Source organism: Rana temporaria, chromosome 7 (assembly GCF_905171775.1).
Source record: "Rana temporaria chromosome 7, aRanTem1.1, whole genome shotgun sequence".
NCBI lineage: Eukaryota > Metazoa > Chordata > Amphibia > Anura > Ranidae > Rana > Rana temporaria.
Genome location: NC_053495.1, coordinates 128,152,042 through 128,289,909, shown reverse-complemented (window position 1 = coordinate 128,289,909; position 137,868 = coordinate 128,152,042). Strand labels below are relative to the sequence as shown.

Genomic DNA, 137,868 nt, shown 5'->3' with positions numbered 1-137,868 from the left:
GCTGATTTCTATTGGAGCTCTACAGTAAAAAGTAGACAACACAAAGTGCCTGCAATTCTTATGTAGGCAGCTACCAATTGCTTATGTACCATGATCATCGACGAGTGCATTGGATAACTTGATTATTGACCAAGGTAGGAGATTTTGTTGCTAGTTCCATGTGAAACAAATTTCAGTGAATCAGCTACAAATGCTGTGATAAAGACTTTTAGTGGACCACAAATATTCTCCACCAACAAAAATGCCAAGAAGAGTGATTATGTGGATCATTTAACTGCTATTATACAGTATGTACAGTACATGTTTTTTTGCAAATTTTGTCCCAGGTAGAATCCTCCTTTACTGTTATTTATCCACAACCTTGCTGCCTCCAACACCAGGATCTTTAAAAAAAAGGTTGGATAAAATTACACTTGCCCAATACCAACAGAAAAGTAGATCCACTAAACCAGTGGTTCCCCAACTTTTTTTCCCCACTTAGGTAACCCTTGGCTGCCTATTAGTATAAATTGTACTCCTCTGCAGGATGGGGTCAATAACAGTACAAATATCACATCACACTGAATGATAAATGTGACTAAAGTGCACTAACAGTGGGAAGGGTTTAAAATGGAAGGTAAAATGCCGCTGTGTAGGTGTCAGTCAGGCCTCGTACACACGACCGAACATGTTTGCTGAAACTGGTCCGCAGACCAGTTTCAGCGGACATGTTCGGTCATCTGTACGGCCGACCGGACCGGATTCCCAGGCGGAGCGGACAGGTTTCCAGCGGACAAATGTTTCTTAGCATGCTAAGAAACATGTCCGCTGGAAGCCTGTCCGTCAGACATGTTCGGTCGTCTGTATGACTCACCGGACATGTCCACTCGGCCGAAAGCCCTCGCATGCGTCGAAGTGATTCGACGCATGCGTGGAAGCATTAACCTTCCAGGGTCGCGCACGTCGTCGCATCATCGTCGCGGCCATGGCGTGGCCACGTCACCGCGTATCCTGTCCACGGGGAACTTTGGTCTGATGGTGTGTACAGCCATCAGACCAAATGATCCCAGCGGAAATGTCCGATGAAAACGGTCCGCGGACCGTTTTCATCGGACATGTTTGCCCGTGTGTACGAGGCCTAAGAGAAAAAAATAGAGCTATGCTGGTGTAAGTAGGATGAAAGACAGAGGCTGGGGAATTCTTTGGGGTGTGCCATATTGGAGTGATGTGTCCAGTATTCGGGCTTGTTTGGGGTGCAGCCTGTGACACCGGATTATAATAAAAACTGTGGAATGTGTCATAAAGTGCAAAACTTTACCAAAAAATATGTTTTTAAATATTTAAATAGAAAAAAGTAGTCCATGTACAGTATATTCAAATCTTTGCTGGTGATAGTTCATAGGGATGTTAACACCTGAAATATATAAAAGTCTTTCTGAACTCTCCAACAAATTCCTCAATGTGTCCCACCACCAATCCAATGCACTCACCAGAGCATATGGCTGCACAAATTCTAGGCAGCAACCTGGGCTCAGTGACATCATCCAAAAACCAACATTATGACCTTGGAGACAGTCCCTTTTAAAAGATGACCCTCTATAGATGGCCACGTCCATACTCTTTCATCACTGAAAATAACAGATGTTTGGCAGGACTATGTGGAACAGATGCTCCCTGCAAATAGAGTAAAAATGAGTATGTATATATATATATATATATATATATATATATATATATATATACAGGCAGTGCAGAATTATTAGGCAAATGAGTATTTTGACCACATCATCCTCTTTATGCATGTTGTCTTACTCCAAGCTGTATAGGCTCGAAAGCCTACTACCAATTAAGCATATTAGGTGATGTGCATCTCTGTAATGAGAAGGGGTGTGGTCTAATGACATCAACACCATATATCAGGTGTGCATAATTATTAGGCAACTTCCTTTCCTTTGGCAAAATGGGTCAAAAGAAGGACTTGACAGGCTCAGAAAAGTAAAAAATAGTGAGATATCTTGCAGAGGGATGCAGCACGCTTAAAATTGCAAAGCTTCTGAAGCGTGATCATCGAACAATCAAGCGTTTCATTCAAAATAGTCAACAGGGTCGCAAGAAGCGCGTGGAAAAACCAAGGCGCAAAATAACTGCCCATGAACTGAGAAAAGTCAAGCGTGCAGCTGCCAAGATGCCACTTGCCACCAGTTTGGCCATATTTCAGAGCTGCAACATCACTAGAGTGCCCAAAAGCACAAGGTGTGCAATACTCAGAGACATGGCCAAGGTAAGAAAGGCTGAAAGACGACGACCACTGAACAAGACACACAAGCTGAAACGTCAAGACTGGGCCAAGAAATATCTCAAGACTGATTTTTCTAAGGTTTTATGGACTGCTGAAATGAGAGTGAGTCTTGATGGGCCAGATGGATGGGCCCGTGGCTGGATTGGTAAAGGGCAGAGAGCTCCAGTCCGACTCAGACGCCAGCAAGGTGGATGTGGAGTACTGGTTTGGGCTGGTATCATCAAAGATGAGCTTGTGGGGCCTTTTCGGGTTGAGGATGGAGTCAAGCTCAACTCCCAGTCCTACTGCCAGTTTCTGGAAGACACCTTCTTCAAGCAGTGGTACAGGAAGAAGTCTGCATCCTTCAAGAAAAACATGATTTTCATGCAGGACAATGCTCCATCACACGCGTCCAAGTACTCCACAGCGTGGCTGGCAAGAAAGGGTATAAAAAAAGAAAAACTAATGACATGGCCTCCTTGTTCACCTGATCTGAACCCCATTGAGAACCTGTGGTCCATCATCAAATGTGAGATTTACAAGGAGGGAAAACAGTACACCTCTCTGAACAGTGTCTGGGAGGCTGTGGTTGCTGCTGCACGCAATGTTGATGGTGAACAGATCAAAACACTGACAGAATCCATGGATGGCAGGCTTTTGAGTGTCCTTGCAAAGAAAGGTGGCTATATTGGTCACTGATTTGTTTTTGTTTTGTTTTTGAATGTCAGAAATGTATATTTGTGAATGTTGAGATGTTATATTGGTTTCACTGGTAAAAATAAATTATTAAAATGGGTATATATTTGTTTTTTGTTAAGTTGCCTAATAATTATGCACAGTAATAGTTACCTGCACACACAGATATCCCACTAAAATAGCTAAAACTAAAAACAAACTAAAAACTACTTCCAAAAATATTCAGCTTTGATATTAATGAGTTTTTTGGGTTCATTGAGAACATGGTTGTTGTTCAATAATAAAATTAATCCTCAAAAATACAACTTGCCTAATAATTCTGCACTCCCTGTATATATATAGTAGTATTTAAAGAATATAGTAAAAAAATAAACCGTAAAAGTGAGATAAATGTGATCTTAACAAAAAATATATAGTGAAAACATTTCTCAACTGTGTGTACCACCAGCAATCCAATGCACTCACCAAATCAGATTGCTGCACAAAAATTTTAACAGCAAAAAGGCACAGCAGAAATCATCAGTTCCCAGCAATTCACACTTTAAGAACAATTGTTTTAAAGACGTGGTCCAATCAATATGGCATCGACCAGATATGTATCACGTAGCAACGTCCAAATAAATGGTAGGACGCAACTTTGGCCTCTGCTCATGCTTTGTGGGCATCCAGATTTAAACAGCGGTACTGCAAGAACCGGAAATTGCGCAGAGGGGTAAATAAATTGATTGAAGAAGAGTGAAGACTCTCTCAGCAATTCCTTAATGCTTCTGAGTCTCTCCAACCTTGATGAGCGTTTTTTCATAAGGGTAGCTTGGTCCAAAGTCATTGGCAGCCTCATCTACTGACCCAGCAATTCTCCATTTGTCACTCAAGAGGGGACTTTTCTGTCCAACTTCTCATACAAGAATTCTTCAACACGTGCACTAGGATTGGGCTGTAAGGCCCCGTACACCCGTCCGAGGAACTCGACGTGCCAAACACATCGAGTTCCTCTGCGAGTTCTGTGTTGAAGCCACCGAGGATCTCGGCGGGCCAACTTTCCTCATTGAACAACGAGGAAATAGAGAACATGTTCTCTATTTGGCCCGACGAGTTCCTCGTCGGCTTCCTCGGTGAAAAGTGTACACACGACCGAGTTTCTCGGCAGAATCCAGCTCCGATCGAGTTTCTGGCTGAATTCTGCCGAGAAACTCGGTCGCGTGTATGGGGCCTAAGAGAACCTCTGTCTGGTGCATGATCTTCTCAGTCCAGTTCTTTGTATTGTCAGCTCTTGTCAATAGGTTCTCAAAGTGAGCATCCAGCTCAGTCTTCTCAGCTTGACCAAGCTTCTCCTCTGTAAACTGCACAGGCCTGGTGAACATAATTCCGGCCATTTTCTTTTTTGAGCACTGCACTTTTTATTATATTGCATAGCAAGGGTTTGGGTATATTTACTATTAGTGCTAGCAGCCATTTTTTACATGAAGGCTCCTCTTTTATTTTGTGACTCTGGATTGCCTGGATTTTGGGATTGCTGTGGGTTGGGAGGCTAGGTATTTCTCCACAAAGGGTATCTGGGCCATGAAGCATGCAGATGGAGCAAGGTTACAAGTCTGGTGGCTCACCTGAATGTTGCAATTTAGGGAAGGCCACAACAATGCTTTCAATGCTCCATGCAAAGTTTAGTGGAGTGGGTCTTATCTTAAAGAGGCAACTTAATGGACTGGGAGATAAGGTGGGTCATGGCAATTCCCGTGCTGCTCAGGACTCGGGTCTCACAGTGTTTGTTCTATGCTACTTCATTTTCACACCGGAGTGCAAAAGGCAACATCCACACTTAATATGGGAAAAGAGCATATCACTCAAGCAGGGACCAATTGAGGTGATGGCAGCTGCAACTATAGAATAAGTGGCAGAAAACATGGTCACAGACTTCCCCCTGCCACAGCCTTTTACTTCGTGGACCAAACAAACAGAATTAAAGCCGTTTTAAACCCAAAAGCAAACATTATATTGCATATTGTGATGGCTGCATTATTTCTATTTTTTAGGCTTTTTTCTTCTCCTTTCACCTGGTGATCCATCCAGTAAGTCTCTTTTTATTTCTAAGAACAAGCTCTCCTGCCGATGCATCAGTTTATAGAGACGAGGCAATCGATTTAACACTGGCAGGGGTGCTTTCAATAATCATCTTTATTAAATTAATGTAAAACCTTTATCCTAAATAGAAAAAAATCTGTTTGTTGCAACTGAATAAAAAGTGCTAGCTGAAGTTTGTCATCAATTTGTTTGTGTATTTAAATCTGCTAGTACATTGACACTACCACCCACCCCATACTGACAACTGGGTGGGCTCAGGGGGCAGTGCTCTGAAGCCAACTAGAGCCTGAGGCCTCGTACACACGACCGAGGAACTCGACGGGCGAAACACATCGTTTTCCTCGTCGAGTTCCTTGTTAGGCTTGTCAAGGAACTCGACAAGCTTGCTTTGCATACATCTCTATTACAAATGCTACTTTTACTCCCGTCTCATAATTTATTCTGAGCAAGCGCGGGTTTCTTAGCATACACACGCTCGAGTTTCTCGTCGGAAACCAGCCCGACCAGGAACTCGACGAGCCAATTTGAGACTCCCGTCGAGGAAATAGAGAACTTGCTCACTTTTTGGCTCCTCGAGTTTCTCGACAGTTTCCTTGATGAAAATGTACACATGACCGGTTTCCTCGGCAAAAAAATATCTCCCAGCTGGTTTTTGCCGAGAAACTCGGTCGTGTGTACAATGCCTAAGGCTCTAATCATGTGCCTCAAAAGACAAAAAAGCATAGAAATCCATGCGTCCGACACCCTGCATGTAGATTAAGGGCCGGGCGCATGGATTAGGGGGCGGAGCCCCTGCGCCCCATATGGATGGGCCGCCACTGTTTTCAAGTATCCTTTGGGGTACACCTACCCTAGGTTGGAAACCATGCATTAAAATACTTTTTTGTAAAATAGCCCGATTTTAAAAATTTAAAAAAACTTTTTGAGCTTGTGCTATACAATGTTTCTCAACAAAGCCAGGTAACTTGTACACACTACTATATTTCTGTTACTAATTTTATTATGCTTAACAGTGTTAAAAAGTTATTTCCAATATGTACACTTTTATTGTGATCTATCACAAGTATTAGATCTTTTTTCTGCCAGTACTAGTCGTGACCAGCACATATTATGCCAAATAAATTACTCATATTTACGCTGAAATATTGTTACAAGGGACTGTGCCTTAATCTGTCTTGTATATGTTTTCTGATGTTCTTGCCTCCTCTTACTTATTTGTTTTGTATGATTTCCAAGTATCAGGGGAATAAATAGTGTAAGAGGGAACAATGGTGTATTTTTGGACATTACGCTTTGATTTGTTTTAACGCTTAGCATACTGGATTTTTTGTTGCGCTCTCTCTCTAATACAATTAAAGTGTAACTCCACTTTAGTTGAGAAAAAAAAAATATTCCCCCCTGGGTGATCTATGTGCATTGCAAGGATTATAACAACCTTTGTTGCAGATTCCTTCCTTTTGTTATTCTGAAGATCCATGTGTGTTTGTTTGTGCCCATGTGGGAAAGTGAATCTAATGGGAGTGGTTTCATAATTATCAATCAGCTGTGGCACCTGCAGGGCACTAATGAGGAAAGCTGCTGGGCCTGCTTCACTTTAGACTGGATTTTAACCACTTAAGCCCCGGACCAATATGCAGCCTAAAGACCCAAAGGGTTTTTACAGTTCGGGACTGCGTCGCTTTAACAGACAATTGCGTGGTCGTGCGACGTGGCTCCCAAACAAAATTGGCGTCCTTTTTTCCCCACAAATAGAGCTTTCTTTTGGTGGTATTTGATCACCTCTGCGGTTTTTATTTTTTGCGCTATAAACAAAAATAGAGCGACAATTTTGAAAAAAATTCAATATTTTTTACTTTTTGCTATAATAAATATCCCCCAAAAACATATATATATATATATATAAAAAAAAATTTCCCTCAGTTTAGGCCGATACGTATTCTTCTACCTATTTTTGGTAAAAAAAAAAACCAATAATCGTTTATCGGTTGGTTTGCGCAAAATTTATAGCGTTTACAAAATAGGGGATAGTTTTATTGCATTTTAATTTTTTTTATTTTTTTTACTACTAATGGCGGCGATCAGTGATTTTTTTCGTGACTGCGACATTATGGCGGACACTTTGGACAATTTTGACACATTTTTGGGACCATTGTCATTTTCACAGCAAAAAATGCATTTAAATTGCATTCTTTATTGTGAAAATGACAGTTGCAGTTTGGGAGTTAAACGCAGGGGGCGCTGTAACATTTAGGGTTCACTTTGTGTGTGTTTACAACTGTAGGGGGGTGTTGCTGTAGGACTGACATCATCGATCGAGTCTCCCTAATAAAAGGGATCACTCGATCGATGCGCCGCCATAGTGAAGCACGGGGAAGCCATGTTTACACACGGCTCTCCCCGTTCTTCAGCTCCAGGGAGCGATCGCGACGGGGCGGCTATAAACTAATAGCCACGCCGTCGTCCCGGATCGCTCCCCGAGGCTTAACGACCGCCGCATGTAGCGGGGGGGGTCCCGATCGGACCCCCCACCCACGTCAAGCAGAGGACGTACGGGTACGTACATGTGCCTGTCCGTGCCATTCTGCTGACGTATATCTACATGAGGAGGTCGGCAAGTGGTTAAAAATAGCGCCTCTCATACCTCTCCAGTGTGAAAGCCCGAGTGCTTTCACACGTGCGTTTGCTGGACTGGAAAAAAAGTCCTGCAAGCAGCACCCTTGGGCGGTGTAAGAGCGCTACTACACCGCCCCTGCCTATTGGAATGAAACGCTTCAAAATCAGTGCTGACATTTACATTTTCTGAAGAAAATGTTTCTCTAGGTTCAATTATGCGCTGGCTTATGTCAGAAGCCCCAGGCACCTGGCTCTTCTGAAGAGACGGGGCAGACCACTGATTCTAAAGCACTTTAAAAATGTACATTGCCTAGAAAAAGTATTCATACCCATTGAAATTTTCCACATTTTGTCACGTTACAACCAAAAACGTAAATGTATTTTATTGGGATTTTATGTGATAGACCAACACAAAGTGGCACATAATTGTGAAGTGGAACAAAAATGATAAATGGTTTTCCATTTTTTTTTGCAAATAAATATGTAAAAAGTGTGGCGTGCATTTGTATTCAGCCCCCTTTACTCTGATACCCTAAACTAAAATCTAGTGGAGCCAATTGCCTTCAGAAGTCACTTAATTAGTAAATAGAGTGCACCTGTGTGTAATTTAATTCCAGTATAAATACAGCTGTTCTGTAAAGCCCGCAGAGGTTTGTTAGAAAACCTTAGTGAGCACACAGCATCAGGAAGGCCAAGGAACACACCGGACAGTTTTGGAATAACGTTGTGGAAAAGTTGGGCCGGGAAAGGAGAACATTAATCAGAGAAGCAGCCAAGAGGCCCATGGTAACTCTGGAGGAGTTGCAGAGATCCACAGCTCAGGTGGAAGAATCTGACCACAGGACAACTATTAGTCGTGCACTCCACAAATATGGCTTTTATGGAAGAGTGGAAGGAAGAAAGCCATAAGAAGTCCTATTTGCAGTTTGCAAGAAGCCATGTGGGGGACACAGCAAACATGTGGAAGAAGGTGCTCTGGTCAGATGAGACCAAAATTGAACTTTTTGGCCTGAAAAGCAAAATGCTATGTTTGGCGGAAAACTAACACTGCACATCACCCTGAGTACATCATCCCCACCGTGAAACATTGTGCTGGCAGCATCATGTGGGGATGCTTTTCTTCAGCAGGGACAGGGAAGCTGGTCAGAGTTGATGGGAAAATGGATGAAGCCAAATACGGGGCAATCTTAGAATAAAACCTGTTATGCCGCGTTCACATGATCGGAAATTCCGACAAGAAAACCGTGGATTTTTTTCCAACTGAATTTTGGCTCAAACTTGTGTTGCATACACACGGTCACACAAAATTCCAACCGTCAAGAACACGGTGACGTACAACACTACGACGAGCCGAGAAAAATGAAGTTCAATGATTCCGAGCATGTTTTATTGTGCGTCGGAATTGCAGATGATCGGAATTTCCGACAAGAACTTTTCCTGTAAGGCCCCGTACACACGACCAGTTTCCTCGGCAGAATTCAGCTTCCGACCGAGTTTCTGGCTGAATTCGGCCGAGGAAGCCGACGAGGAGCTCGACGAGGAAATAGAGAACATGTTCTCTATTTCCTCGTTGTTCTATGGGAGCTCTCGGCCCGCCGAGCTCCTCGGCGGCTTCAGGGCTGAACTGGCCGAGGAACTCGATGTGTTTGGCACGTCGAGTTCCTCGGCCGTGTGTACGAGGCCTAAGAATATTTGAGAACCAGCTCTCAAATTTTTTCTGTCGGAAATTCCGTCAGAAAAAGCACGATGGGGCCTACACGCGGTCGGAATTTCCGACCAAAAGCTCGCTTCAAACTTTTCTTGTCGGAAATTTCGATTGCGTGTACGCGGCATTAGAGGACAACGACCCTAAACATACAGCAAGAGTTACAATAGAATGGTTTAGATCAAAGCATATTCATGTGTCATCAAGACCTAAATCCAATTGGGAATCTGTGGCAAGACATGAAAATTACTGTTCTCAGACGCTCCCCATCCAATCCGACAGAGCTTGAGCTGTTTTGCAAAGAAGAATGGGCAAAAATGTCACTCTCTATATATGCAAAGCTGGTAGAGACATCCCCAAAAAGACTTGCAGCTATAATTGCAGTGAAAGTTGGTTCTACAAAGTATTGACTCTTTTCTGATGTTTATTTGTAAAAAAAAATTGAAAACCATTTATCATTTTTCTTCCACTTCACAATTATTTGCCCCTTTGTGTTGGTCTATCACATAAAATCCCAATAAAATACATTTACGTTTTTGGTTGTAACATGACAAAATGTGAACATTTTTAAGGGGTATGAATACTTTTTTAAGGCACTGTATGTAGGGAGATGTGTTTCATCTCTAAGGCCGCGTACACACGGTCGGACAAAACCGATGAGAATGGACCGAGGTTCAGTTTCATCGGTCCAAACCGACCGTGTGTATAGCCCATCGGTCATGCTTTAAAATCGAACCGATAGACTGATGCCCGATCAGTCCAAACCGATGGTTAGTACAGAAAGCATCGGTTCAAAACCCGCGCATGCTCAGAATCAAGTCGACGCATGCTTGGAAGCATTGAACTTCGTTTTTTCAGCACGTCGTGTGTTTGACGTCACCGCGTTCTGACCTGATCGGTTTTTGGAACGATGGTGTGTACGCACATCAGACCACTTCGGCCCGTCGGACCATTGTCATCAGTTTGGAACGACTTTGTGTACGCGGCCTCACATCTGAGTCTGTTCACTTCACTGGGTATATGTGAGGGTTTACATCCAATTCAAGTGCACCAATATGTATACACTTTGGAAACATATTGAAGTGATTAATAAAATCACTCACAAAAAAAAGGTTTAATATATATTATATACATAGGGCCAGATTCACGAACAATTACGGTGGCGTAACGTATCCCCTTTACGTTACTCTGCCGCAAGTTTTCATCGTAAGTGCTTGATTCACAAAGCACTTGCGTGTAAACTTGCGGCGGCGTAGCGTAAAGCCATCCGGCGCAAGCCCGCCTAATTCAAATGGGGCGTGTACCATTTAAATTAGGCGCGTTCCCGCGCCGAACGTTCTGCGCATGCTCCGTTAGGAAATTTCCCGCCGTGCTTTGCGCGAAATTACGGCGCCCCGACGTGTTTTTTGAACGGCGACGTGCGTTACGTCCTTTCGTATTCCCGGACGTCTTACGCAAAAAATATTTAAATTCGACGCGGGAACGACGGTCATACTTTAACATGGCTGGTCTTAATCTAAGCCATGAAATAGCAGGCGTAAGTTTGCAACGGGAAAAACCGACTAGCGTCAACGTAAGAGAATGCGACGAACGCGCGTACCTTCGTGGATCGCCGTAAACAGCTAATTTGCATACCCGACACGGAAAACGACGCGAACTCCACCCAGCGGTTGCCGAAGTATTGCATCCTAAGATCCGAAGGCGTACGAAGCCGTACGCCTGTCGGATCTTAGCCAACAGCCGTCGTATCTTTGTTTGTGAATTACAAATAAAGATACGACGCGGAAAATTTGAAAGTACGCCGGAGTATCAGCAGATACTCCGGCGTACTTTTCCTGTGAATCTGGCCCTGTATTTTCTGGCACAAAAACGTCATTAGTAATCTCATTGAAGTTTACCTGTCACTTCTATACCCCTCTTCTATCTAAAATGTCTGAGAACAGGAAAAGGAACCAACACAGTATCTGGATTTTTGTACAGGTATTGGTACTTGTACATGTAAAACTTTATTTTACATATCAAATATGTACAAATTTTAACAGCCTGTATTAATGATTCATAAACAACATGTCAGGGAGACCAGGAGTCTCTGTAGCACCATGAACCTGTATCACAAATATAGCAAAGACTTTTTTTAAATAAATTATTTAAAGATATTTCCTGAGCATTTTATTAAAATAATATAAATTCTATAACATATAGTCCCAGTCCATGAAGTTAATTTCGGGCTTGTGTATAAAAAGCATGATAAAATGTTCTTCAACTGTCTTTTATGCAGTTAGAAAGGAAAAAAAAATGTTGATGGTTTCTAACAGCTACCAGGAATTTAATAATTAGAATAATTTTCATATTTCATACTCACTGGCACAAGTCAACTGCTGTTTAAGGCAAAACTTATACTTTTGTTAATAAAGCAAATTTCAAGAGCAGACTGAAATCATGGGAGTTCTATACAATCTCCTTCATACTGTTTTCTGAATGTGTTGATGGCTAAACGGTTAAAATGATTCCAATATAAAGCTGGGTATACACAGTTTTTTGTTCAACCAGCAAAAAAAACTACTGTATTTATCGGCGTATACCGCGCACTTTTTTGCCCTGAAAATCAGGGCAAAATTGTGGGTGCGCGGTATACGCCGATACCCGCGCCGAGTTTGAATACTGCGCCGACATATACCGAGCGCAGTACACTCGGGTATAGTCGGGCAGTCTCGGCTCCTTCCGCGCTCACGTCCTGGACGTACAGGACGTCAGCGCGAGAGTTGCCGAGCCTGCCCGACAATACACGAGTGTACTGCGCTCTGTATATGTCAGCGCAGTATTCAAACTCGGCGCGGGAAACGAGCGGGGAGGACGCGCGGACGCCGCAGAAGGACGCCGGACCCGACGAAGAGGACACCCGAAGCCGCAGACGGACGCCGGACCCGACGAGGCCGCCGATGGACGCTGCGCAAGACACCAAAACTGTAAGTACAAAAAAACTTTTTTTCCACAGAATTCGGGGCAACTTTAGGGGTGCACGCTATACGCGGGAGCGCGCTATACCCCGATAAATACGGTAAATAAAATGGACAGATCCCCACATCAACACAACGATGCAGGGATCTCCCCCCTGCTGCTATTATATTCTGACTGGAGACTCCTCCCCACCTCCACCAGAATACACGGATCAGTGCTTGCAGTCATTGGTTTAAAGGCTGACATTCCAGCAAGACCATTAGACAGAAATCGGCTGTTAGACCAGCTTCAGTTGAACAGACAGTGGTACATGTACTGAAAGGCGATCAGTTCATGCTGAACCTGCTGAATTTCGGTAATGGTGTTCTGGGCTCAAAGCAAACCACACATGTAGAGATCGGGCCGCCAGACCCAACTCAGATAGGCAATGTTTGGCAGGTTTTCTAGACACACACCTGTACTGTTTGCAGGGTTTGACGACTAAAGTAAGGCTGATTTGCAATTAAAAAGTCTAAAAAAAGGCTGGACAAATCCCAGCAGCCAGGTAGCTAATGCTCTTAAAAAAAATTACAGCTGACACCTAACATTTGATGTTTTCTCTACTTGTGGTCAATGGGGATGGCTCCTAAAAAATTGTGCCGATTCCTGGAGACTTGCTCCTGAATTCCATATTAAAGGGGTTGTAAAGGTTTGTTTTTTATTTTCTAAATAGGTTCCTTTAACCACTTAACCCCCGGACCATATTGCTGGTCAAAGACCAGAGCACTTTTTGCGATTCGGCACTGCGTCGCTTTAACTGACAATTGCGCAGTCGTGCGATGTGGCTCCCAAACAAAATTGGCGTCCTTTTTCCCCCACAAATAGAGCTTTCTTTTGGTGGTATTTGATCACCTCTGCGGTTTTTATTTTTTGCGCTGTAAACAAAAAAAGCATCAATTTTGAAAAAAATGAATATTTTTTACATGTTGCTATAATAAATACCCCCCCCCAAAAAAAATATATATATATATATATATATATATATATATATATATATAAAAAAAAAATCCTCAGTTTAGGCCGATACGTATTCTTCTACATATTTTTCGTAAAAAAAAAAATCGAAATAAGCGTTTATTGATTGGTTTGCGCAAAAAAGTAGCGTTTACAAAATAGGGGGTATTTTTATCGCATTTTTATTAATATTTTTTTTTTACAAGTAATGGCGGTGATCATACTATAAAAATGCCACTGGCAGTGAAGGGGTTAACACTAGGGGGCGGGGAAGGGGTTAAGTATGTTCCCTGGGTGTGTTCTAACTGTAGGGGGGGTGGCCTCACTAGGGGAAATGACCAATCTTCTGTTCATATGAACAGAAGATCAGCATTTCTCCCCCTGACAGGACCGGGACGTGTGTGTTTACACACACAGCTCCCGGTCCCCGCTCTGTAACGAGCGATTGCGTGTGCCCGCCGGGCACGCGCACGGGAGCGAGCGGGGGGCGCCTCCGGCAGCGCCCACGCGCCCCTAGTGGCCTGCACGAGAGCCGACGTATAGCTACGGGCTCTCGCGCAGGGGAGCCGACCTGCCGCCGTAAAATGACGGCGGCTGGTCAGCAAGTAGTTAAGCTAGTGCATTGTTGGTTCACTTACCTTTTCCTTCGATTTCCCTTCTAAATGTTTTTTTTCTTTGTCTGAATTTCTCACTTCCTGTTTCTCCTCAGTAAGCTTGCCCCCATCATCCATGGGGGTTAGTCAGCCAGAACAGCTCACTGAGGAGGAACAGGAAGTGAGAAATTCAGACAAAGAAAACAAAGAAAATAAAACATTTAGAAGGGAAATCGAAGGAAAAGGTAAGTGAACCAACAATGCACTACCTGAAAGGATCCTACTTAGAAAATAAAAAACTAACCTTTTCAACCCCTTTAAGTTTGTCCACCCTGGTCTAAAATACCCATTTAAGGGTCGCTTTAAAGAAAAACTTCATACCTTGGATGCAGTTATACATGTACTGTAATCACCCTTTCTGTCCCTGGATCTAGGGATATACTAAACTAAATTGCAAAGCCGCTTGTGAAATTGTTCCCGACAGACCCACACATGCGCCAAAGGAAGTGCAGAGTACATGCGCCAGCCTGGCCAGAACCATATTGACAAGTGGAGGTGTGATTTAGTGAGAAATAACCTGATGGATTGGAGAGGGGGAGTACAAGACTGTCATGGGACTGCAGGCCAAGGCAGAGGGACTAAACTACAAGATGCATTTACACTTTCAGAAAAAAATTGCAATTCTTTGTTTCCCAGCAACAAATCCATTTTAGCTATGGGTGAAAAAGCGCAGCTTGAGGAGCCAGCCTTGTTGGATACCCTTTAAATATTAAAAAGTGTCACTTTTTTGCACTGATTATTTATTTTACATTAAAAAGAATGCATCAGACAGCATGACTTCCTCATTTGGCTACTCAATGGTTGATTGGGCAGTCCCTGAGTAATACAAATTGCCAGAAGTGTCATCCTAGGACTTCTGCCCCACCGATAGACCTACCCACATTGCTGAACAAATTGGAAAGGTATAGTGGTTGGCCATCAACTCTGTATGATAAAAAAAAACATGCACTCAATTACATTTTCAAGGTTCACATCTGCCAAGTCAAATGACAATATTCAGCACTAGCTTACAAGACTAATGCCTCGTACACACGACCGTTTTTTTCCCACCGGGGAAAACCGGTCATGTGTATGCTTTCCCGAGGGGAAAAAAACGTGCATGCTCAGAATCAAGTATAAGGCGGGATCGCTCGTTCTGGTAAAACTAGTGCTCGTAATGGAGACAGCACATTCGTCACGCTGTAACAAACTGAAAAGCGTGAATCGTCTCTCACCAAACTTTTACTAACACAAGGATCAAAAAAAGCTGCCCAAAGGGTGGCGCCGTTTGAATGGAACTTCCCCTTTATAGTCCCGTCGTACATGGTGTACGTCACCGCACTTTGGATGGGCGGTATTTGGCCTGAACGTGTGTATGCAAGGCAGGCTTGAGAGGAATCCTGTCTGGGAAAACGTCATTTTTTTCCCTACCGAGCAAAACGGTTGCGTGTACGAGGCATTAGGACCTATTCACACCATTCCTGTGTGCCATGTTGTAGACATGTCCACACGTTACCACAATGTGCATTAACACAGTTTATATGCGTTAGTGGTTATGAGGTGTCATTCATTGTGAAAGGCACCCCTATGCATTAATCCAATGCAACTTTGAAGCACATGCATTGCAACACACCACAACATACTACCATGTGTTGTGGTGTGCTGCATTAGCAAAAAAAATTGTGCATGGCTGATTTGCTGTTCATTCTGGTGCACAGTATTTGTTAAGTGCATGCATTAACTAATAAAAATAGATACTTATAGGTATAAGTAGTCCCATTCACACTTAGGCCCCTTTCACATGGGGCGGATCAGTAATGATCCGCCCCGTAAACCTCCGCTTGCTCAGTGGGGATCGCTCCGTTGATCCCCGCTGAGCCGGCGTATGACAGGGCGGTCCCTGCACATACGCAGTTTCTCCGCTCTCCCCTATAGGGGGATCGGATGAACATGGACCGTCTGTCCGTGTTCACCCGATCCACCAGACGGATGGAAAAGTAGGTTTTTCTTCCGTCACACTTTGGCGGATCGGAGCGGGTCGGACGTCAGCGGGCATGTCACCGTTGACATCCGCGGCTCCATAGAGGAGCACGGAGCGCCCGTTCAGGTCCGCCAAAAAAACTGGCAGGCGGACCTGAACGGGCCGTCCGTGTGAAAGAGCCCTTATGCGATAATTCCTAGCAGTTAGGTATTCCTTTTTATTGGATTGTTAAATATAAATAATGCTAATTGGCATTGCGATTGCAAATAGTTACTCCTGATCAAATAGTGCAATCATTTTCAAAATAATTACTGGGGGGGGGGGGGCAGGGTAATGTATGGAGGCCACCACTGCTCGACTGCCCTAAAAGTCACATCAATCCAATGGCTTCAATACTTATAAATCAATTATGCAGAAAAAGATTTAGGACTTCATTTTCTATATGCTTGTTTTGGGGTCCAACTCGGTTGTGAAGCCCTGGGATAGCCAGGTAACTAGAATCTTAGGAAGGAGTTCAGCAATGCCAGTCTCCACATCTCTCTCAGTGAAAGGTTCAGCTCATCTTCTGTTTGCTTGGAATCAAGAGCTCCTTTGTTATAGGCACCCTATAAATATTCAGAATTCATTTTTCTCCATATGAACAGATAAGATTCTATTTACCTTGATCACTGAAGACCTGAACAGAGCACTTTTACCCCAGAAAAATATAAAAATAACCCCATACATGGTTATCACTTTTTAAAGGCACTCTATGATTTGATTAGAAAAGTCACTTGAGGAATTGAGGTGAATTACACGTTCATCAGACGGTAGCTCGGAGTTTCGTCCTTAGAGCATCATCAAATGTCCAGACTTGTATGACACGCAGGCAGATGAAAGCAGATTTGCACAGTTGCTGTAATTGCTTTAGCAATAAAGGCACGTTGTCCTGAGTGTGGTCAAAGTTGGTAGATTGCAGCCAGGAATGTTATCAAAAAGGCAACGTTTCCACAGATGTATATTGTCAGCACAATCTTCTTAAAGGTGTGTCCCTGTCAATATAAAAATAGCAGTCAGGCATAACAGTAATGGGGATCCAGCATAACACAACATAGGAAGAGACAGCTGCGCCCTCTGGTGCTGAATATGAGAGTTACAGGCACTGAAGCCGACACAAGAAACCTTATAATAAAATCTTATGGCGCGTACACACGGTCGGAATTCCCTACAACAAATGTTTGATGGGAGCTTTTGGTCCGAAATTCTGACCGTGTGTAGGCCCCATCGGACATTTGTTGTCAGAACAAAAATTTGAGAGCTGATTCTCAAATTTTCCGACAACAAAACCCGTTCTCGTAAATTTCGATCGTGTGAGGACAATTCCGACGCACAAAATTCCATGCATGTTCTGAATCAAGTACGAGACGGTCAAACTAGCGTTCGTAATGGAGATAGCACATTTGTCACGCTGTAACGGACTGAAAAGTATGAGGCTGAAAAGCGCAAATCGTCTCTCACCAAACTTCTACTAACACCACTGGTATTGAACTTCCCTTTTCTAGTGCCATCGTACGTGTTGTATGTCACCGCGTTCTTGGCGTTCGGAATTTCCGACAACATTTGTGTGACAAGTTTGAGCATACATCCGGCGGAAAAAAATCCACGGTTTTGTTGTCGGAATGTCCGATCGTGTGTACGCAGCATAACAGTGATGCTGACCACAGAATGAGTGAACTGTGATATAAGCCTAGCTCCAGTCAAAGCATTTAAATGTTGGATAGTGTTGGAAGGAGTTAATATTTCTGCCAGGTATTTGTCTGTAACCTTACATTGAGCAGATTTTGCCTCACTTCCTGTACCCCATAAAGCCCATATGAAAAATAGGGAAGAGCGAAGATAGAAGACATGAACAGCAATAAAGTTTTGTGATAAGTTCTAAACCTTCCCCACTATTGGAGAGATTACTTTATATGTGCTCCTACTATGGAGGCTTTCAAAATTCATAGAGTTAGGACTGCAGACAAAACTGGGGTGCCATGTCGCAGCCTCGGCAGCTTACGCATGTATTTGTAAATATGGGCAAACCCCTGTTTTTAACGTGAACTGTTATGCCTTGTACACACAATCAGAATTTCCGATGAAAAAAGTCTGACGTCATTTTTTCATCGGATATTCCGACCGTGTGTGTGCCCTATTGTATTTTTCCATCGGAAATTCCGACGGACTTAGAAAGAGAACATGTTCTCTTTTTTTCAGATGAAAAAAAATTCTATCACAAATTCCAATTGTCTGTGTGGAACTCCGATGGAGAAAAAACACGCATGCTCAGAATCAAGTCGACACATGCTCTGAAGCATTGAACTTAATTTTTCTCGGCTCATCGTAGTGTTGTACGTCACCGGGTTTTTGGACGGTCGGAATTTGGTGTGACGGTGTGTATGCGAGACAGCTTGAACGGAATTCCGTCAGAAAAATCTGTCGGAGTTTATCCCGACGGAAATTCCGATCGTGTGTACGGGGCATTAGACAGGATAGTTTGGTTGGCTGAATGCTGGTTGGCAAGTTGGGAATTTTTCTGTTTTATTGGAGAGATTTTCCATTACTTTCTGTTCTTACAGATAATAATAATAATAATAATAATAATAATAATAATAATAATAAAAAAGAACACACACAGTAGGGTCTTTACCCCTTCCAGATGACATTCAAAACAACATTAATTTTGTCTGGAGTTGATGGATGATACGCATGTGTTTTTGCACATCATGTGCTGTCCTAAGTGTGAAATCACACACACACACAAAAAAATATTACCCTTATTTTTTTTTCTTTTCTATTTTAAATTACGCTCCTCCAAAATGCATGGCTACAATACGTTCTGCCACCAAAATGCATGGCTACAATACGTTCTGCCACCAAAATGCATGACTACCATACGTTCTGCCACCAAAATGCATGGCTACAATACGTTCTGCCACCAAAATGCATGGCTACAATACGTTCTGCCACCAAAATGCATGGCTACAATGCGTTCTGGCACCAAAATTCATGGCTACAATATGTTCTGGCACCAAAATGCATGGCTACAATACATTCTGGCACCAAAATGCATGACTACAAAGTGTTCTGGCACCAAAATGCATGGCTACAATACGTTCTGCCACCAAAATGCATGGCTACAATACGTTCTGCCACCAAAATGCATGGCTACAATACGTTCTGGCACCAAAATGCATGGCTACAATACATTCTGGCACCAAAATGCATGGCTACAATACATTCTGCCACCAAAATGCATGGCTACAATACGTTCTGCCACCAAAATTCATGGCTACAATGCGTTCTGGCACCAAAATTCATGGCTACAATACGTTCTGGCACCAAAATGCATGACTACAATGTGTTCTGGCACCAAAATGCATGGCTACAATACGTTCTGCCACCAAAATGCATGGCTACAATATGTTCTGGCACCAAAATGCATGGCTACAATACGTTCTGGCACCAAAATGCATGGATACAATATGTTCTGGCACCAAAATGCATGGCTACAATACGTTCTGCCACCAAAATTCATGGCAACAATACGTTCTGGCACCAAAATGCATGACTACAATGTGTTCTGGCACCAAAATGCATGGCTACAATGTGTTTTGGCTCACGTGCTATCAAGGTGCACTGTAGTGCCACTAAGGATAAATGCCACCGCTATGCACCTACAAAAGTGGTGCACTTTTTTGTGGGTTGTGGGAAAGCATGGAATTTTGTGTTCGTTCCTGTGAACAAGCACACAATATGAACCACAAATATGAACCCAGCCTTAAGGTATACACATTTTAAAAAGATACACAATCTCAATGTTATTTTCAAAGGCAATAATATACTATGTATGTTATAAGCAAGAATATTTATAGTTCACCCAAAATTGTTGTCAATGACAGCTCCCTCCTGTTGCCAATCTACAAACCTTTACATTAATTCAGGAGAAAAAACACAACTGGTGCGCAATGAAAATATACTACTTTACCTTCCCCTTAACTGAAATCTAAATTCTCCTTGCCAGAGAGGAAGGGCTACATAATTATTGTAAAACAAACATCTTATTTCCATATACACTGTTATTTTTTTAAAAGGTTTCTAGAATTTAGATGACACAGAAAGCAATCGCTAAAGGGCCATTGGTATAACAGTGCTGCATATACCGTATATTCTCGAGTATAAGCCGAGGCAACTCATTTTACCACAAAAAAATGGGAAAACTTATTGGCTCGAGTATAAGCCTAGGGTGAGAATGCAGTAGCTACTGTAAGCGGAAAAGAGGGTCAACAATGCCCATTTGCATGCCTCATTGTGCCCAGGCTTACTGTGCCCATTGCAACCTCACTGTGCCCATTACCTCACTGTGCCCATCCTCACTGTGCCCATTACAACCTCACTGTGCCCATTACCTCACTGTGCCCATTTCCTTACTGTGCCCATTACAACCTAACTGTGCACATTGCAGTGTATCTGAAATTCTTGACATCCATTTTTTCAAAACTCGCGGCTTCCTCCTGGTCCCGTCCCGTCCTGTGATAGGCGTTTGACACTGTGTTCAGTGTTCCACCTATTACGGACGTTCTTTCATCCTCAGGTTTAGTTTCCCAGCAGACACTGTATTCAGTGTTCTGCCAACAATGGACGTTCTTTCATCCTCGGACAAGAGAAGGTCCGTGATAGGTGGAACACTGAACACAGTGTCTGCTGGGAAACTGAGTCAGAGGATGAAAGAACGTCCGTGATAGGCGGAACACTGAACACAGTGTCAAATGCCTATCACAGAACGGGACGGGACCAGGAGGAAGCCGCGGGTTTTAAAAAATGGACGCCCAATGTACACTGACTTGAGTATAAGCCGAGAGGGGTATTTTGATCCTTAAAAATAGGACTGAAAAACTTGGCTTATACTCGAGTATATACGGTACATTTAATGTTGGATGAAAGCCATAGCATTCCACATTTTGTCTATGGGGCCTACAGCAGGAGTGGTGCAGAACAAGATCCCATATAAGAACGCTATACTAAGTGAATTGACGGTGCCCAAGTTCTTATTTATTCTGTGAAAGCTGAAGAGATGAGAGTTCAGCTTTCTCTTGTGAATAAGCAGAAAACCGTTCTGTGTTATCGACTTATAGGAATTTCACATTTAAAAAGAACACAAAACTTCTGATCTACAAAAATCAATAAACTTTGAAAAGAAGAATGAAAATATGAATTAAGCCGATTGCTCCGAATCAATACACGGGTATCCTGCAAAAGAAGAACTGAAAATCATCTACAGATGCATTATACATTTATACATTTTAGCAATAGACTTACCTCTTCCCCAGTAAAGGAAGGATTTAGTATCCAAGCCTGATCATCATCTGTTTTTCCTGATTCTGTAAGAAGCAGAAAAAGTAAAATATTTGAGTATTTTCCCAAAACGAGAGGAACTCATTTCGAGATTATAAATATGATTGACTGGTGTAATATAAGCTATCGATCGTCAGACTACATTATCACAAAAAGTATATTATTCATATGCAAGGTACCAAGGTAAATATTACAATATTACAGGGCAGCAATCACAACAGAGGTAGCCATGATGGACCTCAGTAATAGTGATGTCAGGAGATGCTTAATGCGGACCTTCACACTCGGACTCTTCTCCTCTTTATCCTGCGCCGCGACCCAACACCCCCCCCCCCCCCATCTCCAGGGTGCCAATATAGTTTTATTGTTTTTGTTTACAGTTTTTTTTTCTTCAAAGTTTCGGCCTGCACCCCAGCCTCCAGAATTTGCCTCTGTGAATGACGCTGTGTCCCCTGGAACGCATGCGCCCTAGTCAAGACCAGCTACTTGCACACCCCCCCAAATTCAATTCTCACTATCGATTAGATGTTGCATTTTGCTTTGAAAGACACGCGGCTGCAATCAGCAACTATATTATATTAAAAGACTGCTGCTAATATATAATATTGGGGATCACACTGGTGTCCCCCCCCCCCCCAATATCTTCTCTCCTACCTTACCTTCTCAGCTACCTGTAGGGAAGGACAGGGGCTGACTGATCTGTTGTGTGGGTGGGAGGAGGAAATGATGTTGAGGCACGCCATGCGCAGCACCTCATTGGTTGGAAGCGCTGTCTGGCACCTGTCCTGGACAGGACTCCTGGCAGCCTTGCTATTCGCAATCCGGATTGGCAAGTCTGGCCCAGTGAACATCAACCAATCCGGGTCATGCTCCAATTTGTGCACAGGTGAGGCCTGCACTGTGCACAGTGACAGTGAGCAGCACTGTCTGCAGCAGTATGCTGGGCGGAGTCTCCTGTGGCGCCGGCTGCAGCCGCAGGCAAACAACATGATGTCCATCCAATCTGTGTGCACAGGCACAGAGCTGTGGCGTCTCGGGAAGCCGGGCCGGCTGCACGCTCTCTAGTTGAGGGGGGACAGGATACCTATCTATGACAGGTATCCTTTCCCACTTCCGGGAGTCCCTGCTGCGGAGCTGTGACGTCACCGCGGGGCTCCCTCTCCCCTGGCCGCCGGGCCAATAGGAGAGAGGAGCTGGGCTTCGCGCATGCGCAGTAGGGTTCCCGGCGTGAAGCCGAAAGGCTACACTGCCGGGTTCCCCTACCCGCAATGACTGCGGGTGCTGACATCACTGGACTCCAGGACAGGTAAGTGTCCATTTATTAAAAGCCAGCAGCTGCAGTATGTGTAGCTGCTGGCTTTTAATTTTTTTTTCAAGGCCGGAACACCACTTTAAGAATAATAATAATAATAATAATAAAAGAAAAGAAATTAAACATATACCGTCAGGCTTACTTGCCATGGAGAACAACGCCCTACCAAACTGCACAGCAGCCATCCTTGTGAACTGTTGTTTCTCTTCACCTTCCCACCCCCAGCCTGTATGTGGACATTGAAGGAGCAACAACAAACATAAGACCTCTTTGCTCATTCCTCCTGTCAGCATGTTCTGTGTGAATATACGTGAATGCAGGTCACCTCGCTAAACACCTAGTATTTCCTCCCCTAGTCTGAATATTGCTGTACAGGAGATTACAACATTCTGAATCTAAAGCAGGTATTAAATAATAGTTGCACTTTAAAACACTTTAAAATGCCACCGTTTTGTATGCCATTGGTACAAAGCACAATCACTGACGTTGCATTTTAGATACTATTGGGCTTGCAGAGTTCGAAAAGCAACAAGTTGTGTTCAGTGCAATAATCTTCAATTACTGAGGGCCTCCAACTGGAAACCACAGAAAATCCACCTAAATAAAAGCAAGGTTTCCCTATACTGAACCCCACAGAATAATACACAATATAATTTCCTACAATCTGCTAACAAAACACAGGTTATGGGATCTTAAGGCAGCTTTGCATCCAGGAGAACATAAAAGGCCCAGATTCACAAACGAGATACGATGGCGTATCTCCAGATACGCCGTCATATCTCTGAGTTGCGCTGTCGTATCTATGCGCCTGATTCTTAGAATCAGTTACGCATAGATTTCCCTTAGATCCGACAGGCGTAAGTGCATATTTACGCTGGCCGCTAGGGGCGTGTACGCTGATTTATGCGTCGAAATATGTAAATGAGGTAGATACGTGAATTCACGAACGTACGCCCGGCCGACGCAGTACAGTTACGATGTTTACGTTAGGCTTTTCCCGGCGTAAAGTTACCCCTGCTATATGGTGGCATAAGTGCGGCGTACCAATGTTAAGTATGGCCGTCGTTCCCGCGACGGTATTTGAAAATTTTACGTTGTTTGCGTAACTCGTCCGTGAATGGGGCTGGATGTAATTTACGTTCATGTCAAAACCAATATGTCCTTGCGGCGTATTAGGAGCAATGCACACTGGGAGATTTCCACGGACGGCGCATGCGCCGTTCGAGAAAAACGTCAATCACGTCGGGTCACATAACATTAACATAAAACACGCCCCCCGTCCCACATTTGAATTAGGCGGGCTTACGCCAGCCGATTTACGCTACGACGCGCGAACTTACGAAGCAAGTGCTTTTAGAAAACAGAACTTGCCCGTCTAAGTTGTGGAGGCGTAACGTAAATCGGATACGTTACGCCCGCGCAAAGATACGCGGATGTACGAGAATCTGGCCCAAAGTGTTACCAACAAAGCTCACCACTGCGCAGGAGACAGAAACTGTGCAGCTCCAGCAAGATGTCTATACAGACATGCCATAGTACAAAGCCAACCATCGTGTAGGTGTCCCAAGGATCTGGGAGGTCCAGAGCTTGCAAGTCCATACCCAGGAAGATTGCAGCCACTACAAAAAAAAGGAAATATTGGTTAAGGAAATCTAACATTTGTTTATTTTATTTATTTATTAAGAATGTCATTACATCGGATAAAGAGGAGCAATTCTCCAAGACCTGGACCTCGTGGTCTATGTTTCGACATTCCTATGAATTTATTCAATGGGCAGCAGAGGACTCTACCAACACATCTGTCTGACCCAATCGGAATGTCTCCCTCTCAATTTCTACTTGCCTTACTGACTTGACCCCTCTATTTTCACCATCATTTCCCCTCTTTTCTTTATAAGTTGTAATGAAACACGAACACCAAAACCATAATCTCTAGTCTCGAAAGACTAGAATTCTGTGACCCACATAGAGTGCCCCCCTACGAGAAATTGCGTTTAGCACAATAACAAAAGCCCTAGCATATTTGTAATGTGTGGGCACCACTCGTTGAGGAGATAGTGGTGTTCACTGACCCTTACAACAACAAAAACTTTATACAATGTGACGATATGGTTCCAATATTGAAATGTCTATTTCTATCTATGTGTTAACGAACGTTATACTTGTGTAATGTTCACCTCTCCTTTCTCAATAAAATAAGGTTGAATCAAGAATGTCATTCTACAGTGATGTAACAATTACTGCTGTAACAAATGTTACTTGGAGCCTACAGATATAGTAGACAAAACTTATGTATGCTTCTAAAGAAAGGTGATCAGATTTTCAAAATGAAATCTAGGAAACACATATATATATATTTTTTTTTTTATTGGCAAAAGGTAAACCATTTTATAAGCATATTTTGCTCAAATGATATATTCAGTGTATGTGTTTATGGAATGATTGTATGATATATACGTTATTTCTCACATTTCGTCCATGAGATAAAAAAAAAAGATACCGGTACTTATAATTTTTTGCGCTATAAATACTAAATGTTAAAGGGGTTTTAAAGTTAAAAAAAAAAAATCCTAAATAGCTTCCTTTACCTTAGTGCAGTCCTCCTTCACTTACCTCATCCTTAGATTTTGCTTTTAAATGTCCGTATTTCTTCTGAGAAATCCTCACTTCCTGTTCTTCTGCCTGTAACTCCACACAGTAATGCAAGGCTTTCTCCCTGGTGTGGAGTGTTGTGCTCGCCCCCTCCCTTGGACTACGGGAGAGTCAGGACGCCCACTAACACACAGATCCTTACTCTATCTGCAACGTAGAGGGCGTCCTGACTCTCCTGTAGTCCAAGTGAGGGGGCGAACACAACACTCCACACCAGGGAGAAAGCCTTGCATTGCTGTGTGGAGTTACAGACAGAAGAACAGGAAGTGAGGATTTCTCAGAAGAAATAAGGACATTTAAAAGCCAAATGGAAGGATGAGGTAAGTGAAGGAGGACTGCACTAAGGTAAAAGAAGCTATTTAGGACAGATGGGGCGTCAAAATTTTAATCCAATCCACGCAGGGGAGGCTCCAGACAAATGGACTTATAAGTGCAATGGTAAAATCTCTCTCTCTCTCAAATCATAATAAAATGTAAAATTGGTGTACATATTTTACATTTTGATTATGATTATATACAGGGGGTTTCACCAGTATTTGCACATTGCGGCTATGCAATATTTCATACCTTTTGCAGAGGGGGTGACATCATCACTACTAGATTGCAATACATTGGTTGATTTGCACTGGATATTCACTTATAGGTTTTACCATTGCACTTATAAAAGTCTATTTGTACAATTTTATAGATGAAGTGTAGGGCAGCGCTGAATTTATTGCTTTTTATTGATTTACGTTAGATGAGGGAACCAGCTCACAAGATTCTCTTATTGCTTTTGAGATTTTAGTTGCATGGTAGTTGTTTTACTTGATTTGTTATGTCCTCTGTATACTGGTAACCACTGGTCCTGCATATTGATGGTCAGTTTGCCCCTGTATGCTGGTGCTACATGCAGGAGGCAATGTTCAGGAATGCATTACGTACTGAGTGCAAGGTTCAGGAATGCATTACGTACAGAGTGCAAGGTTCAGGAATGCATTACGTACAGAGTGCAAGGTTCAGGAATGCATTACGTACAGAGTGCAAGATTCAGGAATGACTTACATACAGAGTGCAAGATTCAGGAATGACTTACGTACAGAGTGCAAGGTTCAGGAATACGTTACGTACAGAGTGCAAGGTTCAGGAATGCATTATGTACAGAGCACAAGATTCAGGAATGCATTATGTACAGAGCGCAAGGTTCAGGAATGCATTATGTACAGAGCACAAGATTCAGGAATGCATTACGTACAGAGCGCAAGGTTCAGGAATGCTTGAGGTACAGAGCGCAAGGTTCAGGAATGCATTATGTACAGAGCACAAGATTCAGGAATGCATTACGTACAGAGCGCAAGGTTCAGGAATGCATTATGTACAGAGTGCAAGGTTCAGGAATGCATTACGTACAGAGTGCAAGGTTCAGGAATGCATTACGTACAGAACGCAAGGTTTGGGAGTGTGTTGTACAGAGTGCAAGATTCAGGAATGACTTACGTACAGAGTGCAAGGTTCAGGAATACGTTACGTACAGAGTGCAAGGTTCAGGAATGCATTATGTACAGAGCACAAGATTCAGGAATGCATTATGTACAGAGCGCAAGGTTCAGGAATGCATTATGTACAGAGCACAAGATTCAGGAATGCATTACGTACAGAGCGCAAGGTTCAGGAATGCTTGAGGTACAGAGCGCAAGGTTCAGGAATGCATTATGTACAGAGCACAAGATTCAGGAATGCATTACGTACAGAGCGCAAGGTTCAGGAATGCATTATGTACAGAGTGCAAGGTTCAGGAATGCATTACGTACAGAGTGAAGGTTCAGGAATGCATTACGTACAGAACGCAAGGTTTGGGAGTGTGTTGTACAGAGTGCAAGATTCAGGAATGCATTATGTACAGAGTGCAGGTCTAAAGGTGGTCGAATTCAGATCCACAGCATCTGTTAATGATTTCAGAAGTGTCTCTAACTGATCTCAAATGCAGGCTGAATGCTCCTGAAAGCAAGATTTATCTGTCCTACAACTCATGGCCAAAGCCTGTCAAGGCAGGCAGTGACAGTTCAGAAATGTAAAACTATAAGTTACACAACATACCTGCTATAATTCTGGCAGCTGTGCCACCTCCCCAGTGCGTCCAATTGAAAATTGACCTCCTGTATCAATAAAAAACATTTACTTCATTAACAGAATCAAGAGGAGAATTACAGCCGGTTTTCAATATGTAAAGTTTGTCTAATGCAGAGAAGAGACAAAAAGTCAGATAAGATTTTAAACTGGTCTACTCAACTGTGCCAGTCAGAGTGATGGGTCGACAGGAATATGTCTGACATGGACATTAATTTGTGTTCAGTCTATTGGTAGCCATCACTTCAATAGGTATCTTAGCTCACAATCATTAGTTATGCCAGGGGTCTCAAACTGGTGGTCCTCCAGCTGTTGCAAAACTACAAGTCCCATAAGGCATTGCAAGGTTGACATTTACAAGCATGACTCCCTCAGGCAGAGGCATGATGGGACTTGGAGGGCCACCAGTTTGAGACCCCTGAGTTATGCCAAGCACCTTATATTATAATATAAACTCATGATTTGCCTAGCTTAAAGCGGTAGTAAACCGCAAAATAAGAGAAAAAATCCAAAACATTGGGTCTATGCAGGATAATAGCACAATGTGTTAGTATGCAGCCAACACTAGCACATTATGAAAAAGACTTGCCTAAGAACAAAGACCTCCAGCAGTGCGCTGTCACGGCTCTCTGATGCTTCCATCTTCACCCAGTCATCCTTCCGGGTTCGCAGACTTCAGCTGTTTGACTGGCCCGAGCTAAAATGATGTCACTCCTGCGCATGTACACAGGAGCCATGGCTCTCTCATTGGACGCCATGGCTCAAAGGTGCACGTTTAGGAGGTATTTACTGTATCTACAGGTAAGCCTTACTATAGGCTTACCTGTAGGTACAAGTAAGCTATGGGGGATTTACTACCACTTTAGGTAAATCTTGTATTGCTACACTGTGCTGAAATAACAACTGCAAAGCTAGAGCCTTGTGTTACTCTTCTCCCTTTAGGATTAAAAGTGGTCAGGTAGCCCTAAAATGTGCCTTGTCAACTGAACAAAGTCCCTAAAATATCTTAATTTAAAGTTGACCTGTTACAATACTATTTTAAAAGAACGGGATGCCACTGCGCACCTAAAAATTATAGTTGCCCAACTGACCCAACTTGAACACATTTTTTGGGGGTTATTTACGAAAGGCAAATCCACTTTGCACTACAAGTGCAAAGTGCACTTGAAATTGCACTGAAAGTGCACTTGGAAGTACAGTCGCTGTAAATCTGAGGGGGAGATCTGAAATGAGGGGAAACTCTGCTGATTTTATGATCCAATCATTTTCAAGCTAGAGAGCTGTTTTTTATTCCCCTTGCATGTCCCCCTCGAATCTACAGCGACTGCACTTCCAAGTGCAATTTCAGTGCAATTTCAAGTGCACTTTGCACTTGTAGTGCAAAGTGGATTTGCCTTTGGTAAATAACCCCTTTTGAGTTGTTGATCTGAAACAAGTATGCATGTCAGAAGTTCTGGCTTAACTTCATGAATACTTGTTCTGGATAAGAAATACGGAGGCTCTGAGAGGGTCACAGCATGACAACCAGGCAGTTTTCCTTTCCAGAAGCACCTCAACTAAAGCAGCCTTTGTATTTCTCTCATGATGAATCAATAACTTCTTTATTAGAAAAAACAAGTTGAAGATGATTTTTTACCTGGGACTGTGAGGCGGAGGTCTGAAGATTGCCATCACAGGCTGAAGAACTGCCAAAGCCATAACAACACAGCCCAAATACGGATGATAACCTGCCCGCTGCAAACAAAGAACATTTCATTATCAATTGCATAACGAATGGTCTTCCAAAATCTTATACATCAGTAAAAAGGGGATACCTTTATGTCCCCCAGAACACAACCCTGCCGTACCTTTCTATTGTGAAGAGTGGGAAATACTGCACTAATAGTAACAAAAAGCTGCTACACACATCCGTGTCCTGAACACATAAAGTCCAACAAAGAAGAGTTGTTGTTCAGAAGTGAAACCCAGTGATGAGGTGAACATGTGGAAACACTAAGGTAATGTATCTTCTATAATAAACGTAGGGTGTATACTCTTACCAGAAAAGGTGGACTCAAATAGCATTAACATTGAGTCAATCCAGCAGAGAAATACAGGATCTGCACTCCTCCAAGGCAGTCATGGGGTCCCGAACAATTTCCAAAAGAAGCATTGAGGGGTCTTGTGGACAGCCAAACAAGTAAAAGACCAGATTGCAAGGCCAGATGGAAGGACCAAAAAAGCTCTCATTAAGAGGGAGATAAAGAGAAAAAAAGGCTCCACATGGTGTAGATCAAAAGGGTAGGTTTTATTGAATAAAAACCAGAAAACATCCGTAATAATAAAATGTGTGATCACAGCGATAAAAAAGCAATGAGGGGAGCTCCCACAAATTTTATTATTACGGATGTTTTCTGGTTTCTATTCAATAAAACATACCCTTTTGATCTTCCTCTTGATGAGAGCTTTTTTTGGTTCTTCCATCTGGCCTTGTAATCTGGTCTTCTACTTGTACGGCTGTCCACAAGACACCTGGATGCTTGTTTTGGAAATTGTTCGGGACCCCATGACTGCCTTGGAGAAGTGCAGATCCTGGCTTTCTCTGCTTGATTGACTCAATTTTATTTGGCATTTAAGTCCACCTTATATGTCCAGGACACGGATTTGTTTAATTACTGGACATTTATTACTATTTTCTATACACATGCATGTTGTATTATTGTTATATATTTTCGTACCTTTCTATTGTACAGACATATTTACTTTAGTAAGTGAAGTAAAATATGGCATCTAAGTATTAAAAGGTCCTTCTATAGACAGAAGACCCAGAGCCTGAGGCCTCGTACACACAACCATTTTCCTCGACAGAATCCATCAAGAAACTTGGTGGGAGAGCTTTTTTGCCGAGGAAAACGGTTGTGTGTATGTTTTTCGTCGAGAAACTGTTGTGGAGCTCGACGCGGAAAAAGGAGAACAAGTTCTCTTTTTCCTCGTCGGGAGTTTCAATTTCCTCATCGTGTTTCTCGTGGGGCTGGTATACGACGAGAAACACGTTTGTGTGTATGCTTAGAAACCCACGCATGCTCAGAATAAAGTATGAGATGGGAGCGTGCCTTCAGTAAAAGTAGGGTTTGTAAAGGAGATAGCACATTCGTCACGCAGTAACAGACTGAAAAGCGCGAACCATCTCTCACCAAACTTTTACTTAACACGCAGTAACATGAGATTAGCAAAAGCAGCCCCAAGGGTTGTGCCAGTGGAATCAAACCTCCCCTTTATAGTTCCGTCATACGTGATGTACGTCACCACGTTTGAGAACAACGAGATTTTGTCTTGACAGTGTGTACGCAAAGAAGCTTGTCAAGATTCTCGATAAGCTTAACAAGGAACTCGTCGAGCAAAACGATGTTTCATTTACGACGAGTTCCTCGGTCGTGTGTACGAGGCCTGAGGCAGTAAGATTCAAGTAACTAAATTGCATAGATAGAGTGGAGATGGAGTAAAACACCTGTTTTTATTGCTACCCCTGTTAGGGAGATTCACCCTCTCTATTTATCCCATTAAAGAAAAGGAATACAGACAGAGGTTATAACCCTCCCTTACTCTATCAAAAATTGTAAAAAAATGCCTAAAGTTATACTTTCAATCCAGTAACATGAAAATCAGTAATTGTCCATAGATTTTAGTAAACACCTATTAAAGAATGCAAGAAGTAGGTTACGGGGGGGGGGGGGGGTGGCAGAGGGTGAGAATAGTTTTAGTCAACTGACTTATTAAGTTATGGGGGTGTTGGGATAGTCCCAGCAAGAACGAACTTATTGCATTGTGGATTACCCTTGCATCTTGAAGACCACTGGTCCCTTTGTCCTCCTACTTTTGCTAGCACGTGTATAGCAGGGTGTTACAGGGCATTACATGAACTAGACTTGCTTGCATGCAGCTATACTAGTGCTTGTTTTTTTAAAGAAAATTCAAGCTATGAAAATATGACAAGCAACCATTGCCTGCTGAGCACTAACATTTGCTAATATAAGGGCTCAAGGCAAATCTCTTCAGTGTATCAAACTACACACTATTCTGTTCCATCACTGATGATTTATCTGCCTAGCACAAGGAAGAGATGGCTCTGCTGAGATTAGGCCTCATGCACACAGATGGTGAGAAGCTGAAAATATGCCCAATACAAAATTCTAAGCATTTTTCCATGCAAGATAAGTTGCAGATGCCACATACAGCCTTCATACAAGTAAATGGCTGTAAATGACACTTGTGACTTCCCGGACAAGGAAAACACCCAGAATTTTACACTGGGCATATTTTTAGCCTCCTCATCGCCTGTGTGCATGTGGCCTTATAGTATCCAATATCACCACCTCTCCTTTTCAATTAACCTTATCCATAATACAACACTAATGCCGCGTACACACGATCGGAAATTGTGACAAGAAAACCGTGGATGTTTTTCCGACGGAATTTGGGCTCAAACATGTGTTGCATACACACGGTCACACAAAATTCAAACGGTCAAGAAGGCAGTGATGTACAACATTACAACGAGCTGAGAAAATTTAAGTTCAATGACTCAGAGCATGCGTTGAATGTATTCCATGCATGCGTGTTTTTTTTGCGCGTCGGAAAAATTGAGAACCATTTTTCAAATTTTTGCTGTCGGAAATTCCGACCGAAAAAGTCTGATGAGGCCTACACACGGTTTAAATTTCGGACCAAAGGTTCACATTGAACTTTTCTTGTCGGATATTCCGACCGTGTGTACGCGGCATTAGGATCACCAAAACAGAAGGAGAATTACATAACATGAGAATTACCTATCAAACCGCAACCCGACTGTACATGCTTCCATTTCTTGTTTATATTATTAAAGTCGGATCATTACGAAGCAGGTAAGCAGTTATGCTATCTCATATTGCTAACAAATAATTATGTGGTCACTTAGGTTGTACCATACTTGTATATTTTAGACTAAAGTTTGTTCTGACAAAAAAGGTAAATAAAAATATATTTTTATTCCTAAAAAGGTATATATTTAAAAGTACTGAGGCCCATTTAAAGTGTCATTAAAGGTTATTTAAAAAAAAAAACACACACAAACATGTCATATTTGCCTGCTCTGTGCAGTGGTTTTGCACAGAGCAGCCTCGAACTGAATTTTTTTCAGGTCCCCCGGTGGCTCTACTGGCTCCTCCTCTTCAGCCAGTGCCCCCGATAGCAAGCAGCTTGCTCTGGGGGCACTGGTGCATGCTCACTCCCCAGCCCTGCTCTATGCATCCATCCAAAGCAAGCAATAAGGTAAAAAAACTGAGCCTTTAAAACCACTTTAAGGTGCAATTGTCATCAACGTATTCTACAGCCTATGGCCAATTTAGAATGCTTAGGTTACTGAGCACTCTAAAGCAAAAAATATGCAGAACAGGGATGTCTTAATTCAATTACTGCATCCTTGTTTCAGGTCAGTAACTCAGAAATGAATGTAACCAGGGAATCGCCATCTTCTAAAGGAGCAATGATAGCCTAGTGCACTCATAGGTTTAATATCATTTACAAAAAATAAACAATAAAAAAAAGGGGGCACTGGTACATAAAAACCAACTGTGCACCTTTGACCAAAGTCGAAAAATGCTTTGCTATATGTGTAAGCCATTTACATACCTCCTGAAACCTGGCCAAAAAACGTACCCCCCATTCCAGCTTTGTTGTTAGGAGATTGCCAAGACAATCCCAGCCATTACTGCTCGCCCCCACTATCACAGGAGCGAGTTCTCTCTCGGATTCCAATCCCAACATCATTGCAACATCCTAGCAACAAGGATGGACAGGAGGACCCAGTCCCTGGGAGTTTTTTGGCCTGGCTGTGGGAGTTATGTACAGTTGTGCTCATATGTTTTCATACCCTGGCAGAATTTATGATTTCTTGGCCATTTTTCAGAGAATATAAATGGTAACACAAAAACTTTTCTTTCACTCATGGTTAGTGTTTGGCTGAAGCCATTTATTAATCAATCAACTGTGTTTACTCTTTTTAAATCATAATCGCGGCAGAAACTACCAAAATGACCCTGATCAAAAGTTTACATAGCCCAGTTCTTAATACCGTGTATTGCCCCCTTTAACATCAATGACAGCTTGAAGTCTTTTGTGGCATTTGTGGATGAGGCTCTTTATCTTCTCAGATGGTAAAGCTTCCAATTCCTCTTGACAAAAAGCATCCAGTTCCTGTAAATTCTTGGGCTGTTTTGCATGAACTGCACATTTGAGATCTCCCCAGAGTGGCTCAATCATATTGAGGTCAGGAGACTGAGATGGCCACTCCAGAACCTTCACTTTATTCTGCTGTAGCCAATGACAGGTTGATTTGGCCTTGTGTTTTGGATCATTGTCATGTTGGAATGTCCAAGTTCGTCCCATGCGCAGCTCCTGGCTGATAGATGCAAATGTTCCTCCAGTATTTTTTGATAACATACTGCATTCATCTTGCCAACAACTTTAACCAAATTTCCTGTGCCTTTGTAGTTCACACATCCCAAAAAGATCAGCGATCCACTACCGTACCTTTCATCATAGGCCTCGTTAACTCCTCTCCAAATGTAGAATTTATGTTTGTGGCCAAAAAGCAAAATTTTGGTCTCATCACTCTAAATGACGTTGTGCCAGAAGGTTTGAGGCTTGTCTCTGTGCTGTTTGGCGTATTGTAAGCGGGATACTTTGAAGTATTTGCGAAGTAATGGCTATCTTCTGGTGACTCGACCATGCAGCCCACCTTTCTTCAAGTGCCTCCTCATTGCACATCTTATTGCACGTGTTTTCAGAGAGTTCTGTATTTCACCTGAAGTTATTTGTGGGTTTTTCCTTGAATCCCGAACAATTTTCCTTGCAGTTGTGGCTGAAATTTTAGTTGGTCTACCTGACCATGGTTTGGTTTCAAAAGACCCCCTTATTTTCCACTTCTTGGTTAGAGTTTGAACACTGCTGATTGGCATTCTCGATTCCTTGGATATCTTTTTATATCCCTTTCCTGTTTTATACAGTTCAACTACCTTTTCCCGCAGATCCAGAATCCAGAAGTGTCAGTGCAGCACTGGATGAAAGATGCAAGGATCTGTCCAGAAACGCATTGACCTTTTATACACACACACACACACACTAATTATAAGCAAACAGATCACAGGTGAGGTTTCTTACCGTTAATAGCTATTCAAACCCATTTGTGTCAACTTGTGTGCATGTTATCAGGTCAAAATCACCAGGGTATGTAAACTTTTGATCAGGGGTATTTGAGTAGTTTATGTTGCCATTATGATTTTTTTTTAAAAGAGTAAACACAGTTGATTGATAATAAATAGCTTCAGCCAAACACTAACCATGAGTGAAAACAAAAGTTTTTGTGTTATTATTCATATTCTCTGAAAAATGGCCAAGAAACCAAAAATTCGGCCAGGGTATGTAAACGTATGAGCACAATTGTAAATAGCCTACACCTTAATTTTGGTTAAGATACTTTAATCCATTAATATAAAAACACAAACGCAAATGCTAGCTGTCAGGCTGTCCCGCTGACCCCTCTGGCTTCAATATTTTGAGCCAGAACAAGTATGCCGATAAAGACCTCTGTCTTTACTTTGACATTCTTCATCTGGTTACTTGTTCTGGATCAGTGACTCAAAATAGAGGTTCAGCATAACAAGCAACTATAATTTTCAAGAGAATAGGAAAAGCAGCCTTTGATGCTTCACAATTGGTTAGATTTACTACTTCTCACAATACAAGTCAGGGCTAGCTGAGTTGCTAAAAACAATGCCCACTCTGTGTAGCTGACAGCATTATGCCGCGTACACACGATCATTTTTCGGCATGAAAAAAACGTTGTTTTTCGGCATGTAGAAAAAACGTTGTTTTTTCCAACTTCATCATTAAAACGATGCTGCCCACACCTGATTGTTTTAAAAAAATGCTCTAGCAAAGCGCGGTGGCGTACAACACGTACGACGGCACTATAAAGGGGAAGTTCCATGCGGATGACGCCACCCCTGTGGCTGCTTTAGCTGATTTCCTGTTAGTAAAAGACGATTCGTGCTTTTCTGTCTGTTACAGCGTGATGAATGTGCTTACTCCATTACGAATGGTAGTTTTCCCAGAACGAGCGCTCCCGTCTCATAACTTGCTTCTGAGCATACGCAGGTTTTTAACATCGTTTTAGCCCACACACGATCATTTTTTACAACCCGAAAAACGACATTGTTTAAAACGTTGTTAAAAAATGCAGCATGTTTAAAAAAAAAAAAAAAAACTTTTTCAGAACCCGAAAAATGACGTGAAGCCCACACACGATCATTTTAAATGACATTTTTTAAAAGCGTTGTTTTTTAATGCCGAAAAATGATCGTGTGTATGCGGCATCATTTTTAATAGGTGAATTGCATAGGGAGCACCTTTTTTACTGGACGATCTAACAAGCTCTATAATTGAGACAACAAAAATCTCTTCTCCTGTCTTGCTTAAGTCATCATTGCACTGACTCAGTCCAAGACATTAATGCTTAGGTCCTAGAATTACAACTGGCAGCTCCAATGCAAATAGGACCTTGCCTGTTTTTCAGACTTGGTGTTTACAAGATTAAAAAAACATTTTTTGCTAGAAAATTACCTAAAACCCCCAAACATTATATATATATTTTTTCTAACACCATAGAGAATAAAATGGCGGTCATTGCAACACTTTTTGTCACACCGTATTTGCGCAGCGGTCTTACAAGCGCACTTTTTTTGAAAAATATTCTCTTTTTTTAATTAAAAAATAAGACAACAGTAAAGTTAGCCCAATTTTTTTTTATATTGTGAAAGATAATGTTACGCCGAGTAAAATTATACCCAACATTTCACGCTTCAAAATTGTGCCCGCTCGTGGAATGGCGTCAAACTTTTACCCTTAAAAATCTCCATAGGCGACGTTTAAAAAATTCTATAGTTTGCATCTTTTGATCTAGGTCTAGAGCTAGAATTATTGCTCTCGCTCTAACGTTCACGGTGATACCTCACTTGTGTGGTTTGAATACCGTTTTCATATGCAGGCGCTACTCACGTATGCGTTCGCTTCTGTGCGCAAGCTCGTCGGGACGGGGCGATTTAAAAAAATGTTTTTTCCGTTTTCTTATTTTTATTTATTTTATTAATTTGTACACAAAAAAAAAAAAAATGGGTCACTTTTATTCCTATTACAAGGAATGTAAACATCCCTTGTAATAAAAAAAAGCATGACAGGTCCTCTTAAATATGAGATCTGGGGTCAAAAAGACGCTTTGACGTCACTTCCGCCCTGCTATGCTATGGAGATGGGTGGGGGCCATCTTGCCCTCACTCATATCCCAGCCAAGCAGGAGACAGGACCCGGTCGCCTCCGTCACTGCCAAGCGGCAGAGGGTGCGGAAGAGCGGCCGATAACGGTGATCTTGCGTGCAAATCCGCCGCGGTGACCACGGTTATCTTTAAAGGACCGCTCACAGGAAAGATGGATATCTCGGTTGTGGCAGCGCCTGCTGCCGTTACCGAGATATCCATCTTTAAAATAATGACGTATATATACGTGAGCGGGTCCTTAAGTGGTTAAGGCAAGCACTGCAATAAAGAATATGCACACACACACTGAAAATAGACCAACATTTCCCTATAAAGAGTCCATATTATGTGTAGTTTAATCTTACTGTACACTTCAGACTTGATACACACTATGAACTGTGCTATGACAGAGATCACATTTTCACTTACATTACTCCATTTACGACGGTATAAGAAAGGAAGTACAAAAGCCACAGCTGTTAGCATCACTGTGGTCACCATAAGAACACGATGCACCTGGTAAAAGAAGAAACAACAATTGTAAGACTCACAAATAACTATGGGCCTAATCCTCAAATACCCGGCGCAACGTAACTTTTGCCATTTAAGTTACACCGCCGCAAAATCTCTAAGTGCCCGATCCACAAAGCACTTACCTAGAAATTTTGAGCGGTGTAACTTAAATCCGGCCGGCGCAAGGCGTTCCTCTTCAACTGGGGGCAATTCCCATTTAAATTTGGCGCGCTCCCTCGCCAGCCGTACTGCGCATGCTCGTGACGTCATTTTCCCGACGTGCATAGCGCGAAATTACGTTACGCCGAGCTTTGTGGATCGCGACGGGTCAATAAAGTTGCGTCGGGGAAAAAAAAAGATACGCCGAAAAAAAAGATACGCCGAGGCGGCATTTCGACGCGAAATGCCCCCAGCGGCGGATGCGGTACTGCATCCTAAGATCCGGCAGTGTAAGTCCCTTACACATGTCGGATCTTCTGCCTATCTTTTGGAAACTGATTCTGTGGATCAGTTCCAAAGATAGAAACAGGGATACGACGGCGTATCAGTAGATACGCCGTCGTATCTCTTTTGAGGATATGGCCCTATGTGTATTATAGCAGAACTGGTTACATAAAGGGGAATTTTTTGACTGGTTTCAACTGTTTCACTGGACCTATTAGAACTTGTCTAACTTACAAGCTACATGCTGGCTTCAGGGGAACATAGAAGCTGCAAAGCATCATTGCAAGTAAAGCAACTGCTGTGGAACTAGTATGTAGCTTTTTAGGCACACCTAGTCAAACCTGACTTGCTGGCTGGAGACATCACTATTCAGTCCAGTAGTAATGTAGGAGCTAATAGGAGGAACCAAAATGCATGGCAGAGGACCAGGTGTCTGACAAATCCAAAGTGCTGCTGACAAGTCAACTGTTCCTTTTAAGGACCAAAAAAAAAGAAAGAAAAAGAGGAGTTGCGAAGTTGTATTCTGGGAGGCGCTAAGGACCATTATCCAGCATCATCCCATCAGCACATGCTGTCACTTTCTCCCTCCTCTCTTTCAGGCTGAAAGCTGATCTCTCACTTTGTCGGGAAAACTGCCATGACAGCTTTTGGCCGGGAAAACTGGCCATGTGTATGCTCCATGGCAGCTTTCCCAACAGGAAAACCACCGGGAATCCCAGTGGGAAAATTTAGAACATGTTCTCTTTTTTCCTGCCGCGATTCCCAGCGGTCTTTTTGCTGGCAGTTTTCCTATGGAAAACACTGCGCTGGAGCATACACACGGCCGGGTTTTCCGGCCAAAGCTCTCATGGCAGTTTTCCTGCCAGGAAAACCGGCTGTGTGTAGGGGGAAAAAGCTGCCAAGCCGGTTTTCGGCTTTCCCCTCGGGTTTCCCGATGGTAAAAAGTCCGCCGGGAAACCCGTACGTGTGTACGGGGCATAAAGCAAAGGAACTGCAATTCCAATCTTTCTCAGAAGTGCTCTACCAGAGTGGAGCAGGGAAGCGGCTGAAGAACATTCAGTTATTGTTTTTTGTACAGCACAGTCTCCTGGAGTTGCAACCCCCACAGCTTAGCATACAGTTATGTGCCTCCATTTCTAATTGACAATTTGATGTCACATTGCCATTTAAACAGAGGCACATGGTGAGTATGCCCGTTTCCAGGTTGTAGCTGAGCCTATGAGGAGAGAGCAGTCACAACTGAATGAACTTTCAAACCTGAAGTGGACTGTTACATAACCAGGACTTGGAATGGGGACACAGAAAAAAAAGGAGCAACAGATGAAAAAAAAACAGCTGTTCTAAGGTGAGGGTAGTTAAAACTATTTGGACTATGCCATTCTTCTACTTTTAATTTACCTTTCAACTTTGCACATTTACTTGAAGTGATCCATCTTCTAAGGCCCCGTACACACGATAGAATCCATCCGCTGAAAAATCCCAGCAAATGGGTTTCAGCGGATAGATCCTATGGTGTGTACACTCCAGCGGATCTGTTTCCGCGGATATTTCTCCCCTGGGATGGATTCCAGCAGATCGAATATTTGCTGACATGCCAAACAAATCCATCTGCTGGAATCCATCCCAACGGATGGATCCGCTGGTCTGTATAGACTCACCGGATCCATCCGTCCGAAGGGATCCCCCGCATGCGTCGTAATGATTCGATGCATGCGTGGAATTCCTTATATGACAGCGTCGCGCACGTCGCCGCGTCATAATCGCGGCGACGGCGCGACACGTCATCGCCAGAGGATTTTGGCGCGGATTTCAATGCGATGGTGTGTATACTCCAACGCATTAAAATCTGCTGAAATCCTTCAGAGGATTTATCCGCGGAAACGGTCCACTGGACCGTATCCGCGGATAAATCCTCCCGTGTGTATGGGGCCTTAGAGTCATAGTGGACACTTAATGCTAGCTTAAAAAAACGAAGACGAAGACTTGTTTAATAGAATAATCCATTCCTCACCTGGAACCATATTTTTACTCCAAACACTGTCGATGTTGGCCAGATAGGTTTGAAGAAGCGGGCAACAAGAACACCAATGCTAACCGTGGTCATCCAGGCCAGGAACATCATAGCACCTATTAAAGAAATAAGCAACAGAAAAACCCGCCCCAATGTGATTTTAACTGTTATTGTCCAATATTTGAAATTTTGGTTTTAAATACAGTTAAAATGTATTTGTCATTTTTCTTTATTTCCCCCAATTGATTATTTTTTTCTAGCTTTTGAAAATAGAAGGCTTTTTCTCCCCTTTCCCAATTTGCCTTTTTGATAGACATGTGCACACTGAAATATTTTGTTTCGGAATTTCGTTTTCGTCTGAAAAATAAATTGATTTAGTTACTTCCGAAATTCGTTTTTATTTATTTAGTTGCGTTAAAAAATGCATTTGTCCGAAAATCCGAATGAATTACGGTTGAATCTGCCATTGAAGGCTCATGGTGTCCGTCGAATGTTCTAAGAAGATTCAATGGAGCAGCTATACTGTACAACGCCGCAATTGTAAATTTTCGGTCGAATGTTCCGCCTACAAGCTATAGGAGAATTCTAATGTTGTATGACACTAGTAATAATTATATTTATAAATTATTATTACTAGTTAACCAACATTCAAATTCTTCTATAGCCTATGGGCCAAACATTTGACGGAAATGTACGATTGCAGCGTTGTACAGTTTAGCTGCTTGTCGAATCTTCTTAGAACTTTCGACAGACACTATGGGCCAGATTCACAGAAAAAGTACGCCGGAGTATCTGCTGATACTCCGGCGTACTTTCAAATTTGCCGCGTCGTATCTTTATTTGTAATTCACAAACAAAGATACGACGGCTTTTGGCTAAGATCCGACAGGCGTACGGCTTAGTACGCCTTCGGATCCTAGGTGTAATTCTCCGGCGGCCGCTGGGTGTAGTTTGCGTCGTTTTCCAGCGTCGGGTATGCAAATTAGCTGATTACGGCGATCCACGAAGATACGCGCGTTCGTCGCAATCTCTTACGTCGTCGCTAGTCGGTTTTTCCCATCGCAAACATAAGCCTGCTTTTTCATGGCTTACATTTAGAACAGCCATGTTAAAGTATGGCCGTCGTTCCCGCGTCGAATTTCCAATTTTTTTTTTTTGCGTAAGACGTCCGGGAATCCAAAAGTACGTTACGCACGTCGCCGTTCAAAAAACACGTCGGGGCGCCGTAATTTCGTGCAAAGCACGTCTGGAAATTTCCTAACGGAGCATGCGCAGAACGTTCGGCGCGGGAACGCGCCTAATTTAAATGGTACACGCCCCATTTGAATTAGGCGGGCTTGCGCCGGACGGCTTTACGTTACACCGCCGTAAGTTTACACGCAAGTGCTTGGTGAATCAGGCACTTGCGCTCTTCCTTCTTAGATAAAGAATTAAAAAAAAAATACTAACTGAACAGTGATAGGCCACTTTACTTTTATTTTTTAAAGCCTCTGTAGTATAGCTCTACTGAGTAACCTGTGGGGGCTCTGAATTGCAATACTGGAGAGACAAAAATTAGTAACCTACAGACACCCAGCCTATAGCAGCGTTTCTCAACTCCAGTTCTCAAGGCGTCCCAACAGGTCATGTTTTCAGGATTTCCCTCAGATGAAACGGCTGTGGTAATTACTAAGGCAGTGAAACTGAACAAATGACCTGTAAAATAATGAAAGCCTGAAAACATGAGCTGTTGGGGCACCTTGAGGACTGAGGCTAGGTTCACACTGCTGCGAATTCAAAATCGCTGTAAAATCGATTTCGCGGCTGCGGTTTTGCCGCGATTTTGGCCGCGATTTAAGAGACATCTGTGCAGGGTTCAATGTAAATCGCGGCCCGAAATCGCAAAAAGTAGTACAGGAACTACTTTTTGAAATCGGTGCAGCGCCACAGATGCGGCGTCGCACCGATTAGGACAGTGCCATTGCCGAAAATTGCTGGCAAATGCCGCTGATTTGAGATGCGATTTGACATGTGAAATCGCATCTCAAATCGTACCAAATCGTACCCAGTGTGAACCTGGGTTGAAGTTGAGAAACACTGGCCTATAAAACTGGTTCAGGTGAGGGCAATCAAGGGTATGGTCATACTAATGAACTGTACACTGTATTGTATGTAATCATGCTCAAGGCAATTAAAAGGTCTTATAAACCCAATAAACCTCAAATAAAAAAAAAGGGTCTTTAAAATGTTTTAGTTATATAAGAAGCATCAACTTACCATGAAATTTTATGAGTATCGGAGATCGTGATCCTCCAACATCCTCGGGAGTTCCGCTAATATTAAACATTTTGTTGGTTATTAGGGGTTGTCTATGATGTCTTCTGATCAGTCCTTAAAAATATTATTTATAAGTTACAGTATGGTTTGTGAAAATATGGCTGCAAGATTAAAAGTACAGAGCCATACCATTCTCTGCATCTCCGTCAGCTAAGAATATGTAGTAACTGCCATTTAAAGGAAATCTCTCTAAAGATGATGGGATCCGGATGGCCCTGCGGAAAGAACATTGAAGGACTCCGTCTGCCACACGCCATGCAACGTCCTGCAGAACACCCTGTAACCATGACACGATACATTTGTCAGTATAGCAAGGACAAGCTAAACACTTTTCTTAAAGCAGACCTTCTCCCTGGAAAGTGACGTTAGTTCCCTGCTGACATTAGTTCCCTGCCTCAGCCATCTCAGTCACTATTAAAACAATATATATATTTTTTTAAGATTATAAAATAGAAACAGCTGTGTCTAATTAAGCTGGTGAGCGTCTCAAAAAACTTCCCAGCAGCTGCCAAAAAAGTGTACCCTTATTGGCAGTGCTTAAATATAACCCCAAAAAATAAAAGTTTATCACATCATAAGAAAACAATAAATGAAAGTGTAATATCAAAAACAATCAAATCTCTGTATCAATGTGCTAAAAAGAACTTTGCATATCATTCAGGGGTCAAGTCCTGGGGAAAAAAGTGTGGGAACTCCCACCCAAGATCCACTCCCTCACCAAAAAAAAAAATCGATCCACTGTACCTGTAACTGTAAAGCAAGTTCTTTCTAAATCCTGCGATAACTCGCAGCAGACCTCCGCAATGTCTCCTGGGAACAATGACAAAAGCTCCCAGGAGACATTGCGGCATCAAGGAAGTGACAGAATACCCGCCCACTACCCGATGAATCTATATACAGGAAGCGGCCAGTAACATAAAGGATTACTAAGATTTGCCTGCCCCTGACATTGACTCGAGCTGGGCATCGCCGCTTAGTGAAGGATTGGCTCGGGCGGCTCGGCTGCTCTAGTCCTGCAAAGGGAACTGAGTTCCTGCTGTGAAAAAAGTGCAGGAACTCCGTTCCCACGCGTTCCCGCAGGACTAGAGCCCTGATATCATTCCAATCAATTAAGTCTCTATAGCAATCAGTGTGCTTGAAAACCTTAATATTGTGCCAAAAATAAAAGTTTTCTTAGAGAATATATGCAAGTCCTTTTCTTTTATCTTCTGTGAATTTCTATTCCACAAAATGCCAGAGAGCTTCAGCCAGTAAATAAAGTGCTCACACCCCAGTGGTTTGGATGGCTCACCAGAAACAATTGACTTTCTAGTCAAAGTATCCTTAGGCTAAGTTCACATTGGCATTATAAGCAGGCATTTGAGAGGCGTTAAAAACACCCCTCAAACGCTTATGCAAATATACAACACACTTACAAAACATGAAGCCTTAAGCCTTGTATACACGTTCGGATATCTAAAGGAATCTAATCCGATGCATTTTTTCGTCCGATATCCTACACACCATCAGTCAAAAATCCGACCGTGCCAAAACGTGGTGACCAGGGGCGGACTGACAACTCATGGGGCCCCTGGGCAATAGAAGATTATGGGGCCCCTCTGGCTTACAGATGACCACCACGCCAGGAGGTAGTGCAGAGGCGGGCAGCTAAAATCTTGGGATATTCACATTAAAAGCATGTCATTTTCGGACATATCAGGGACAGATCTAAAAAAAACACAGATTTTTACATACTGTCCCTGGTTTTACTGAGCCTGGCAACCCGGATGGGGCCCCCTAGTGGCATGGGGCCCTCGGGCAGTGCCCGAGTGACTCAATGGTCAGTCCGCCCCTGGTGGTGACGTAAAAACGCTACAACATGCTGAGAAAAATTAAGTTCAATGCTTCCAAGCATGCTTCGACTTGATTCTGAGCATGCATGGAGTTTTCACCGATGGAGTTCCACACAGACGATCAGATTTTTCTGTTGGTTATTTATCCATAGGAAAAATTTAAAACATGTTCTATTTTTTTCATCGATGGAAAAAAAGACAGATGGGGCCCATACCCGATCGGTTTGTCTGATGAAAACAGTCCATCGGTCTGTTTTCATCGGACAAACCGATCGTGTGTACACAGCTTTAGTGTTGCGTTGCTTACAATTTTAAGCCTCATGTCGACTCAGAAGGTGTTTGAAGGCCTTTCAACGCCTCCCATTTAAGTCTATGGTAGCTTGGTGTTAGGAATAGTTTATTAACCACTTAAGCCCCGGGCCATTTTGCTGGTCAAAGACCGGGCCACTTTTTGCGATTTGGCACTGCGTCACTTTAACTGACAATTGCGCAAACTTGCAAATTGGCTCCCAAACAAAATTTACGTCCTTTTTTTCCCACAAATAGAGATTTATTTTGGTGTTATTTGATCACCTCTGCGGTTTTTATTTTTTGCGCCATAAACAAAAATGGAGTGACAATTTTGAAAAAAAATCAATATCTTTTACTTTTTGCTATAATAAATATCCCCAAATATATATAAAAAAACTTTTTTTTTCCATCAGTTTAGGCCGATACGTATTCTTCTACATATTTGTGGTAAGAAAAAAAGAAAAAAAATCGCAATAAGTGTATATTGATTGGTTTGCGCAAAAGTTATAGCGTCTACAAAATAGGGGATAGAATTATGGCATTTTTATTATTATTATTTTTTTTACTAGTAATGGCGGCGATCTGCGATTTTTATCATGACTGCGACTTTATGGCGGACACATCGGACACTTTTGACACCTTTTTGGGACCATTGTCATTTTTACAGCGATCAGTGCTATAAAAATGACACTGGCAGTAAAGGGGTTAACCAATAGGGGTTAAAAGTTGCCTAGGGATGTGTTCTATTTGTAGGGGGATGGGCTATGTGTGACATGACAGTGATCACAGCTTCCGATTAAAGGAAGCTGTGTTCACTGTCCTGTCACTAGGAGGACTGGGGAAATGCTTGTTTACATAAGAATTTCCCCCTTGTCCGTGACATGATCGAGTCCGCAGGACCCATGGTCGGAGTCACAGAGCTCCTGGCGGGCGCACGCGTCCACAATGCCGGCTTATTTAAGGGGATGTATATATACGTCCTTCTGCCTGTCCATGCCATAGTTGTGCGCTGGTCGGCAAGCAGTTAACTGTAATGGAATAGGTATTTATGGAGCATTTTTATCCTCCATGCTGTGTCCTCCATGCGTCTCCTCCCCTCTCCCTGATAGGTGTCCAATCGAAATGTGCCTGTCCTTTCAGCCAAACCCGTGCACCTGATAGACGGAGAGGCGGTTTCAGTGTTAGGAAAGCGAATATTCATTTTCTTTTCTAACACACCTGGGTGGACTCTGAGCGCAATTCTTTGCGCCATAAGTCCACCTTTTTGAAGCCTATGAGTGCCTGTGGCTCTAATCAGGTGCTTCAAAAACACCCCCCCACAGCTGTAATTCAGGCACCCGGCATCCGAAACGGGGCCCTTAATAGGGGGTGGCGGCGGAGACCATGGATACATATTATGCAATGCATGAATCTATCCATTAGTCATAGGGGGGGGGGTGTCTGGAGAAAGGGGGCGGCGCCCATGTGCACCGCCACTGGAGAGAAGTCTTTCCATGGAGAAACTCCTGGGGTGAAAGCCCTTCGATTCACGCCAAGTGAAGTAAAATTTCCACGTCCACTTATAGATCTTGCAGAAAATAGACTTGCAAGCCGTAAGCAATATAGGAATCAGGCCTCGTACACACGACCGGTTTCCTTGGCAGAATCCATCAAGAAACTTGCTGGGAGATATTTCTTTGCAGAGGAAACCGGTCGTGTGTACATTTTCGTCGAGGAAACTGTCGAGAAACTCAACGAGCCAAAAAGAGAGCAAGTTCTCTATTTTCTCAACGGGAGTCTCAAATTGGCTTGTCAAAGTAAAAGTAGCATTTGTAATGGAGACTACATATTTTTCAAGCTGTAACAGACTGAAAAGTGCAAATCATCTCTTAACAAACTTAACACGCAAACACATGAGATTAGCAAAAGCAGCCCCAAGAGTTTAGCCAGTGGAATCGAACTTCCCCTGCCGTTGTATGTGTTGTATGTCACCGCGTTTGAGAACGAGGAGATTTTGTCTTGACAGTGTGTACGCAAAGCAAGCTTGTCGAGTTCCTTGACAAGCCCAACAAGGAACTCGACGAGGAAAACGATGTGTTTCACCCGACGAGTAACTCGGTCGTGTGTACGAGGCCTCAGACTCAGATGCTCATATCATTTAAAACAGCTGTGCCGTTAAAGCCGGCAACAGAGAAGTGGGATGGCAAATCAGCTCTTATAAAGTCTGGATGATCTGGCAGAGCCCACAGTGCATCTGCTAGACCAGTGGTCTCTAAAATGTGGTGCGGGGGCCAGTTGCGGCCCTTTGCTTGCCTCTACCTGGCCTTGAAACCCTTTCCCTCCAACTGAAACCATCAATTGGGCACTATTCCTCCCACTAAAATCAATGATGGGGCCTTGTTTACTCCCACTAACATCGGAACATTTTCTACTCTCATTGCCCACAGTCCGGCTCCCCAAAAACCTGAAGGACAGTAAATTGGCTCTTTGTTAAGAAAGTTTGGAGACCTCTGTGCTAAATGTATGACTAGGTCAGCACACCATACGAAGATTTATTCTTCTTTTTGTTTTAGGAGTGCTGCTCTTTAGTTTGGGTTTACAGCATGTCACATCTGCCTGGACCAGTCTGGAGCAATGAGGTTCACCAGACGGCCTTCCACCTCGACTCAGAGCAGGTGCACAAAGTTTTGTGTGTGGGGATATTAGGGTGTATTAATCCCATAGAGCCACCAGAGCATCTACTTCTTTCACCTGTGGATTCCAGAAATATACATGGCTGACCAGGCTGAAAAAATGGGCAGCTCTGATCGAAATCTGATCAGATGGCCATCCAAGAGTTCGAGTTCCCCTGCTGGTGGCACTGTGGTGCTCTGGGCCAATTTCTGCAGTTACAGTGTCCACCAGCAGGTGTCTCCAGGAATCAGTCAGAAGGGTCCAGCAATCAGTTTCACCTGGCCACACCTGCATGGAGGGAGTACTTAAATTACACTTCTGCCATGGCCCCTTGCCTCGGTGTTTTGACTACTCCTGCCTTGTTCCAGTTTGCTGTGTTGCATTCAGACTCGGTTGCCATTTACCCATGATATTGCCAGTACCCTGTTGCCTTGTTCTCAGTCTTGTTTCCCTTCTTCCCATCTGCTCCCCCAGTTTTCTCCTTGCACTGAATATTTCCTGTGTATACATTTGTATATTTAGTTAGTTGTTAGGTTGCTGCATTTTAGTTCAGTTTTGATTTTAATGCATTCTCGTGTTTATTGCTGTTGGTATGTGGTTATTGTTCACTGTAAATAAATCTCACTTTAAAGATATACATGTACATGGTCTGGTCCGAGACATAATGGGGTTAAAAAAACTAAAATTAGCCCTTTATAGTACAAAAAAGCAAATCGCTACTGTAAATATTACTTTTTATTGTCCCACAGTAAAAAAATTAACCCCTTACAGTAGCAATTATTTGCTCTTTTTGTACATTTTTTTTTTTATAACCTCATTATGTTACTAAACATCTCAGGCCTGGGTCACACCTCTGTTTTTTGGTGCTTTTTGCAGAAACACACTACAGTTCATTTACATGTTTTCCTATGGGACAAGTTCACATCCATGATTTTTTTTCAGCTGCTGCGCATTTGGAAAGGGCAAGGACTTTTTAACGCAAAACAGTGCTATTTTGTTTATTTTTGGTTCAATATACTTCAATGGAGAAGCTGCAGAAAAGCATGTAATGTGTTTTTGCAGCAATTTGTGTTTTGAAATCTGCCCAACAACAAATTGGCCCAACATTTGTTTTAAATGCTTTTTTTTTTTTTAAGGCTATTATCCGATTAAATCGAAACAATAATCGGCCAACTGTTGATTTTTAGCATCCAATCATGTGCAAGCTAAAATGCTGTTTATTTTCCTTGCATGGTCTACAGCGATTGCACTTTCATGTGCACTTGTAGTGCAAAGTTGATTTGCTGTTAGTAAATAACTCCCATAGTGTCCTGAAGACCTGAGAGAGCCTGATGGAGATCTGCCAGCCAACAAGGAGACACAGGGCTTTATTTACTAAAAGCAAATCCACTTTGCACTTGCAGTGCACTTGTAGGGACATGCAAGGAAAATAAAAAACAGCATTTTTGCTTGTACATGATAGGAGAGCTTCCCCTCATTTCAGATTTACACCTCAAATCTAAAGTGACTGCACTTTCAAGTGCACTTGCAGTGCAAAGTGGTTGTGACTTTAGTAAATCAACCCCACAGGAATGTTTGGAGAGTAAACAAGGAAAGGACAGAAACGAAAGCTCAAGTTTGTAGCCATGGGACACTACCTCCTGCATCCAAGCATCTGGAATGCAAGGTGCCCCAAGTGCTCCCAACAGATTTCCCTCAACTGGGGGTATAATTTCAAGTGAAAGAAGGCTTATCTGAGAATGTGGCCCACTTGAGTGCAAGACTTTGCGGGTGGACTGGAAGCTAGCTTAGGGGGCCTTCACATGAAGTTTAGGCAGCGGAGGAACCAAAAGGTGAGAAGATCAGAGGTCAGTTTTTCCTTATACTTCTTCCGCTGGGGACGAGGAAGGCTCTTACCACCAGAAACATCCCTTACGAGAACATCTAGGGCTGCTCCAAAGAGGCACGGCCCTTTGAAGGGCATGTGAATATGTTTCTTACAAGGTTGCTCTACAGTTTAGCTCTTGAACCAAAATGCGCTATGCATATGCATATTTACAAAGGTCTCAAAATGATGCTGTGAAATGTAAATGGTATGATCAGAAATTGTTGTAGCATACACAGAATGAACCAATGGTACATTCAATCCAGTTGGAACACTCTCAGAGACTATTTTCATTATGAATAGCCCTCAAAACACAGGTATATTTCTAGGTCAGTCTTACAGTAGGTGAACCCGATTTTGTGTCAATCTCGCTCTCTTTCTCGGCGAGATTGAGCACCTACGAGCCCCATCGCGGGAGCCAGCGCCGAGCTGGCTTGCCGCGATGGAGACAGAGCCGTCATAGAAGCGACGGGAGATCCGACTTGGATTCCCGCCAATTCTACACGTGTGCAGCGTTTGTTATGAATCCTGAGGGGGAAGTCCCCGCCGGATTTTAAATAAAAATTCGGCATGGGTTCCCCCCTCAGGAGCATACCGGGCCCTTAGGTCTGTTATGGGTTGTAAAGAGAGCCCCCCCTACGCCAAAAAAACGGCGTAGGGGGTCCCCCTACAATCCATACCAGACCCGTATCCAAAGCACGCTACCCGGCCAGCCAGGAAGGGAGTGGGGACGAGCGAGCGCCCCCCCCCCTCCTGAGCCGTACCAGGCTGCATGCCCTCAACATGGGGGGGGTTGGGTGCTCTGGGGCAGGGGGGCGCACTGCGGCCCCCCCACCTCAGAGCACCCTGTCCCCATGTTGATGAGGACAGGGCCCCTTCCCGACAACCCTGGCCGTTGGTTGTCGGGGTATGCGGGCGGGAGGCTTATCGGAATCTGGGAGCCCCCTTTAATAAGGGGGCCCCCAGATACCGGCCCCCCACCCTAAGTGAATGAGTATGGGGTACATCGTACCCCTACCCATTCACCTGCAAGAAAAGTGGTAAAAACACAAATAAACCACACAGGGTATTAAAATATTTTATTAGTCTGCTCCGGAGGCCTCCCCTGTCTTCTTTATTAGCTCTTTTACCAGGGGGAGCTTCTTCTTTGACGTCTTCGGGTGGGTGGGGGCCGCCGTCTGGTTCTCTTCCACCGCCGGGGGGGGGGTCGCTTTTAAAAAAGCCCCCACCCCCCGGCGGGTTTCCTCCGGCGTCTTCGGCGGGGGGGCTTCTTCTTCCGCTATCCCGACGGGTCTTCTCCGCTATCCGGGGGGTCTTCTCAACTCTCCGGGGGTCTCCTTCTATGTTCGCCGCTCTCCGCTGTTGACTCGGCGCACCCCGGTTCTTCGTCTCGCTGTCCGGTGTCTTCTTCCGTGCTGTACGTCTTCTTCTCCTTCCGTGCTGTGAGTTCTTCTTCCGTGCTGTGACGTCATGTTCTTCACTTCTCTCCTTCTCCCGATGTTGACACGCCGGCTCTTCTCACTGAAATGACGGATGCGCGCCTTGCATCGGACCTATATAGGCCTCACAGTCCCATCATGCTCTGTACCTACCCATGTGATACCTACCCACGTGGGTAGGTATCACATGGGTAGGTACAGAGCATGATGGGACTGTGAGGCCTATATAGGTCCGATGCAAGGCGCGCATCAGTCATTTCAGCGAGAAGAGCCGGCGTGTCAACATCGGGAGAAGGAGAGAAGTGAAGAACATGACGTCACAGCACGGAAGAAGAACTCACAGCACGGAAGGAGAAGAAGACGTACAGCACGGAAGAAGACACCGGACAGCGAGACGAAGAACCGGGGTGCGCCGAGTCAACAGCGGAGAGCGGCGAACATAGAAGGAGACCCCCGGAGAGTTGAGAAGACCCCCCGGATAGCGGAGTAGACCCGTCGGGATAGCGGAAGATGAAGCCCCCCCGCCGAAGACGCCGGAGGAAACCCGCCGGGGGGTGGGGGCTTTTTTAAAAGCGACCCCCCCCGGCGGTGTAAGAGAACCAGACGGCGGCCCCCACCCACCCGAAGACGTCAAAGAAGAAGCTTCCCCTGGTAAAAGAGCTAATAAAGAAGACAGGGGAGGCCTCCGGAGCAGACTAATAAAATATTTGAATACCCTGTGTGGTTTATTTGTGTTTTTACCACTTTTCTTGCAGGTGAATGGGTAGGGGTACGATGTACCCCATACTCATTCACTTAGGGTGGGGGGCCGGTATCTGGGGGCCCCCTTATTAAAGGGGGCTCCCAGATTCCGATAAGCCTCCCGCCCGCATACCCCGACAACCAACGGCCAGGGTTGTCGGGAAGGGGCCCTGTCCTCATCAACATGGGGACAGGGTGCTCTGAGGTGGGGGGGCCGCAGTGCGCCCCCCTGCCCCAGAGCACCCAACCCCCCCCATGCTGAGGGCATGCAGCCTGGTACGGCTCAGGAGGGGGGGGGCGCTCGCTCGTCCCCACTCCCTTCCTGGCTGGCCGGGTAGCGTGCTTTGGATACGGGTCTGGTATGGATTGTAGGGGGACCCCCTACGCCGTTTTTTTCGGCGTAGGGGGGCTCTCCTTACAACCCATAACAGACCTAAGGGCCCGGTATGCTCCTGAGGGGGAACCCATGCCGGATTTTTATTTAAAATCCGGCGGGGACTTCCCCCTCAGGATTCATAACAAACGCCGCACACGTGTAGAATTGGCGGGAATCCAAGTCGGATCTCCCGTCGCTTCTATGACGCGCTTGCTGGGATGTGCTGTCACTATTCCAGTGAGTGCGAGATCTCGGCACCATGTCGCCGAGAATCAGCGCGATGCTGTCGTGCTAAAAACACAATATCACAAACACCTACTGTAATTTTAACCCTTCCCAATTCTTCAGCTACACGCTAGCACCGTCTCTCATCTCCTGCTTGACAATGTTCATTTACTAAAAGAGGTAGAAGGGTTATATTCATTGGGATGACCTAAAAATGGACACCATACCCACTTACCTTCAGCAAAGAGTCAAGTCAATTGTTTCAGTGGAAAAATGGTAGCTGTGACAACATCCAATATGACCAAGTTTTATAAACCAGAAAAAGTTACAGTTTGCCAATATATATTGATAGACAAAAAGGTTTTCAAAGGTTCAGATGTGCAGCACAGTATACCATTCTTTAAAAATGTTATATACAGTAAGTATTATAAATCAGTGTTAACTAGTATAGAATTAAGTGTGTGCATAGCACTTCTCACATCACCCAAAATCAACAATGAATCACAAACTGTTGCAACCACCTTGTATTTGTTAAAAAAAAAAGTAATACACACTTTATGTTAGTTTTAGAGCCCTTTCACACTGGAGCACGGGCCATGTTAGCAGCAAAGCGCTGCTCATTTTCGCTGCAAAAAAGGGGTTAAAAGCGCACGAAAAGCGCAGCTGCCGAAGCAAAGCGATTGGCAGTGATGCCCATTGACTGCAATGGCAGGGGCGGTTTAGGAGCGGTGTATACACCGATCCCGCACATGCCCAAAGACGCTGCTTGCAGGACGGAAAAAAAAGTATACACCCCAGTGTGAAAGCACTTGGGCTTTCACACTAGGGAGACAAGGGAGGCAGTTTACAGGTGCTTTACAGATGCTATTTTTAGTGCTAAAGCGCCTTCAATGTGAAAGGGGTCTTAAAGATTCAGCAAATACAGGGTGGTTGCAACAGTTTATGATTTATTGTTTGTTGATTTTGGGTGATGTGAGAAGAGCTATGCACACATTTAATTCAATACAGAACGTATATATAATACTTAATGTATATGAAGTTTTTTAAGGATAGTATACTGTGCTGCACACACACTTAGAAAACCTTTTATGTCTAGCAATATATATATTGGCAAACTGTAACGCTTTCTTGTTTATGATACTTGGTCATATTGAATGTTGTCACAGCTACCATTTTGCCACTGAAACAATTGACTTGACTTTTTGCAAGTGTGTATAGAACATCCCAATGAATATAACCCTTCTAGCTCTTTTAGAAAATAAATGAACAATGCCAAGCAGGAGATGAGATCCCACAATTAATACAACCTTGGGGAACCCAGCTTATCAGTACCTGGTAGTCGTGCTAACTATATCTTTCTGGCTGCCTATACCAATACCTTTGGAGTAACCCCACATTTGAGCATGTGGCCCTTTCCAAAACTTTATGAAAAAGCCCAATGAAACTGTCAGAAAGGGTTAAATAACCAAACTAAAAAAAAGGGTATTATTAGCATTACTAATCAAGCTGTGAACAATATTCTACTTTAAAAAAGGATGGGGGTGGTTCATGAGCAGAAAAACAAATACAGAAAATCTAAAAATTGATGGTTACCGGAGATGCTGTTTCTGGGTGCGTCCGTCCTGTAGTGTATGCTGGGTTTACATCAACCATCTGGCCATCTATCACACACAAGTAGTAGTCATCATCACCCTGCAAAAGCAAAAAACATGAGATTGTAGGGCAGCAAGTAGTAGTTACCATGTGTAGAACCACAGCAGATAACAATAATAGAAAACTGCTAAAATTGCTAATAGGATGCAATACAATAATGATGATATTTTTAGCTGTCACACCTAAAGGCATAATACCTATTAGCGTAGGAGTTACCCATTTAAGTTGTCATGAGATGAGAGAGATACAGGAACACAATGGGGAATCAAAAACAGCACAACAGGGTGAGAAAGGAATTCATGGAGAAGAGAAGGATAAACAAGAGCACCAGTGGTCTACTGGTCTTCCTGTAACTTGCACATACATAACCGCTATGAGCGTATACAAGGTGACCCCCCCCCCCCCATTACTGCCACACAAGCAGTATTGGTTCCTCATTGTGTTAGACTCTCTATATTCATTTCTGTTTTATTAGAGGAAACCTTCCAACCAACTACATCCCCGAAATACCAACCTCCTGCGGTTGTGAATAGGGAAAACAAAATTTGGTGAGTTTGCCACCAATATGAATTACTGTATTTATTGGCATATAACACTCACTTTGTTACCCTGATGATAGAGGGTAAAGTGTGCCTGCTTGTTATACGCAGGGGGCTGTGGAAAGTTTTTTTCCTGAAAACTCCCTCTTAAAGTTAGGGTGCATGTTATACGCCGATAAATACGGTAATCCATGTATCCAGCTACTCCATTACATAGGAAAGCTGCGGAAGGAGATTTCCTGATGTTTAGCGAAGTTGGTGGGATAAACAACAGTGTCCCTTAAAAGTAGAGCTCCAAAGTGCAGTCTGAAAGGAGCTCAGTTGTGGATCTCAACCTTCCATATTCTCTGTAAACTTCATCGTTGGAGTTTTGAATAGAGATAGGGTTTAAGGGACCCCAAAACCCAAAAGGCCAAAAGAGGGGGGAGAAAGGCAGTAGGACTGTTGCGGTACAAGATGAGTAGGTAAACTCAGAAAGAGCAGATATAATAAAAAAATATAAATTTATTGACATAGTATCAAAGTAGAAAACATCAAACAACATAAACACTAAAATACAATACAAAAATTGTGACAGGCTGTACGTGTCATCGAAGATGATGATCCCTTGGGGGGAAGATCACAGTGTAGGTAGGGGGTCACGGGGAGGGGGGGGGGGGGAGTCTCAACTAGTTTCGTGACCAACGTTGCTTTGTCAGGAGAAGTTCTAAAAACAGGGATCCCGTCAGCTCAGGCGCCAAAGCCACCGTTCGGGGTAGTCTCCCGCGGCGACCAGGATGGACGGATGCGGAGATGGACCTATTAACTGTATGAGGTACAGAACAAAAGTGTAGGGTCCCAGGACCAGAGACCCAGTAAACACTTGTGCTTCAAAACATGATTTGTGATAGCATTAAATTGCTGGTGGTAGGTATAAGGGTCAGTGCAGTAAGCCTATTAGAGCCTCGCAAGGCAGTAGCCAGAAGTAGCTTGGTGCTTGGTAGAGAAGCAAATGTCCTGGGACTCGGCTTTGGCGCCTAAGCTGACGGGATCCCTGTTTTTGGAACTTCTCCTGGCGAAGCGACGTTGGTCGCGAAACTAGTTGAGACACCCCCCCCCCCCCCCCCTCGTGACCCCTACCTCCACCGTGATCTTCGCCCCAAGGGATAATCAACTCCGGTGACACGTACGGCCTGTCACGATGTTTGTATTGTATTTTATTGTTTTTGTTGTTTGATGTTTTCTACTTTGATACTAAGTCAATACATTTATAATTTATTATTATATCTGCTCTTTCTGAGTTTACCTACTCATCTTGTACCGCAACAGTCCTACTGCCCTTCTCCCCCCTCTTTTGACCTTTTGGGTTTTGGGGTCCCTTAAGCCCTATCTCTATTCAAAATTGACTATTAGGATGACAGTACCACTAGTAATAAGTTTATGTGTCTTTTATTAAGAGTCTAACAATTAAGAAGGAAACCAATACAGGCATGAATTTAAATGAAGACTTTTTATTATCTGAATAAATAAGAGTTTACCCTAAACCCCGACTTGCTATATAGGGTAAACAATAGCCAGGATAAAATATCTGTTAAGCTCCTTTAACAAAGCTCTATTGCAAAAACGCATATGCGTGCATTTTGCACCTGTGACTCAAACATACCAAAAACACAACCGCAGGTGCGTTTTTGGTGTATTTTCCATTCATTTCAATGGGGAGGTTTGTTTTTGGTGTGTTTTTTTACAGCATTTAAAGCATTTTGGTGATGCCCAAGGTCAACAATCAACAACTCAAAACATTATTGAAAACATAAGGCTTCATTCACACGAGGCGGACTCTGTCGCTACGAAGTCCGTCAGCTCAGCGGAAGATCTCTCTGCAGATCTCCGCTGAGCCGGCGGATGACAAGTCCCTCTCTGCTCACTGAGCAGGGAGGGGCTTGTCGAGCGACGCTGTCTTCTATAGAGAGATCTCACCCGATCCGATCCGCTTTGGACGGATGGCGACATATCGCCATACGTCTGATTTTAGCGGATCGGATTGGGTCGGATGTCAGTGCTGACATCCGACGCTCCATAGGCTTGCATGGAGCGGCCATTCAGGTCTGCCGCCAAAACTGACAGGTGGACCTGAATGGTCCGACCGCGTAAAAGGGGCCTAAAAGTGAAAATCAAGAGTAAAACTGAAGAAGGTGGAACCTAAGCAAAGTTTTGGACCTCCCTTTGTGCACTAAGCTCTGCAGACACGGCAAACAGTTGAACACAAGCTGAAAATTACTTAGTATGAAGGGGTTACAATTTGTGCCAGGTTACTGGTGAATGAACCTGCTTATAGGCTTAGTACTAACCATCCACTGATCATGTGACAAGGCAAACGACACATAACCTTTCGCTGGTCCGCTCAATTCAATCTGCATGGAGTTGGCTTTCTTCTGGAAGGACAAGAAAAAGCACTCTACATCCCGCTCAGGGTCACAAGAAGTTGGATTCCTTACGCAGAATCTACTGCGGCCACATTCAGATGCGCTGAACTAAAAATATGAATCACATCACTTTAGTCAGACAATCATTTTATATTACATGATATTATATATGCTGTTAGTTGGAAGGAATATATGCAACTTTTAATTCAAATATTACAGAATACTGGAAGTTTACGTTTTTGAAAACCTCAAACCACTTAATTTTATTCTAAGATTGAATAACGAGCAGTGAAAACTAACAGATTTGGGTACATTTTTTTTGTTTTTAAATAGTTTTTTTTTTACTACACATTTAATACATGACAAATGATTCCCAAAATATTTAATACAGAGACAGCACAGAAGAAGCAGCCTTTTATTATTATTACAGCGCTGACAATATAGTTCTGTTCAGACCTAGCAATCCCTTGTCCTGACCATAATGAATATATACAATGCCAATATACATTCCTTTTAATAGATAATGGGCAAATCTTTAATGAGAGAAAATTATAGGCCACCCATGCTACTTTTAAAAAGGACAATTGCCTGGCTGTCATTCTAATCCTCTGCCTTTAATAAATTCTAAGTCAATGACCTGACACAAGCATGCAGATCAGATCGCAAAAAGCTTTAAGTTTTGATACCCTTTATTGGTCAACTTAAAGCGGAGTTCCGGCCACAATTTCACTTTTTATATATAAATACCCCTGTAATACACAAGCTTAATGTATTCTAGTAAAGTTAGTCTGTAAACTAATGTCCGTTTGTTACAGCATTTAGACACTTTATAAAATAGAAATTGACTGGGGCCATCTTAAGTGTGGGCATCATGAAGGCAGACTGTATGACTTCCTGGATTTCAGCCTTGCAGATCTCGCACATGCTCTGTGCTGCACAAGCAGTGTAATGGACAGTACAGGTGCTGAAACCTGATCTAAAAACCTAAGTCACATGATTCTTCGAGACTGGGGAGTGCACAGACTCCTGGAAAGTTACACCCACTACATTCCCAGGAGTCTGTGCGGTGTAGGTTAGGAAGCTTAAGCACCTAGGTGCAGGAAGTGGGAAGATTAACTATTCTGCCTAGCAACAACACTTTGAAGGCATCTAAAAAAAAAAAAAAAAATTCTTAAAGGACTAATGAATTTTTTTTAAAACTACTGATGTAATGTTATATTTATGGGTGGAACTCCACTTTAAGCAAATAAAGATACAGGCTTTCAGAACACATTATCAGTTAAAAAAAATAAAAAACTTTCCACATTAAAAAGGGATTGTAAAGGCTTTTTTTTTAAATAAATAAAAGTGGTATACCTACATGTCCTGTGCAATTGTTTTGCACAGAGCAGCCTGAACCTCTACTTCTGGGGTCCTCTGCCGGATCTTGGCTCCTCCTCTTCTCCAAGTGGCCCTACAGAAAACCACTTGCCATGGGGCACTCCTGCACGCTCAATCCCAAGCCGAGCTTTGGGTTTCTGTAGACCGCACACAAAGCCCAGTCCTGCCCCTCATCATAGGCTTTAACTCACAGCAGCAGGAGCCAATGGATCCCACTGCTGCTGAGTCTCCTGTGAGAAGAGAGGAGAGGGGAGAAGACCTGCTGCAGACGAGCACAGCACTGGATCGAGATTGGATTCAGATAAGTGTTTAGGGGGAGGGCTGGGGGAGAATCTTTTGAAAAACGTTTAACATAAAGTGTTTGTAACCCCCAAAAAAAGGGGGGGGGGGGTGCTCCTGTTTCCGTATAGTAGGTTGAACAGCACAGTGCTTGTGCTATCTAACCTGCCCCTTTCTACGCTGTAAAAAACCTGGCTGATCCTGTCAGTTCCTGTGTCCCCCTCTGTGTACTGACCACAATAATCATGTCCGCTGAGCCCTGATTACCGTGGTCAGTTTACGTGCCTCTGCCATCTGCAGCTTTCGTCTCTCCCCCTCACCCATCCCTCCCTGCCTGTCAGCTTCTTGTGTCTGTGTGAGCTGACTCTGCCCCCCTCCTGCAGCTATTAGTAGTACATACAACTTCAACAAATTTCACCGCCTGCCCCAGTCCTTTACCCAGCGATAACTCACAGTGTAAGTGTTTATTGAAACCGATGCCTCTAAATACCTTGTTTAGATATGCTCAGGCAGCAGGGTTGCCAACTTTCAGTAAATTTACGAACAGTTTGTAAAATCCATAATTGTTGCATCTGTCCATGAATGTCCGTTAAGGACACGCAGCCTACATGTCCGTAATGGACATTCAAGGACAGTTGCAAAAAGTACAGATTTTACAAACTATTCGTACATTTACTGAAAGTTGGCAACCCTGTCAGGCAGGTCACGTGACTCCTGCTCCGATCCAGGGCTACAGTGAGTGGGGCTGAGTGGCCACATGACCTACATCTCCCACTGTAGTCCTGGATCAAAGGTGTAGAACGGCCGGGAGTTACCTATACAGTGTGTCATCGCTAGATAAATGGAGTAGGGCTGCCAGTAGGGCTGCCAGTGAAAGGGGCTTCTAAGGTTACAAACACTTTAATACAGAGAATGCATTAAGGTAAAAACCCTTTACCTGTACAACCACTTTAAATGAATTGCTAATGTTGAACAAGACTACTACTTATATATATATTATTCAAATGCAGCTTGAGCCAGTTAATAAGTTATACAAGACATCATGTTGTACCCGCTGTGTTAGAGCCGACTTGGTTGGTATTGGTAATGCAGTAGTAGTTGAAATCTGTATGACAGGTGGAGGAGTAGTTTGAGAAACAATTGGTCCTGGAATTTTCACCCAGTAAATGGAGTATTTTTCAACAACGGTGACTCTAAAAAGCAGAAAAAAAACAAATCATTGGTTCAGTATGTGCAATACATAAAAAATATTCACCTTCCATCCTAAAATATAGTAAAGACTTGTAGACAATTGTATTTTAGTCTAGCAAACAGCTGTCAAACGGCAACACTGTCCTTGAAAAAATGTATGTATATATATATATATATATATATATATATATATATATATATATATATATATATACACACACACCTTTAAAGTGAGGGAAATGCTCTCTGGAATAAATCTACTCATCAAAAGATTTTTGTCCTCTATTCTGTTCTTGTGAAAATTTTTACTCTGGATTTTCCCTTACTTTCAGTGCAGGTGACAATTTTGGCAAGGTCAAATGGAGTGAATCTCCCCAGTGGCAATAAAAACCTTACAAGGGAATTGAACCCTTACTACTGTATCCAAAACTAACAGTAAAAAAGGTTTTTATTCTAGAAACTCTTTAACCACCCCCAAATATAGGAGTCTAACATTTTCAGTTTTGAACCAAATACATTTTGGCCAACAGCGGCTCTCTAAACTTTTTTTTTAAAGGAATGGGGGAATATGGGGCTTTAATGTGGTAGGATATTGGAAACATACACTTTTTCCATACATAGATTTAAATTAGGAAGAAAAAGGGGACAGAATGACAAATGGAAAATGCATATAGCTTCTAACGATACATGGTGGTGTCAAAAAGTTTAGAGACTAGCTCTGTTCACAAGAAAGTACTTTATTTACCTACGTTTACACACCATCACCTTCAAAATATTCCCTTTGCACAGCAATACGTAGTCTTCTTTTTGAAGCGGGTCAAGCTCCTTCTGCAATTCGTGCTGGACCTCTGCAATGGTGTCAAATGGCCACCTTTGAGCTGGATCTTCATATCTCCGGGAAGAGGGTAAAGTCAGCAGAAGCCAAATCTCGTGAGTAGGGTGCGTGCGGAAGTGAGATCATGTTGCTTCCAGCGAGAAACAACGTTTGTTCCTAACTTGCTGTCCATGATAAAATAGCAGACGTGGAAATGCACGTGATCAGAACAGCACCAGTTGCACAGCTCCCGATGTACACAGGGCGAGGCCTTTTGGCACACTGACTTATGAAGGCCGGTGCTTCCTGTGACTGGGTTTGCAGCCCTGTTGCCATCTGTTGGTGTGTTACAAAACTAGTCTCACAACTTTAGGAAACCACCTTGTACATTTAATGAATTGCATTACATCTAAGGATCATCCATAAAGTTTTCTAAGTATAAAGATACCACATAGATGGACTTTCCAGTTCTTACATAAAGTTAAGTATTACAGTCAATCTTTGTGAGCTGGAACTCCCCCCACATTTTTAATGTTACATTATGATACACAATGCTAAAAAATTATCTGCATGTGCAAATCCATTCTGTAATACCAATACACTGTTATTGCAGGTCTGTGATTGCTAAAAAGCACAATGATATTGGAGAAGGGTTACTAAAACTGGTGAACACAGAATCTGGTTACATAGTTAGTCAGGTTGAAAAAAGACACAAGTTCATCTAGTTCAACCAATAAAAAAGGGGGGAAATAAATATATATAAAAAAATAAAATGATACAATACCATATACACAATCCTATACCCACAGTTGATCCAGAGAAAGGCAAAAAAACAGCAAAGCATGATCCAAATTGCTCCGGCAGGGGAAAAAATTCCTTCCTGTTCCCCCGAGAGGAAATTGGATATTCCTTGGATCAACTTTACCTATAAATGTTAATATCCAGTTATATTCTCTACATTTGGGAAAGTATCCATGCCTTTTTTAAAGCAAGCTACTGAGCTGACCAGAACCAGCTCTTGAGGTTGTCTATTCCACATTTTCACAGCTCTTACTGTGAAGAAATCTTTCCATATTTGGAGATGAAAGATCTTTTCCTCTAGATGTAAAGAGTGCCCCCTTGTCCTCTGTATTGACCTTAAAGTGAATAACTCAACACCACGTTCACTATATGGACCACTTATGTATTTGTACAGGTTGATCGTATCCCCCCTCAGGCCCCTTTCAGACTAATACAACTTGTCCCACGATTTGTGATGGAAAAGTAGCATGAGAAGTAGTTTCCCATGATTTCCAATGACAACCATTCATATTAGTAAGACTTCAAGTCGTTCCGACTTCAAAGCACTCCCTGCACTACTTTGGTGTGATTTTGATGCCACTTACACAGGCCTTCCCTGAAATCATGGCAGAATCACGTGACTTTGAAGTCGCGGTAGTGTGAAAGGGCCTTAATTTTCTCTTCTAAGGCCCCGTACACACGACCAGTTTCCTCGGCAGAATTCAGCTTCCGACCGAGTTTCTGGCTGAATTCTGTACTCCGTGTGTACACTTTCGGCCGAGGAAGCCGACGAGGACCTCGGCGAGGAAATAGAGAACATGTTCTCTATTTCCTCGTTGTTCTATGGGAGCTCTCGTCCCGCCGAGCTCCTCGGCGGCTTCAGGGCTGAACTGGCCGAGGAACTCGATGTGTTTGGCACGTCGAGTTCCTCGGCCGTGTGTACGAGGCCTCAAGAGAGAATAAATTCAGTTCCTCTAATCTTTCCTCATAGTTGAGCTCCTCCATGCCTCTTATCTGTTTAGTTCCCCCGATATCCTTTGAGAACTGGTGCTCAAAACTGAACTGCATATTCCAGATGAGGTCTTAGGCCTCGTACACACGACCGAGTTTCTCGGCAAAAACCAGCAAGAAACTTCCTGGGAGATATTTTTTTGCAGAGAAAACTGGTCATGTGTACATTTTCGTCGAGGAAACTGTCGAGAAACTCGACGAGCCAAAAAGAGAGCATGTTCTCTATTTCCTTGACGGGAATAGAGAAAATTGGCTTGTCGAGTTCCTCAACAGCCTAACAAGGAACTCGACGAGCAAAACGATGTGTTCGCCCTTTGAGTTCCTCGGTCGTGTGTACGAGGCCTTACTAATGATTTGTATAGGGGGGCAAAATGATCTATCCCTCTCTCAGGAGTCCATACCTCTCCTAATACAAAAAAGGACTTTACTAGCTTTGGAAACCACAGCTTGGCATTGCATGCCATTATTGAGTTTAGAATCCACCATAACCCCCAGATTCTTCTCCACCATTGATTCCCCCAGTTGTACTCCCCCTAGTATATATGATGCATGCATATTCTTAGCCACCAATGCATTGAGGTTGGCTTATAAATTGGAGACATCCTGTAAGGACGTTATTCCACAGCATAGCTTGGTGTCATCTGCAAAGACTGAAATGGTACTTTTAATCCCAGACCCAATATCATTTATGAATATATTAAAAAGTAAGGGTCGTTGAACCTTGGTGGACACCACTGATAACCTTAGACCATTCAGAGTAAGAATCATTAACCACTACTCTCCGAATACAGTCTTTTAGCCAGTTTTCTATCCATTTAAAAACTGATATTTCCAATCCTGCAGACTTTATCTTACAAATTTGTCGTGTGTGAGGAACTGTATCAAACGCTGTGGTGCAGTTGTGAATAGGAACCAATCAGCTTCCATGTTTTACTTTCAAACCTTAAAGTGGATGTAAACCCAAATTTTTTAAAAAAAATTTTGATGTCACAATGTACAGCATAAGATTTCCTATCATCTGTGCCCAGTCTTGCCACACAGAGTTAATCCAGCTCTGAGCAGTCCTCTTTTATTGTTCAGTGAAATAAAATGGATTTACAGAGAAAACCCTTAGTTCGTTCCGCCCCCTTGCTGTGAGTGACAGGTTATTTACATATCTCATGCACTAGCCTGGAGACAGGACAGGCATTATTTTTTTAATTCCCACCCCCCACTCCTTTTCTGAAGTCAAGTGGTTACTTTTCTGGATTTTGACTGGATGTTAATGATCATAGCAGAATTTAGTGTAAAGAATACACAGGAAAAAATGCATGTTGACAAGGGGGGTGTAGAGGAGGGCGGGGAGTCTACTGACATCACGACTCCACCCCCAGAGCTCCAGACAACAGATCCACCCACAGAATCTGCAGTTTTTCAGTTCTTATAACAGACAGAGGGGAGACATTTGACAGTTAAGGATACATGCAGGAGGCATGTACTGTACAGGTCATTCTCAAAAAATTAGCATATTGTGATGAAGTTCATTATTTTCTGTAATGTACTGATAAACATTAGACTTTCATATATTTTAGATTCATTACACACAACTGAAGTAGTTCAAGCCTTTTTATTGTTTTAATATTGATGATTTTGGCATACAGCTCATGAAAACCCCAAATTCCTATCTCAATAAATTAGCATATTTCATCCGACCAATAAAAGAAAAGTGTTTATAATAAAAAAAAAAAGTCAACCTTCAAATAATTATGTTCAGTTATGCACTCAATACTTGGTCGGGAATCCTTTTGCAGAAATGACTGCTTCAATGCGGCGTGGCATGCAGGCAATCAGCCTGTGGCACTGCTGAGGTGTTATGGAGGCTCAGGATGCTTCGGTAGCGGCCTTAAGCTCATCCAGAGTGTTGGGTCTTGCGTCTCTCAACTTTCTCTTCCCAATATCCCACAGAATCTCTATGGGGTTCAGGTCAGGAGAGTTGGCAGGCCAATTGAGCACAGTAATACCATGGTCAGTAAACCATTTACCAGTGGTTTTGGCACTGTGAGCAGGTGCCAGGTCGTGCTGAAAAATTAAATCTTCATCTCCATAAAGCTTTTCAGCAGATAGAAGCATGAAGTGCTCCAAAATCTCCTGATAGCTAGCTGCATTCACCCTGCCCTTGATAAAACACAGTGGACCAACACCAGCAGCTGACATGTGGGTACTTGACACTGGACTTCAAGCATTTTGGCATTTCCCTCTCCCCAGTCTTCCTCCAGACTCTGGCACCTTGATTACCGAATGACATGCAAAATTTTCTTTCATCCGAAAAAAGTACTTTGGACCACTGAGCAACAGTCCAGTGTTGCTTCTCTGTAGCCCAGGTCAGGCGCTTCTGCCGCTGTTTCTGGTTCAAAAGTGGCTTGACCTGGGGAATGCGGCACCTGTAGCCCATTTCCTGCACACGCCTGTACACGGTGGCTCTGGATGTTTCTACTCCAGACTCAGTCCACTGCTTCCGCAGGTCCCCCAAGGTCTGGAATCGGTCCTTCTCCACAATCTTCCTCAGGGTCCGGTCACCTCTTCTCGTTGTGCAGCGTTTTCTGACACACTTTTTCCTTCCCACAGACTTCCCACTGAGGTGCCTTGATACAGCACTCTGGGAACAGCCTATTCGTTCAGAAATTTCTTTCTGTGTCTTACCCTCTTGCTTGAGGGTGTCAATGATGGCCTTCTGGACAGCAGTCAGGTCGGCAGTCTTACCCATGATTGCGGTTTGGAGTAATGAACCAGGCTGGGAGTTTTTAAAAGCCTCAGGAATCTTTTGCAGGTGTTTAGAGTTAATTAGTTGATTCAGACGATTAGTTTAAGAGCTCGTTTAGAGAACCTTTTCATGATATGCAAATTTTTTGAGATAGGAATTTTGGGTTTTCATGAGCTGTATGCCAAAATCATCAATATTAAAACAATAAAAGGCTTGAACTACTTCAGTTGTGTGTAATGAATCTAAAATATATGAAAGTCTAATGTTTATCAGTACATTACAGAAAATAATGAACTTTATAACAATATGCTAATTTTTAGAGAATGACCTGTATATCCTTATAGATCAGCACTATGGCAGTAGTTTAGAAAGGATGAGAGTGGGTTTACATCCACTTTAATTGAACAAGCTCAAGTTAGAAGCTGATTGGCTACTATGCATAACTGCACCACATTCTGTGTGCACCACTTTTAGTAAATCTACTCCATTGTGTGTGCTTGTGTGAACATCTGTAACTCCTGATGTTTAACACTGTACCAATACGCAATATAGATTTAAAGCAAAATGTTCACATACAGGAATTGGACATGCTGTGGAGCATTGCTGGGGGCAATCCAATACACTTCCACCATAGTCTTCCTCCTCTTGTTTGTCTGACTGACTGCAGAATCCTAAAAGGAAGAAAACAAGGTATGCAGAGGTTACAGTTTACCAATTGCTGACTCTACCTGTTGACAGCTCTCATACACACACACATACGCAAATGCACCAATGACATTTTTTCAGCAAATATTTACTTTCCACAGTAATGCCAACATAACACTAATTATTTTCCACAGCTAGTTCAAGGAACATATTCTCTTACCACAAAACAGAGAAAGTACTCCTAAAACAAGTTGGAGCTCATCAGTTATCAAAAATGTACCGTATTTATCGGGGTATTGCGTGCTCCGGCGCATAGCGCGCACCCCTAATGTGGACCCGCAATTCCTGTAAAAAAAACATTTTAGTACTTACAGTTTTGGTGTCTTGCGTGGCGTCCATCGGCGGCCTCGTCGGCTTCGGTGGTGTCCTCCCGGCTTCTCCCGCGCTGTCTCCCCGTCGAATCACCGCTTCCCGCGCTCAGTTTGAATGCCTGCGCCGACATATACCAAGTGCAGTACACTTGGCTACATTCGGCCAGGCTCGGCTTCGCTCGTGCTCATGCTCTGTGACGTTTATACGCGAGCACGAGCGAATCCGAGCCTGGCCGAATGTAGCCGAGTGTACTGCACTCGGTATATGTCGGCGCAGGCATTCAAACTGAGTTCGGGAAGCGGGTATCGGCGTATATCGCGCACCCACGATTTTCCCCTTATTTTAAGGGGAACAAAGTGCGCGGTATACGCCGATAAATACGGTATTTATTCCGCAGCCGCTTCGCCAGACACTCCTCACCAAACCAAAATCTCCTTCAGGCCGCAGGCTGCTTTGGAGCCTCAGCTCCCAATCGTTGACCAGGCTGTGGCACTCACTTTATGGGAAAAGGCTGGCCGGGTGAAAGTAGGATCTCCGTATGTACACCTCATCTATCTCCTAAACCACCAATAGACCGCAACAACATTGAAGGAAGTTCTGTCTGCTGTGCACTACCCAGCTGCAGAGTGTCAGAGAAGACATCTCCCTGTCACGCTACATGCCTTAGACCAGGGGTAGGCAACCAGTGCCACTCCAGCTGTTGCAGAACTAAAAGTCTCATCATGCCTCTGGGAGTAATTGTAACTGTCAAACTGCCAACCCCATCATGCCTCCCATGCAATAGTAATTGTAACTGCCAACCTTGCAATGCCTCGTGGGAAATGTAGTTCCACAACAGTTGGAGCGCCACAGGTTGCCTACCCATGCCTTAGGCTCCATTCACACCTTGGCGTATTTACGCCCGACGCTCGTGCCGCTGGAGGGGTGATTTTACATTGTTGTCTATGGAGATGGTTCACATCTCCACGCCAAACGCCGAAACGCCGTATGCCTGAAGCTCAAAACAAGTCCCGGACCTTTTTTTTCAGGCATCTTTCGGCGTTCGGCATAGACAACAATGTGTTGTAAAAAAAAAAAAGGTTAAAACGACCCGTTTTGTCGCGGCAAATCGCGGTACAATACGCCGCAATTTGTCGCGGCAAAATACGCTGCGTTTTAGTTTGAATGCAGCCTAAGACAAAGGTGGAGACCACCACACTCCTGGCAGGAAACCTGAGCATTGCTTCTTCTTGTTGATTGACAGTAATTGTAGGTCACATTTATAGAGGACTAAGATAGGGAACACTAAGGGGTTGATTTACTAAAGGCAAATAGACTCTGGACTTTGCAAAGAGCAATTGCCCTCTGCAAGTGCAGTTGCTCCAGAGCTTAGTAAATGAGGTTAGGCTTCACTTTGCAAATCATATGCAAGGATAATTTAAAAAAAACAGCATTTTTGCTTGCAGTCAGAAGTCAGCAGAGCTTCTGCTCATTTACTAAACTCTGGAGCAACTTTGTAAAATGCACAGTCTTTTTGCCTTTAGTAAATCAACCCCTACATATCTTCACAATTACCTTAGGTAGTCCTGAGGGCTACACAAAAGCTGCCAAAGGGTCACAGATTGGGCACCAGGGCCCTAGAATATGCAAAAAATACATGAAACACTAGGAAGGCAAAGACTTGTGTAATAGTTTCAAATCCAAAAAGAAAAACCAAGGAATACAACTAACAGTGATATTAAACCAAAAAAACAAACATTATATTGCACCTAAACACTTCTTAGATACGGTGGCTGCATTCATTTTATTTTTTTATGCTTTTTCCCTGGTGATCTGGCCAGCAAGTTTTTTTTTTTTTTCAATTTACTTTAACCCCTTGGCGCTGGCCGCACGCAAATATGCAGCCTCTCGGTGCCGAGGGTCCTGCATATTTGCATGAATTGCTGAGCAAAAAGCTGTACCGAGAGTGTGCGCAAAGCGCTCCCAGCACGGTTACCAGCGCCTAGCCAAAAACTCCCAATCGCTTAAGCAACACCTCACTGTCCACATTATGTAGTAGATAGGGGGTTGGTTTGGAAGAAGAAAAAGAAAAAGAAAAAGAAAAAGAAAAAGAAGAAGAAGAAGAAGAAGAAGAAGAAGAAGAAGAAGAAGAAGAAGAAGAAGAAGAAGAAGAAGAAGAAGAAGAAGAAGAAGAAGAAGAAGAAGAAGAAGAAGAAGAAGAAGAAGAAGAAGAAGAAGAAGAAGAAGAAGAAGAAGAAGAAGAAGAAGAAGAAGAAGAAGAAGAAGAAGAAGAAGAAGAAGAAGAAGAAGAAGAAGAAGAAGAAGAAGAAGAAGAAGAAGAAGAAGAAGAAGAAGAAGAAGAAGAAGAAGAAGAAGAAGAAGAAGAAGAAGAAGAAGAAGAAGAAGAAGAAGAAGAAGAAGAAGAAGAAGAAGAAGAAGAAGAAGAAGAAGAAGAAGAAGAAGAAGAAGAAGAAGAAGAAGAAGAAGAAGAAGAAGAAGAAGAAGAAGAAGAAGAAGAAGAAGAAGAAGAAGAAGAAGAAGAAGAAGAAGAAGAAGAAGAAGAAGAAGAAGAAGAAGAAGAAGAAGAAGAAGAAGAAGAAGAAGAAGAAGAAGAAGAAGAAGAAGAAGAAGAAGAAGAAGAAGAAGAAGAAGAAGAAGAAGAAGAAGAAGAAGAAGAAGAAGAAGAAGAAGAAGAAGAAGAAGAAGAAGAAGAAGAAGAAGAAGAAGAAGAAGAAGAAGAAGAAGAAGAAGAAGAAGAAGAAGAAGAAGAAGAAGAAGAAGAAGAAGAAGAAGAAGAAGAAGAAGAAGAAGAAGAAGAAGAAGAAGAAGAAGAAGAAGAAGAAGAAGAAGAAGAAGAAGAAGAAGAAGAAGAAGAAGAAGAAGAAGAAGAAGAAGAAGAAGAAGAAGAAGAAGAAGAAGAAGAAGAAGAAGAAGAAGAAGAAGAAGAAGAAGAAGAAGAAGAAGAAGAAGAAGAAGAAGAAGAAGAAGAAGAAGAAGAAGAAGATTGTCTCTTGGGGGAGGGAGGGGGGGGGGGAGGATTTTTTTTCACTTTGCTGTTTTTTTTTGCCTGCCTCTCGATCAACTGTGGGTATTCAATTGTGTATATGGGATTGTATGATTTATTTTAATTTTTTTCTCCTCTTATTGATTGAACTAGATGGACTTGTGTCTTAACTATGTAACAATGTAATACAATTTTTTATAAAAAAATATATATACACAGTATTTTTTTTTTTTAAACGTAAATTTTGGTTGAAAGTCAAGTGCATCCTGAATTTTGGGTACTGTAATTTTCACTTCGGTGCACCACTAGCTTTAATATCACTTTAAAGCTTTGAAAACTGAAAAAGTATACCATTTGACCAACAGGAAAGCAAGTGTTGTAAACAACAATGTATGTATGAAACAATGGGGGTTATTTACTAAAGGCATATACACTTTACACTACAAGTGCACTTGAAATTGCACTAAAAGTGCACTTAGAAGTGCAGTCGCTGTAAATCTGAGGGGCAGATCTGAAATGAGGGGAAGCTCTGCTGATTTTATTATCTGAAAATGTGCAAGTTAAAATGCTGTTTTTTTTATTTTCCTTGCATATCCCCCACGGATCTACAGAGCCTGCACTTCCAAGCGCGCTTCACACTTGTAGTGCAAAGTGGATTTGCCTTTAGTAAATAACCCCCAATATGTTTTCTACCAAATCTGTGTTGCAATCTGTATTCTGTTTATTACGCCAGCTTTTTACACCAACTTAATACAAGTACACACAAACCTAAAAATCTTTAGAACCTTACCTGTACGCTGCCACAAGTAAGAAGCTGGGAGATCATATCATCAATTAAGGAGAAGGAACCTACTGCACTGCCTTCCAAATGACTGGCATCCCTCGCTTGGATAAAGAATCCATCAAACCGTGAACCCGATAACGTGACTGAAATGTAAAGAAACTATTAACAGTAAATCATTCTTACCCCATCTGATAACACTTGCTAACCTGAACAAATCATACCTTGTGTATTAGGTATGAAACGACCGGGCCACAAAATAAATGCAATATATAGAATTAATATCAGACTCAAAATGAAAGCAAACTCTGTAAGGTACTGAACACACAGGAAACTATCATGCCCTCTGGCAATCCCTTTCTCACCCAACAGGTACTGCAGCTCCTCTTTGTTTTTCACTTAATAAGCTGTAGGGCTGCCCAGTGCAGTTCTGGATTATCCGTGTTATACTGGCAGAACCAAATAGGGAGTTGGTTAAAGTTTTACAGATAATCAGTGTTTTTTCACACACGCCCTTACTTCACTATAGTACACAGTAGTGACTCAGGCCGAGTACTCACGAGCAAACATGTCCGTTCGAAATGTCCGACGGGCTGTTTCCGGCGTACAAGGCTGTTTTTTCATTTGGCCCGCTGGCTTGTACACACCAGCGGACGATATTTCCCTGCGGACCTGAACGCGTGCACGTAATCCACGTTTGACGTCACTATAAAGGGAAAGGCCAAAGTCAATGGCGACGCCCTCTGTTCCGCTTTTGCTAGTTACGGCTTTGCTCGTGTTAGTGAAGGTTTGGTTAGAGCTGATTCGCGCTTCTCGGTCTCCAGGCTTTAGCAGGTAGTATTTTCTCGTTCAGTGCGTGTGCTTGTGGGTACGTAGTTGGCATTCGGGTACAGGCGTGCAGTTCGTTCTGCTTAGCAGATTCGTACTGTGCGTTCGTATCTGTGTGTCGTGCGTTCTTTGCAGGTACCGCTGGATTTGATTGTGCTTTCTGTTGGAGTGTGTTCTTGACTGACCAGCCGGCCGGTTTGAAGCCATGATGGAGCAGCAGCGTCAATTTTCGCGAGTTGGTGCTGTTTATGGGATGGCTGCTGGATATGTTCATTATTCCAGTACTTTGGCCAGAAACAGGGGGCGGAGGCGTTTCTGGACCAAGAATTGGTTGCGCCAGCGTGACCAGTTCTCACATATGCCTCTGCTTAGGGAAATCCAGGAGAATAATCCTAATGACTATAGGAATTTTCTCCGCATGACGGACCCCGTATTCAACAGTCTGCTGGATCTTCTGTCCCCCTATATCACGAGGCAGGACACTGTGATGCGCCAAGCCATCACGGCCGAGCAGAGGCTTATTGCCACGTTGCGGTACCTGGCGACTGGGAGGAGCCTGCAGGACCTCAAGTTCTCGACAGGCATCTCTCCGCAGGCGCTTGGGGTCATCATACCGGACACGTGTGCTGCCATCATTAAAGTTATGCACGAGGAGTATATGAAGGTAAGTTTCCTCATTTTAACCTCACAATGTGTCTTTAATAATGTGGCAAACTAACTTTTTATTTTATTTCCCAGATATGCTGTGTGTTTAACTAACGTTCCCTTTTCTCACTATGCATGTTGATATCAGCTTTTACATGTTCTTTTTATTTTGGCCTACCTGCATATTTTGATCTTACCCAATATTAACCTGTCCAGCATGCTATCTTCGGGCCAACCCCCACCATGCCACTTTATTTTAATTTTTTTGGTTTTCTAAAAACAGTTTAAACACCCCCCACCCCCCCTTCAAAGTGTTTTTGTCCCCATCAGAGGGCTGTGGAGTCTGTTATTAATTAAGTGGCCCTATATATTTGTGCCACGAAATTCTCCCTTCAAAATTTGCAAATGCTATTTAAAAATTGTAAAGTTGCACAAGGATGCTTGTAGGATTATGTTTGCAATGTTTATGTGCCAAAGTACTAAATCTCTTTTTTTGTTTGTCCCCACAGCTACCCTCCACACCACAGGAATGGCAGTCTGTGGCTTCCCAATTTGCCGAGCGGTGGGATTTTCCTAACTGCGGTGGAGCAATAGATGGGAAACACGTCCGCATTGTGCCCCCACCCCACTCGGGGTCCTACTATTATAATTACAAGGGTTATCATAGTATAGTGTTGATGGCGGTGGTGTCGGCACAGTATGAGTTTCTCTATGTGGACGTGGGGAAGAACGGCCGGATGTCAGATGGGGGAGTGTTCGCACGGACTGATTTCTATGATCGTCTCCAAACTGGTGGTCTGGCATTGCCACCAGATGAAGATAATGTGGAAGGACTTCCGTTTGTGTTCCTAGCGGACGAGGCTTTTGGCCTTGGACCTCACCTAATGCGGCCTTTTCCCCAGAGGACCCTCACCTCAGAGAGGAGTGTGTTTAATTTTCGGTTGTCCAGGGCTCGGAGGGTAGTCGAGAATGCCTTTGGGATCCTCAGCAACCGGTTCCGCCTGTTCCTGACATCGATACATTTGGCGGAATATAAATTGAACACCGTTATATTTGCCTGCTGCATTTTGCACAATTTTCTACGCAGGCACTCCCAGACGTACCTAGCCCCCATGGGCTCTGAGGCAGGACTACCCTCAGAGAACATTCCTGGCCTGGACACTGGTCGCGCTGGCTTGGCCCCCCAATCTGCTCGTGAGGTACGCGACAAATATGTTGAGTACTTCATGGGTCGGGGGGCCATTGCTATGCCAGATCATATTTCTTTCTAATTCGGCCCCCAAAAGAAAGGAATATTCTCACAACTAATAAATAATTTGACCATTGGACTTTATACAGTTGTTTGTCATTACTGCTTTTTCTCTATTTTTCTGTCTTCCAGGTTATCTCCAAAAATAGTGCACTTCTAGTGCCACATTTACTTACTCAGATGTATTAACTAACCACATTTGCACATTATTCACTCATCTACAAACTGGGTATTCAGTCTATAAATAAGAAGCCACTCTTTTTTCTGCTTTTGATGTCTCATTTATTTTTTTTATTTTAGTCATTTTTTAACAAGAAATGTGTATTTTTAGGCAGAACACATTTCCTGCAAATTCTGGAGACAAAATATTGGCTTTTAATTATTTATTTATTGGTCTTTATTGACAGTGATTATCAATAATAATGATCGAAACACAATGTAACAATAATTTCACTGAAACTATACGCAAGAATTTTTGGGCTTGTCATTTGTTTGTGTCTAATTTTTTAAACAAGATTTTAACACAACACAAAAATTTTTTTGTTTTTTTCTAAAATTAGTTAACTTCTTTCTTTAGGTGAGATTTATTGTTCGTTTTGTGATCTGAAACTGGAAACATTTACAAACCAAAAAAGATCAACACCAAACAAAAATTTAAAAAAAGAACAGCAGTCAGTCATATGGATGGTGTGCTTTCACACTGGAACACGCCAAAATTTCTAAATGCACACATTCAGTGAAAACTCGCCAAATGTCATTGGTTAAACAGACAAATGGCCACATGTGCTATCTGACATCATGGGTGATCAATGTCTGTGTTTTGTGGGAGCAAACCCTTCCTCTCAACTAGTTGAGGATCGAGGAGGGGTTTGTACCCACAAAGCACAGACAATAGATAGTCTGTGATGGCAGATAGCACATATTGGCACACTGTGTGTGCATTTAGAAATTTTGGCGTATTATAAAGTACAAAAATTAAAAAGGGTTTTGTGGGCGGGGGATGGGCGGGGGATGGGCTTCTGTGGTTCAGTCTTTGACACGGCCCATCATGTCCATGATATTTTTGTAATTTTGGTTGATGACTAGCATCCTTTGTCGCATGTTCTCCATTTCCGTGCTACACTCAGAAATGACATTTCGCACATTCTGCTCCATGACTAGCATCCTTTCCTGCATAATGTCCATTTCCGTGCTGCACTCCATTAGTTGCTGTACAATGATAGAAGCACTTGCACGTGAAAAATGTGCTACTCCATCTTGATCCCCTAAAAAGAAACAAATTGGCATTCAAAATATGTAAATAATTTCCAGCCTATCTGCATATGTTTGGCCCTATTAATATAGGGGTGACACTGACCTGATGGCCTGATAATTTCCACATCCCCAATTTCTTCATCTTCTATCACTCCTCCTTCTTCCACCACCTCCCCATCATCTTCTATCACTCCTCCTTCTTCCACCACCTCCCCATCATCTTCGACTCCTCCTTCATCCATCAATCCACCTTCTTGCAATTCGCCAAATTGTTCTTCCGCCACTTGCCCTTCATCTGATATAAATTCTAAGTCCAAAATAACTTCTTCCTCCTCTCTTCCTTCCTCCTTTCTTCCTTCCTCTTCTCCTTCCACATCCTCTTCTCCTTCCACATCCTCTTCTCCTTCCACATCCTCTTCTCCTTCCACATCCTCCTCTCTTCCTTCCCCAGCCTCCTCCTGCTCAACATGTGGAGGTGTTTGATTTTCCGGGTGTCTGGCCCTCTCTGCCTCCTCCAATTGCTGGCGTCTTCTTTCCCCTATAAGAAATAATAAAAAACAAAAGGGATACTCATCAGCACACAGATATTGGATATCATAAATCGCACACATTGCATAGACGATACATTTATGATGATTTTTGGTTGTTTTTTCTTTCAGCAATCCTCCATTTTTGGCGTAGTTCTAGGCCAAGCTCAGATCCTGCCCCTTTTTTGCAAAGAAGTGACACACATGGATGTCCCCCCAAAACATTAATTCTCGTCGACCCTCCAAATAAATATACTTTGATTTTTGAGACACAGGTGCTTTGCATTTCAAGATGTTAAAACATCAGCTTTATTTGCATTTTGGAGAATGAATCTTGTTTGCCTGTCACATTCACTCAATTTAATTTCTGTGATTTTGCTAGTCAACAATGTTGGAAAACCAAGTTTGGGGCCAGTCAGCCATGTCCAGGTGTGTTGTTCCTGGAGTAACGTCACATTTTTGCGAAACAATGTCATATTACGCGTGTTTACTATTTAACCAAATTTGTTTAAGGTTGTTATTTGACATAAACACAATACAGTATCTACACATGTTCAAAAGTAAAAGCAGGCCAAGGAGGCAGATGTGAAAAAATACATGTCAACACATTATTGCAGACATTCCCCCCCCCCTTAAATAATATGGACTTACTTTTACGCAGAATTTTGAGGATCTTCTTCATGTGATGTGGCTCCCTCAATTTTAAATCGGACCAACGCTTCCGTAGTTGCTCCTTTGACCTGGTGACACCAAACATTCTCCTCATTCTCCTTGCCACCTTGTCCATTATGTGTGACTTCCTACGGTTCGGTGTTTTGTAGGGCCCACATTCACCATCATAATCCTTCCTCCTCATGATGTAAACCAACTCCACCATTTCTTCGAACGCCATATTAGTGGCTTTATATCTTTTAGGCCTGGATCGGGACGGTCCAGCCTCTGTCCCTTCACTTGCGCCATGAGAGCTCCGTGCCCGCTCGTGTGACATCGCCATCTTTCCTTCCCACAGAGATTAGGGGCGTGGAAACGAGGAAATGTCCCGTCAGGGGCGGAGATGAGGGCGGGGATTATTGCATATGCGGAGTGTCGCGAATGCCAACAACGTATTGACGTAGGTTACGCGGAGAATATTCGCGCGATTCCAGAACCTACACAGTTAACGCCACATTTACTTTTTCAATTGATTAGGGGCATGGCAAAGGTGACGAGGGCGGCGTTTCATACATACGCGGAGTGTATAAAAGGCGCTTGACGTGATTACGTAGGTTACGTGTTAATTCAGCGAGCGGAAGAAACGAGGATTGTGAGAGAGGCAGGTAAGAAATTTAAACATGGGATCAGCAGCGGGCTCTAAAATGTAGAGCAATGGGATGGGGGTTTGGTCTGTTGGTTGCACAGTTTTATTAAGCTATTATGTCTCTTGGATACCAGAATGTGATTTTCGTACCCAAATGCTTTTGTAGACATCACAAAATAGAGAGATCAAAAATGCTGTGACTCATTAGTAATTATGTAGGGTGTATTCAGATCAGGCCAAGTATTGTTCTGTGTTGGTTGGACAGAGGTCATTAGGAAGTTTCTTTCATGTAATCAATGCTGAGGGGCAGGATATCTACACATGCAATAGTGCCTTGATGAATGCTGTCATTTGTAATAATTGTGTATGGTTGTAGATTTATATTATTTCCTGCAATGTAACCAAAGGGGCGGCATGTTAAAAAAAAATGTTAGCTAAAACCAACCAATGGGGCAGAGCTGGCCAGCATTTTCTAAACAAGAGACACTGTGTTTGTATTTCTATATAGGTACTACTTTTTTAACAACATATTCTATCAATGTAAATGCTGAGGCTTTTTTTAATTGTGTTTTTGGTTTCTTTTCATTTTTTCAATCTAGAATAAAAAAAAAAAAAAATTTATTTCACAATGGATCTCCTGCAGAGCCAAGACATTATCCAGCATTTGCTGGATAAATTTCGGGAAATGCCCATCCTGTGGGATTCAAAGCAGGACCATTACCACAATAAGGACGTACGAGCGGCAGCACTTGAACAGCTAGCAGCATACATGAGGACATGGGTGCCAGAATGCAGTGCCAACATGGTGAAGGATAAACTTGCCAACCTCAGGGGCACATATAGGAGAGCGTACAAAGCTCACCAAAAACAGCTAAGATCTGGAGCAGCAGCAAGACCACCAAAGGAACCCAAGCTGTGGTATTACAACCAGATGTCATTTTTGCGGGATCAACTGGAAGGCAGGCCATCAATGTCGAGTCTGAATCCCAACCTTTCCTCCACGCTACCTCCCAGCGGGACTTCCCAAGATCACCACAGCCCTGCAGAGTCAGATGAAGAGGGCCTGGCTGACAGAGAGGCAGATCTGCGCCTCTACGATGATGAGGTATAGTAGTTTCATAACTATTTATGTAATAATATTAATTATTGTTTGATTCTTGACTTGATATTGGTTAATAAAATACAAGCTGGGAAGTAAAAATCTAAAATCGTGGGCAAACAAATAGGTGTCAGGGATGACAACTGCAGGGGTCAGAGGGTGAGTCTGTTTTCAAGTTTAAATTCAAGGCAAAAAATAAGATTCAAGCATGAAAATGTGAGTGAGTATATTCCTAAATATATTACAACATGTCCCTTTTTTTTACACAGGAAGAAGAGACCAGCCAGGAGGTGGCAGATCCTCTCCTCACTGACAGCCAGGCCGCAGGGGTCAGTGGCAGCCAGGAGGAGGCCGGGCCCAGTGGCGTTCAGCAGCTCCCCAGGACAAGCACCACCAGCCAGGCTCCTCCCCTTTATATTAGGCCACCAGGCCGTAAGAAGAAATTGGGGGCAGTGGAGGAAGCCAGCCTCCAAATGATTAGGGAGGCGAGTGCCATCATGAGGGCCCCCCTCAACCCCACTGAGGCCTACAGTGCCTCCGTGGCACATGACCTGAATCAAGGCACGGAGGAGCAGAGGCAACTGGCAAAGGGCGTGATCAACCAGGCCCTTTGGTGGATGCAGAGGGAGCTGCTGACCCCAGACACTGGGCTATGTGACCCGGCCCGGCTTGCTGAACACCATTCTCCTGCTGCCACATCATCCCCACCTGCAAGGGCCCAGGGAAGACCCGCTGGAAGGCAGCCTGGAAGGAAGGTTTCAAGGAAGAGGAGACGTTGATGCCCTGCCTTCCATTTGATCCCCCACAAATGGCATCTTGTTTGGACTACCACAGCTTGGGTTCCTTTGGTTATGTGCTGCTGCTTCAGATTTTATTTAGTGTGCTTCCTGAGGTTGGCTAGTTTATCCTTCACCATGTTTCAAATGCAAGTTTGCATGTATGTTGCTAGCTGTTCAAGTGCTGCCATTCTGTTTTTGATCCTTTTTATAATTTGCTCAAATAAAAGCCTTTTTGTTGATTTGAAAAACTTGCCTATTGTTTGTAATACTGTGGGTATTATTTTAGGCATCAAACATTACAAACAAATAAAATGATTAATCTAAAATATTCACTAACTCATGTGGGGGGGGGGGGGGGTCATTTGGTGTGCCAACATGGTAGACAATTTAAACAACCTTCAACAAAATCATGTTAAATATACAAACAAAAGCTAAATCAAAAATATTTCCTATTAAAATATTCTAAATGGTGACATAACTATAAACACCTAAAGAAAGTGGGAAAGATAACCATTAAACATTAAAAGCAAAAAATTTGAAATGTGGAGGACCACTAAAAATATGATACGTCGGGCCAATAAAAGTTTGCAAAAATCTTACTACATCACAGCTAACAAATGTCACTTTTCAGTATGGAACAACTCAGTTGAAATAACATGAGCTAAATAACTGATTAGTTATAGCAAGAGAAGAATGAATAAAACGACGGCATCAAGCATTGGTTATTGTGTGTTTTGCTTCAGTGTTCTATTGCTAGAATTAATCTTTCTATTGACGAATGTGCCATATCCCAAAGAAACGTGAGTTTTACCTGAACGAGCGCTCCCGTGGCCTCATTTAGTCTGAGCATGCGCGGGGTTTTTGTACGTTGGTTTTGTGTACTCACCACCAAACATGTACGTTCGGACAGGATTTGAGCGGACGGTTTTAAAACAAGTTTGGAAATAAATGTCTGCTGGAAAACGGCCCGGCGGGCAAATGTACGGTGAAATTCTGTACGCTCGTAACTACACACGACCAAACATGTATGCTGAAACTGGTCCGCGGGCCAGTTTCAGCAAACATGTTTGGTCGTGAGTATGGGGCCTCAGAGGGTCAGCAGTTTGAACCACTGAGCACAGCGCAGGACCAGGAATCTGCCACTCCTGCCAAAGTGTTGCCAAAATATACAATGCCCTTGCTGCTAATTAAGGAAATGTGTTTCCACACCTACTAGAACCGAATAAGGAAAAAGTATAGCTCTGCTTAGTTTTATTTAGAGTGGAGATTCGCTTATCTGTTTCCTCCGCCCCACATTTGCCACTTTTCGGGAGGAGGGGAGGTCAGGTACCTGTTTTTTACAGGTACCCTGTCCCCACTTTCGGGAGACTGGGCTGCGGCAAATTACGTCAGCAGCTAAGCCCCCCTCCTCTTCCCTCTCCTTCTGCTGGGGCATTGAGAGAGTGCGGTGCACTTTGCGCATGCGCAGTAGGGACCCGGCCGTGAAGCTGAAAGGCTACACTGCTGGGTTCCCTTACATGCAATGGCAGCGGCAACTCCCGACCAGCCAGTGTAAACATCGGCTGCCGTGCCGTCATCGCTGGACTCCAGGACTGGTAAGTGTCCTAATGTTAAAAGTCAGCAGCTACAGTACGTTTAGCTGCTGACTTTTAATTTTTAAAGGGGTGGGCGGAACTCCGCTTTAACTTAGCTTTGTTTTTTAAGGGGGCGGCAGTACACTTTTTGACCATGTTGAATTATTTGCAGGGAACAGTTGATTGCAAATCATTAAAGCAAAGTTCCACCCTAAAAATTTACTTTCTATTAACAGCTTGCCTTTAATGTAAATTTTATTTTATTTTTATAAAAAAAAATGTACTCACTTCTATCTGGATGTTACTAGGCAGATTTCGTAATATGCCTAGTTCCTGGTCCTAGGTGGTTCAACTTCCTGTCCTAAGACCCCATTGCCTCCTGGGAAATGATGACACTAATTTCCCAAGAGTCTCTGGGCATTACTGTGCCTAAAAATCGCCCAGCATGCACCTCTCCCTGAAAACCAGGAAGAAAAAGGAACTGGGCTTCACATGCCCACACATATGATGGATACGGCCACAACATGAGCTGGAGGATATAAGGAAAGTGTTTGCAATGATTTCTGGAACGATTGGGGAGCTATTAATATGTTTTAGGGACTATTTGATGTGATTAATTTTAGCTTGCAAAAAAAAAAGAATTATGCCAAGAACCGCGCTTTAAAAACAATAAAAAAACAACCTCTTCTCCATTAGGATTCAGTTACCTGAACAAACGCTCCTCCCTCCTCAGTGACAGGCTGAGACTATGTTTCCTCTTTATGGAGGAGAGGACTCTATTATACGGGTAGTGTTGGCATTACTTGTGGGATATTGTTGCTTAAAGTGCTTAAACCCAGGAGCCTGCATTCACTATATCTGGTCTCCCACAGTACACAGAACATGGAAATGCAATCATTTAGTAAATATAAACTGCTAAATACCTTTTCTCATGAGCAGTTAGAGCAGTCTTGTAACTTCTATTAGTGTCTGGTTAAAGCTTGTAGGAGGAGTTTTCGTTGTCCTCTGATTGTCCTATGAGGCTGAAGGACACCTGACCCTCTGTCTGGACAGTGCTGATCACATGAACTCTCCCAAAAAAAATTTAAAATAACTCCCTAGCAATACACACCAAACTGAGCATGTGCAGAGTGCCCCCATGGCTCTGTTCTATCAGGAGATGGTTTGGGGACTGCAGAAGAAGGGAAGGATCAGGGAAGACAAGACCAAACAGCCTTTTTAAACAATGTGATGGAAAAAAACGACATTTTCTGTGAAGTAAAAAATGACGTTTTTGAAACTTCAAATTTTCAAAAACGACGTTGCCTACACACCATCGTTTTTTCACAATGCTCTAGCAAAGTGAGGTTACGTTCACCACTTTTTTCCATTGAAGCTCGCTTCATAAGTAGCTTCTGGGCATGCGCGGGTTTAAAAACGTCGTTTTAAACGTCGTTTTTTGCTACACACGGTCAATTTCTGTGACACAAAAAACGAAGTTTTGAAAAACGACACAAAAAATTGAAGCATGTTTCAATTTTTTTTTTTTTCGTTTTTCACAAAACATAAAACGGTGTTTTCCCCCCACACACGGTCATTTAAATTGACATTTTTAAAAACGTCGTTTTTTTTCATCACATAAAGTGATGGTGTGTACGCGGCATTAGGTTTCACAGTGAGTATAAAGCCTCGTACACGCGATCAGATTTTCCGACAACAAATGTGTGATGGCAGGGTTTTGTTGGAAAATCCAACCGTTTGTACGCTCCATCAGACTATTGTTGTCAGAATTTCCGACAACAAATGTTTTATAGCATGCTTTCAAATTTTCCAGCAACAAATGTGTCTTGTCGGATTATCCAAACATGTGTGTGTACACAAGTCTGTCTGAAAAAAATCCAAAGTACAAACACGCATGCTCCAAACCAATGCTAACCATAGCACAACATTAGTAGAAGTTGCCCAAAGGGTGGCGCTAAAGAGCTGAAAAACCACGTCGTTTTGTGTATGTTAGCTGAAAAAGTTCTGCCGTCTGTATGCATACCAAGTTCACAGGCAACACCCTTCGCACAAAATTCCAGGAATTTGTCCGATGGAAATCCGATCGCGTGTACGAGGTTTAACAAGCATGCTTTACTGTATACAGACTGATTCTACTGTTGTGGGGTTAGTAACACTTTTAAAGGTAGAGAGTTGGGCAGCCCTTTTCTAGGAAAGTGGCTTGATAGCGGGACTCCGTGGTGTAAAACTCTACCTAATATTATACATATATCGTTTTTTTTGTAAAATCTTTATATATTAAGCAAATTGGATCAACGGTGCAATATTGCAAATACAAATGTGGTATAAATTCCAGTGGTACGACAACATGTATGAGTTGTCAATTTTTCCATCCAAACCTTTTGAGTAACTTTTGATCAACTAAATAACTGGGGAAGAAAAGTTGAGAGAAGATAATGAGCCACGGGATGTGAAGGTCCGTATCTGGGGTGGGAGGGCGGAGGTCAGACTCGTATGCAAAACAGAGCAATTGCCTTGCAAAGCAGTTGTAGGATCTCATATCTTGCATTAGCAGCAGGGAACTAGAAGAGTCAAAGTATATCCATGTGGCCCAGACATTATAGAATCTGTTGCATTGCGCTTCATCAAGATGAACTCATCTCTCTGCTTCCAGAATTTCATTCAACTTTTTAATACATTTGGGGTTCAATAGAAGTTGATCCAGTTTTCAGTTGAGAGGAATCAACTGCTTTAGGTAATTACTTTTAATGGGGGGGGGGGGCAACACTGGGGGGATTTACTAAAACTGGAGCACTCAGAATCTGGTGCACCTGGACATGGTTGTCAGCTTCCAATTTCAATTTATTTAATTAAAGCGGTATTAAACCCTCTTTTTTTTTCCAATTAAAATAACAAACATGCCTACAATTCTTTTGCACAGAGCAGCCCCAATCCTCTTCTTCTGGAGTCCCCCGCCGGCGCTCCAGGCCCCTCCTCATCAGCGGGTGCCCCCACGGAAAGCCGCTTCCCCTGCGGGTTCGCTCTTATGTCCCGCTGCTTCGTCCATTGACACATAGAGCAGGACTTGGCCCCACCCCTGCTCCTGTATCACAACTTTTGATTGACTGGAGCGGGGGCCAATGGCTCCCGCTGCTATCAATCAGTCCAATGAGAAGGGAGACAGTGACAGTAGCGGCTGCGCTCGTACACATCGCTGGGTCGGATCTGGCTCAGGTAAGAAAAATGGGGGGGCTGGGGGTGCAGCACAGAAGGTTTTTCACCTTAACCTCCCTGGCGATATTCCCGAGTCTGACTCGGGGTGAAATTTCAGTATTAATAGCGGTAACCCCGAGACAGACTCAGGATCGCATCGGAGTACCCAGGCAGGGAATTACTTACCTTGTCCCCTGCGATGTCTCCCCGCTGTGTGAGCGAGTTGTCTTCTTGACCGATTCACACAGTGCCCGAGTGCCGCCGAGCTCCATTCCCTGCGCCGTTACGACGCACAGGGGGCGGAGATCGGCGCCAAATTAAAAAAAGTAAAAACACAGTACACATACAGTATACTGTAATCTTACAGATTACAGTACTGTATGAAATAAATACACACCCCCCTTGTCCCTAGTGGTCTGTCCAGTGTCCTGCATGCATTTTATATAATAAATACTGTTTTTTCTGCCTGGAAACTGGAGATTGTTCATAGCAACCAAAAAGTGTCCCTTTTTGTCCAAAGTGGTTTTAGACCAGCTAGAAAACAGCGATAATAAATTAGAATCACTTGCAGAATTGAGCGATAGTGATTTGTGGGGAAATTCGTCATCAAACACTGAAAGTAATGACAGCGACAATTCTGCAACTGAGCAAATTTCTGTGTTTTTGATTTGATTACATTACTGAATATTTTTTGTTATTATTATATTATTATTTGTTATAATTATTTATAGTTATTTATTATATTATAATTTATGATTTTGTGTTTCAAACTTTATCATACCCGGGATGTCTACTAGACTCTTGTTTGGACAGATTTAAGTGCGTTATTCCTAAGAATTACAGGCCTACAATATAAAACGCCAAATTTCCATGCAAAATAATTGTACCACTTTAAGCATCAAAAACCTGACATAATCATACCGCCAGGGAGGTTAATGCAAAGAATGCATTAAAGGTGAAAAATCTTATGGCTTTAGAACCACTTTAAAGCGGGGGTTCACCCTAAAAAAAAATTCTAACATTGCATGGAGCCGACCTATGAGACCAACAGTATGCTGTTTTTTTTTTTTCTTGCGTACATAAAATTTTAGGGCTATTTTCACCCCCGGCTTTCCCGCGGGTGTGGGCGTTCCTAATCACAGGCTGTGATTGACGTGCTTCCGACCGGCGCATACTGCGCGTCACGAGATTCCGAAAGAAGCCGAACGTCGGTGCGCAGGCGCCGTATAGAGCCGCGCCGACGTTCGGCTTTTTTCGGCAACTCGTGGCGCGCAGTATGCGCCGGTCGGAAGCACATCAATCACAGCCTGTGATTAGGAACGCCCACTCCCGCGGGGAAGTCGGGGGTGAAAATAGCCCTAAAATGGTATGTACGCAAGAAAAAGAAAAAAACAACAGCATACTGTCAGTCTCATAGGTCGGCTCCATGCAATGTTAGAATTTTTTTTTAGGGTGAACCCCCGCTTTAAGCTTTGACAAAAACCCTGGAAGCCAATTGCAGAGTTTGCACTCTCCTCCAGTTTTAGTAAATCAACCCCTACATTTATATTTCATTATTCAGAGAGAGGTAAGATGAAAAGGAATTGTCCGCGGCTTGGGACATTCCCACCATATGTGAAGGAACCTTCATCGAGTTACATAGGTTTTCATACATCTACATTAAAGCGGAGGTTCACCCGCACATGACCCTTTTTCCCCTTAGATGGATGCTCGTTTTGTCTAGGGGAATCGGCTAGTTGTTTTAAAATATGATCTGTACTTACCGTTTACGAGATGCATCTTCTCCGCCGCTTCCGGGTATGGGCTGCGGGAATGGGCGTTCCTATTTTGATTGACAGTCTTCCGAGAGGCTTCCGACGGTCGCATCCATCGCGTCACGATTTTCCGAAAGAAGCCGAACGTCGGTGCGCAGGCGCAGTATAGAGCCGCACCGACGTTCGGCTTCTTTCGGCTACTAGTGACGCGATGGATGCGACCGTCGGAAGCCTCTCGGAAGACTGTCAATCAAGAAGGAACGCCCGCTCCCAAAGACCCATTCCCGGAAGCGACGGAGAAGATGCATATCGAAAACGGTAAGTACGGATCATATTTTAAAACAACTAGCCGATTCCCCTAGACAAAACGAGCATCCATCTAAGGGGAAAAGATAAAAAAATATATAATTGGGTGAACTCCCGCTTTAATATTTTCTATTCAGTTTTTTAGTAAGAACATCACTACAGACGGACACAAACACATATACCAATTACCTTTAATCTGATCTCCAGGTTTAAATGTGGTTTTATCCACGGTTATATTATGGATGGCCCCTGATTGTGGATCATGACGATGCTGAGGGATCATTGAGTCGCAGACTCGTGTTACTTTTCCATCAGGGTAGCTGTCCACCGGTGTAGTAATGTATGTCACAATCCAAAGGACAAGGACAGCAGCCACTGGAGTCATCTATACAAAAAGACACAATTATTCAGAAATTTTGCGGTCCGTGGATTCAATATCTCTCGAATAATCATAGGACTATGCAATCTAGGTTTATTGCTGTACAACGGGACTCTGGGTGCTGGGCCGTGGCTCCCCCCCCCCCCCAACCCTTTCTCTTCGCCTTTTTCCCCCTTTTTTTCTATTTTCTGTTCCTCTATTATACAGTATGTTGCCATCCTGCTTTTGGTGGTCGACATATGCCTTCATAGACAAATATGGGTGTCTGCCTACTGTTTTTCATTTACATGTCGACACGTGAATGATTATTATTTGTGCACAGGAATTGTGGGGGTCCCCGCGTGGTCAGGGGGAGGCGAGCCCCACCCCCGTTTTAGAGATGGGGGGGGGCGGTTCTCCTGATCGGGCGGGCCTTCTGATTCTTTAGTGTTGATACTTTAAATGAGACCCATTGAAGCCAGAACTTATGTTATGTTTGATTCCCGGAGGTTGTATGGCCTTTGTACTATGAAAAGTTGAGATTGTTCTAAATCTTTGTTTTGTAAATCTTTAATAAAGATGAGTGAAACATAAAAAGACACAATTAGTCTGGTAATTCAACCTTTTAGATTGTATCAAAAGCACTAATAATAGGAATAAGAGCGTGGTAAAGAGTTGCTTCATTGTAGCTTCAAGGTAAAGACTGCATGCATGACTGCTATATAACAAAGGTGCTCGTTCAGAGGTAGGTGTTCCCTCTGGGTTACTATAAATGGTTTTCTCCTTGTCAAATAAACTGCAGGTTACTAGCATGAATAGTTAATAAATAACACATTTTATGCAAGTAAGCTTAATTTTTACTTTGAGGTTATTATAAAACTTTATAAACCATAGATAACCATTGGAAGATGCAAAAAAATTGCAGCTCTTCACCCTTTAAAGCGAACCTACGACTACCAACAAATATCTGACGACTGCATGACAGCGCATGTCAGCAGGTTAGAAATTGTTTAACCACTTCATTACTGGGCACTTAAACCCCCTTCGTGCCCAGACCAATTTTCAGCTTTCAGTGCTGACGCATTTTGAATGACAATTGCGCGGTCATACAACACTGTACCCAAATTATATTTTTATCATTTTTTTCCCACAAATAGAGCTTTCTTTTGGTGGTATTTGATCATCTCTGCGATTTTCATTTTTTGCGCTATAAACAAAAAAAGACAGAAAATGTTGAAAAAAAACACAATATTTTTTACTTTTTGTTATAATAATATCTCAATTTAAAAAAAAAAAAAATTTCCCTCGGTTTAGGCCGATACGTTTTCTTCTACATATTTTTGTTTAAAAAAATTGCAATAAGCGTATATTGATTGGTTTGCGCAAAAGTTATAGCGCCTACAAAATAAGGGATAGATTTATTAATTTTTTTTCTTTTTTACTAGTAATGGCGATCTGCGATTTTTTTGTCAGGCCTGCGATATTGCGGCGGACGTATCAGACACTTTTGACACAATTTTGGGACCATTCACATTTATACAGCGAACAGTGCTATAAAAATGCACTAATTACTGTATAAATGTGACTGGCAGGGAAGGGGTTAACACTATTAGTCTTCAAGTAGTTAAACTGTCCTTATTTACAGACTGAAGTCCATCCCTTTGATCTGTAAGACCCCTTTCATACTGGGGCGGTTTTCAGGCGCTTTAGCGCTGGAAATAGCCTCTGCTAAGCGCTTGAAAACCGCCCCCATTCATTCCAGTGTGACTTTTCACACTGGGGCGGTGTGCTTGTGGGATATTATGAATGCGACACAAAATGGGAGTTTTTACCCCTTTTTTGGGGTTAAAAGCACCCCACTAGCGGCCGTAAGGCTGCATTCACACTACAGCGTTTTGAATTGCGGGCAGATCTACCCGTGAGTTGACAGCGCTGATGTGTGAATGCGAAACTCGCATTTGAGATGCCATTCATTTAGCTACAAGTAGTTCCTGAACTATTTTTGGGTGACATGCGTCCCACGATGAGGGTTGCCGCAATCGCAGCACGTTTTATCGCGTGATAACCGCAGCAGACCCGCACCGCGATTTAAGGTGTCATTCAAATGAGTGGCATCTCAAATGCGAGTTCCGCGTTTTGCCATTCACAAATCAGTGCTGTCAAATCGTGGGTAGATCCGCGGCAGATCTGCCCGTGATTCAAAATGCTGTAGTGTGAATGAAGCCTTAATCAGAGCTAAAGCGATCAATAAAACAAGCAGCGCTTTCCCGCAAATGTGGCCCCAGTGTGAAAGGGGTCCGAATGAACAAAAAGATACATGTTTCTTTTTATCTCTCTTTCACGCTTTGTTGATAAACATTGCCTTGCTTTTTTTTTGACAGCTGTGAGCAGGGAACTGCTCGGCACCTTTTACATGAATCGTGGAAATGCTGGATTAAGATTGGGGGGTTGAATTGACATCACAATTGTTTTAACGATTAATCGTGCAGTTCTACACAGCCTACACCCTCCCCACCCCCTGGTCCTTGCTGTACTTACCTCAGAGGATACTGAGCTGCCCAGAGATCCAGGGATGTAAAAACCCTGCTCATTTCTTTGTAGCACTTCTAAGGCTGACCTTAGCAATTTGCCACGCAGATGATGACCAATCAGAATCATTTGGATCCGCCCCAGAAGTGCTGCACAGAGAATAGCAGAGATTTCAAATCTCTGGAATGCTGGACTAGCTGAGCATTAACAGCTCAGCATCCCAGGATGTATGTTTTAACCCGCATCAGGGGGGGGGCCCACACTCGGGCAGTCCACAGCATCAAGGGGGGGGGACTTACACTCTGGCAGTCCACAGCATCAGGGGGGACCCACACCGGGTGGTCCACAGCATCAGGGGGGGACCCACACCGGGTGGTCCACAGCATCAGGGGGGACCCACACTCGGGCAGTCCACAGCGTCGGAGGGGGGGGGGCTTACACTCTGGCAGTCCACAGCATCAGGGGGGACCCACACCCGGGCGGTCCACAGTATCAGGGGGGGACCCACACCCGGGTGGTCCACAGCATCAGGGGGGGACATACACCCGGGCAGTCCACAGCATCAGGGGGGGGAACCCACACTGGGGCAGTCCACAGCATCAGGGGGGGGGGACACACCTGGGCGGTGCAAAGCGTTAGGGGGGACCCACACCCAGGCCGTCCAAAGCATCAGTGGTGGGGGGGACCCAAACACTGGCATTTAATAGAATCAGGGGGGCAGGGGGGTCCACAGAATCAGGGGGGCCCAACCCCACCCCAAAGGGGTCCTTAGAATTGGGGGGAACTCACACCCAGGTAATCCACAGAATCGGGTGACCCACACCTGGGAGGCCCTCAGAATAAGGGGGAACCCAAACCCAGGCGCAATCCACAGAATCAGGGGGACCCACATCCGGGCGACCCACAGAATCAGAGGGAAGCACGGAATTGGGTGTCCAACACCTGGAGGATCCTCACAATCGAGGGACCCACACCTGGGGGATCCTCACAATCGGGGGACACACACTCGAGTGATCCACAGAACCCGGGTGACCCACACCTGGGAGGTCCTTAGAATCAAGGGAACCCACACCTGGGCAGTCCACAGAATCAAGGGGACACACGGAATCAGGTGACCCACACCCAGGAGATCCTCACAATCAGGGGACCCACACTTGGGAGATCCTCACAATCAGGGGACTCACACCTGGGGGATCCACAGAATCAATGGACTCACAGAACCAGGTGACCCACACCTTGGGAGCCTCAGAATTAGGGGACCCACACCCAGGAGACTGTCAGAATCCAGGGAACCCACACTCAGGGGACCTCAGAAATCAGGGGACCCACACTCCGGGGACCTCAGAAATTAGGGGACCCACACCCAGGAAAACATACTTGCATTTATTATAGTAGAGCTCAGGAACACTATTGTGGACTTCAGAGACTGCTGTAGGTGTAAAGACTCAGCACCATGCCAGTCCTGACCATACTGCTCATTACACACACATTACACACACATTACACACACACGGTGCAGACATAAGGAAGTGACACTCCATGCCAGGAACTTCGGTTCCACCTAGATGACAGTGAGCTCCTTCTATCAGGTAATATGAGAGGACACTCTATAGAAATCTCATGTACTGACCTTCTCACATCGGGGTCTCCACTGGGGACACTTCCACTTCCACCAACACAGGCGGTGTCACTAACTCACTCACCGGCAACCAGGACACCAAACCTCTGGAGGCGTGTCTGTGTCAGCCATACTCTGATGATTGGGTGCATTCTGTGGTGGGCGTGTCTTCTCGGCAGCTTTTGCCTACTACAGATTCGTGCAGCGTGCCTGTCAGTGCAGCGCTATGTGTGAATCAGCCCGGGTCCTGTAACCTGTTGTATCAGTCTCAGTTACCTCACTAACATCCCACTAGGATAGCAAGCTTTGGTTTTTTTAAAAGGGTGTTTGTTGGGATCTGATAATGAGAGTCAAAAATAGAGATCCTGTGTGTTAAAGTCCAGACAGATGTCATATTTTGTATCTCAGCTGACATTCAGGTCTTGTTCACACCACATGGCACCATGTTTTCAATGCAGTTACACCCAAAAACTCCTCCCACCTAGAGAATAAAATGGCAGTCGTTGCAATACTTTATGCCACACCGTATTTGCGCAGCGGTCTTACAAGCGCACTTTGTTGGGGGGAAAAAAGACAACAGTAAAGTTAGCCCAATTTATTTTTTATATTGTTAAAGATAATGTTACGCCGAGTAAATTGAAACCCAACATGTCAGACTTCAAAATTGTGCCCGCCCGTGGAATGGCGACAAACTTTTACCCTTAAAAATCTCCATAGGCGACATTAAAAAAAATCTACAGGTTGCATGTTTTGAGTTACAGAAGCGGTCTAGGGCTAGAATTATTGCTCTCGCTCTACCGATCGTGGTGATACCTCACATGTGTGGTTTGAACACCGTTTTCATATGTGGGCGCTGCTCACGCCTGCGCTCGCTTCTGTACGTGAGCTCGGCGGGACGGGGAGCCTTTTTTTCTTTAAGAAAATCTTATTTATTTTACCCTTTATTTTTATTTTTTACACTGTTCTTTAAAACAAAAAAATGGTGTCACTTTTATTCCTATTACAAGGAATGTAAACATCCCTTGTAATAGTAAAAAAGCATGACAGGTCCTCTTAAATATGGGATCTGGTGTCAAAAAGACCTCAGATCCCATATTTACACAAAAATGCAATAAAAAAAAATGTCCCTTTAAGAGCTATTGACGTTGCTTCTGCCCTGCTATGGTATGGAGATCATCTTCCATACCCAGCCACTAGAAGGACCCGATCACTTCTGGCACTGCCGACGGCTGCGGCAAGCTGCGGAGGGCACGGGAGAGCAACGGTAGAGGGGCCCTCTCCCGCCGCCGATAAAGGTGGTCTTGCAGGGAATCCGCTGCAGAGACCACCATTATCGGAAACCGGACCGCCGGCTGAAGAAGAGGATACCGGGGTTATGGCAGCTAACAAAGATATCCTCATTCAAACAGCCAACGCATATCGGCGTGTGGCGGTCCGGAAGTGGTTAAGAGCTGATTTATCTCCTGATCTAAATACCTCATGTCTGGTGTTTAGCAGCCCAGGAACCTCTGCTGTCATCCATGGCTGCAGTACTGGGGTAGTATTAGTCCGGCCATACTGTGATTTGTTTTTGAACCGGTTTTACAAGTGTAACCAATGTGGAATTAGCATAACAGAGATGTGATCTGAATACCCAAGGTGGGGGCGGGGTTCAGCCTTGTATGCATTTTTCTCTGTTGTATAAACAAAGTCCAGTATCTTGTTTCCCCTTGTTGCAAAATTCACATGTTGGTAGAACTTCGGCAAAACAATTTTTAAGTTTGCGTGGTTAAAGTCACCAGCAATAATTAAAAAGCCGTCAGTGCCCGAATAGTCAGTCCGCCCCTGATTGTTACACCATTCTTTGTTGATACCCACACACAGACCATCTCCGCACGTCTTATCGGACAGTAGAGCTGCACGATTCTGGCTAAAATGAGAATCACAATTTTTTTGCTTAGAGGATAGATCATGATTCTCGCAGCGTAACATCATCTTTCACATTAAAACAAAACAAATTGGGCTAACTTTACTGTTTTTTTTTTTATTCATTTAATTCAAGTGCATTTGAAAGATCACTGGGCAAATACAGTGTGACATAAAATATTGCAGCAATTGCCATTTTATTCCCTAGGGTCTCTGCTAAAATATATATAATGTTTTGGGGGTTCCAAGTAATTTTCTAGCAAAAAAATGTTGATTTTTAACTTAAAGCGGGGGTTCACCCGAAAAAAATTTTTTAACATTAGATTGAGGCTAATTTTACTAAGCAGAATCGGGTGTTTTTTAAAAATCAATGCAGTACTTACCGTTTTAGAGATAGATGTTCTCCGTGGCTTCCGGGTATGGTCTTCGGGACTGGGCGTTCCTATTTGATTGACAGCCTTCCGACGGACGCATACAGCGCGTCACCAGTTGCCGAAAGAAGCCGAACGTCGGTGCGGCTCTATACGGCGCCTGCGCACCGACGTTCGGCTACTTTCGGGAACTCGTGACGCGCTGTATGCGACGGTCGGAAGAGCTGTCAATCAAGTAGGAACGCCCAGTCCCGCAGCCCATACCCGGAAGACGCGAAGAACATCTATCTCTATAACGGTAAGTACTGCATTGATTTAAAAAAAACACCCGATTCTGCGTAGTAAAATAAGGCTGCAATCTAATGTTAAAAATTGATTTTTAGGGTGAACCTCCACTTTAAGAAACAAGTGTCAGAAAAAGATTTGGGGCTAGATTCACATACAATGGCGGATCTTTATGCCGGCGTAGTGCATCTTTTTTCCGGACCAGCGCGGAGAGGCCTGTACATGATTCACCAAAAAAATTCTCACCCAGATGCACCAGCAGTATTTTAGACGGCGTAAGGCGGCGTAACTGTAAGTGGGCGTCACCCTATGCTAATGAAGCTCTGACGGTGGCGCAGGGAGATACGTCGGGCGCAACTTTTACCGCACATGCTCAGTGACATCGACGGGCTGACTGCCCCCATCTGCACATGCTCAGAACTGCGCCCCGGCGTGACCCCTAAGATACGCCGGCCCACTGTCTCCGCCCAGTCCATAAATACACCCAGACATGCGCCCTACAAGTGCAAAAGTACCCAAGCATTTTTGGTTCCTGCTAGGTCTTTTGCACTTGTTTTTTGGGGGAATTATGGCTGCTGGAGATCCTCTCCCATGCCCTCCTACGTGCCCGTCGACGCAGTAGTGCTATGACCACGGCTGCCCCTGGCATGTTGGCACACAGATGTGTTGTCCAGCAAGTGTGGTTGCTCAGGTCGTCTGTAACAGTGCTGCTGCAGCTGCTCTCCAGCTGACCTGTGCAAGTGTGGTGCAAAGTTACCCCTGCTTTATGAGGGGTAACTTTGCGCCGGAATTTCCAGTTACACGCACCGGGAGTAGCCTGCGCTGGCCAAACGTACTTTTCTGAATCGGCGTATCTCCCTCATTTGCATATTTAAAACCAAAAAACCATGGCCGCGCCAGATCCGTCCAGCGTAAATATGCGCCAACGCCGCTCCAGCGTAGAAAAGTTACGCCGGTAGGAAGAAGTCTATTTCGAGGCGCATCTGGTTCTGTGGGTACGGCGCAGAGATACGACGGTGCACATTTAGACTTACGCCGCGCACCTCGAGATACGCCGGCGTAAGTGCTACATGAATCTGGCCCTTGGACTTTAAAGCGGGGGTTCACCCTATAAAAATCCAGACGGAAGGTGATTGACGGCCGGCTCTGGCGCGTCACGCTTCTCCGGAAATAGCCGAAATAGGCTTGGCTCTTCACGGCGCCTGTGCATAGTCTGTGCGCAGGCGCCGTGAAGAGCCGAGACCTACTCCGGCTGTCTTCGGGGAGCGTGACGTGCCAGAGCCGACCGTCAATCACCCTCCCTCTTGAAAGGAACGCCCATTCCCCGCGGGCAGTCGGAATCTTCTATGTACGATTACACAGTGAGTACGGGGATAAAAAAATTAAGACAGGCATACTGTAGCTCGCGCTACTATGCCAAATTTTATGCTAAAAAGTTGTTCTGCAGCGTGAAACACCGCTTTAAGTGGTTAAACTTCCTGCATTTACACACAGACTTTCTCTAAGAAGGAAGATAGTTACAATGTTTCATGTTAAAAAATTGGCAGACTGCCCGGATATTTTCTTTTGACAGCTGAGAGAGCAGATAAAGTCTCTCCATTTGTTATATGAAAGAATCGGCAAACTCTGCATTGGAGATCGTCAGGGGGGTTGAATCGAGATCACAATTTTTTATTGATTAATTGTGCAGCTCTACCGGACAATGATGAATCTCTGTCTGCTCGGTAGCAGGTTAGCCCGTGTATCTGAATGGCGGACTTTGGGATGTTGTTATTTAGCCATGTTTCAGTGAAGATAAACACACAGCAATCCCTTGTCTCATGCTCTGTAGACCGACTGAGTTGAATTACGTTTATTTTCCAGTGAGCGAACATTAGAGAGCATAAGTGTTGGAAGAGCCGGCCTTGTGGGGTTAGCCCTTAGCCTAGCCCATATACCTCCATGCTTACCGCGTTCCATCTCCTCTCACACCTCTTGCGTCGCTGCCTTGTACGGGCAGCGTCAGTAGGTGAAACCGCAGTCTCGGTGTCTGGTTTTAGCAAACAGAGGTCTCGTAGGTTCCTGATAGCCACTGGTAAACGTTGATGTTTGTGTATACTGCTGATATCCAAAAGACTTTGGCAATCGTAGCAGGTTTGTCACCTTTTCTGCAAGCCAAACCCGGACACTTTAGTGGCGCAGGGCAACTTTTTTTTTTTCAATAGTATGCACTATAGGATTATAAAAGACCTGGGACACCTTTGGGTGCCCCAAGGAAAGTAGTAATGGGGCGCGCATAGCGGTGGCAAACAGTGGTTGTGGCCAAAATGCTCTTGCTGGCATCAATGCCCAGCCTCCCAGTGATGCCGAACCTGCCACCCGACATCCGCCTGCAGCTTCCGGACGGCAACAGATTTGTGTGTGGCTATTTCAGTTACTTGGGGAGCCACAGCCTGGTCTGAATAATGTGTCCAGGTTTCAGGCGGACTAAAACCCAGACACATAATTCAAAACCCAGACTGTCTGGATGAATCCTGAACAGGTGGCAACCCTAAATCGTAGTTATGTTTTAAAGTAGTTTCCAGGTGACTTTGTGGTAAGGTAAGACTATTTGAAGACAAAGAGACAACATTAAAAGACATAAAAGCTCAGTCTTTCGGACCCGGAGTAGCCGCTGCGTCTAACCGCGTCACCATCTGTAGCTGGAGGTGATACACACACTGCAGAGACACAGACTGTATGGTGAGGCCTGAAACTGGAGGTGATGCACACTGCAGAGACACACACTGGACTGTGAGCCCAGGGGAGGAGTGCAGAATGTATGGTGGTGGGTAGTATGTGCAGGAGAGGAGTAAGGAGTGTACGGAGGTGGTGGGCAGTATTTGCAGGATGATGTCAGTATGGCAGTGAACGGTGTCAGTAGTTCTTTATTTTTATTATTATTTTATTTTTATTTTGTTACAATTTTTTTTTTTGTATTTTTTTTTATTTATTTATTTCAAAATGCCTTTGGGGGCAGTGAACCGTGTCGGTAGAGCAATGCACAGTGTCAGAATTTCTTTATTTTTATTACTTTATTTTTTATTATTTTTTACAACTTTTTTATAATTCTTGGGGAGGGAGTTGGAAAATGTCAGTAGGGCAGTGGACGGTGTCAGTAGTTTTTTGTTTTTATTATTTTATTTTGTATTATTTTTGACAAATCTTACTTTTTAGTATTATTTTCCACAGTGCTTTAGGGAATGGGGGGGGGCAATGTGCGGTGTCAGTAGAGTGGTGGATGGTGTCAGTTGGTTTCTATTTTTATTTATTTTACAAATCATTTTTTTTCCTTACAATTTCCTTTTTTTTCTTATTTTCACAATGTTTTTTGGGGGGTGGAGGGGGTCAGTATTTTTTTTATTTATTTTTTAAATGTACAATTTGTTTTTATTTTAAATATTTTTTTACAATGTATTTATTTATTATTTGTTTACTATGTATTGCAAAAAATTATTAGCCCTTTTGGGGGGCTTTGGTGAAATAGCAGGGGTCTAAACAGCTGCACTGCTCCTGTTCATTCATAAACTGAAACATCGTAAACACAGTTTACAATGCTTCAGTTATGAATAGACACAGTCAGTGATCACTGGTTCTGCTTATTTAGAAGAGTAAGGGGCTGGTAAATGAAATGTTTACCGGCCACTTCCTCCGCTCTCCATCCTGACAGATCCCCCATAGCAGCCGGCGGGAGAGGAGGGAAGTCAGCAGGGCTGCAGGGAATGAGGGGGGCCGGAGGAGGACATAGGGGGACAGTCAGGAGTGATCGGTGCAGTGGTGGGGGTAGTTACAGGCAACGATCTCCCTGAATAGCTTTCAATTAAGCAGCTGACAACCGTGGGAGGGAGAGGAGGAGAAGCTCCTCCCTCTCCACTTCTCCTCTCTCTCCCACGGCTTCATTGAAAGCTATACAGGGAGATCGTTGCCTGTATCTGCCTCCACCACCGCACCGATTATACCCGACTGTCAACCAGGAACAGATAATTTATGGGTGCATCGTGGGTCAGTGCACAGTGCCCCCCACCTATTTCTGTGTCCATTTGGGTCCGCAAAAGCAAACAAAAAGGGGCATGTTTACATCCATGCCGGCATGAGTGCCACACCTACACTCCATGCACCTCCATGAATGTCACATTGAGAGCAGTGGCTGTGTCCGTGCGTCCACCTCATCTCAACTGACAGCAATAAAACTGCCAGCATGGGAAATCACAAATGAGTAAACATGGGCGTCACATGTGGCAGAGCTTCATTAAAACACACCTACCTGCCTCAGTGGCAGCTGGTGCTCAACATTTTTTGGGGGGGGCGCAAACAAACGTAAAAAAAAAAAAACTTAAATTGCAGCCTCACTGTGCCCATCAAACGCAGCCACTGTGCCCATCAATTGTTGCCACTGTGCCATCAAACGCAGCCACCGTGCTCATTAATTGTTGCCACTTTGCCAGCTATTGTCGCCACTGTGCCATGCCATCAATTGTCACCACTGTGCCATCAAACACAGCCACTGTGCCATGCCACCAAACGCAGCCACTGTGCCATGCCATCAAACACAGCTACTGTGCCATGCCATCAAACGCAGCCACTGTGCCAAGCCATCAATCGCAGCCACTGTGCCATGCCATCAAACGCAGCCACTGTGCCATCAATTGTCGCCACTGTGCCCATCAATTGTCGCCACTGTGCCCATTAATTGCCGCCAGTTTGCCCCCTCAACAACTGCCAGATTGCTCCCCCCGTCGCCTGGCACTTACCTTTCTCGGGTCAGCCATACTCCCTCCACACTCCCTCGATGTCTTCTCCCAAGTCCCGCCCTCGATGTCGCTTCAGCCAATCAGGTTACCAGTAACCAGACCCGGTGAACCTGATTGGCTGAGACGCGTGTCAGTGTTAACATGTTAGCATGTGCATCCCCTGGTTAACTATTTTGAAGCCGATTAGAGCCAACAAACTGTAATCGGGAAGCCACTTCCAAAAACCAACAAACTGCTGTTATTCAGATGGCCGGCGCTCACCAGGGGGCCGGCCATCTGAATAGTGGGCAGCACCGGTGACAATAAATAGATTTATGCAATGCATGAATCTATGTATTGTAGACCTGAGTGACGGCGCAGGGGAGAGAGGGGGTAGCGCTCCTGCGCCCACTATGGACGCATCGCCGCTGACCTGCCTGCTTGCTTTCTTCCCTGGTGATGTATACTGACCTGCTCATACACAACTCAGCGGTGATAATCCACTCTAGGTCGCGGCTTCCTGCTCCAGAGCGCAGCATCGCCGACCTCCTCTCACCGCTGGACACAGCCCAGCGAATGACGCGCTGTAGCTTTGACATTTCTTATATAGGGGAGGCGGGGCCACCTGTCATGTGACCCCACCCCCTCTGACGCACCCTCTGCTACGTCACTGGGTAAGCCCAGTCTTCCCCCTTCCTGGGCTTCCCCAGTGACGTAGCAGGGGGTGGGTCAGAGGGTGCGGGGTCACGTGACGGGTGGCCCCGCCTCCCCTATATAAGAAATGTCACAGCTTCAGCCGCGTCATTCGCTGGGCTGTGTTCAGCGGTGAGAGGAGGTCGGCGATGCTGCGCTCTGGATGGATGGATCTTCTCATCGCTGGACCGGAGATCACCCGCACCCGTCGCTGGATACAGACAACGTTGGAGCAGGAAGCCGGGACCGAGAGTGGATTATCACCGCTGGATTTTTTTATTTTTTTATTAATAAAGGACTTTTTTCTACGGTGTGTGTTTTTTCCAACTATTTACACTTCCTTCGTGAAATGGTAGGGGTACAATGTACCCCATTACCAATTCATATAGGGGGGGCCAGGATCTGAGGGTCCCCTTTGTTAAAGGGGTCTTCCAGATTCTGATAAGCCCCCCACCCGCAGACCCCCACAACCACCGGGCAAGGGTTGTGGGGATGAGGTCCTTGTCCCCATCAACATGGGGACATCCTCCCCATGTTGAGGGCATGTAGCCTGGTACGGTTCAGGAGAGGGGGGGCCGCACTCTGTCCCCCCCTCTTTTCTGCGGCCGGCCAGGTTAACGTGCTCGGATAAGGGTCTGGTGTGGATTTTTGGGGGAACTCCACGCCATTTTTTTTTAAATTTGGGGTGGAGTTCCCCTTAAAATCCACACCAGACCTGAAGGGTCTGGAATGGATATTTGGGGGGAACCCCACGTCATTTTTTTTTTAAATTGACGGCGGGGTTCCCCTTAATATCCATTCCAGACCTGAAGGGCCTGGTAATGGAATTTGGGGGGACGCTATTTTTTTTTTTTTTTTTATGAATGAATTCTCTCTGAATTGCCAGAGCCGACAATTCATTATAGCCGCAAGTCCGGTTTTAAAATACTTTTTTTCCTTTCAGAAATTACACTTTGTGCAGGGACAGTTCTATGTACTGGAAACATGCGCTATTTCACATGCTAACTTTACACCCCCCCCCCCTAGGTACGAAATTTAAAGTAATATTTCACTTTTATTGTTTCACTTTTAGCATTATTAAATTCACTGCTCCCGAAAAAACGGCCGTTTTTAAAACTTTTTTTTTGCATTGATACATGTCCCCTGGGACAGGACCCAGGTCCCCAAACACACTTTTTAGGACAATAACTTGCATATTAGCCTTTAAAATTAGCACTTTAGATTTCAAATGTTCGAGTCCCATAGACTTTAACGGGGTTCTAAAGTTCACACGAACATTTGGTGTGTTCGCAAGTTTTGGTGCGAACCGAACAGGGGGGGTGATCGGCTCATCCCTATTGTAAAGCACTGCGTAAACTGTCGGTGCTATATAAATCCTATATAATAATAATAATAATAATATTGACATACACTTATGGTAAGGACCAGGGCTTTTTTTCAGCAGGAACATGGGGGGAACGCAGTTCTGGCACCTCCAGCACTGAATGTATGTCATGGTAAGGGGTGTTAGGGTATGCTGAATGGAGTATTGGTGCTGGGGGATCTATTGGCGCTGGAGGGGATCAATTTTTTTGCACGGGGGTCTGTTGTTGCTCGGGTGGTATTTTGTTGCAGGAGGTCCATTGTTGCTCGGGGGGGTTTATTGTTGTGGGAGGGATCCATTGTTGCTGACTGTAGGGGATCTACTTTTCTTGATATCATTAACAAATTCCATACAAATTCATTAAAACCACAAAATTTAACTTGGTTTTGTGTTCTCTAAAATAGGTGGTACTGGGAAGTAGGTAGGGGGTGGAACCAAGGGACAGTGTGCAGAGGTGGGTAGGGTACAGAGATGAGGGGTGACTCAAAAGGGAGTTCTTGCACCTATTTCTTGAGAAAAAAAGGCCTGGTAAAGTAGGGTGACCAGACATCCCCAGTTTCCAGGGACAGTCCCCGGATTGAGGACACAGGGGCTGGGACAATGTCAAGGACAGACAGTGCAGAATTAATAATAAAAAAAATTACACACCCCCTGCTCCGCCGCTCCTACGAGCTTAGGGGGGTCTAGTTTTATCTGTGCCCCTTTCTGATGATCATGTGCTGGTCGGAGCGGAGGGAATATTTCTCAGTTTCGGGTGCATGCCCATTCAGCTCCGCTCGCACGTTTTTCTGCCTTGGCTCAAGTCCCGGCCAGCCGCCTAACTGCTTATCTCCTTGCCTTCCCTGGAATGATCTTCCTCCGTTCCCCACCCAGTATTAGTCGTGGCCCAGAGAGTAAGACTTGACAGGCTGTTAGGCGGGCAGTGGCGGCGGGCAGAGAGTCGCTGATTGCCGCCATTACTAGTAAAAAAAAATATGTCCCCAGATTTCATTTAAAAAATGTGGTCTCCTTAGGTAAAGACTATAGCTGGTTTGCTGACTGTGCCAAATGTGGATCATGCCTCCCCATCAGGAACCCTCCCTGAATAATAACGTGTAGCAGATAATGGCGCCAATGCATGTAGACAGGAAGTTACAGTCCTCGTCCCATTAATCTCTAGGTTCAGATGGCGGGGGCAGCAGAGTGACGAGCGATCGCTCGTCCTCTGCTGCGGAGGGCGCTGGACTCCAGGACAGGTAAGTGTCCTAATATTAAAAGTCAGCAGCTGCAGTATTTGTAGCTGCTGGCTTTTAATATTTTTTTTTTTTCAGCGGACATCTGCTTTAAAAGTTTTGGTACTGTGAAGCTGTTCTACAAATCTAATCAAGGTAACCAGCTACTGGCTGCTAAGTCCTGTGAGAGAGACGTTTCCGCGAGTACTACTGGCTGCTAAGATTGTGAGAGAGGCTTATCCAGAAACCATACCAGTTGCTAGGTTGTGTAAGAGACCTATCCAGGTATTCAAGATCTTTTAAAAGAAAGCTGTTTTTGTCCTTTGGATTCAAGGAGTCTGCAAGTGATCTGCTAAAGGTATCTGAAACCTCTCCTAACTCTCTATCCTATTATTGCTTCCAAGTTCTACATTAAAGCATTGAAAAATACTAAAGTGACTGGCGCCCACATTTGTTCTAACTTCCCATTATAGCCATGGACTCAGCTCGCTCCCTGTCCCTGGAGGTACCTTTGTGCTCCCAGTATACCCAGGGGGGGCGCTACACATGTCTATTCAGTTTTTGCAAGGCGGACACAAACAGAGCCCGCTCTGCTCTATGGGCAGCTGGGTATAAAAGCTCTGACTACCTCACAGAGGAGATAGTATCCCATTCCATTTGTTTTTAGAGGACCAGACGGGATATGGTGCCCCCATAGTAAGCTGATTGCTGTGGGGACACTCAACAGTAGGGAGGGGCCAGGAGTGCCGGCGAGGGACCCAAGGAAAGGAGGATCTGGGTTGCTCTGTGCAAAACCACTTCACAGAGCAGGTAAGTATAACATGTTTTTTTTCCTTTAAAAATAGCACACAAATTTAGTGTCAATTTAAAGTTCTTTTGTGGCGGGAGACTTTTGTTATTTGGTTTTAAAGGTTCCTTAATGTCCACTGAAAGTGCAAAAAGTTTAATATGATACTGTAATCTCCATTATGTGGCACGCACAGATATGCATTTACATGACACACAGTGGATGAAGGGGTACCTTGTGCCAGACATCAGCAAACATTATGCCTTTGATCCTCTTTAGAGACTCGTGTTTCCCAGATACCAGCATCACTCTGGGCCTTAGTGCTGATAAGTGCTCCTAGCTTACATTTGTGCACTTAGATAAGGGGCACTGGTGTAGAGAGATACCAGCTGTACACAGTTCTGATAACTGCTCAGCATGTTCTTCTGCACATTTCAGTTTTAAGGCCAGTTTAATTATTTACTTGTTGATATCGGAGGATCCTGCCATTTACAATTGAGGATAAAGATAATTTACCTTTCACAACAATAGGCATCAAAGGATACTCCAGGAAAAATACATAAATGTGTTAAATATATATTTACAACCTATGTTTGCTTTTATTCTTGGATGCACTTACCACCTTTTTTAACATGGGTAGAAGGACCTGTGTAGACGGGTGTTTTTTACTGTGTTTAATGTTCGTTGAAGTGCAGATCAAACATGGATCATCAGATTCCCATTTACTTCAATGATGTAGAGTGGATGACCTGCTTTGCATTGCATTTGCTTTGGAGCGTGTTCTACAGAGATAATGTTTGCTTTCAGACAAGGCAGGTCAAAAGCAACCTTTAGCTGCGTTTTGTGTTTGAACGCATGTGATTGAGCAGTTGTTAAAGAGGAACTTCACTGGTTGGGCACCCCTGCTATAGACTGTGCAAACTTCTTACCTGCAACCCGTGGTTACAGGAAAGAAATTTGCACGATTTCCTCATCAACACAGACAGCGCTGACAGGAGAATTCCTTCGGCCAAGCAAATGTCTGCTCCAAGCGGGGGTTGGGGCCATCCCTGCCATGAGAAACGAGTAATTATTGCTAGCATCTATAGCAAGTGAATCAATCGATTCAACATGCCCATTAATGCAGGACCGGCCCTACCATGGGACCCGATGGTACCATTGTACCAGGCGGCACTTTCAGGGGGGCGGCAAATTGCCGCCAGCCATCCCATTCTGCCAGCTCCGCTCTCCGCTCCACTGTGGGGCTAATTGCATGAATAGGGCCATAACAGGTCCTTTTTATACTCCTATATACATGTATAGAGCCATGATATGTCCACTTTAGTTATCATGATATAAAATAATGGATGTGGGGGCATTTTGGTGGGCGTAATTTTTTTGGAGGGCAGCATTTCATTCTTGGTACCAGGCAGCACAATGTCTTGGGCCGGAACTGCATTAATGGTTTGAATCTCCTTTCAAGATTCAAACTGTCTATGGCTGGCCTTAATCTGGGGTCAGTTAGAGAGATTTACCCTCTTTGCTTTTTCTGTTGACATTGACATTGCTTTCACCAGACTTGGTCTATGTTGCTGCTGGAGAGTCCCCCTCACTTCCTTTGTGGTAAAAGAATTGTCAGCAGGTCAAGACGTTAAAGTGGAAGTAAACCCTCCTATCGTTTTCAGCCAAGGAAGCGGCCATCTTGACCTCTGTTTAATCTGCAACTGCCATGATGCTGTACATGTGACCTGTTATGAAACCAGCCATTGGATGGTTTGGCAGTTTGGTTGAGAGCCCAAGCAAATGTGACAGCTAGCATTTCCGGCATGCCAGGAATGTTAACTGTTTTTGTAACTATCAAATTGAAGGGTTTACTTCCACTTTAAGGTAAATCTCTCAGACAGAGCCACTAACAGCGGTAGAGACCTGCAACAGAAAAAAAAATTAAGGCTAGACATACACTTTAAGTCTGATTAATTTAATGTTATTATAGGGTTTTCAGGCTTTTAACCCTATGTCACACATCTGTTTATTTTCTATGTTAGCAGCACAACCAGGTATCCGAATGATCTAACATGCATGCCAGGTCATTTTACCATAATTCTCTTTAAAGCAATGGGGATAGGTAATGGGAAAGGCAGGTTCTCAAAGAAAAACTACACTTTTTGAAGAAATATAACCAATTAGTTGCTATGAAAGCCTATGAAGCATGTATTATTATTATTATTATACAGGATTTATAAAGCGCCAACAGTTTGTTCAGCGCTTTACATCAGGTAATGTGCTGGAATTGCCTAGTCAAAGCCCAGACCTCAATCCAATAGAAAATCTGTGGTCAGACTTAAAGATTGCTGTTCACAAGCGCAAACCATCCAACTTGAAGGAGCTGGAGCAGTTTTGCATGGAGGAATGGGCAAACATATCAGTGGTAAGATGTGGCAAGCTCATAGAGACTTATCCAAAGTGACTTGGAGCTGATATAGCCACAAAAGGTGGCTCTAGAAAGTATTGACTTTAGGGGGATGAATAGTTATGCACATTGACTTTTTCTGTTATTTTGTCCTATTTGTTGTTTGCTTCGCCTTCACAATAAAAATATAAAAAAAAATCTTCAAAGTTGTGGGCATGTTCTGTAAATAAAATTATGCAAATCCTCAAACAATCCATGTTAATTCCAGGATGTGAGGCAACAAAACACGAAAAATTACAAGGGGGTGAATACTTTTGCAAGGCACTGCATATATATATAGCTTCTGTACGAGACCACATGGGAGTCAGAGGGTCTGTGTCATTTGGAAGGATGTAGCCTTCGTCTGCCATGGTAACTCACTTCACCAGTCATGGACATAACTAAATGGATGCACACCTTTACAGGTATGCCTGGGCAGTCACAGAATAGTTAGTTCAGTAAAATTGATTAGCCACTACAAGCCTGGTCTGAAGTTACTCAAAGGGGTGCATGGTGTTACATGGTGTATTGAAGGAACAGAGCCTGTAAATCATACTCCGGGTACAAGAGAAAAGTCATCATAAAAAAGGTTAGCTTACCAGAAGAGTCGGAGAAGGAGAGCAGTTGCCATGGATAACCAAGAAACTTGTGTGAATGTATAGCAACCAGTCAATAAGTGTGGGACCTGGCAAAGGTGACAGGTCCCGTAGTAGTGAGGGGGTCAGTGTTCTGGCTCTCTACCTAGCTGTCGGTTCCCCAAAAGCAACACTATGAACCTAGCTGCATGGTACAGGAGAGATGAGGGAGTTAGGTAAGTGTGCACATGAAGTCCACACTACGTGCATGGTGGGACCACATTCTGTCACTAGGAGTGAGGTGGCAGAGTTACGCTGCACTGGTAGAGGGCATTGGCTCAGTGTTGTCCCTCCTAAATGCAACACACAGTACAGTACATCAAGCATGGTGTGCAGTGATATGGGATGGTATGCTCCACAGAGTAAATCTGTATGTCACAAAGGGTACCGCCATAATGTTGACTGTCACATGAACGGGGCCCTGGTCCTGGGCATTGGTGAGTGAGTACACGAAAGGAGAGAAGAGGAACTCCCATGCACGTGCGGGGCGAAGGAGGCTGCACTTACTGAACAGCGCTGATTGAGCAGCAGAAATTCAACAGGAAGGTTGTACAGAAGTCGATCAGTAGATTGACTTCTGTACAACCACCCTACCTATACATGGGTCTAAATTTTGCCAGTCCCTGCTGAATCAGCAGAATTTCAGTCCATGTATGGCTTACGTTACGTAGTTCATTGTCTTTGTCAAATTACATTAACAATTTGTAATGTTTTTGGTTCGCAAAGCGGGCCCTTGACTTTTTTACCGCACCCCTAGAGTAGACAGGCTAGATCTAGCCCTTTTAAGTATGTTAGATAATTCTAGCTAGTTGCTATTGTTTGCTTCTCTGTCAGTGCTGGGGGTGTCTGTCTATGCCCCTGTTTCTAAAAAAACATGCCCCCCTGGGAAGTTCATCTGTAAATATTTATGGAAGAGTCTGAAAATATTGGGTGGTTGGATAAAGTTTGCATGTGCAACCACCTTCAAATTTCTGAAAACAGACTTATGCCGTGTACACACAATCGGAATTCCATCTGAGAAAAATAGAACATGCTCTAAACTCTGATGGAATTCATTGGAATTTCCAATGGAAAAACTCTTCAGTACACACGATCGGAATATCCGATGGAAAAAGTCCATCTGAATTTTTCCATGGGAAATTCCGATCGTGTGTATGCGGCATTAGTGTGACAAATACAATTAACAATGTGTTTTGATATTAACCACCGAGGCACCCTGCATTAACCTGGAATATGTCAAAAGTTGCACAGAAAGCAGTTTCCATAAAACATAATTATAAGATAAGAACTTTAACTGGCATGATAAGTGTTTTCATGTGTTTGTTAATCATAAAGTAGGCAAAAGAAAGCATGATGATAAACCATGACCAGGCAAATGCAAAAATCAGCAATTTACAAAATCACAAGTTTGTATTTGTTTCATGCTAAAGAGTTACAGCAAGCAACAGGTACAGAAGATAAATGTCTGAAACTGCCACTTCAACAGATTTGCTGGACAAACCTGTTTTGACTTGTTTGCTTGAAGACTGTTTTTGTACTTCCAAACAAGTCTTTAGGCATGCAAAACCCACCGATGGTCCCTTTCACATGGGCTTTCTGATCAAGTCAGCCTGTCAGTTTTTCAGACGGACCTGATCGGAGCCTCCATTAACCAGTGTTGTAAGTAACAGCGTTTAAATAAACGCCGTTACGTAACGATTGCCCGTCAGTGGGTAATTAGTAATGTAACTGATTACATTTGCCCCAGCGGGAGCGCCGTTGCCGTTAGATTCGCTGCGTTACCGAAATTACTTAGAGCGTCTCAGACTGTCTGTGACATGACACGTCAGTGTCACTGTCACTCTGTCAGGGCGGGATGGAGCTGGCCTGTGATTGGATGGCGGGTCATGTGACGCACTCGTCGACGTGACGACGTTGGAGTGACTCGTCACTCGTCGTGGGTGGCGCTGGCCTGGCGCATGCATGCGCCTGGAGTCTCCGAGTCCCGCCCGCCCTGAGGCTGTAGCAGTGCCAGTGTGTGTCACGAGGAGGGAGTGAGTCTCAGTCTGGCTCACCTCCTCACCTCAGCCGACAGCCGCCGACATCTCCCCTGTCCCCCGGGGGGGCTCCGCTCCACCATCCACCGCCGGTCCGGAGTCACCTCACCTCGCCAGCAGACCTAACAGCATTGCACCGACCGACCGTGGCCCTGCGCAGGTAAGGAGCCGAGCGGTTTGGATTGCTTGGAACGGGGAGTGGGGGCCTGGGGGGGGGGAGAGAGCGGCCTAGTACCAGAGAATCTTTTTTTTTTTTTTTAAATAGCTGCAGACTGGAGAGTGTGGGTGTAAAGAATTGGACTTTTGTGTACAATTATTAATATCATCATCACACTCCAGTGTCCAGCAATACTGTACAATATATATTCAGTGTGCAGTGTGAGTGACACTTCTGCAGTGCACACTGAATCTATATTGTACAGTATTGCTGCCTGGGCAGGTGGAGTGTGATGATGATGATATTAATAATTGTACACAGTATTGCATTTGCTGGGCCTGCCATATACTGTACTATACTGTATAACTGCACTACAAAATTCCTTTACAAAATATGCATATTTTAAAATGTTATTAGTAATAACATTTTAAAATATGCATTATTTGTAAAGGAATTTTGTAGTGCAGTTATACAGTATAGTACAGTACAGTATATGGCAGGCCCAGCAAATGCAATACTGTGTACAATTATTAATATCATCATCATCACACTCCACCTGCCCAGGCAGCAATACTGTACAATATAGATTCAGTGTGCACTGCAGAAGTGTCACTCACACTGCACACTGAATCTATATTGTACAGTATTGCTGCCTGGGCAGGTGGAGTGTGATGATGATATTAATAATTGTACACAGTACGAAATGTTCTAAAATACTGTATATAGTGTTTTTATTCTTCAATTAGTTAATATAAACATCTTTGATATTAAAGATGTTATAGAACGTAATTGCATTGTAGAATATAAAAAAAAAAAATCTCAGTTACTTTTCCGAGTAACTAGTTACTTTGCTAATAAAGTCACCAACTCAATTACTTTTTCAGGCAAGTAACTTGTAATTGTAACTAGTTACTTTTTTAAAGGAAGATGAACAACACTGCCATTAACTACTATGAGGCAGCGGATGTCAGCGGTGACATTTCCGCTGACACCCGCTGCTATCCGATCCAATCCTGTTAGTGAAATCCAGATGGATAGAGACCCTATTTTCCAATCCGTCTGGCGGATCGGATCGGATGGGGTTGGATGAAAACAGACAGGTGGTCTGTTTTCATCCGATCTCCCCATAGAAAAGAACGGGGCTCTGACAGGTCCGTCTCTTCACAGTGAGCAGAGACGGTTTTGTCATCCGCTTGCTCAGCGGATCGATCCCACGCTGAGCGAAGCAGACCGTCCGCGTGAAGGGACCGTAAAGCAGGTCCAATGCATGTCAGAAGACAGTTAACTGCAAGACAGATGTCAATAAATTGTAAATGATTTCAAATGTGTCTCAAACAGATGCCAACAACACAAGCCCACAACCCATCGAAACTGATTCAAGTGGTAGTAAATTCTTGTTAAAAATAAAAAGTTTCTTCCTGCAAGGCAATATCATAATTTATTAGTATGCAACACATACTAGCACATCTTGAGAGACTTACCTTGAAACAAAGCCCTCAAGTGGCGTGCTGTCACCGTCACAGAGACTTTAGTTTTACCTGTTCTCCCTTCCGGTTTCGCAGGCTGCGGCTGCTTTAATGGCAGAGGCCCACGATCAGCCGCAGCACACAGCTCTGAAGAAACGGCACAGGAAGGCCGTTGTTTCAGATCGCATGCTCCGGTGACGTCACCAGCTGCTGCACACTAGAATATCTCCTGAACATGAACCTACCTTTATTATAGGCTTACCTGTAGGTAAAAATAAAGAGAGATTATTACCACTTTAAAAAGACAGATAGAGGTACTATCTGACGCAGCAATGTACATTATTCAGACTGAGGGCCGGATTCAGATACTTTGGAGTATCTTTAGGCGGGGCGTAACGTATCTCACGAACGCATGCGCCGTTCGTGAAAAAATCCCAGTGCGCATACTCGAAATTACGCCGCAAATCGTCAATGCTTTAGACGTGAACGTAACTTACGTACAGCCCTATTCGCGAACGACTTACGCAAACGACGTAAAATTTTAAAAACTCAACGCGGGAACGACGTCCATACCTAACATTGGCTGCGCCTCATATAGCAGGGGTAACTTTACGCTGGAAAAAGCCTAACGTAAACGACGGTGTAAGACACTTACGCCGGTCGGATCTTAGGGAAATCTATGCGTAACTGATTCTATGAATCAGTCGCATAGATACGACCCTGCACACTCAGAGATACAACGGCGTATCCGGAGATACGCCGTGGTATCTCCTTTCTGAATCCGGGCCTGAGCCTACAACAAATGACAATAGCAGTGTTTGAAAGATGGTGCAGATATGTCTCTTATTAAGCAAGGTGCTGGAAATATGGCCGAGACATTCTGATTTTTTTAGCAGAGATCACACACAGAAACAGATAATTACATCCTAAACATGTAGTACCATTAGGAAGAACATTACATCAAGCCCAACACTACTAGCTAGTGGCAGAACTAGTAATCAGCAGTATAATGAATGAGAATAGTTGTTGCACCTATGTCTGTACTAACAGCATGCTAATACCCCCGACTCAACAACTACTTCTTATAAAAAATCCCATCTGCTGGGACTTTGTTATGTAAGAGGTAGAGCACAGTATACTTTGAGTCATCATTAGTGAATGTGAGAAAATACCTTTTGACCACTCTTTTTATCTGCTCAGGGACACTGTACGCTACCTAGGCCTTCCTTTGCTCCTACCCCACACAACCCGACCCCCCCCCCCCACCTTTTTATCTCTTTTTTTTCTTCTCCTCTTTCTTTACCAGCTAATTTCCATACTCCCTCTGACCCTATACCCTCATATCCCCCCCTTCCGCCCGGAGCACACAGGAGATCTTCTCCTTTCGGCTGAATAGAAACCGGAAGTGTGTCTTGAGACACAATTGGCCAGGAAGTCCTAAGGCTCCCTGGCCAATAGGGGCTTATTGATTAGCCGGGAAGAGAATGAGGAAGAATACTGATTATTAATTTGCTAGTGTCCCAACTGGGTGGGATCTGTGCCTTGAGCACAACCTGTTTTGAAGCCTATTAGAGCCTCTGGCTCGAATCACATGCTTCAAAAAATCACACCCCACCATTGGAATCCATGCGTCCAGCGCCCTGTAGGTAGATCAGGGGGCAGGGGGCATGGAGTGGCCACAGTTGGTAGGCTTTAATAACACATAAAATAGCGGAATGTAATACAAATCTCACAAATTTTAACTGTAACAAATCATCAACACAGGTATGCAACAGTGTTTTATCAGGTTCACAGTAAGGCACACTACAGGCAAGGCCCACTTTACAGAGGGCAACAGCTGTTGGAGGGGTGGCTGATTGGCAAAAGAACAAAGTTCAACTAGCTGTTTTTTTTTATTGGTTGAACTAAATCGGGGTTGGCAACCTTAAAGAGGTGAAGATCTACCTGAACAACATGGTAGAAGTCAAAGATCACCAGGCACAGTGTTGCCTCCTCCCACAGGATTGAAACCTCTAATTGCTGTACTACCATGTTGCAATTGCGTGCATTGCACGGCAATCATGTGTTTAAATCGGGTGGTGAGGAGGCAACATAATGCCAAACACACTTGGATCACTTTTCAGAAGAGCAGCAGTGACTGCTGCACTTGTGAATGAACCCTTAGGCCGGGTACACACGGACAAACATGTATGGTGAAAGCGGTCCGTCGGACCGTTTTCACCATACATGTCTGCCAGAGGGCTTCTGTACGATGGTTGTACACACCATCGTACAGAAGTCCGCGCGTAAACAATACGCGGGGCGTGTCCGCGGTGTCGCCGCGTCGATGACGCGGTGTCGCCGCGACAATGACGCGGCAACGTGGGCGGCCCGCCTTTAAAATGCTTCCACGCATGCGTCGAAGTCATTCGACGCATGCGAGGGACGGCGGGCGCCTGGACATGTACGGTAGGTCTGTACTGACGACCGTACATGTCCGAGCGGGCTGAATTCCAGCGGGCTGTTTTAAAACAAGTCCAGGAATATTTGTCTGCTGGGAAAAGGCCCGGCGGGCAAATGTTTGCTGGAATTCGGCCCGCTCGCGCCCACACACGACCAAACATGTCTGCTGAAACTGGCCTGCGGGCCAGTTTCAGCAGACATGTTTGCTCGTGAGTATGGGGCCTCAGTTGCATTCCGCAGCGGCACCCTTAGACCCCTTTCGCACCGAGCCGTGGCACTAAAGCTCCGCCATTTAGCGCTGTTTAAGTGGCACTTTTTGGCAACTATTGGGCGCTTTTAACCCCCGCTAGCGGCTGAAGAAGGGCTTAAAAAAAAATGTTGCGGCCCATCTGAAGTGCTTTTCAGGCGCTTTGGAAGTGCTGCCAATTCATTTCAATGGCCAGGGCATTTTGGGAGCGTTGTATACAGTGCTCCCAAACCACCCCAAAGATGCTGTTTGCAGGACTTTTCCTAACTTCCGCACCTCCCCAGTGTGAAAAGTCACACTGAAATGAATGGGAGATGGTTTTCAGGCGTTATTTAGAGGCTATTTCTAGCCCTAAACCGCCTGCAAACCACCCTTGTTCACATGTTCCCTACTCCCTTTAGCTGCTAAAACTACAGCCAAAAAGTATACACATGCCGTAGCAGGAATTAAACCCGCTGTTGCTTTTGGTGGGTGCTACCGCCTGCCACTCGTGACCCATTCAAGTAAATGGCGCCACTCTGCAAGCGCCCCACAACTGCATGCTTCTGCGGGGTCCGAGGGGTTAAAGTCTTGCTGAAAGTGCGCCAAAACTCCTGCACTTAGGAATTTTGGTGCGCTTTTAGAAAGTGCACCAAACCCATAGGATATAATAGAAGTCTATGGCACTGCGCCCCGAGCCCAACCTTTTTTGAAGCATATTAGAGCCTCTGTCTCTTATCACCCCCATTGGAATCCATGCATCCGGTGCATGTAGATTATCGTGCCGAAAGCAGGCATAGTGGGCGGCACCCCTGCGCTCTGCTTTACAAGCCACCACTGATTAAACACCTTGACTGCTTTGGAGACGGCACACAGGACCACTGGGGAAGGGGGGGTGCGGCTCCTTTGCACGCGGGAGGGGAGGGCTATCATTTGCGGGTGGTGGAGTCACCGACCAGGGACTCGGACTTGATCCTCAGAATATCCAGGAATGGCTGGGGGGGTGTACCCTGCATCCTTCACATACGTCGTATGAGGCATTCCAGGTGCCTGCATGGGCTCCCGCTCCCCTCCTCGCCACTTTTACTGCCCTTTCTGTGCGGGCCATGAACTTACTCATGCGCAGCGGAGGAGGGACTGTTGTTAATATGGCCACCGAGGACCTTCCGGAACACAGACTTTGAACATCGGCAATGCCGGGCTCCCGGATCGGTGATGCCCCGGATGTGGGTGCCCACGGGTTCGGGGACCAGGTCGCATACATAAAGGTTGTACAAATGATGCTGCTTCTCTGTGTGCAATGTATCCTTCGGTCTATAGGCCTGCATATGTAGTGGGGGGCCGCATGGATTGGAGGAGGGGGGGAACATGGTCTGCCTCTTGCCAAACCCGCGAGGTGAGACATTGCACTACAAGGGGGACCTGGGGGGATTGTTGTTGGAGGAGGGGACTGGGCAACTGCTCCGTCCCGGAGAGGAGCTGGTTTGACATTCTGACAAATACAGACGATAGACCGTCATGGGATAGGCTTATGGGGATCCTCTGCGGGTTCCCCGGTTTCCTGGGTTAAGTTATGGGAACTATACAGGGCTCACCAGACGCGATAGTTTGGGATCAGGTACGGAATGGCTGACCCGCCTTCTTTGCTCTTTCATTGCTCAATGTTTACTGTTTATTTTTGATTTCCCTGTTGTTATGCATATGTATATATGTTTTAAAAGTAGAGTTGCTAACTTATGTTATTAAGCTGGGTGGGGCAGGAGTGGACAAGGGGGTTCCATCCTTGGTCTACTCCTACCTCTTCCCCATTAGGACGAAGCATCCACCCTGGGGTGAACTAGGGCGTGCTTCTTTGCAACCTGAGTGTTTGCACATTTAGTTCACGGACAGTTCAGTCCAGTAACCGTCGCTCTTGACGGTACAAATTCTCTCTTCTACCTCTTTTTTCTTTCTCCTTTTCTTTCACCTCTCCTTCTTTCCCACATTCCTCTGTGGTTACTCTACCCTAGTGGACCTGGTGGATAATGGATCACATTAATATTTTTTCGCTAAACGCGAAAGGCTTAAATATTCCCAAAAAACTGCGTATATTACTGAATGATCTTAAAAGATCCCACGTTGACGTAGCGTTCATTCAAGAAACACACTTTCGGACAGGTAACCCCACTTACCTTAAGAACCATTCCTTCCCACACGCGTATAATGCCACGAATGCCGCAGCCAAGTCTAAGGGAGTCTCCATACTCCTATCAGGAGCGGTACCGTGGACATGTTTTGACACCTTACTAGATCCCGAGGGACAACATGTATTTGTTAAAGGTTTGATCGGGGACGTGAAAGTGACATTTTCCACGTTTTACGCCCCCAACGACACATTCATTCGCTGTACCTTGAATCGTCTATTGGATTTTAAGGAGGGCCTGCTTATAATGGGGGGGTGGGTGACATGAACGTACTACTAGCTCCGGCAGTAGACACTTCTTCGGGCGCGTCGTCCCTGAGCGCGGGCACGCTCAAACGTATCTCCTGAGACCTCCACGTCGCCCAGTTGATAGATGTCTGGAGGCTGCATCATCATGGAGAACGAGACTATACCTTTTTCTCGTCCATACATAAGGTCTACTCGAGAATAAACTACTTTTTTGTTCCACGCATTCAGCTGGAGGAGGTCTGCGACGTTGCTATCGGCAACATCACGTGGTCGGATCATGCGCCCATTACTATGCGCTACTGCTTGTCATCGGCCCTCTCCGCCAGATCTAAGTTCTGGAGGCTGAACAAGAGTCTCCTACAGACTCCGACAGTGCTAGCAGACGTCACAAACGAATTGAAGCACTACCTCCAAACGAATGATACAGCGGACTGCGAACTGGGTATTTTGTGGGAAGCCCACAAGACGGTCATACGAGGAGTGCTAATTAAACATGGCGCGCGAATAAAAAAGGAATGGGAACAATTGCTGCTCCGTCTGCTGCACAAAATACAAGACATAGAATCAAAACACATGCGCATGCCGGTGGAAACAGATAGTAGATCTGCTGCATTTTAGAGCTAAAGCTGCACTGCAGGTCTGCCAAAAACTTCCCTATGAGTCAGGAAACAAATGCGGGAAATTACTAGCCAGGGCGGTCAGAAAACAGAGACTTAACGCATATATCCCTCAAATCGTAGCCCCCTCAGGACAAAAAAAGACCACACCGACCCAAATAGTGACAGAGTTTAGAGACTTTTACTCTTCCCTCTATAACCTTCCAGTAAACCCCCCGAATGACTCAACGATACGGGACTATCTTTTGACCTCCCAGATTTCCCAGCTGTCAATGGAGGCAAGAGCGGGACTGGAGGATCCCATTACTGTGGAGGAATTACAGAGAGCGGTGGGCGGGATGAAACCGGGCAAAGCTACCGCTACCGCTTTTAGGCCCTCCCATGGTGAAGATGTTCAATGGTCTAGGAGAGGGCGCCTCCCTCCCAAGGGATACTCTCAGGGCACATATATCCCTTATACCAAAAGAGGGCAAAGACCCGGCAGCGTGTAGCAGTTATAGGCCCATATCCCTTCTGAATGTTGACCTCAAGCTTTTTACTAAGATTTTGGCCAACAGAGTGTCCCAGTTTATGCTTAATTTGAACCACCTAGATCAGGTGGGGTTTGTCCCTGCTCGAGAGGTGAGGCAAAAGTGCTTAATCTTGTTCATGCAGTCAATGTGACCAAAACTCCCTGCGTCTTCCTCAGCACAGACGCTGAGAAGGTGTTTGACCACGTAAACTGGACCTTCATGTCGGCGGTCCTTAGACAGATTGGCTTGGGGAACAGGATGCTGCAATGGATTCTTAGTATCTATTCCACGCCCACTGCTCAGGTCAAGGCTAATGTGTCCTCTCGGAACCGCTTCGAAAAACGAACGGAACACGACAGGGATGTCCGCTGTCACCCCTCCTCTTCGCCCTGGCCCTAAAGCCCTTCTTGTGCACGGTAAGATCCAACCCAGATATAACGGGGGTGATGGTGGGAGGGGCCCAATACAAAATCTCTGCGTACGCAGATGACCTCATGTTTTCTCGAACTAATCTGATAGTGTCCCTACCGAACCTACTCAAGAAATTCGACAGGTATGGAAGTCTTTCCAACTTGAAGATTAATTTTGATAAATCGGCCACTATGGGGATCCATATATCTTCCGGTAGACTGCAATCTCTACAATCACAATTCCGGTTCAAATGGTCAGACACTTCCCTTACCTACCTGGGAACTTTGATCTCTAAAGACCTGAAGCGCGCATTTGACCTTAACTTCCCGCCGCTCCTGACTAAATCCAAATTGTTCCAAGGGCCTGCACTCTTGGTTTGGCAGGTGTAATCTTCTTAAGATATCTATCCTCCCGAAATTCCTATATCCATTTCAAGCCCTCCCGATCCGGATTCCGCCCCATTATTTTAGACAAGTGCATTCCCTTTTTACCAAATTTATTTGGGAAAAGTCAAGACCTAGACTACGTAGACGCTACCTAACGCTACCCAAACATTATGGGGGACTGGTTCCCCCTGATGTGCGTAACTACTATTCGTTGGTCCACTTGGGAAGAATAGTGGATTGGAACAGACATGGTGACAACAAATTGTGGATACAGCTGGAGCAGGCGCAATCCACTGCCATGCTAGGGGGAGCCGTCTGGTGTTACGACCGGCTTGCCCCCAGGCTGAAGTCACATCCGGTAATAGGGACCACTCTCCAGATAGGCGCTTCTACGCTGTTTACAACCTCGCTCTCCTCAAGGGACTCCCCCCTGTATCCGATACTGGTCAATCCTGCCTTCCCTCCCGGACTAGACCCGGCAGAGTATGGGACGCTCCTAGCATCTGGCAGAGATCGGGCCCAGCACTTTGTGGCAGACAACTACTGGCCATCAGTACCCACCTTGACTGAGGACAATGGTCAGTTTGGGCTTCCCTTTTGGAAAGCAATAAGATTACATAATTTTCTCCACTTGATACCTGACCCGGCACGATATGGCCGTAGTCCGACGACTTTAGAGACTTACTGCGGGGAGCCCAATGTGCTGTCCAAAACATATGATCTGCTTAACTCCCCTGCGGAACAACCAGACTTGCAATTTGTACATAAATGGGAAGTTGATTTACAATGCCCGTTCACGAACGCCCAGAAGCAATTGATTATCGGATTCTCCCTTAAAACATCGATGTGCACGAATATTCAGGAACTTAATTATAAGATCCTGACCAGATGGTACTACACGCCCAGTCGACTGCATAGGTTCTTCCCGGACACTACAGACAATTGTTGGAGATGTCAGACAGAGAAAGGGACACTTCTCCATCTCTTCTGATCCTGCCCTCTGCTGCAGCAATACTGGACGACAGTCCGAGCGGTAACTCAAAAATTCACAGACCACACAATTAGTGATGACCCGGCCTTCATCCTGCTCCATGCCACTTCAATTCCAGCTCGGAGTTACAAAAAATTGATTGTGAGGCATCTCCTGAATGCAGCCAATATGTTCTACTCCTATGGAAGAAAAGTTACCCCCCAACTGCGGGGATGTGGCTGCGCAGGGTGGAGGAGATCAGGAGACTGGAGGACTTAGTCCGTACAGCCCAAAATAAACAAGAGCAACACTGCCAGGCGTGGATGCTCTGGACGATATATATATACTCAAATGAAGGAGTGGCTTTGCTAGCCACTTGAGTAACAATTTGTATTGTCATTACAACATCCACGTGTGGCCCAGAGTCTTCTAGGTCCACCCCCCCCCCACCTTCCCCCCCTACCTTCCCCCCCTAATTCTAACTACTTCTTTCTTTATTTTCTTCATTACACATATTGCTCCTCTTCCTCTATATATATATATATATATATATATATATATATATATATATATATATATATATATATATATTTCTGTGCTCTAGCGTTAGAGATTACCATTGGATGTATTGGTGTTCGGAACCTGGACAATGCGACCAGGTCTGAAACCGCGCAAACGCGATGACATCTCAGGCTCATCAGTTGTGGCCCTGATAACAGGCGTTTTCTACAGGTGCGGACTGTTACCCGCCGATCTCAAATGCTGATACTACTGTTGTCATTTATATACTTGTGAGTGTCAGTTGCGGTACTTTATGATGCAAGATATTTTCTCTGTATGTTTTGTTTTGTTTTTTCCTTCTGTTTCTTATTCTTTTGAGAAAACATTAAAAATGTATATTTGGAAAAAATACAGATTCCCGGCGGTTTTAAACCCATCAGTTTTTCTATGGGGAAACACTGCGAGTGAGCATACACACGGCCACGATTCCTGGCCAAAGCTCTCCCCGCAGTTTTCCCGATGGTAAACCCGGCCGTGTGTACACAGGGAAACTTACCAAGCAGGTTATCGGTTTTCCCGTCGGGATTCCCAGCGGACTTTATACCGCCGGGAATCCCGATTGTCTGTACAGGGCTTCAGAGGGGATTCCTTCCACTTTGGGAGATTTCCTTCAATTTTCTGTTCCGTCTCTGAAACAGTGAGTGAATGAACAGAGCTATTTTCCACTCTACTGTCATTAGGAACAGCATGCATCCCCTCCTTCTCTTCCTTGCCATTATCCTAACCTTTATTTCGAGTATTGTTGCTCACAAAGTGGGTGGAAAAGGTGATTCATGGACTTTGATAATGGTTTAAATTATTTATTTCATTTATTTATTACAGGTATTTATATAGCGTCATCAATTTAAGCAGCGCTTCACATATATAGTGCACATTGACATCAGTCCCTGCCCTCAAGGAGCTTACAATCTAAGGCCATTTGAGGCTTCAAGTGTATTTCTACTTTTCCAGTCAAATTTGTAAAAATCCCATTATAGCAGCCTTTCTCAACCTTTTTAACACAGAGCAAACCTTCTAATAACTTTCTGGTCTCAGGGATCCCCCGCTAAAAGAGACTATATCAAAAACTCATGGTACATTAGTGTGATGGTCTGTGGGAAGAATGCTCCTACACTTGTGAAGGTTTGGAAGAATCATTTCCTTACACATATATAAAGAGAGAAATTGCTGCTTACTCAAGGAACCCATAGCAACCTCTGGAGGAACCCTGGTTGAGAAACCCTGCCCTATATGTTTGTTATATGTTCCTATTTACACAGCATACCTAAAAAAATTATTTAATAAAATATTTCTAGGTGTTTGTTTGGAGCAATCACCGGGGGAAACTGCTAACTTCTCTGAACAATTTGAAATCAGAGGAAAATCAAACTGTCCCGTGACAAACTGAGTTCCCCCTCATTAACATAGAACGAAAAAGCCCAGCTTTTAGATCTTTAACCCTTTGTTAGAAGACATTGTTTTCAAATTTAAATTACAGCTGATAGTGAGATCGGCCAGCACAGTACAGATAGGGTGAACAAATATAAAGTAGGTGTTATCCCAGTTTGCCTGCAAAAGTGGAAATACACTTTACTCTTTACAGCTAAGAATGTGTTTGTGCCTGTAAATGGGATAAAAAAAAGGTTATTTAACAAATATGTTTTAATTAAAGTATAATTCCCACCTAACACTATTTCTCCTTCTCCCTCCTGCTATCTAATCTGCCTAACCTGTGTAAAAAAGATCTGTATACTCAGTGATTTTTATTATGCTCGGGTCTGGTCACGTCCACAGCTCCCGCTCCTCTGTGTCAGTCAGTGGCTGCTGGAAGGGAGAGGAGGGAGCACTCACAATGGCTGGGACACGGAAGCCTAGGCGAAACATCACATCCCAAAGAATTCTCAACTATTGATGAGCGCTACCCACCTCTCCCCTGCAGCTGCTGCTCAGTAACACAAGGGAGCACAAGATTGGATTGACTAAAAATAGATAGATATGTAACTCTTTTTTACACAGGTTAGGCAGGATAAGCAGCAGGAAGGAGGCATGTTTAAACATAGTTAGCATTGGGCAGGAATTCTACTTTAACTCTGATAAAGGGCCATGGACATTAAATGGCATTTAGAGTCTGTGTTTATTTATGAAAAGGTTATTACTATAGTAGGATTGTTTTTGTTTGTTGTTTTTTTGGTGCAATCTAATAGGACACATAGGCACATCCAGAATTACCTCCACTGTCTTAAAGTATCAGAAGATAACTTCTCCTTCTGTGAAGCTAATTATTAAACTCTTCAGCTTTTTAATATCAAACTGGTTGTTACTATCTTTGTTCCTGCACTGCATGGGTTAACTTCTCGTTTTTTGTCTAGCTGTGAGAAGAGCGTAATCTGCTGATCCTCCCACCGAAGACTGGTCCATGCTGCTCCTGCCCAGTCTTGTGCATGGACTGTTCCTGAGGTCATCACGCCCATAAACCAGCTCTGGACGTGAGGATGGAAGGAACAGTCCACCTCTGGACATGGGGAGCGCTGTTTTCCAGAGAAAGGAAGGATCGGGTAAGTATAAACTTTGGTGAGCACCTAGAGAAAACAAGAAGTTAACCCCTGCTTCAATGTGTACGTCAAGCTCAAATTTTGTTTTTATATTTATTTCTATCTGTAATGATGAAGAGTTCACTTTCTATCTGGTAAAACATTGTCAAAAGTACAAGAAGTAAGGGAAAATGTCTAAAACGGAACCCCAATAATAGTACATTTTTCCCCATTCTTTCTAAAACTAAATAAAAAAAAATTTGGGCATACTTTTTACATGTTACAAATAGATTGCATCTGAAAAAAACAAAAAAACGCAAAGCTAAAAATTCTACATTCTGCAAGACTGCATCTTAAAAAATATAAAGAAAAAAAAATACAAAAAGTATTCAAAATGCATGATAACTTTACCCTGAATCCTAAAGCACCTGAAGAACAAAATATAAAAATGCATAAACATACAACGGAATAATTTTTTTTTTTTTTTAACCATAGAAAGTACATGAAAAAATTCAAATAAATCTAAAAATACTGGGCCAGATTCAGGTACATTTGCGGCGGTCTAACGTATCCCATTTACGCTACACTGCCGCAAGTTTTAAGCGCAAGTGCTTGATTCACAAAGCACTTGGATGTAAACTTGCGGCGGCGTAGCGTAAATGCGTCCGGCGCAAGCCCGCCTAATTCAAATGGGGCGTGTATCATTTAAATTAGGCGCTTTCCCACGCCGAACGTACTGCGCATGCTCCGTTTTGAAATTTCCCGCCGTGCTTTGCGCGAAATGATGTCGCACCGACATAATCTTTTGAATGGCGACGTGCGTTACGTGCTTTCCTATTCACGGACGACTTGCGCGAAAAAATTTTTTTTAAATTTAACGCGGGAACGACGGCCATACTTTAACATGGGCAGTCTAAATATAAGCCATGAAATAGCAGCCGTAACTATATGCCGACTAGCGACGACGTAAGAGAATGCGACGAACGCGCGTACCTTCGTGGATCGCCGTAAACAGCTAATTAGCATACCCGACGTGGAAAACGACGCAAACTCCACCCAGCGGGCGCCGAAGTATTACACCTACGATCCGAAGGCGTACGAAGCTGTACGCCTGTCGGATCGAAGCCTAAAGTCGTCGTATCTTGGTTTGAGGATTGAAACTAAAGATACGACGCGGCAAATTTGAAAATACGCCAGAGTATCAGTAGATACGCCGGCGTATTTCTACTGTGAATCTGGCCCTTTGCTTTTAAAACATAACATAAAATACTACATAAATAAACAAAAATGGTTGCATAATAAAAGGTGTGTAAATATATTATTTACTTTAGCGTTGTTCAAATTTTAATGCATTTCCATGTATTTACTGAAGTGTTATAAGCAAAAGTATTTGATGCTACCTTTGTTTATGAATATCTTTTGTACGTATTTGTAAATGCCACATACGGTATATTATAAAGACACAGTGACACCTACAGGCTATCAAGCACAATAACTTTTTAAACGTTTTTGATAAAATTGGTAGGACTAGTAGCTCTGTCAAGTTTTGTTGCTGTTTGTGTCCCCTCTAGGGAGCCAATTATTCCAAATGGCATAAAGCCTGTTGCCCATCATCATTGCAGTGCATGGAAACCATGGTTTCTATGGAACAGGGCTCGAGGAGCAACAAGAAAGAATAACCAGACAAGTTATGGTGAGATGAATGTAAAGGAACTAAAAAGTCCTCCACTGAACCAGTCTGAAGTACGGTTGAGCCATTACAAAGTATTTTGATTCCCTTTGGCCTATATCATCATAACCTATATGGATATTCTTTCTCATAAGTTAAACATAATTGGTCCACCAATGGATTTGCCCGCTCAATAGGTAATCTCTCCAATGATCACAGCGGAGCAGGCGAATGACAGGTCCTGCATCAGCGGAGCGGAAACGGACACGGCTCACTGTTCTTTATGGGCTGTCGGGTGGAAACAGATGGCCTGTCCATTCTCATTTGACTGTCATTCGATCCGATCCACCAGACAAATCAGAAGAAGTATTGTTGCATATACAGTAAAGAATGTTAATGCATGAGACTTTTTCACTTTATGAAGACACATTAACTTATTGTTTATGTGTCTGAATGAATTTATTATATGAATAGTATGGAGATATATGAATTGTTCTCATTTTCACCTTTTATCTATTAGTTTGTTTACACTGATTAATTGATTCATTTTGCTAGGTGTACTTGTGTGTGTGTTGTATATATATTTATAGAATTATTAGACAGAGATGGATTTTTAATTTGATCAAATTTTTTGCACTTTTACCATAATTTTAGTGCTGCACATTTTTTATATTCTATTTCTTGTTGCCATGGGCGATTAACATCGTGTACTGGCTTTTAAGTTATTTTTATGTGTTTAGGTTGCACGGTGACATTTTTACATATTTTATCAGGGTCAACATGTTTACTTGCTGCCTAATATATCCTACCAAATTTCAGATTCCATTGTACCGAGATAACCAGGTTTATTCACTTAACCTGCAAGTGATCATTAAGCTATGGCTCATCGGTATACTGTATAAAGGTAGCACAGTGTCTAAGTACATATACCTTGCAGCACTGGGGTCCCTGTTTTGAATCTTGGACAGGACACTAGCTGCATGTAGACATGTTCGAATATCAATTAGAAAAAAAAATGTTATTATTGGCAGATGTACTGTACCCAAATCTGTAAATGAAATAGTAAGGAATTTTATTGAAATTTGTTTAATTTCGTTTTGTATATTAGTTTTCTAACAAATTCCAAATTTTCAGAATGATTTGAATTTAGGTCGGTTGAAAAATGATCGACCGATTTAAATAAAGCTAGTTGTTAAGGAGCAGGCCGGAAAGCTGGCCGTCATGTCCTTAACAACCAATGACTCATCAGCTGTCAGCGTGCTCCCCACTGACAGCTAAAATGTAAACAAAAGAATGTTGGCAATGAAAACAGTGTAGGGTCCCCCCCAATCGGGTAATTTGCTTGCTTTTATCCAGTCCTTGGGGCACTATTTCATCCACTGACACCAACGATGGGGCATAATTCCTCCCAATAACATCAATGATAGGGCCCAATATCTCCTTAAGACAACAGTGATAGAGCCCAATTTCTCCCAATGACACCAACGATGGGACACAATTCCTCCTGTCAAAACTATTAGGGTTAAAAGAATATATATAAAGCCATATATTGTATCCCTCTAAAGTTGAAACTAAGTTCACTGTCTTTAAAGAAGAGGTTTTCTTTTTCACAAGGAGACTGTGTAAGTCTATCTGTACCATCTCCTACTGTAGGTTATAACTTCAAAGGTTTAGACACTTAGTAAAATAAAAAAGATAAGAAAACGGTAAGAAGCTCTATTCCTGCTGTATTATATATTCTAAATAATAATGTTTCTTTCATATAGCTTAACAATGTATTAGTTATTCATAAAAAATAATAAATACATATATATTATCATAATAAGGACTACAAATGTGAGATCCTATGAAAAGTTTGAAAGTATTAGAAGCTGTGTTTGTGAAATGAAACACGGAATTAAATTCCAATGATTTGAGTTTCAAGGAATTTAACAAATAATTGTGTAATTTTCCCAACCCATATATTTCCAAGGGATGCCAGAATGTCTAGAGGAAACTGACACATGATTGTCAACCCTAACACAATGAATGGTATCTTACTAAGCCAAGGGTAGAAGGTCATGAGAATAACATTAGAAGTCATTTCTTATACAACACTGCCCCTAGAGGTGAAAATTGTAATTATTCAAGATGGCCGCATACTTGGTTGTCATGGTAACATATAAAAGCACATTGTTACAATACATAATCAATTACATAGAAATGACACACACACTTTTTGGAGGGAGATAACAAGTAGGTACAGAGGACAGAGGGGGATCTCTCAATGGCTCTATCTCTCTGAAGGCTGAAGGAAGGAGATCCGTCTCACTCTCTCTCGGGCTGAAGGAGGAGATCTTGAAAGGCGGAAAGATGTAGGAAGGTGGAAAGGAGACCTGTGGGACTCATAACTAAAGCTTCTCAAAATGACAGAATTCTTAAAGTCCTGGTAAAGTATTATTCTCTTTATTTTACCTTTGTAGGAAATTGAAGTTTGGTTGAGGATATTCTTGACAGAGGCGGCTCTCTAATTAGGCAGTCGCCTATGGCCTCGCACTCACAGGGGCCTCGTGGCCGGCAAATTTGCCTGTGATTAATACTAATGTCAGCGTCATTGGATCCCTCTATTACCCCTCTCTCTTTCTCACCTCCCCCTCTCTCCCCCATCTTGCATTGGCTGAATATGTCTGATGGGTGAGGAGGGTGCCCTGGAAGTGGTGCTGATCACCTGTGTGCTAAATCTGTGCATTTTGTGCAGCCATTTTTCTTGCTTGAATAATTTTTCCTATTATTGGCGTGAGTGGGGCCTCATGTCTAAGTTTTGCCTAAGGCCTCACAAAGCCTAGAGCCGCCTCTCATTCTTGACTAATCCAATCAATTGTTAGTTCCGTTTTGGAGTGTTAGTTCAGTAACTGCAATATGAATTTGTTTTGCTTCTAAAACAAGGGAGATACATATATTGTTATATCTCTCAAAACTGACTTTAAAGTTTTAGAATTGGATTGGTTATAGTATGTGTTAAACCATTGATTCATTCTAAATCCAAGAGAATACGCCTTGATCAAATTATCAAGCTGTGCACAATATGACATTTTGTTTGTGGCATTTTAGAGTATAGGCCTCATTCACACAGGCCACGTTTAAAATGTATCAGTTCTTATCTGTTTTTTCATCCGTCATCCGTTCTGTTAATCTCCGTTTTCATCCGTCTTCCATCCCGTTAACATCCGTTTATGTATCCGTTTACATACGTTTTTGCATCTGTTTTGATCCGTTTACAGCAATTTCTGTGGCCTTGATGCCATATGAAAAAAAATTGTGTTATGTTTGCTATATTTGGTAATTTCATGATATGTTTAAAACATTTTTTATTATTCTGCATAACCCGTTTGAAATATAGATTTTTTTACTTAACATTTTTTTTTATTTGTCAAAACTTTGTCAAAGTTTAAAACAAAGCATAACATATAGAAAAAAGGGGTGGAGATAAGGGCCGTCTAATGTGAGCCACCCTCACTGCGCGTAGCTGGAGAATAAATGTGAACACTAGTGATATTTATAAAATAAATGAATAAATTAATAAATATGCAAGAGCTGCTGCTTTAAAAATTATAGAATCCAAAATAGTTAATATGCAAATACAGTGATACCTATTATAAATAAGGTGCCAAATGTGATATTAAACAGCGCTCAAAAAAATAAGTGAAAATGTAAATCAACAAATATAATATTGGTACAGTGACATAGTGAAAAATAAATAAATAATCCACCCTCTAAGTGAGTCAATATATAAGTGTCCAAAAATCCGTGCAAAAATCGCATCAAAAAATACCAGGTTGGCAAATAAAGTCCATGAACTGTCTAAGTGAACAAAAAAATATATATAAATAGTTCATAAATGGAGAACAAAGGAAAAGAAAAAATCCTTCCCGATCTTCAATAAGTGCTTTCACCACACCACAGTGACTGCGTGCTTCCACCACCCATCAGAAATGCAAACTCACCGCAACAAATGGCCTGACACTTTCGTGTTTAGGCACACAGGCTTGTTAACTGACCCCCTCAGTTTAGTTGATAGAACTCCTTCTTTTCATATAGAGTGGAGCATTCAGTTAAACAGATGGAGATCCGAAGCAAAAAGAAAACTCCAAGATAACAGCCATATGCAAATAAGAAAAAGAGAGCACAATAGTGTGATACTGTAACACAACTTTTAATAACACACTACAAATCTCCCAAAGAATGCACTCACAAAGGTAACTCTTGTTACAAGCAGTGTATAAATCCAAAAACTGACACGGTGTAAAACAAAAAATAAAGATATCCTCCAGGTGAACTAGTGGTCACAGCGGACCAACGAATAGCCCAAGTGTTACTCACAGCCCTTGTGCAGGTGTACTGGAGCTGCTGCTTAGGTAATTGAGCTGGTGGCAGATTAGACCATTCCACGTTCAAGCTTAGAAAGTTAAGGTGTGCGGTTGTGACTTCAGTAATCACTCCCCGACATGTTTCATCGATCTTCAATAAGTGCTTTCACCACACCACAGTGACTGCGTGCTTCCACCACCCATCAGAAATGCAAACTCACCGCAACAAATGGCCTGACACTTTCGTGTTTAGGCACACAGGCTTGTTAACTGACCCCCTCAGTTTAGTTGATAGAACTCCTTCTTTTCATATAGAGTGGAGCATTCAGTTAAACAGATGGAGATCATCTACAGGAGGGCTCCTAATTTCGGTGATAAGGTGGTTCGTAAGATTTTAGATCTCCCAGACCAACAGGCCCTTAGAATAGATCTTAAAGGATTTTTCTCCTGTAGGAAATGCATCTGCTGTAGAACTGTACGAACAAGTAACAGGGGTAAACAACAGGTCATGAGTAGTGATGGGAAGAGTTTTTCTATTAAAGAATGTATTACGTGTAACTCTTCTTACGTAGTATACCTGATCTGGTGCCCCTGTGGGCTACTTTATGTAGGGAGAACCAAGCGGTTATTGCGGATTCGAGTGGCTGAACACCTTGCGAATATTAAGAAAGGCTTTGAGTATCATAGTGTGTCAGTCCACTTTAAAGAAAAACATAACCAAGACCCCTCGTTAGCTCAGTTCTGCGGTATTGACTGTGTGTACCCTTCGTGGAGAGGCTCAAATAGGGTGAGAGACCTGTCGCAGAGCGAAACTCAATGGATCTTCCTGTTAAAAAGCCATTTTCCGAGGGGACTAAACATAGAACTGGATGTGAATTGCTTCATTAGCAATGCCTAAATTATGAGCAATAGATTTGAGACATGTGTTTTTACATATATAGGATGATCATGAGCTATGTTTATATAAGGGGGCCAAACAACTGGGCTACCCGTCATGATCAGAGTTTTGATGAGTGCATGCATATGGGGATGATGTAGTACACCCACTTACGTCTAAACCAGAGCATTTATTTGTTTTACTAACGTATATTTATACACATGTCATTTACAGCTCATGGCCCAGTTTATTATCTTTTTCCAGTATTCATTTTAATATAATGTTTTTAAATAATTTTAACATTTTTAAAAATATATGTATTATTTTATATATATTGTTTATTCCTATTAATATCTTTTAACTAATATTTTTATGCATTTTTAATATGGATAACAATATCTGCAACTCTTTTATATACAATTTTTAGAATATCATTTATATTTTGTATATACACTTATTGTCTAGAGATGTGTTTGTAGATTTTAGAGTGCTATATAATATATATTTTATATATGTATACATGTCATTCATAACTACACACACCATTAATTGGCTGGCTCTTGTGCTTAAATAATGAGAGCCAATGTACTCTGTGTTTCTGAATTTATACTGCTATACTCTGTATGCATAGACCTAGAGGTAACTTGTGGTCATAGGGACATCCGAAAAGCTGACAGTCAGCAATATTTGGTTTTCATCCCTCCATTATGGAATACACTGCAGGCAGGTTGAGTGTCATACCCCAGTTTAACCATCGGGGTTAGACATTACATTCGATACTAGGCAGTGGGATGTGGTGTAATACACCGACATCGCCACTGAGGGCCTCCACCACGTTGGAAGAATGCCAGCTACAGCGTCATGACGATGATGCTGCTCTGATTGGATGAGCGGATCAGCTGCATGTTAGCATGGCTGGGAGGAACGTAAGCCCACTCAGCTGCAGCTTGTTAACATCAGTAGGCACGCATCAACACAAGGGGGGAGGGAGGACCCTGGCAACTATATAAAGCGGCACTAGACAGCTGGTAAGTAACCCCATGAAGAAATCATTTCGATGAAACATGTCGGGGAGTGATTACTGAAGTCACAACCGCACACCTTAACTTTCTAAGCTTGAACGTGGAATGGTCTAATCTGCCACCAGCTCAATTACCTAAGCAGCAGCTCCAGTACACCTGCACAAGGGCTGTGAGTAACACTTGGGCTATTCGTTGGTCCGCTGTGACCACTAGTTCACCTGGAGGATATCTTTATTTTTTGTTTTACACCGTGTCAGTTTTTGGATTTATACACTGCTTGTAACAAGAGTTACCTTTGTGAGTGCATTCTTTGGGAGATTTGTAGTGTGTTATTAAAAGTTGTGTTACAGTATCACACTATTGTGCTCTCTTTTTCTTATTTGCATATGGCTGTTATCTTGGAGTTTTCTTTTTGCTTCGGATTTCCATCTGTTTAACTGAATGCTCCACTCTATATGAAAAGAAGGAGTTCTATCAACTAAACTGAGGGGGTCAGTTAACAAGCCTGTGTGCCTAAACACGAAAGTGTCATGCCATTTGTTGCGGTGAGTTTGCATTTCTGATGGGTGGTGGAAGCACGCAGTCACTGTGGTGTGGTGAAAGCACTTATTGAAGATCGGGAAGGATTTTTTCTTTTCCTTTGTTCTCCATTTATGAACTATTTATATATATTTTTTTGTTCACTTAGACAGTTCATGGACTTTATTTGCCAACCTGGTATTTTTTGATGCGATTTTTGCACGGATTTTTGGACACTTATATATTGACTCACTTAGAGGGTGGATTATTTATTTATTTTTCACTATGTCACTGTACCAATATTATATTTGTTGATTTACATTTTCACTTATTTTTTTGAGCGCTGTTTAATATCACATTTGGCACCTTATTTATAATAGGTATCACTGTATTTGCATATTAACTATTTTGGAAAGCATAACATATGCAAACTTTCACAAAAATCTTAGTCTATATATATAAAACTCAACGTGTGTGTATGTATGTATGTTCCAGCATCACGTCCAAACGGCTAAAGATATTAACATGAAACTTGGCACACATGTTACTTATATGTCAGCAACAAACATAGGATAGGTGATTTAACCCTTACCCACCCCCATTTGCCATGGTCAGGGTTTTTCTTTAAAGTCCCATTCAACTCTATGGGAAATACATGTTACTTCATAACTTCCAAACGGCTGTACATATTTCGATAACACTTGGTCACATGTTACTTATATGTCCACTTAAACTATAGGATAGTTAATTTATCCCTTAACTACCCCCATTTGTGAGGGTCGGGGTTTTTGTTTAAAGTCCCATGCAAATCAATGGGAAATGTATGTTCCCACATAACTTCTGTACGCCTGGAGATATTTCAATAATACCTGGTACACATATTACTTATATGCCAAATAAAAATATATGACAGTTAAATTAACCCTTACCTACACCCTTATATAAAAGATGGGTATATTTATATTACTATGATTTTCCTCCCCAAAAGGTTAAGATAGGAAGACCGGGCAACGCCGGGTATTCAGCTAGTTTAACATAAAAAACAGGTTACACATCCTGATAAAAAGAGGGGGATGGGGAAAATTAAGTGGAAGTTTGTGAAGAAGAACCAGAGCTGGTTTGGCTATTAGCTTGAGAAACATCGGCAGAATTTGAGCTAGTGTCTGCACTCGGAGGATATGTTCCCTGTGAGGAATGAGCAGGAGAGGAAGCATAAGAAGGCCTCTGGGTATTGTGCATTGAGTTGTATGAACGCACAGGGGTCTGTGGATAGGGCGGTAAATATGCCTGGGCTGGAAAGCAAGGGGGCTCATAGGAATATTGATGGTATGGCCTCTGAGGGGGTTCATACTGGTTAATAGTGGGCAATGGCATTTCTGACTCGACAGCTCTAATACATCCCCCTACATAATTAAATATACCCATATGTATCTCCATCTGCCTCTATGCTGGTACTTTTTGAAGTGTGTCATAAATTGTCCTCATGAAGGACGCATTTGAGTTATTTTGATCACAGAATGGATCCTTACTCTCCTGTTTTTTAAAGGAGGTCATCTCGTCAATGAAAGACTTCATGGCTTTGTCCATCTCTGTATTTTCTGGCTTTTTGCCACGTCACGAGGATCATGATATTGTTGGCCTGTCATGACTAACCTGTAGAGAATAATATGCCAATTGAGAAATGCAATGATGCCTTGGTGTACATCAGATAAATATTAGTAATTTAAAGTACGCTTACATTTACGGATCTTTGTGAAGAGCTTGGACGTGCACTTGGACCGCATCTACAGACTGGGACTGGCCTTCTCCCTCTTATGTGGCTTGCTCACCTCCCTGCACTGCCTCTGTCTCATTACTTTTAGTGTTCTCCTCACACTCTGAGACGTTTGATGATGTACTAAAATAAAAAGGAGGAACATTTGGACTCAAACCCTTACTATATGGATACCTACTTTTTTCACTTTCTAGATGGAACAGAGAAGCCAGAAAGGATGTGAACTGTCCACAAATTCACATGAATTAGAACAAATGGTAAATAACAATACATACAAAGCAAAGGGGATTATTTACTAAAAAGGCAAATCCACTTTGCACTACAAGTGCAAACTACAAGCGGATCTACAGCGACTTCACTTCCAAGTGCACTTTAAGTTCAATTTCAAGTGCACTTTGCACTTGTAGTTTGCACTAGTAGTGCAACGTGGATTTGCCTCATGGTTTGGCTCTGCTGCAGCAAGAGACTGAACAGTACATTACTCACATGTTTTCATAATTTCATGATTGCATAAAAACACAGACAAGAAAGCATGCTGCAGTTGGCCAACACTTACCACATTGATCACGTTGTTTGGGAGTCTTTGGGGATGATGTACTGGGGATGCACTTCCTATTGTCCAACTACTGCCTGGGTCATAGTTTGAGTTCACAACTAACCCGAAAAATTATAATTTCTTCAAAACAAATCTTAACTGATCGGACGTTGACGGACATCGTCCGTTAAAGTCAGTTAATATCCGTCTTCATGGATCTGGACGTAGCCTTGTCCGTAAAAAAAAAAAACGGATAAAATCGGAAGCGGAGGTTAATGGATGGTCATCCGTTTGCCCATAGGAATGCATTGTCGTCCGTTGACAGATGGAAGAAAAATCACATTACAGTGCCCATCTATGCCGCCTATCAGTGGCCATCCACGCCCATCAATGCCACCACATCAGTGCCACCTCATCGGTGCCAATCAGTGCCGTCTTATCAGTGCCCGTCAGTGCAGTACCATCAGTGCCCAACAGTAAAGGAGAAAACTTACTTATTTACAAGGTGATCAAATACCACCAAAAGAAAGCTCTATTTGTACCGTTTTATTATTTCAGTTTAAACATTCTGACACTCCCAATGACACCAGTGATAGAGCCCAATTTCTCCCAATGACACAAATGATGGGGCCCAATTCCTCCCAATGACACCAATGATGGGGCCTAATTCCTTCCAATGACACCAACGATGGGACCCAATTCCCCCCAATGACATCAACAATGGGACCCAATTCCCTCCCTGACACCAACGATGGGGCCCAATTTCTCACAATGACACCAACGACGGGACCCTAATTCCTCCCAATGACATCAGTGATAGAGCCCAATTCCTCCCAATGACACCAATGATGGGGCCCAATTCCTGCCAATGACACCAACGATGAGACCCAATTCCTCCCAATGACACCAACGATGGGACCCAATCCCCCCCAACACCAATGATGGGGCCCAATCTCTCCCAACGATGAGGTCCAATTTCTCCCAATGACACCAATGATAGGGTCCAATTCCTCCCAATGACACCAATTAGGGTTGTCCCGATACCACTTTTTTGAGACCGAGTACAAGTACCGATACTTTTTTTCAAGTACTCGCCGATACCGAATACCGATACTTTTTTTAATGTCATGTGACAGTGGCAGTATTTATTTATTTTTTTCACTTTTTTTTTTTTACTATTTTTTTTTTTTTACAGTGATTTTTATTTATTTATTTATTTTAGGGGGGGGTGAATTGTCAGTGTGTTTATTTTTATTTATTTTTTTACATTTTATTTTTATTTATTTTTTAATATTTATTGCAATTTTTTATTTTATTTTTAATCAGCCCTGTAGGGGGTCTTTGGTGAGATATCAGGGGTCTTAACAGACCTCTGGCATCTCCCCTTTAAGACAGAGAAAAGGACTAGGGAAACAGATTCCCCAGTCCCTTTCTCAGCAGCCTCAGCTGAAATGAATGGAGGGAAGCTCCTCCATTCATAAACTGAAGCATCGTAAACACAGGAGGTTACGATGCTCAGTTATATGAATGGACAGAGTCGGTGATCACCGACTCTGTTCATTCGGAAAAAGTAGGAGCCGGGCTTAGCGGCTCCTACCTCCGCTCTCCCCCCTGACAGATTGAGGGGGGAGAGCGGCACGGACGGGGGGGGGGAATGCAGAGAGAACTGCACGGACGGACGGAGAGAGATCTGGACGGGGGGGAGGAAAGAACTGCACGGATGGACGAGGAGAGAGATCTGGACGGGGGGGGGGAGGAAAGAACTGCACGGATGGACGAGGAGAGAGATCTGGACGGGGGGGGGGGGGGGGAAGAACTGCACGGATGGATGGACGGACGGGGGGGGGAGAGAGAACGACACGGACGGGGGGGGGGGGGGGGGAGAGAGAACGACACGGACGGGGGGGGGGGAGGATGCAGAGAAAACTGCACAGACGGACGGAGAGAGATCTGGACGGACGGACGGACGGGGGGGGGGGAAAGAACTGCACGGATGGACGAGGAGAGAGATCTGGACGGGGGGTGAGGAAAGAACTGCACGGATGGACGAGGAGAGAGATCTGGACGGGGGGGGGGAAGAACTGCACGGATGGACGAGGAGAGAGATCTGGACGGGGGGGGGGGAAGAACTGCACGGATGGATGGATGGACGGGGGGGGGAGAGAGAACGACACGGACGGGGGGGGGGAGGATGCAGAGAAAACTGCACAGACGGACGGAGAGAGATCTGGACGGACGGACGGGGGGGGGGGGGGGAAGAACTGCACGGATGGACAAGGAGAGAGATCTGGACGGGGGGGGGGGGAGGAAAGAACTGCACGGATGGATGAGGAGAGAGATCTGGAGGGGGGGGGAAGAACTGCACGGATGGATGGACGAACGGGGGGGGGGGGAGAGAACGACACGGACGGGGGGGGGGGGAGGATGCAGAGAAAACTGCACAGACGGACGGAGAGAGATCTGGACGGACGGGGGGGGGGGGGGGAAAGAACTGCACGGATGGACGAGGAGAGAGATCTGGACGGGGGGGGGGGGGAGGAAAGAACTGCACGGATGGATGAGGAGAGAGATCTGGAGGGGGGGGGGAGGAAAGAACTGCACGGATGGATGAGGAGAAAGATCTGGAGGGGGGGGAAGAACTGCACGGATGGATGGACGGACGGGGGGGGGGGGGAGAGAGAACGACACGGACGGGGGGGGGGGGGGGGGGATGCAGAGAAAACTGCACAGACGGACGGAGAGAGATCTGGACGGACGGGGGGGGGGAAGAACTGCACGATGGATGGACGGACGGGGGGGGGGGGAGAACTGCACGGATGGATGGACGGACGGGGGAAGGGGAGGAGAGAGAACGGCACGGACAGGGGAAGACAACACTGACCATGGGGGAGAGAAGATTTGCAACTCCTCTGCCTGCCCGCCCAAGTATCGGGTGAAGCATCGGGAGCATTTCCCCGAGTACAAGTACTCGGGGAAATGCTCGGTATCGGTCCCGATACCGATACTAGTATCGGTATCGGGACATCCCTAACACCAATGATAGGACCCAATTCCTCCCAATGACAATAATGATGGAGCAGATATCCTCTCACTGACAACAAAGATGGGGCATTGTTTTTCTCCCATTGATGCAGGCACATTTTCTACTCCTGATGGCCATGGTCCAGACCCCCTAAAGTGGTTGTAAAGGCAGAAGTTTTTTATTTTAATGCATTCTATGTATTGAGTTAAAAAAAAAAAAAACTTCTGTGTGTAGCAGCCCCCCTCATACTTACATGAGCCCATCTCTAACCAGCAATATGCACAAGTGCCTCAGCCGTCCCTCCTGATTGGCTGAGATACAGCAGCAGTGCCATTGGCTCCCACTGCTGTCAAGCAAAGTCAGTTAGACAATCAGGAGAGAGAGGGGACAGGGCCAAAGTGCCGCTCCATGTCTGAATGGATGCACAGAGCTGCGGCTCAGCTTGGGTGCCCACATAGCAAGCTGCTTGTTGTGGGGGCACTCAACAGGAGGGAGGGGCCAGGAGCGCCGACGAAGAACTCGAGAAAAGAAGGTGCTGGGCTGCTCTATGCAAAACCCCTGCCAAGAGCAGGTAAGTATAACATTATAAATTTAAAAAAAGGAGACTTCGGTATCACTTTAAGTTCTGAAGGAAAGTAAACTTTCCCCTTGTTTAGAAAGTTTGGAAAACCCTGCTGTATATCAACATGCATGCTATAGATATTTGTTATTCTTGTATTTCAAGGCTTGACCACCTGACTTTTCTCTGCTGGGAACTTTTGAGATCAAAATCTTAAAGGTACGTATTCATTATAAAGGCACTGACCTGGCTGAATGGACCCTTTGTATTGAAGCTCTACTGATACTTGTGCAGTGTGCTATTATACCATTCACTAAACTGATACAAATGAATCCTCAATTACTTATCATTATCTGCTTATTTATACTGTCACCTGTAATTAGTGGCACACAAATTATATAGTACAACAAATACAGCTTTAAACATATTACTATAGTGTTATAAAAGTATATATGAGAAATTTGTAGTTTTCATATAAAGTAAAACAAATAAGATAAAAAAATGCTCAAATTACCCTGCAAATCACGGCAAACAGCCAGAATTCATATTTCACTGGTCTCATCTTACTAAAATGTTGTCCAATGTTTTTAAATGTTGGAGTTAATATAGTTTGATCTTTAGATCATATGGACATTTTTCCAAAGATTTATAACAGGACAATGCAGTGGTGTGAACAAGTCCTATCGAAATCAATAGATCTTCTATTTCTTGAGCATTTAGCTGTTAACAGTTACCGTAATTACAGTTATGTAACAAAAGTGAAAATTAATGTTTAATGCGGATTCTTTGGCAGTGCCTTGCAACCTGCTCAAAAAATACATGAGATGCAGACAGTGGCGTATCCAGGGTGTGGCAGGTATGGAAAGTGCCCTGGGCGCCATATGAAAGGGGCGCTCCTGAGTGGCTGGGCAGCAAGACACTTACAGTGATCTCTTCTTAAAATGGTCCTGGTATTGCCCACTGTAAGCCTGGGGTGAGATCCTGACTGGCGGAGACTGCTATAGTTCGTTCACCACTGTCCCCTGGCTCACTGCCCAAACTGATTGCTAGCCACGGCCCGCCTGGCGTCTAGCAACCAGTGATGTCACAGGGAGGAGACAGGCAGAGACCAGCATTCACAGCGAGGAGATTTAACTTCCTCCTCCTCGCGCCCACTGCTTAGCTCCGCCCACCTCCCTGCATCTTCTCGAGTGCAAAGGAGGCACAGACACTGACTGCAGTGCACAAAGGGAGAGAGGCATTAAGGCAGTGGTGTGTCCCAGTGTCCCCAGGGCCGGTTCAAGGATTTTTGCCAACTAAGGTGAAGGTGCATTTTGACGCCCCCCCCCCGGCGTGCACGCACACACACCATACATCAGGGATATGCAATTAGCGGACCTCCAGCTGCTGCAAAACTACAAGTCCCATCATGCCTCTGCCTCTGGGTGTCATGCTTGTGGCTGTCAGAGTCTTGCTATGCCTGATGGGACTTGTAGTTCTGCAACAGCTGGAGGTCCGCTAATTGCATATCCCTGCCATACATTATATCTGTGCTACATTAAGCTTTCATGTCATGATGCTTAAAGTGATCGTTTAACTTATTTATCTTTTACAGAGAAAGATAGCATAGATGGCGTTATCCTGCATTGCGCTGTATAATGTACTATTGCTGGGATTTGTAGTCCTCTATAGCTGGTGGTATTCTCCATTGCGCTGTATAATGATTCTACTGCACAATGCAGATTACCACTGACCAGTTATAGAGGAACTACAAATCCCAGCAATAATACATTATACAGCGCAATGGAGAATACCAGCAGCTATAGAGGAACAACAAATCCCAGTAATACATTATATAAAACGCAATGCAGAATACCAGCAGTTACAGAGGACTACAAATCCCAGCAATAATACAATATACAGGCTGCTTAATATATTATTGCAAGGATTTGGTGTTTTTTTTTTTTAAACAGAAAACTTTAAAACAGGTCCCCCTTACCTGTTTCTGAAGCCTTGTAAGTCACGGTGGTGGCTCTGTGTGGTGAGCGCGGCATGGACTCGTCCTTCAGATGCCGCCCGCAGCGGCAGCCCACACACACTGCTGCCCCCAGGACAAACCACCCCCCCTCCATTAGTACAGACCCCCCCCCCTCCATTAGTACAGACCCCCCATGCCGTGTGTTTTAGTTCCTGCAGTGGAACTTACAAATCGTTTGCAAACGTTTCTCTCTTTGTTTACCAAACCAAAGTAAATTTTTGTGCGTCATCCACGGGGCAACACCATGCTCTTCAGATGTCTTGCACACCCACCGTGCTTTTCGTAGATCGAGTCTTTTTTCAAACTGTCGTTGGATTTGTACAAATTCTTCGTTTCACGCACTGTTTTTGCCAGATAACCCGTGCCATCAAAACCCCACTGTGGAACTTGCGAGTCATTCGTCAAGTCTCCATATGCAGCCTTATTTAAGCCTTGTGCAAGACCACGGTCTTATCGTGCAATTCATGAGCACATGCCACGTAGTAGGCCCATGTCACTTATAGATGCACTTTTTTATTTTTTTATTTCCATCTCATTCACCAAGCCCTGGTTCACATTGATGCTACTTTGAAATCGCACTACTTCACTTGAAATAGCAAGTAGCTAGGTCAGTGCGATTTCAGGTGCTACGTGAGAGACATCTGTGCGGCTTCATGCTCAGATGACTATTGAAGTCGCACCGGATAACAGCATAAGTAATGCAGAAACTACTTTTGAAAATCGGTGCGGTGCCGCAAAATCTGTGTCACACCGATTGGAACAGTGCCATTGCCTCCAATAGGCTGTGACTTGTAATACGAGCGATTTGATCTCTCAAATCGCATTACAGATCGCTCCAATGTGTGGACCTCCTCTTTAAGATTGGTCCATTTCATCCTGTACAATATACATAGTAAATAAAGATATAGTTACACAAACCTAAAGCATAGTCCTCAGACATGCCCATTTCTGGTTCTGGTCCGCCCTTCTCAACAGAAAAGAACTTCTTAATTTTGGAAAAAAATCTTGATCCTGTAGAAGAATGGAAAAAATATTAAAATGGGTGAACTGCATTTAGTAGAAAGACAAGATTCAGTGACATTTTCAATAACATCTGTAATATCCTTTCATCTGTATCAGTAAGCTATATTTGTTCTATTCCCCACCCTGATTTAACCTGCGTTCTTGGATTCCTATTTTGCCATTCAGATGTGACTTACAAAGGCAATTGTAAATACCAAAACTTTTATTGTATTCAATAACCTACTATAGTAATCTATCACTAGGCACGGCAGACGGCTACATTTCTATATTGCTACGGGGAATATAACCTTGTACTAGGAGGACCATCCTCTATAGCTGGTTACATTTTATGGGCCAGATTCACATAGAATTGCGGCGGCGTAACGTATCGCATTTACGTTACACCGCCGCAAGTTTTACGGGCAAGTGCTTGATTCACAAAGCACTTGCCTGTAAACTTGCGGCGGCGTAGCGTAAATCTGTCCTGCGCAAGCCCGCCTAATTCAAATGGGGCGTGTATCATTTAAATTAGGCGCGTTCCCGCGCAAACATACTGCGCATGCTCCGTTTTGAAATTTCCCGCCGTGCTTTGCGCGAAATGACGTCGCACCGACGTAATTTTTTGAACGGCGACGTGCGTTACGTCCTTTCCTATTCACGGACGACTTACGCAAAAAAAAAAATGTTTAAATTCGACGCGGGAACGACGGCCATACTTTAACATGGCAAGTCTAAATTTAAGCCAAGAAATAGCAGCTGTAACTTTACGCCGGGAAAAGCTGACTAGCGACGACGTAAGAGAATGGATCGCCGCAAACAGCTAATTAGCATACCCGATGCGGAAAACTACGCAAACTTCACCCAGCGGGCGCCAAAGTATTACACCTACGATCCGAAGGCGTACAAAGCCGTACGCTTGTCGGATCGAAGGCAGAAGCCGTCATATCTTGGTTTGAGAATTCAAACTAAAGATACGACGCAGCAAATTTGAAAGTACGCCGGAGTATCAGCAGATTCTCCGGCGTACTTCTTCTCTGAATCTGGCCCTATATTTGTATATATACACTGGTCCAATAGGAATGTATACTGTTTATCTCTACAATATGTACACAATTCTCCGTGTTTTATCCTTTTAAACGCCCTGCAAGTACAGAATATCTGCTAATCTGCCAGAAATGCACTCTGCGCCTAATGTCCTGCTTTGGCTGACAACACACAGCATTCTGTGGACCAAAAGGAGACAACCCTGCTTATAGGGTTACTAAAGGAATTTTTATTTTTTTTCTTTAAAAAAACAAACATGTTATACTTACCTCCACTGTGCAGTTCGTTTTTGCACAGAGCGGTCCCGATCCACGTCTTCTTGGGTCCCTCGGCGGCTGTCTCTGGTCCTCCCCGCAATTACTCACCACAGTCATGCGAGAGCTTGCATGGTGGTCAGTAATTGCGGGCGCGCTCCCGTGATACAGCGAGCGGCCATAGCCACTCACTGTATCACTCGGGCCCGCACCTCGGCGCGCCGCGTCACTGGATGTGATTGACAGCAGCGCCAGCCAATGGCTGCGCTGCTCTCAATCCATCCGCTCTAGCCAATCAGCGGCCAGGCTGAGCGGCGAAGAGGATCTCGGGACCGCGCGGGACTTTCAAGGGGTCAGGTAAGTATAACGGGGGCTGGGGGGGGCAGCATCCGATGTTTTTTCACCTTAATGCATAGATTGCATTAAGGTGAAAAAAATGTTTTCTTTACAACTCCTTTAACTGTCTTTTGCTGAATGCCTCCTAGTCCCCTCATTTCCACAATATTAGAGACTAATTGTTTTGTAGTCCAAGATAATAACTGGGAGATATCACAGAAAGCGTGCACAGCACATGTGCAAAGGCCGGTTACAGTCTACTTTTCCCCCCATATGCTGCATGTCTAACCTATACCATCTTTCTGATAGCATTAATGAGCAGAGCCTTAAAGGAAAACATTTGTTTGCCTAAGGCCGCGTACAGACGAGCATACATGTACGATGAAACCGGTCCGCCGGACCGTTTTCACCGTACATGTCTGCCCGGGGATTTCTGTATGGTGGCTGTACTCACCATCATACAGAAATCCGCGCGTAAACAATACGCGGGGCGTGGCCACGCCGTTGCCGCAACGATGACGCAGCGATGTGGGCGGCCCTGCCAGTTCAATGCTTTCACGCATGCGTCAAAGTCATTTGATGCATGCGAGGGATGGCGGGCGCTCGGACATGTACGGTAGGTCTGTACAGACGACCGAACATGTCCGAGGGGACAGGATTCCAGCGGGCTGTTTTAAAACAAGTCCAGAAATATTTGCCCGCTGGGAAAAGGCCCGGCGGGCAAATGTATGCTGGAATCCTGTCTGCTCGGGCCTACACACGACCGAACATGTCTGCTTAAACTGGTCCGCGGACATGTTTCAGCAGACATGTTCGGTCGTGTGTACGGGACCTAAAATGAATGTCTGCAAGGTAGACAGACAGAATAGTGTAATGATTCTGTTAAAAAACGAGTAAATACCTATTCAATTCCTTCATCTATATCACCTCCGGTGTTCTAGTTTCTGTTCGCTCATTCACTTCCTGGTTTGCGGCGCTCGTTCATGTAAGAACTACATTTCCCAGTATGCATTGTGGCACGCCCAGTAATTCACACCTCCTTGAAGTCTCTAACACGTAGAGAGCGTCCTGCCGCACAGATGTAGTTCCCAGGAGGGGGTGAGCACGTCACTGACCACCGCAGTAAAGCCTCCCATCACGGTGGTCAGTAACAATCAGACAAGCAGGAAGTGAACAGAACAGAGAAGAAATGGAGCAACTTCTGAGCAAAAACGAACAATGAGGAAGTGAAAAGAGGAATGTCTGCAGGTAAAGGATGCTTATTATGAAAAAAAAAATTTTCCTTTACAACCCCTTTAATGGTATGTGCAATCATAGGCATTTCAAGAATGTATTCAGTTCACAAAGCTAATGCCCCAGAAATAAGGATCCTTATTTTAAAAAAAAAAGCGAGAGGTGAGAGCCAATGAGATTTGAAAATAAAGTCAAATGGGCAAAAATAAAGATCCTTATGTTATAGCTTTGTGAGTTGAAGCAAATGCAACATTACTTTAGCCTTACCCCTTTTCCGGAAGTCCTTCTCTTTAGATAGTTGGGGATAATCTTCTGATTTGTCTATAAAAGAAATAAGAGAAATACAGGACATTAGAATGAGGCACATATAATTTTTTATATATACACACACACACACACACACACACACACACACACACATACACAGTATATCTACATAAAAAATAAAGTAAACACTGCCAATGACCATCATTAGGTTAAATAAACTTGGCCATTAACTGGAGGGATTAAATAAACACATCCAATGACCATTAGGCTAGGTT

At 43.8% G+C, this 137,868-nt stretch overlaps 1 protein-coding gene across 1 annotated transcript; it reads right to left on the bottom strand.

Moving 5' to 3' along the window:
- Positions 1-16,842: 16,842 nt before the first annotated feature.
- On the bottom strand, positions 16,843-88,087 carry FRRS1 (ferric chelate reductase 1). Its single transcript, XM_040359962.1, has 16 exons — positions 87,979-88,087; positions 83,651-83,846; positions 68,967-69,103; positions 64,753-64,847; positions 58,692-58,833; positions 55,907-56,089; positions 52,981-53,079; positions 42,097-42,244; positions 41,908-42,021; positions 39,652-39,767; positions 37,113-37,199; positions 28,994-29,091; positions 27,328-27,386; positions 24,075-24,218; positions 21,252-21,313; positions 16,843-16,945 (listed from the first exon to the last, which is right to left on the bottom strand). The coding sequence occupies exons 2-16, from the start codon at positions 83,844-83,846 to the stop codon at positions 16,853-16,855; spliced, it is 1,773 nt and encodes a 590-aa protein (XP_040215896.1). The 5' UTR covers positions 87,979-88,087; the 3' UTR covers positions 16,843-16,852.
- Between the last annotated feature and the right edge of the window lie 49,781 nt (positions 88,088-137,868).

What these genes read in the sequence shown, in the direction of transcription:
- FRRS1 (XM_040359962.1), bottom strand. Translation starts at nt 83,846, where the DNA reads ATGACTCCAGTGGCTGCTGTCCTTGTCCTTTGGATTGTGACATACATT. An exon ending in ACCTGGAGATCAGATTAAAG is followed by an intron (nt 69,104 to 83,650) that starts GTAATTGGTATA and finishes TTTACATTTCAG; the next exon opens with TCACGTTATCGGGTTCACGG. An exon ending in CCTCCGCCTCACAGTCCCAG is followed by an intron (nt 27,387 to 28,993) that starts GTAAAAAATCAT and finishes TTATTGATACAG; the next exon opens with GAGGTCAATTTTCAATTGGA.